Source organism: Panthera onca, chromosome A1 (genome assembly GCF_046562875.1).
Source record: "Panthera onca isolate mPanOnc1 chromosome A1, mPanOnc1 haplotype 2, whole genome shotgun sequence".
Classification (NCBI taxonomy): domain Eukaryota; kingdom Metazoa; phylum Chordata; class Mammalia; order Carnivora; family Felidae; genus Panthera; species Panthera onca.
The window spans coordinates 65535658-65674528 of record NC_138339.1 but is presented as its reverse complement, the minus strand read 5'-3'; the positions used below and the strand labels follow the sequence as shown (position 1 = coordinate 65674528).

Here is a 138871-nt window from a genome sequence, read left to right as displayed (position 1 = left end):
GGCAGGGCATGGCTGATGCCAGGTGTAGACCCCTTCTGAATGGGGCTTCAGCCCAAGTGGGCCTTATGGAGGGCAGCTCAGTGTTGACAACTAGTTTTTCAGGAGAAGCTAGAAATCCAGATATTTATATGAAATCTCCTGGTTTTTAAATGCAATTCTGGTTTTCTTTAGATCCACCCTCCCTGGGAGCCACACAAACCTGCCTGCCTACCTGTCTGGCAATAGGGGTGGCAGGGGTGGGGGGGGTGGGGGGCGTCTCTGGGGCTGGGTCTCAAACCTTCCAGAGCCCATCTCCTGCAGGGGGAAGGGAGGGGCAGTGTCTGGGTGGGCGATGCCTGATCACAGAGCCCGAGCTACAACCAGGCTCAGATGCCTCAGTGGGGTACCTCTATCCAGATCCCTGGGTCCTGGAGCCAGCCCCCTCCACCGCCCCAGAAGCCCGGCAGAGCCAAGTGGTCTCTTTTCTCTGCTGCAGCATCTCCCAGGAAGGCTGCTTCAACCGGTCGCTCTGCAGACTTAAATAATAAATTGCAGCAGAGAGAGGGAAATTAAGCAATGCAGGGTGGGGAGATGGGGGCTGGGGGCTGGAGGCTGCAGTGGAAAATCTGATGAGGAGTTAGTGAAGTGAAAAGGAGCAGGCGGGCGGGCGGGCGGGCTGCAGGGGCGGCGAGGGATGGGTCTCCCCACCACCCCATCCCCTGAGCTTAGGCCTGGAGCAGGGCTGCATTGCAGCCTCCATCTGTCGACACCAGGAATCTAGCTGGGTCCTGCCGTTGCTTAAAGCAAGACGAAGCCCCCTGTCAGGCCCTCGCCTCCTCAGCACACCCCTCAGTACAAACCTTGCTCACACACACTTGGCACCCAGGACCCCTCAGGTTCATCCCCATCCTGGTCCAGCCTGGTGAGTGGGAGTGGGGGTGCCTCGGCAGCTTTCTTCCTTGCACCTTTTGCTCTCCCTTCCTCCCTGCATCCCCCTACTCTGAGCTCCCCAGGGTGCCCAGTGCCTAAGGCTAACATGGCACAAACAACAGGTCAGAGCATTCTGGTCAACCACACTAGAAGACGGCCACCAGGCTGGGAGAGCCCTGGAGTGAGGGGGTGTGGAGGGGGTCTCTGCCACTCCTGGCTGGGAGAGGTGGGGAGATCTAGCCTGACCCTGTGTGCCTCACTTTAGAGGCAAGGCTTGGGGAGCAGCAAGGCCCACCCACCTGGCCCCCAGTCAGCAAGATAGAAGAAAGTCCTTTAGGAGGGGTCAGGACAGACAGCCCTGGGACAGCTCAGAAGGTCCCCTGTGCCTTAGGGAGGCAGAATGTTTGTCACGGAGTGAGATGGTCACCAGAGTGGCCCTGGAATGTTACTGGAGGACCCCAGTAGCCAGAAGGGAGCATGTGGTAGGGGATAGACCCTACCCCAGGTAGAACTGGGGATCTCAGCGGAGAGCCCTGGGAATGAAGACACAACACGGACATAGGCACAGATGCATGGTGAGCTCGGCCCCCCTTCAGGGCCCTGACCCTTCATGGGCCCCTCCCCGACCTTAGTGAGAAGGTGAGGACTTGAAACTGAAAAAAAGAGACCCAGGATCAATCAAGAACACCCAAAATGACCATATTTATACCAAGTTTCCCAAAATAGGGGCTAAGATAGAAATTGAGCTCAGTATTAGAAAACCTGAGAACCATTTTTGCCCACCTGAGTTTGTAACCCTGGAGACTCTGCCCGTGCTTGGCACAGAGTTCTCAAGAGGCATTTGGTGTGCAGGCAGGGACTCTCCTAAGTGTCTGCTCTGCTCCAGGCACTGTCCTGGGACTGGGGATGGGACTGAGGTCCCAACCCTGCTCGCTGATATTGGAGGTGGAGGAGACGGTCAGTATGAAAGTGACGGTAACTGCGTGGGCGCATGTCAGATGGTGGGAACTACAGTTTCGAACAGTCAGCGCAGGATCCTGTGACCAGAACTGCAATGGATGGGGCCCAGGAGGGCCTCTCTAAGGAGACACTGGGCTGAGTCTCCAGTGAGGAGAAGGCTAAAGGAGAAGGTCAGAGGAGAAGGCGTTTCAGGCGGAGGAGATGGCAGGTGCAAGGGGCCAGCCATGGTGCACGGTGTGAGCAGGGACAGAGCACAGGACCACGGCACGGTGTGAGCAGGGACAGAGAGCCCCACAAGGCACAGGGGGATCTGCCCTTCCTTCTGTGAGATGGAAAGTCGGGAGCAAGAGAAAGTGAAGCAAAGAAGACTGGTTTGATTTACTTCTTTTAAAGAGTATGTCTTGATGACGGGAGACAATCCGCAGTGAAGCACGGGGTCCCCGGCCCCCTCAGATGGCTCCTGATGCAGTGTCCACGGCAGGCTCATGGCCTCACTGGCCCGGCCTGCAGCCCCGAAGCCCGCTCCATGGGATTTACCTCCACAGAGATGCTATTTGCACACCACCCAGCAAATGGTGCAGGAACTTAATTTGCTACGAACCAAATGTTTCCAACAATACGTCCTGGCTTCTTTTCTCTGTTATCACCTTCCCTCCAAATAATACTGCCTGTGTCCCTTTACCATTTCCATGTCCTTCTTTCCCTCCCTGATTTGCCTTTCCTTGTTTTCTCCCCATTTTCTCCTGTTTCCCCCTCCCCCCATTAAACATCTGTGTTTTCTCTCCAGGGATCGCACGAACCCTTCTGCATATGCTGTGTGCCATGCACATACTTGTGTAATATCTACGACAATTATCACAGGACTCTTGTTTGCAAGTTGCAGAAATCGAAACCACACTGTCCTGGAATGGAATGGCTGATACAACTAGAAAGTCCATGGGTAGCGTGCTTCAGGCATAGCTGGATCCAGGGGAACAAACCATGTTTCAAGACTCTGTTATGGACTTAATGTTTGTGTCCCCGCCTGCTGCCAAATTCACATACTAAAGCCCCAGCCCCTAGCATGACTATATTTGAAGATAGGGCCTTTACATTGGTAATCAAGGTAAAATGAGGTCATTAAAGATGGGGTCTTGATCCCACAGGATTGGTGTCCTTTATAAGATGAGACACAAGATTACTGTCACTTGTGAAGGTTCTCTCTCTTTCTCTCTCCCTGCCCTGCAAGAATACACTGAGGCAGGGGCCATCCGTAAGCCAAGAGGAGAGGCCTCAGAATGAAACCGACCTTGACTTTGGACTTCACAGCCTCCAGAACTGTGAGATATAGATGTCTGTTGTTTAAGCCACTCAGTCTGTGGTGTTTTGTTATGGCAGCCTGAGCTGACTGGGACAGACTACATTTCTTTCATCTCTCCTCTACTTTCCTGAGTTGGAATCATTCTCAGACAAACCCCCCTTTTCATGGAGGCCCCCTCAGCAGCTCCAAGCAACGTACTTACTGCTCACCACCATGGGGAGACAGCGAGAGCCAGCTTCTTTTTGTCAATAGTTTCAACAAATAGACAGAATATAGTTTTAGCAGTCAGGTCTGGATCACGTCCCCACACCTGAAGCCAGAGACCAGAGTCAGCCCAGGGGGCAAGAAGAGGCTCAGGTACCCGTTTGCAGTGAGGACTTGAAGGCTCAGAGAGCATAGGGCCTTGCCTGTGATCCCCAGAGCTCATCCTTGCCCCATGTCTGCTGATTCCTCACCTTGAGCCCACACAAGGACACGTCTCTCTGTCTCACAGCCTCCTCCAAGCTTCTCCTGGGACCAGCAGGTCCTGCCCGCCTCCTTCCTCACTCTTCGTGACTGGCTCCTCTTAGCGTCATTCACCACAAAGGGACTCCCTGGGCACGGGAAGATGGGTGGTTCTGCTCACCACTCACTCAACCCTCTTTATTCCCCTGGAATCCGTGTGCAGCCAGATGGATGGGTCCCAAGGAAGGAGAGTGGGGAAGCCACATCTAGATCCATGCCAGCGTCCATCTGCATGGCCCAGGGAGAGGGGAAGAGCCTTCTCCATGACCCATGTGGGAGTTCCCAGGCACTGTCCCGAGTTAAGCTGTGGGTTGTATGACTATTCAGGCCACTAACCCAACTGTGCTAAAACCACAACCATATGTTCCTACTCTCTGTATTCTTTATTTCAAACCCCACTTTCTTCCCAGCAGCAGAATGTAAGACTTGGTCAGTTTAATGATTAGGGTTTAAACTCTGTTGATTTGGAGTTCCCCTTCCCCCATCCCTTTGTCCCTGGATTCCAGTGAATGTGGATGGTGTCACCACATGGGGGGCATGCCAGATGGGTCATATAGGTCAATGTTTTCCCTGCTAGCATCCCCAACATATGTCTTGGCTGTCATCTCCCTTGAGCGTTGGCAGGAATGAGGTGTCTGTGCCCCCATCTGGTCCCTGCTTGTAAATTTGGGTGGTGGCCTCCCCTTGTCACAACTCAGAGGCCCAGTTGCCCCCCTAGTGCTCTGGGGCTGAGAAGCTCCCTGGGATGTCTCGGGCTCTTGCTGCAAACCACTTGTCCTTGTCACCACACCTTGTCAGGGTACAGGATACCGGAGGACCTCACCCAACCAAGAAACAAGGCTCAGGTGCTCCCTGCTGCTGACCCTCAACTGCTCTGGGGTCTCCTCCTCCTCAGCCCTGCCAATGGTAGGATAAAGAGGGCATTGCAGGCATCACTAGCCCACCCTGGAAGACTTCACAGTATCACCCACCCCAGACTGGGTGGGGTCAAGCCACAACCCTAGGAGAGATGAGGCCATTTCTGGTAACACCGTGTGCTAAGAGCTACACATGGGGGCGGAGGTGGGGTGGCTGCAGAGGTGAGTCCCTCCCTCAGGAGCAGGTCTATCAAGGAATCAAGATGCCCAGTGAGGAGCTCTTGGAGGAGGTCAGAAAAACTACCCTGCCTGCCGTGCAGAGGCCAAGTGGGTCTGGAAATCGAAAGCACCAGCCAGCAGTTGGTGAATGAGGGACTGAAATCAGGGCTGGGGGAGTTCGTTGGGCTGGGTTAGGCCTGCACATCTTGGGTTCTTGTGTTCATACTTTGTGATACCCCAGCAGTAACAAAGCTGTGCTCAAGGGACCCTAGGGAAAGGTTATTTACATGGGAGCCAGGACATGAAAAGAGGTGTGTGGCTGGAATCAGAGAGAGAGACCTCCAGGAGGAGGGTGAAATTCAGGACATAATGACCCAGATTTAATTAATGGAAGCAAGAGTCCCCTTGCGGGGGCTACCAACTCAGAGGAAATTGGGCTCATTTGCCTGGTCACATCAGGGAGTGCCAGCTGGCCCCAGAACATTCCGGGGCTCAAGCCCCTCAAAAGTACAGATGGCATCAGCCAAGTATCTTTCAGTTCCAAGAGGCCAAAGTCCCACTGTGACCCTCAACCGCAAGGGGAAATATGCTGACTTACAACTAAAAGTCAAGAGATGGCTGAGCTGGTCACTGAGAGCCTCTGTGGTTAATTTTACTTTCAACCTGACTGGACCACAGGGCCCAGACATTTGGGCGAACATTATTCTGGGTGTTCTGTGGACGTGTTTCTGAATGAGATTAACATTTGAATTGGTACACCCATAAAGTAAATTACCCTCCCCAATGCAGGTGGGCTTTGTCCAATCAGTTGAAGGCCTGAATAGAAGAAAAAGGCTGAGCTCCCCCAAGTAAAAGAGAAGTCCTCCTGCCTGACTGCTTTTGAACTGGGACATTGGCCTTTTCCTATCTACAGACTTGAGCTGAAAAATTGCCTCCTCCTGGATCCTGCTGGTCTTTGGACCAGAACTACACCATGGGCTCTCCTGGGTCTCCAGCTTGCTCACTCAGAGCAAGATCTGAGGACTTGTCAGCTTCCATAATCACATGAGCCAATTCCTTATAATAAATCTCTCTCTCAATATATATGCATCCTATTGGTTCTGTTTCTCTGGAGAACCCTGATTAATACAGCCTCCCCGGGGTCTTGAGGAAAGGAAGCTCCAAGCTTAGGCCAGGAAGTGGCCTGACACTGCCTCCCAGGGCCAGGGTCTGACTGAGATGAAGCCAACCTAGCAGAGAGCAGAGCTGAGAATGAGAGAGCTGGATAAGGTCTCGAGGATCTTGGAGCCCAGAGGTGCACCAAGCTCATGCCACCACCTTCCGAAGTTGCCCCAAAAAGCAACTCCTCCCACTAGGATGGCTAGGATAAAAAAGTCAGACAACAGCAAGTGTTGGGAGACATGTGGAGAAATTAGAACCCTCATATGTTACTGGTGGGAATGTCAAGTGGAAAAACAGTTTGTAACTTTCTCATACACAGAGTCACCACAGGGCCAGGAGATCTGCTTCTAGGTATATACCCAAGAGAAATGGTTTCCTCACTGAAAGGTATACACCAATGTTAATAGCATTATTCATAATAGTCAAAACTTAAAAAAACTGGAAACAACCCAAGTGTCCATCAACTAGACCACAGTAGATGAACAAAATGTGATCTATCCGTACGACGGAATATCATTCAGCCCTAAAAGGAATGAAGCTCTGATCCATGCTACAACACAGATGAGCCTTGAAAACGTTATACAAAGTGAATCAAGCCAGAACCAAAAAGACATGTAGTGTGTGGTTCCATTCATATGAAATGTCCGACACAGATGGTAGAGGTTGCTGATGGGACACGGGGATGATAGCTAACAGGGTTCTTGTGGAGGTGATGAAAATGTTCGAAACTGACTCTGATGGTGGTTGCACGTATCTGTGAATATACTAAAAACCAGCGAATGGTACGCTTTAAGTGGGCAAAGTGTGTGGTATGTGAATAATATCTCAATAAAACTTTTTTAAAAGAGCCATTTGACTCCTCAGAGAGCTCTGGAACCTGAGTCCTTCTGCCAGGGTAGAGATCCTAGTCCCCACCAGGCCACCGTCCCCAGCCCCCTAAGCATTCCTCCCACATCCCTGAGGACAGCCCCAGATGCTATCCCAGACACGGATCCTCAGCCCATACCCACCGGCCCAAGTTAAGTCTCTTATGCTCAGCTGGACACTCAGGTCTCTGTGCTACCATCAGGGAGCCAAGGTAGACCCCTCCATGTCGGTGCTCTCCATCCCCTGCTCTGTGTTGATACCATCCACAGACTCAGACTTTGCCTTAGCCACCCTCCTTGGCCCTGTGGGCCAGCTACCCTGCCAGCCGCACGGTGCCCTCTGATTTCTGCCCTTACCTCCAGCCCTTACCTGTGGCCCCAGCATCCTGTCCAGCATCATGCCTGTTGGTCTTTTGCCTCCCTCACCTTGCCAGGTCAGCCTTAGTGCTCTGGGGTCAGGTCTCCTCCCTTCTACTCTGATGTCCTGTCCACCTTGGCCATTACTACTCCCTTCTCTGCCATCCACTTCCTGCCCACGACATGGGCAGGAACCAGAGCGTGAAGCTCTGTGTGATTTCACTCACAGTCACCTGGGAAGTGACTGCCGCAGTGGGGCTGCTGGAGACAGGTGGCTGGAGCCCCACAGCAGAGACATTTGGGACAGCAATTGGCAGCATCTCCTCCACCTGTAAATGCACACCCCTCCCCCTCCAGGAAGTTCAATGCTCACCTGCCCTCCAGAAACTGGCCCAGCTGCCTGGGAAGGAGGCAGGGATCCTTGCAAGGTTTGTAATTGTGAAAAGCCGGAAGCCACCGAGTGTTCGTCAAGGGAAGACTGGGTGGCTAAAACATGGGCTAGTCATGGAAGGGAAATCCACATCCAGTTCCAGGAAGGATCAAGAGCCACGTGGATCTATGTACACAGAGATTGAAAACATACTGAGTGCAAAAAAAAATAAAAATAAAAAAAATAAATAAAACAACCAAGAAGCTGATAATACAGTATGATTTCTGTTTTAAAAGGGGGCGGGGGGGAGATCCACAAAAGAGTGCTACCTCTTTTAAGGTATCTTTTGTATTTGTAAAATCAAGAGGAAAAAAAAATCATAGTAGTTACCTCTGGGGAAGGGGGAGAAGGGGTGGGGTTGGGGCTGGTGGTCACAGGGGGCTTTATCTGGAATGTTCTAATTTTTTTCAAAAGGAGAATGGATCCTTGTATGACATGTGTAATTTATCATAACTGAAGAAGGACGAAGAATTCCAACAGCTTGGCCACATGCCCCTTGTGCCAGCCTTGCTCCTGGCTCCCTGCCCACTCCCCTCCCCCACTCTCCCCAACTTGTCCCCTCCCGCCCCTCAGGCCTTCCTCCAGTCCCACCCCCCTCTCTCTCTGGACCCAGAGCTGGAGGCTGTTAGATCTTCCATTTAAAACTCCTCATCCGCGCCCGCACTGGGGAGTTTCTTATTCCCTTTCAGATGTAACTGTCTGTCACCAATAATAGTCTTTTTCGATTTCATTTCCTTCAGCTCCTGCCAGCCACTCCGAGAGCCTCCTTCCCATCCCAGCTGCCCCCCCAGCCCCAAGTCAGGGGAAAAAAATACATTTTTGCCTTTACTATGATGTATGCGATCCCATAAAATAGTGAAACAGATATGAAAGGTTGAGAGAAGGTAGATAAATGGCTCCTATTATTCTACCAATCAAATGAAATACCTCTCCACGTCCTCATTTGAATGATAATAAAACTCGGAGAGGCTGCTGGTTCGCTGTTGTCATCACTGGCAGCCGCTGGAGCTGAGGAGCCACAGGCCAAGGTAACCTTGGGGTGTCCTCTGCAGCCTGCTGGGGCCTGCAGCCCCGTCTCCTCACCTCTCCCCCAACCCAGGGCTCCTCTTACTCACACCCCCATCCCCTTTTTCCTGCCCCACTGCCAGCTCAGCTCACCCACTGGACTGCTATGCACCTGTCTGCCCAGCCCCCAGCTCCCTCGGAGGTCCACAGGGCAAAGCCAGGGCCCCAGAATAAGAAACCAGGGTACCCCCCAGGAACGCCCTTCCTTTCTGCCTTCTCAGTCCAGACCTCCTCGGAAAGCCCCTGACCTCCTGTCTAGGCTGACCACCCATGCCGGGCATTCCCACGGCACCAGCCACACACCTCAATGACGGGGCTGTAACCTGTGTCTTGTTCTGTCTCTAGTCCAGGGCATGTCTGTCTCCACTGCTTGGCTCTGAATTCTAGAAGGCAGGGGCCATATGGGACTGGCTTGGCAGTAGCCTCACAGCCTAAGCACGTGTGCGGAGTTTTCATTCACTCCATCGGCATTTACTAAAAGTGCAGAGAGCCCCTCCTAGGTTCAGATACCTCACCAGCAAAGGAACTGGTGAGAAGCCCTTCCTGAGGGCACCCTCTCCACAGGCGTGGGGTGCAGTCAAGCCCCCACCCCTTTTGAGCTCTGTGATACCAAAGCCTCGAAGTGCCCATAGTTCAGTTTCCAGTGCATTCGCAGAGCCTCCCATGCATCCTGGCCTGACAACCAGGGGATACCTGTGGCTTTTGCCTTCCCTGCATTTCCCCCGCTTTGTGGGGGGCAGCACCAGAGGACTCACCCCGTCCTCACCACGGGCAGTCCTGCCCGGCTGCACAATCACGGCACTGTATACCCTGGTGTGTACTAACTAACACAGGCCAGTGAGGCCAGGCAGACCCCTCTCTGTGACTGGGACTCTTCAGTAGAGTTTTTCACCCTGATGGCCACACCCTAAAGAGACTTTAAATTCTCATGCTTAAATTCCCAGCACAGCCCTGATTTCTGCCCCCCTTCGAATGAATTCTACTTGCTCAAGGATAGCCAGGTCAGCTGCTGGCCCGAGGATGGCCAAGGTATGGGCAATGCCCCGGACTGGCTTGCAGGGCATCAGGACTTGCTCTGTCATCTGGCCCGGCTGTGGTATCCCACTGTCTGCCCCTGACTCCATTAGAGCAGAGGCCCCGCTCAGTAGTCTCCTCCTTCTGTCTCCCCAGCGCCAGTGACAGCTCCTGCCCACAGGAGGCATTTGATGACAATGAATGAAACAGGGGTAAATGTACCCATGTTAGAGATGAGGCAGATGAGCCCTAGAGGGCAAGAAACAAGTCGGGACCCAAATCCAAGCCTTCTCTCCCCTTGCCTGGGACTCCTTCCTCTGTACCAGTGGCTCCCATATACCAGACTCTCCCTCCTTTGGGTTTTCTCAAGTCAAGGAACATCCAGAGGAAGAGCCTCCCAAGAGATAAGCCAGAACTGAGGCTTCAAGTCCATGAAGGGGGATACTACCAAGTACGATGTGGAGGGTTAGCTGACTGCCAGCGACAGGAAGTTCCCAGAATGCACTGGAAGGTCGTCTGACAGCTCACAGAATTAACAGCAGGCAGAACACACAGGCCTGGGAAGGGCCAGGAGCGAGGGCTGCTCGGAGCCTGCTCCAGCTCCTTTTCGGTCCTTGTGTCAGGCCTCAAAACCCTGGGACAGAGAAAGGCATGTGATCCTCCTCTGGCCGGGGTAAGGAGGAGTGGAGCCTCTATGAGGCTGCACATGATGGGGAGTCTGCAGACAGAAATCAGCACTATCACCTCCTCAAGGGGAGTGGACTCAGAGCAGCTGAAGCCCCACAAGCTGACAAGAGAGGTCACCCAGACTGTCACTCCTGGTTGTAGCCTAGCTCAGCCTCCCAAGGGCTGTTTTGGGCCTGGCCCCATTGCACAGGCTTCCAGCAGGGTTAAGAGTGCAGGCTCACAAAGCCGAATGTTCCTTAGAGGAACTGAAACTGAACATTTGGCAGCTGGGGAACTAAAGGCCATGAAAAGACAGTGACAGAGCCAAGGACCTTCCTACCACAGCATGGGGCAGACCCTGACTAGGGACGGGACACTCAGGCCTCCACCAGGGAAGAGGCAGTGTGGCTGAGGCAGGAGCTATGAGCCATGTGACCCTCAGTAGGGCCACTGCGGATCTGAGTCCCCACCACCTCATATATGAGATGAGGCTGCTTCTCAGGACTGTTGTAAGGATTAAACAAACATGAAATTGATTTGCTTATATGAAAATACTTGGAATGGAAATGAAAATATACATCCGCTCAAAGACTTGTACATGAAAGTCTGTAGCAGCCTTATTCACAATTGTCAAATACTGGACACCATCCAAATGTTCCATCAATTGGTGAGTGAAGAAAGAAACTGGTGCCTCTACATGATGAAATACTACTCAGCACTAAAAGAAACAAACCACTGATATACCCCAAAACGTGGATGAATCTCAAAAGCATAATGCTAAGTGGCAAAGCCAAACTCAAAAGGCTGTGTATGGAAACTCACAGGCTGTGTATGGAAAGGCTGATTCTCGTTATTCGTGGCAGTTATGTTCTATAAACTTGCTAGAGACACTGAATTTGCGAATACTGAACCATTGCTCTAAGGGGAATCCAGGATTAGGATCCTGCAAGCAAGTTTCTGGTCACATTTTCAGCAACCAATCAATACATAACTGTGTTCTATGTGTGTTTCTGTATAAAGAAAGACACTTTATTTAATATATATAGTTGATTCATTAACGTTGAACTCGTGGCCAACAACGCTAAAACTCAGGTATGAATAGAGCTTATCTAACATACGTATTTTCTCCACAAGGCACATCACAGCCTTCTTGGAGCTTAGGAACACTCAATGGCCCTTCAGCCCTACACTCGGGGGCCATTTTAAACAGCAAAACCACCAACAAAGAGCACAGAAATGCGAAAAACATGATATTAAATAAACTTCACAAAGGACACTTACTTACAGCAGGAGAGCTAAAAGAAGAAAGCAGAGTGTCACCTTGTTTAACCTTATCTGGGAACTTGTGCATCGAGTGAATTACATTGTTCCCCACTCTGCACGTGTCCATGCATGACCATGAAATCACCACAAGTATTGATTTGGGGTTTACAAATAAATTTTAGTGAGTAAACGAGTTCACAAATACGGAATCTGTGAATACTGAAGATTGATTGTATATGAAACTCTAGAGGAAAAATTCTAACTCACGGTGACAGAAGGCAAATCAGCAGTGGTTGTCTGGTAGGGAGAGGAGCAGAGACTGACGAGGAAGGAACACAAGGCAACTTCTGGGTGATGGAAACATTCTCTGTCATGATTGTGGTGGGGGTTATATAGGGGAATAAATCTGTAAAATGCACTGAAATATACACTTAAAATGGGTACATTTTATTGTTTGCGAATTATGCCTCGATAAGTTGACTTTACAAAAACGACTTAGCATGATGTCTGATCATTCTGCCATTCCTTTTGGGATCTCAGGGCCAGCCTCCTTGGAAGGGTCAACGTACAATGAAGGAAGAGACAGGGAGTGCCAACTTGGGCTCCATTTCGAAGCTGTTGTGTCTCCCCCTCCCCATGAGATGGTATGTATGACCCAGACCTTTGGCTTCTCCCAACCAGACTTTCTCATTTTCTCAGTTGTTGATCAGAACTCTTTTAGCTTTAGATGTCAGAAACCCAATTCAAACCAGCTTAGACAAAAAAGTGGGGAGAGAGTGTTTAATTGCTTCTGTTATTGGAAAGAAAGCTCTGCATCAGACGTAGCTAGGTCTAGAGCTCTGGTGTGGTCACCAGGCCAAGGTTGGTCACCCTCTCCTGAGTCTCTTTCCCTGTGTCAGCTTCACTCTGGGACCAGGGGAAGGAAGGAGGTCCCCAGCAGCTCCAGAACTCCAAGGAGAGGGAACTTCTCTGTCTCAGCCAAGACTCGAGAGCAAGCATCCTTTGCCCACTTCACTGCCGAGGGGATAGAACATGCTGACTGGTCAGACCTGGGTCCTGTTCTCACTTCCCATGAAGAACATAGACCAAGGGTGGAGGAGGATTCTTCCCAACCAGAATATGGGGGAAGAGATGGGGACAAGGCAGAAGCAGTAGATGCCCAACACCCAGTTTGCTTTGAGCCAGAGCTACTTTTCCTGAGCTGACTTCATAGATACACCAAGAACCCAGACATGGCAGGGAATAGATGGAAAATCAGAATTCAACTCAATATTCTAGAACCCCATGGAAAAAAAGGCAGGATATTTTGACTTTAGTTGTCCCAGGACGAAGAGCAGAAAGAGTTCCTGGGTTCCACACCTCTTATCCCTGCAACTTCCTGTGACTAGAAGTAATTGACTGGCTTTGCTGCCCCAGCTCCCTGCTCCTCATGCAGAAACCAGGTGCCATTTGCTTCTTTTGCCACAGAGATTCCAGTGACCTAAGCATCTTGTCCCTGTTTTGAAACCAATACCAATTATTTTGAAAACTAAGTCCTTTCCTGGCATGCCAAGAGCTCTGTCATTCAGTTCTGGCCTTAGGGAAATATTGTGTTACTATCTTTTTGGAGGACATGATCATGGAATCTCCTGAGCATCAATGAATTTTCTTTGACTCTTGCTAATAGAGGATTAGTTTTGTCCCCTTTTCAAGAAACTTCTTTGAGAACACACTGAATTTTTCTTCAATTTAACAAACATTTATTAAGTATCTGCTTCATTGGAAACATGATGAAAGAGATGGTTCTTGCCCTTGTCTCTTCCCTTCTAATCTGTATACTTATTTATTTTCTTGTGTTAGTGCATCATTTAGTGTTTCACTACAATGCTGAATGACAGCACTGATAACATCTTTGTCCTATTCGTGCTACTAATGTTTCAACATTAAGTATAAAGTTTGTTCCACATGTCCGGTAGATGCCCTTTATTGGGTTAAAGAACTTTTTTTTCCTAGTTGCTAAAAAATTGTGTTTTTTTTTTAATCACACATTAATGTTGAAATTTATCAAATACTTTCTGAATCACATTTTACTAGGATGTATAATCAAAAAGTTTTACTATATTGAGCCCTAATAGACAATAGAAAGGAACCTACAGGAGGGAGATAAAGAGGACCAGGGACAGCCAGGGAAACAAAGGAACATTTGAGTAGGTCCTTCATGGATATGAAGAAACTGACCAGCATCAGAGTGCGGATGGCACTGTGGGTCAAGGAGGACAATCTAAGCAAGAATATGGTGGTGTGGGGGTGCGTGGGTGTCTCAGTTGGTTAAGCATCTGACTCTTGATCTCAGCTCAGGTCTTGATCCCTGGTTCATGAATTCAAGCCCCGCATTGGGTTCCATGCTGGGCATGGAGCTTACTTAAAATAATAATAATAATAGTAATAATAATAATAATAATAATAATATGGTGGTGTGAACATGCCTTAAGAGAATGGGGACTAGTCTGGAGTGATCCTTTCATGTGAGATGCCTCTTCTGGTTGGCAAATGCCTGCCCACTGTGGGTCCAGGACCCACCTTAGCCCTGCAAGAATGGCAGCTTGGGCACTTGACAATGAAGTCAGCACATATGGCAAAAATCAAGAGAACAGTCAAGATTACCCTTGGAAGTTGCTTAAATTGTCCATAAAACACATACATGGGTTTTATGTCTAAAGCCCTATAAGAATTCTAGAGTGCTCCTGCTTGCCTGCCAGGCTAACTCCAACTTGCTTCAGTGTTAAGCTTTATCCTATAACATTAATGTTCATTAATAGATTTGTTCAGTCCTGGGGGACTTTTGAGTTTGAGTTTCCTCTCAAGTCAGCCAGAAGTTAGAGAATACAGGATGCCACTGTGATGTGCAGGTAGCAGGCCCTGGACACCTTCTCTTAAAATGGCCAAGGAGGTCTCTGTATCTCCTCTAAACCAGGCCAAGTTTGGCCCGGACATCTCTGGGAGTTCCCCTTATCCCCCTGAAGTCTGCAGGCACAGTGACCAGGGAGTGGCAAGACTCTTCCCAAGCCTGGCTTTCCCAGAACCCTCCAGCCCAGCAGACCCAGGCAGCACTGATGTATGGCCCACACCACCTCGGGAAAGGGGTCTGACCCACCATGACCCTGTAGACCTGGCAGCTCGGCTTCTCGTCTTGACTATGACACTCCTTGCCTTTATTGCCACCAGTTTCTCAGCTCATCTCCTGCTCATGGGCCATACTCCAACCACCCTGGTCTCTTCTTTTAAAAAACATTAAAAAAAATTTTTTTTTTAAATTTGTATGTAATCTCTACTCCCAATATGGGGCTTGAACTCATGACCCCAAGATCAAGAGTCACATGCTCTACCAACTGAGCCAGCCACACTGGCCCTTTCTTATTCCTCAAACATCCCAAGTTTGTTCCCACCTGAGGACCTTCACACTGCCTATTTCCTTTGCCTGGAACGCTTTTCCTTCTCATTGTTCAGGTCTCAGTTCACATGTTGCTTCCTCAGGGAGGCCTCCTCAGGCTCTTCCTAAAGGGCCACCTCATTCAGTCACTGTATCACATAACCCTGTTTATTTCTGAGCGCTTGTCCTCGCTTATTACCATCTTAAGTTTTTATTTTCCTAGTTACTCTCTATCACCCCCTCCCCCGCCCCCACCACCCACGAAGAAGGTCTTGATTGTTTTGGTCCCCTTGCCCCTACCCAGAGCCTGGCATACAGTAAGCACTTAATAAAGATTTGTGTATTGATTATGCAATGGAATCCTTGTTTCCAGTAGGCCCCATGGCTGCCTGGTCCTGCTTTGGAATGTCTCTCTCCCTCCCCCGGACATGACTAATTGAGGACACTGCCTACCTTACCTTAGGGCCCCAATGCCTTCCTGCGATGCCATCCCAGAACTCCAGTCCTGCCTCCTAGACTGGCCTACCCCAGCAGGCAGCTAAATTTGAGAGCCCCTCTGCCCACCTGTGAGTTCATCTTGCCCCAGTGCCTGGGTTGAAGGCCAGATGGCAGCCTTGGTGGGTGGGCAGAGACACCTGCAGATTCCCCATCTGAATCACAGGCCTGCTCCAGGCATCTCCATCTCCTGCCCACCTCTCCACCCCTTGCAGGCCTCCGGGTGAGCGTCCCTTGGCGGCACCTCCTGCCACATTCATCCCCATTAGCCGCCGTCCACACTGGGCCGGAGGGAGATCAATTACCAGTGCTGGCCACTGAACTGTGCTAATGAGGATGTACGCTCACCGGGCCGCCCGGCTGGAGGCAGAGACGGGTGGGAGGGGCAGGGGAAGCAGCCTAGGCCAGCTACCTCACTAAAGGCATGGTGGGGTGGGAAGAGAAGCTCCCTCTAGAGATCCTACAAGAAGCCCCCGGTTGGGGCAGGGACCCCAGGCACCAAGCTTTAGCTCAAGCTGTGTGAGGGAGAAGAGGAAACAGCCTGGCTGGGGATTAGGGACTCAGGAAGCAGGGTGACTCTGCTGAGAAGAGGGGCATCCTCAGACCTGGACAAATAAGACGCCCCCTGAGTCTTCGCTCAGGCCCTCCCTCTGCCAAAGGTGCCCTCCCTGTGTCTGCCCCACACCCCAAGGACCAGTTCAGAGATCTCTGTCTCCAAACTCACCCCCAACAGAAAAATCACCCCCTCTTGGCTTCCAGGCCTCTTTTAGACCTTGCACTGCTCAATTCTGGCTATGCCAGATGGTGCTGTTCTGTATGAAAAGACGCTTGACCTCTTGTAAGGGCAATGCAAAGGAAAACCACAAGGAGAGATCATTTCCTTCTATCAGATTGGCAAAGATAGAAAAGCTGGATAAAGGCTGCGCTGGCCCTGGCTGCTGGGAGCGGGAGGGGCAGGTGCGGCTTTATGTAAATGGGTGTGATCACTTCAGAGGGCAATTTGGCAATAGCTATTTAAATTAAAAATGCACATGCCCTTTAACCCAGGCCATTCGCTTCCAGGCACTTATCCTCTGAGATATAACTGCGCAAAGACAAAAGTACAAGAGTGTTCGCTGCCTGGAAACATCCTGCATGTCCATCAGGAGTGGCCGAGAAAGTCCATGAGGCCTCATCACACAGTGGGGCATCCCGGCCTCCTCGCCCGTGGAGTGAGATAAGCAGAGTGCCCATCTCCAGGCTGTTTGGGGAAGTAGATCAGTTAATATAAATAAAGTGCTTAGAGGAGCATCTAGCACATAATAAGTGTAAGTTCTCACCATTATTATCGGTTTGCTATTGTTGAAAAGAATTGGGTGGATCTATACATACTGATATGTAATTATCTCCCAGAAATGCTGGTCAGTGAAAAAGGCAGACAGAAGATTCTGTTAGAGGCGCCAGTCGCGCAGTATGTGGATTGGGTTTGGGCTTGCTTTGTTTCTTGAGGAGATCTGCTTTTGAATGCATAGACCATCTCTGGGAGGACTAGGCTGGCAGGGGACTAACAATAGTGGCTGCCTCCGGGGAGGAGAAGGTGACCAGGAGACAGGGGCCAGAAGGGATTTGCACATATCCTTCCATGCCATTTGCGGTTTTTAACCACATGCCTGCACCACCTATTCAAACACATAAATCACTTGTCAAGACTGGTGACTCACCTGCCTGAATCTCCCACTGGACCCTGAGCCCCCTCAGGACAGAAATAGTGTTGGAGCTGTTGCCAAATTCGGGGCACCCAGCAGCACGGCCGGGCACACACAGATACCTGCAAATGTTGGCTGGCAGGCAAACCACCACATTCCATGTGGCCCCCCTGCCCAGAACCCCCTCTCCCCAGGCATGATTCCCGGGAGACTCCCACAGTGGGAGCTGGGGGCATACTGGAGCAGCCGGGGGACAGTTTGACCTGATCAGGAGGCAGAGCTGAGAGCTGATTTCCAGAGGATCATTCCTGGAGGCAGGACCCAGGTGTCCAGGTGTCTCCAGGCTCCCAGGCACCTAAGCCTCTGCCAGGGACTAGAGCTTTGGGCCACAGCAGAGGCCCCTCTGTATACAGGTTACCCTTGTCCCCATCTATCTGTGTAGCTGCACAGGGGACCAGGTAGGCATTACCACGGCAACACTGCCAAGGGGCTAATTGTGTCTTTCACACCTCGGATGGGCTGAGTTCCAGGCCCCCAGATGCAAAACTCCGCCCATCAGGCTAATGCCTGGGCTGAGGAGCAGAAATGAGGCCCCAGGCCCAGGAAGGGACCTGCTGGGGTCAACTCTGCCATCAGCCCTGACTTGAGCCTTCTCTGTAGCCCTGTCCTCTCGTCCAGTGAATCAGTGGCCACTCCAGCCTAAACCCCAGGAGAGAGGGCTTGGCTTCGCCTCTAACCAGAGCCCGGGAGTGGAGCCCAAGTGGAAACAGCTTGATTATCACCATCCATCAGGTGAGGGACAGGGAGGCAAAACACGGCTTGCCCCTGCAGGGAAACACCCCAGCAGTCACTCAGGGAAACACCCCTACAGTTACATGGAATGAAGCAGCTTTACACGCACAGACATGACTAAGTCTTCAAAACACATTGTGGGGGTTGGAAAAGCAAGCTGCAGCAAGACAGGGGCAGTATCCTGCCGCTTCAAACACACACACAATGATACCGAACCTTTTCCCTGTGTATGTAATATGAGTGCAAGATTTTAAAAATGTAAAAATGTCCGGAAGGATCTATAGTTCACAGCTGTGATGACAAGGGAGAAAGGCACGGGAGGGGAATGGAATGGGGCAGTAATTTAGTTTTAGTTTCATCCATTTTCTAAAGTAGATTGTGTTCCTATTTTACCTATGCTATCAAAATAATTCAAAATTAAAAGTCTTTGCTCCATCTTGCTTTTTCATAGAAAGCAAGACCACTCTCTGACCACCCCATTTAATACCAAGGCCCACCCCCAACCCCCACACCCCCAAGGCCGCCTACTCTCTCTGATATTCCCATAGCACTCACACACCTCCTCCCCTGTGAGTGCCTCATTCAACGCTCACTGTGTGGTATTTTCTTCCTTCCTAGGTGGGGTGGGCAGCTCTAGCCCAGGGAAAGAGCCCTGCCCACTGCCTGTTTTCATGTAGCTCCAGAGCTAAGAATGGTTTTATGTTTTTTAATGGTTGATTATCAAAAGAGGGATAATATTTTGTGACACATGGAAATTATATGAAATTCAAATTTCAGTGTCCAGGAAATTTTATTAGATCACTGCCATGCCCATTTGTTTGTTTTGTTAAGAGCTCCTTTCTTTAAAAAAAAAAAAAAAAAATTTTTAACGTTTATTCATTTTTGAGAGACAGAGACAGAGCATGAGCAGGGAAGAGGCAGAGAGAGAGGAAGACCCAGAATCCGAAGCAGGCTCCAGGATCTGAGCGGTCAGCACAGAGTCCGATGCAGGGCTCGACCTCACGAACTGCGAGATCATGACCTGAGCCAAAGTCGGACCCTCAACCGACTGAGCCACCCAGGTGCCCCAAGAGCTCCTTTCTACCATAAAGCAGAGTTGAGTGACGGTTGTATGCCCTGAAAGCTTAAAATGTTTACTATTTGGCCCTTTGTCGACAAAGACTGCCGACCCTTGGTCTGGACTGTGAGCAGCACAGGGTGGGGAGATCTTCATTTTGTTCCTTATGTATCCTTGTCCTACAGTGTCTGACATATCGATATGTAGGTGCTCAGTAAATCTGAATGAGTGAATGGAGATATATGTGTTGGAACATGTTGCCTGGACCTCCTAGAGGAAGCTACCCCCACCCCCACCCACAGCGTGCAGGGGCCTAAAGGTGGGCTCAGGCAATGTCATTGGCTCTGAGTCCTTGGAGAAGAGTCCAGACGGTGGCAATGCCTGGATTTAGCACCGACAGGATCACCTCTAGGTCTCTGGAACCACGGAATGGACTTGCTCAGCCACAGGGGCCTCCCCTGCGATGACGCCCACACCTGCAGCCCCTCCCTGTCCCCAGCTGATTCTGCTGCACTGCATGGACTGTGCTCTGGTGCCCTCTGGTGATCACTGGGAGTGGCTCCCTCCAAGGTACGCACTACCTTGGCCTCACTGGCCATCTTCTGAAAGGAAACCCTACCCCAGCCTCCTTAGCCCACCTGACCTCCTCAACAAGAATTCACCAGTCCAGGATCTCTCTTTGCTTTCCAGTTCCCCACTCTGGAGTAGACGGATGTCACAGGATGCCCTCCCGCCAAGCTGATGCCAGAGGCTGCCAGCAGCATTCCTCCGGTTAGACAATGCAGGCCCAGGGCTATGTGAGGCTCCCAGGCTGCAAGAAGATGGCCACCTTTGTCGTCACTAACGTGCACTCCTCCCTGACAGAGGGTGGGTGACCTTGGTTCCCATGGCCTAGGGACCCACCTAGAGGGATGGGCAGGGGGTGGCCTTATAAGCTTCCTTGTGTTTTCTACACATCTGGACAGATCCCCTTCTGGGTAGGGACTCCTCAGCACAAGGAAGAGAACTGCTCCAGCTTCCACTTTGGGGACAGGAAACATGTCTCTAACCAGCATGAAATGCTGTCACCACATACACATTATGCCACTAGCAATTGTTCCATCTGTCTCTGCCAAGAGACTGTGGGCTCCAGGACAAGGGCAAGTTTGAGCTGTCTTGCTAATCCCAGCCTCCAGCCAGGGCCTGAGTGGATGGTGGTGGGTGGGGGCAGTGGATGGATGGATGGATGGGTGGGTGGGTGGATGGATGGGTGGATGGGTGGATGGATTGGTGGGTGGGTGGGTGGGTGGGTAAGTGGGTGAATGGTGAATGGAAGATGGACAGATGGATATCATATAGCAAAACTGAGCTTTGGAGAATTCTGGGTCCCCAGCCAAAGTCACAGCCACTCCTACCAGTCATACCTATCCCATCTCATCAGTCCCATTGCCAAATATTCTGGTTCTACCACTTCCCTCTGCCTCTCAACCACCCCCCCTCTTCAGCACCCCAGGCTCCTTCATGCCAAGCCCACCCCAGCTTCAGGACCTCTAGGGAAACTGGCACCAAAACCTAGAACACTATTCATTCCCCTGGAGCTTCCCAGAGATGGCAGCCCCTCCCACCAGCCCATTAAGGGGTCCCTTCTCCCAGGCACCCAACTGTCACTGTCTAGCCATCCCTCTTTTCATAGCATATACTACTAGCATAAATGTTTATGTGCCTACTTGTGTTTGTGTCTCCTGCACAAGAATGCAGCACAAGGGCCAGGACCTTGACCTTTTCTTCTCTACTTCCCCACCCCTAAGCAGATGCTCAGCTCACACTTGGGGAGTGATAGTTTACTGCCCCTCACTAGTTGGCATTTCAAGTGTGCAGGTTTCACCTAGACTCGGCAGAAGGGCAGGACTGGTGCAGTGCAAGACCAAGAGGGGTCAGACCTGGGTGCCTCTTCCCGGCTGTGTGCTCTGGGCAACTCGTTCCCCTGAGCCAGTTTCCTCATCAGGAAAGGACTCTCCACCTCACAAGGTGTTGCGACGTTTGAGGAAAAATGAAAAGGAAAACATTTAAAATCAGAGACCACAAGACACACGCACAATATCGTGAGCTGCATTTATTGTAGCATGTATAAACCACCCGCCCGACCTGTGTCTTTCGGAGGCCTGAGGACACAGTCCAGCCTGCATCTGGGAGCCACAGTGCTGGGCACATGACCCACACCCCGCCCACCTGCAGCAGCTCCCAGAAGGCCTGAATTGCAGAGCGGCCAGAGACCCACGGGTGACTGCTCCAGAGGGATCCACAGTGGCACAGGGCCCAAAGCTGGCCCCCACACCTTTTGTTTGGCTAGCAGCGTTCAAAACGTTTTTTCATTAGTTGCCAACAACTTAAAAATTAAGATATTTCACATAAAACTCTGGCTCTTTGGCTTCTCCAGATGTCTCACATTAGACCCACATTCCCACTTTACAGTCATTAGCTACAGCTGAATGACAGCCACGAATTTCAGGTGGGAAACTGCTTTGCCACAGTCCCCACCACACCCATTGTAACTCAAAGCCAGTTGCCATTAGCGACTCAATCATGCAAATATTTCTCATTACGAAGCAGTCTCTGTGTCCCATCTCCAGTAATAGTGGGAAAAATCAAAGTTGCACTACAAAGGCCTCACAACGCAAAGGCCCACTTTATTTATTTTTATAACCCACCTGGCCCTGAGGGCATCTAAGTTAGAGATCTATGAACTAGCCCAAACCTCTCCTTTCATCCACAAATGCAGGGGGATGGACAGTCACTCCATATACCCCCTTTGTGCAGATCTGAAAGCAGCAGCCAGACTTCCCAAATCTGAGCCATTTTAGTCCTTTAGAAGTCTATAAATTCCCTGAACCCCAAAGAGCTAGTAAGCAGGGTGGACACACCAGGCACAGGGCCGTACCTTGGATGAGGTTGCCCTAGGAAAGCTGGACGCAGGTAATGCTGTGCTGATGCGCACTCTGGTGGCCATGAAGCAGCTCTGCAGGCCACCAGGAAGATTTTTGAACTGGATTCCAAGGGAGCCTAGGAGTCAAAACCATCAATGGCCCCCAAACCTGGCTCCCCCTATCCCCATGGGTGCCAAGCTCAGGCTTCCAGCTACTCCTTCCCAAAACCTTCCCGATCTCCATCCCACCCCTCGGCCCCTCTCCTGGGCACGCTGGCACCCATCTTAGTCCCCAGGAGGATCAGACCCCTCCCAGGCTGTGGCCTCTTCGGGGCAGGCTCCAGCCTCCCCATTCTTCTCACTCCCATGCTTCAATCCAGGCTTGGCCCACAGCAGCCTCGCAGCATTTGCAGGGGAAAACCCTGCAGAGGTGGGGGAGGCCAACTCCCAGCCTACAGGGTCAGGCAGGGCACTTAGGTGAGCAGAACAGGCCAGGCAGAGAACGGGAAGCATATGTCCCAGGAGATGATGCCACTGAAGATCCGTTGTGGCCAGATGGCCATTCTTCACAAGATGCTGGGGAGCTGGACTTTTATGTGAAATACACCAAGTTTTAAAGGTTGGCTCAATTGTATACACTGCCTAGGCCAAGAAAACACGCTGGCAGGGTGCATCCGGGCCAGGGCCCCAGGTGGAGAGTACTGCTGAGGCCCTGCCGCTGACAGAACCTCCGAGATGGTGGGCGTAAGCCAGTGGTTTTCAAGGTTTTGTTTATTTGAGTAGTTTGTAGCCATCATCATGTTTGATCCTGAGAGGCAAGCGAGGGAGAAAAAATTCTTGGACCCATCTTAAAGTCTGAGACATTGAGGCCAAAGGGGGCTTCTGGCAGGGTCAAGGTCACAGCTAGTAGAGAAGACAGCTCTGAGGCTGCATGAGGCTGTGTCCCCAGCAACAGCAGGCCCCAAGCCTGCCCTAGTAGCCACGCACACAGACGTGTGTCTCAGCCTGGGCGGGGGGCCCCTCCCACCCCACCTCACCCCACCAGGCCTGGACCCTCTTAGCTGGGCCATTCCTAGTCCCCTGGAGAGCCCACCACCCAACAACAGCCGCAATGGTGGCTCCCTGTGCACACTCACACACACACCTGCCCTCCATGCACACAGCTCCAGGACAGGCAGCCCAGGCAGAGGCACACAGCTTTCTCTACAGGTGCACAGTGCACACACACTCAAGCTCCCTATGGAGCAGAAATACCATAGCCTTGCCCATCATAGGTATAGTGGCAGGGGAAGGGGTGTGGGGCGGGTCCCTGGGTAGGCCAGGCAGGTGGCCATGGCCAGTGTGGCAGCCTCACCAGTTGGCCTTCACTGCCTTGATGTCACTCACAAGGTTCTGGGCCAGGCAGATACCAAAGATCTGTAGGACAAAGAGGCAAGTGAGGGAAAGTCTGCCGGCAGGGCAAGGGTGTGGGGGGGCATGCTGTGCTGAGTCAGTACCTGGAGGAGGGCGATGCCCACAAAGACCCCAGCCACAACGATCAGGTTGTCCTGCAGCCACTTCTCAAACTGGCCCACACAGCCTTTGGTGTGGATGGAGCCCTGCTGCTCCAGCTCCTGGGGACACACAGGCAAGGGGCTTGGCCCACCCACCCCCATAGGCCTCCTCTCAGCCTAGACTGCCAAGCTTGTCTCCACCCCAGGGTCTTACACCTTTGCACCTGCTGCCTGGATGGAGCTCTACCACAGGGCCTTTGCATGACAGATTCCTTCTGGTCATCAGAATCTCGGAACAGATGCCCCCTCCTTCAGGAGGTCTTCCCTGACCACCCGGCCCCAATCCTATCAACCTCCCTTACTTTATTTGCATTCAAGCTCTTGGTTGAAATTGTCACATTAATGTTCACATGTATTTATCCATTAGCTTTCTTTCTTTCTCCCTCTACTAGTGTGGGAGTTCCTTGAGAACAGGGGCTCTGTCTACCTAGCTCATGACCATGAATCCCTAGCATCTAGGGCACTGCCAGGTGTGAGCACCAATGGGTGCTCGACAAAGAGCTGCAACAAGCAAACACACTTGTGTCTGTGCTCATGGGTCCACTGCCCCCATGTTTGGAAGTACCAAGCTCTAGGTGCCTGGATGGTTCCTAGGACTCAGTACCCCCTCCCCCACAGAATTCCTGAGACCTCACAGAGGAGCTTATGGGAGGCTGTCCTTTCCATCCCAATGCCCCCAACTCTGTCCCCACCCCTCTCACCAGCTTGAGCCGGACATCGTAGCCACACTGGGTGTTGAGGACATCTTCCTGAGGAGAAATAGGCCAATAAGCGAGTTGGTGAGGGGATATCCCACGGGGGCCCATGACACCCAGCACTGGAGTGGTTCTTGCTTCTCAGGGGAAGCAGATGGAACCATGGACTCCGCCATGCCCACCACTCCTAGACAAGGCTCACAGAGGCCCACACACCTCTTTTCCTTGGTGCCAGGACACATGGCTACAAACGCCAGCCTGAGCTGCCTCCTGTTTAGGAATCCTGCCTGCTCGTGTTTTCTAAGAATGGGAAGAATCCTGGCCCTCAGTGTCCCAGGTGAACTGTGCTGGGAGAGAAGTCACCGGGAGAAGTTTCTGCTCTGAAGAAAGCCATACAAGGGGTCAGAAGCCCCACGCCCGACCACACCAGCATGGCGGCCCAGCGGTGTGGCAGCTGCCTCACTACAATCATAGAGACAGGTTTTGCTGAAGGGGTGCAGGCCCCACTGCTGCCCACGGACACAAACTCCTCAGTGTAGGAGGGGTGCTCCCATGTAAAATGACCCCCACCCCCGGCACCCAAGGCCCCCAGAGCAGGGCTGAGCCCAGCAAGCCCTGTGGTGGATTTTTCCCATACTTGGTCTGCACACAGCAATGCCCCTGCCCCTCCTCACCACATCCCACTCACCGCAGGGTCCCGGACGCAGCAGGAGAAGGGCACCCCGCAGCGCTCCCGGCTTGGGTTCAAGTCAGTGCAGTTGAAATAGATATTGAGGTTCCAATCATTAGGCCCTCGGGCTCCGCAGCAAGACCACTAAGGGGCGAGAGGAGAGCCCTAGGTGAGCCAGGCCCACCCCAGGAGCCCCATCCAGTTTGGAGACAGGCCCAGGCTACAGGGAGACAGGGCAGGGCTGTGCTGCGAGGGGGTCTAGGGGCAGCTGGGCAGGTGGGCCCCTCCTCACCCTCCCAACTGAAAGGCCAGACCTAAGCCCAGACCATCAGAGCATCACTATGCTCCTGCCCAGGTTGGTGGGGGCAGGGGGGGTACTGGGAAGGGGTGCCCTGAGAAGTGGGTATCAGGCCAAGCCCTGTGGGGGAAGGTACCACTGAACCCCATGTCTGTACTGGGTCTCCCCACGCTTGCCCCAGAGATTTTGCGAAGACTTTCTCTCTTCCTCTCTGCAGGGACAAGAGGGTAACCCTGTCACCGTCATACACCCTTACACTTCATAAATGCCACGGCAGCACCTATATCCCCAATACCTCTACCCAGAATATCGTGCACTGCCTCCCTAGGCGTGGCAATAGTGGGTGTGAGGCCGCACTGAAACTAGCTCGTGAGTCAGGGGAGGCAGGAGCACATGCCTTAGACCACCCAACACAGAAACCAGCCCTCAAGGGACCAGCTTAATGCAGACAGAGATAGGCCCCTATGGGCAGAGCAGGGAGAGTGAGGCCTGGCCAGCGGCTCTGTGTGCACAGGTCCCAGCAAACAGCCTGGCCTCTGCCTGCCTCTTCTCGCTCTGCTCAGCACTGATGTTCCTCTTGGGGAACATCTGCCCCTCTTTCCACAACCCTGCTTCTTCTCCAAGGCCTTCCTCTTCTCCACCCTTCCTCATTTCAGCTCTCACCACTATTCACAATTTTGTATACACACGTGCGCGCGCACACGTACATTTGTCTGTTTTGCTTATCATCTGTCTCTTGCCCCAGACTGCCATGCCCATGAGGACAAGTCCCAGCTTTTTTCACCACTGAATTCCCAGCAACCTTCCCAGGGTCTGGCACACAATAAACCTGTACCAATTCTGTGTTGAATGAACAAATAAATCATATCCTAACTCCCTCACTATATGTCTGCTCTGTCCTGAGTTGAAAAGTCCTCCAAGAGGTACCAGCTCTGGTTCATCTCTGGATCCCGGAACAGTCTCTTGGGTTGACAGCCCTGAAGGCATGTAACTGTGGAAGTGGATGTGACCGGGTGAGACTATGTGTAAGTGGGTGTGAGTGGATGAGGAGGTGCAGGCAGGAGGTGTCTAGGATCTCGTGAACTGTTCACTGACTGCTTCTTCACATTGGTTAGGTATAGAGTTTAAGAGCAGAGCTTTGGTTGAGGAGGAAAGTCTCAAACTCTAACATGTCCAGAGGCCAAACAAACAATAAAAATGAGAGAAGAGGGCCAACAGGTATAATAAAATAAAGAGTGGCAGACAATGGCAAACAGAGAGCTCCTATACCAGCAAAGGGGATAGCAGCAATGTAACCGCAGCCAAGACTATGGGTCCAGAGTTTATTAGAAGGGGAAATTTATATTTTTATATCAAATTTTCTCCTTTAAGTGTATTGTAAACCTTGGCCTACGACCTGCCAGTTTGGAGTCTCTGGCCTCTGTTCCCCAACACTGGGTCCTTGCAGAACTAGGCATAATGGGGACCTACAGGGATCATGTAAACTAGCTTCCCCTCAGACAGGGGCCTCCTGGCTCTTTTCCCCGGGGCATGGGTGGAGGAATGGTCCCAGCACACACGGGGACTTATTCTTTCACACATCTGCCCAGCAGGAGCCTCATGCAGGTAGCCCAGGCTGGTGCTGGACTCACATATTCCTGAGCAAAGTCAATGAGGTTCTGGAGGTCAATGTCGTCCCGATAGGCCTTAACATTGTTGTTGATGAAGAAATTGAGCTGGTCTCGAATCCAGTCCTTGAATACGAAGGCCAGAATCCCTGTTGCCAGTTCCAGGAAGAAGATGAGGCCGAGGAACACGGAGAACTGGGGTGGGGGACATACAGATTGTAGGGATCAGAGGTGCAGGGCCTGCGGGTGCCACGGGGCAGAGCTCCACCCCCACCCCAACCCAAGAAAGTGGAGAGTCCCCACCTTTTCTCCCATTAACATTGTTTTATGATGGTGAAGGACAGCACTGCTCTTATAACCCACTTATTCTGCTTCCTCTGGTAATCATCCTGTTTTCGTTGAAAAACCACCCTCCACACAGCCTTTAATTTAGTTCCTGTGGCTCAGGCAGAGCCATCTCCACCTCCTTCCCCATTCCCAGATAGAGGACATAGCCTGTTAGAGGAGCCCACCAATCAGAGCGCTACCTCTCCCAGGGCCACAGGGATTGGTCCAAAGACAGCCAATCTGGACCAAAGAGATGCAAAGAAGGGACTGCTTCTGATTCTTGATTTCTACTCAGGTCCTGCTCTCAGTCAGATGAAACCCATCTCAGGCTCCTCAGGCTCCTCAGGCTCCGCGCTGACAGCAAGGAGCCTGCTTGGGATTCTTTCCTTCCTTCCATCTCTCCCTTCCTCCCTCTTTCTCTCTCTCTTCTTTCTCTTTCTTTCTCTCTCTCTCCCTCCCCCCCCTCCTCCCCACCTCCACTCACACATGCGCACATGCCTGCACTCACTCTCTCAAAATAAACTTAAAAAATTAAAAAAAAAAAAAAAAAGACTGGATGACTGGTTAGGAAGAGAGAGGTTCAGCCTCTAGTAGGGGTTCCCGGAGGGGCAGTATGAAGCTAGCCCCCACCCATTCATGGGCATCCTTCCACCCCTTGGGGAATGGAGCCAACTGGAGGGACAGAGAAGAGAAACAGAGAGACCAGGCCAAGTGACATTGCGGTGGCCCCTAGATCCAAATGTGCTGACACCCAGCACACCCCTGGGCTTCCCATAGTGAGCCCATAAATACCCTTTCATGCTTAGGCCCCTGGGTTTCAGTCATAGCAGAAAGAATCCTATATAGGTAATACAATTCTGACGATTACTGTTATAATAACGTAATAATAAAACTACCCATTATTAAGTACTAACTATATAGATGTGGGAGGAGGTTGGGGTCCCCAGTGGGCCTAGGTGAGGGTGTACTCACAAACTTGAGCAGGAAGGTGTTCTCCCGGAGGGCCCCGATGCAGCCAGCAAAGCCCAGTACTGACATGACACCTCCAACCACTACGAACAGCCATACGGGGTCGAGGCCTCCCAGATCTGTCAGCGCTGAGATGTTAGAGAGAACGCCCTGTGCCAGGGGAGCAAAGGCAAGTGGTCGGCCCGATCCTCCCACCACCTCAACCCATGGCAGCCCCACGCCCTACTGCACCACCTTACCTTCTCACCCCAGGCCCAGAGGCCAATGGCCAGGAACAGGGCTCCCAGCACCTGCAGAAGCAGCATCAAAGAGCTGAGGGTTGGAGCAGCATCCTTCCCCACCCGGACAGAGCCCCCTCCCCCCTAGTACTCAGGGTCTTCAGGAAGCCAGGAGGAGAGAGAGGAGGAGGGGTGGGTCCAGGGTCCTTTCTACCTTTCCAAGAATACATTCCAGTGTTTCTCCCCCACAAAACACAGCCTGGAGGATGGAACCCACCTTAGCCCTTCCCAGAACTCAGAACTGGAGCAGAGGATGGCCAGGATACTCCTGCCAAGCAGCAGCAGCAGCAGCAGCTATGTCCTGAGCCTCTCCTCCCACCAGACCTGTCTGAGTTCTGGGCTCCTAGCCTCCTTTCTGCTCCTTCCCAATCTGGCCATTCCACTGCCCTCCAACTCTGTGATGGTTGCCCTACTCCATTTTCTGTTTTCATAGCTCATAAGCAAAGACCCCTGAATGACAAGGAATCCCAATGTGAGCAGGATCCAGCTGAGGGACTCTAGTCTGGGCGGGTGGCTGTGCCCTTGAAAACTTCTGGCCACAGTTCTGCCTGGGCCTTCTAAGCACAACCCACCATCCGGCCTCAGTTCCTTACTGGGAAGAGCCCTGGATGTCAAGGCTATCAACCTGAGACTGGGCAGCTTCCCGGATGTTCAATCCCACAGGAAGAGTGTCCCTCCTGCCCCAGCCAGCACAAGGCCGTGACCCCACCTCTTCAGACCTTCCCCACCCACCTGCTTTCATAGGCTCCTCCCCTTCCCCCCACGAATTCCAGTCAATTCCACCATGATCACCCACTTTAACGCCTTCCTCTCTCTGACCCAAGACTCCTCCCACTGCTGTATTCTTCTCTGGAAATAGCTTTCCTTCCCCTCACCTCTATACTAGATCTGGAATGTGAAACCAAACATCACTTCTCCTGCCTCATCCCATTTGACCCACCCATGGCCTTTAGACAGGTGACTGACTACTGCTTTCTCCTTTCTGAACCCCTCCTTGGTTACCCAACACCAATCCTCTCTCTGCTCCTTCTCAGCCTCCCTCCCAGGATTCACTGCTTCACCTGCCCTATGCACATGGCCACCCCCCCACCCCCCCACCCCCAACCAGGTTTAACCTTCAGCCTTCTGCTTTCTTCCTCCTCCACACTTATTATCCACACCATCAGATGCCGACATCTCCCAGATCTCCACCCAAACCTCTCCCTGGCTCCAGACTCCTATGTCCAACTGCCTGCTGCAAACACCTCCAAGTCCCAGGCCCTGTTCCGTGTGCCAGGAATACATCAGAAAATAGAACAAATGAGCTCTCTGCCCTCATGGAGTTTACACTCCAGTGGGAGAAATCCACAGTGAGCAAACAAGGTAATTTCAGATACCAACAGATCCTTTAAAGAAAACCAAACAGTGATGCAGTGGGGAGTGACTGGGTGTTGTGGAGGCATGCTTCAGTTAGGGAAAATGGGGATATTTTAGCTGAGGTCTAAATAGCGAAAAAGTGTAGTGAGAAGGAAATTCCAGGTGGAGGGACTGGCAGAGGCCCAGAGGTAAGATCATGTTTGGTGGTGCGAGGGATAAACTGAAGGGCAGCAGGGCCAGACTCCAGAGGGTGCTGGAGGCCATAGGAGGAGTCTGGACTGTATTAATTGTGGGAAGGTTCTCAGCAGGGTAACAACCAGGGTCTGCTTTCCTTTAAAACAAACAAAAATCTTGGAGCCTATATGATAGGCACCTCCCTCCAGCCACCTTGACCCAAACCTGAAACCCTCTTGGCCCTCCAAGCGTCCCAGTCCTGTCAATTCAGCCTCCTAACTTCCCCTGGAGCCTTCCTCACTTCCCACTCCCCAGCCCCTAGCTGTGCCCCAGCCCTCCTCCTAGATCTCCCACTTCCAAGCCCCATGCCTCTCACCCACTCTCCCCATGCAGCCAGACAGATCTGCCTCTAGTACAAAAGCCAAAGCAGACCCATTATCCAGCGCTGAAGCCCTCACTGCTCTACATTGCCCTCAACATAAAATTCAAGCACCAGGTCAGCCTTTCCTGCTCTGGCTCCCCACCCCCACTCCCCTGCAAAAGTTGGTGTGCCTGCAAAGAGCCTGAGTTTCTCTTGCCTGTCCCCCTTGACATAGGGGGTTGGGGGGAGGGGGGTGGGACTCACTATGCTCAATGCTCTGCCTCACCTTTACCCACTGCCCTCTTGGCTCTGTGCTTACTGGCCCTGTCGTTCTAGGTTAAATGACTTAACATCTCTGTGCCTGTTCCCTCATCTATAAAATATAGATAATAAATAAAATAGCTGTGTGAATACAAGTTAGAATTCATTTAATCGGCCTAACAACCCTGAGGGGCAGGCTTCATTACCCCCACTCCCAGGAAGGGAAGCTGAGGCCCAGAAAGAAGTGACTTGCCCAGTCTCAGAGCTCTGCTTGCTACACCCAGGCCTCCAGACTTCCCCACCAGTACTCTCTGCACATTGCCCACACCCTGGAGAGCTGAGCATTGCTGGAACCAGAAGGCCCATCACACAGGGGCGACTGCATGGGCAGCACGTGGGTGGAGGGCGGTGCCAAAGTCTTGCTGAAAGAAACAGAATGGGCCCGGCATTTTGACACAAGGCAGCAGGAGCAGACTGCAGAGGCAGCAAGCAGCCTTGGAGATGGGATGGGGGAGGGAGAAGGGAAGATGACTGGGGAGGGAGAAGGGAAGATGACTTGGCAGGGCCCTGGGGGCACAGATGCCACCCGGGGAGGGGCACTTGAAGCTCCCTTCTCTGGCAGGGGCAGCAACTGCCCGCGAAACCTCGGTTTTGTCAGCTGTAGAATGTTGAATTCTGTTCCCCAGGGCCACCTCAGGACGTCTCAACAGGGGAGATCTCCTGCCCCCAGCAGAGGACTAGAGCTATTGGCCCTCCCCCAGCCTGCAAGCCTCCTCACTGAGGAGCAAGACCCACACACCACCCCTTCCCCGCTCCCCCCCCCCCCCCCCAAAGGAGCTTAAGGCTGGGTGAGGGAATCCGGCCCTTCCCTTCGCGGAGACACTTCCCTCGGTGGGCTAAACAAGGGTGGAGTTCAGCGAACACCCCACACCCCAGAGTAGCAATGAGGCTGGATGGGAGAATGGGCGACGGGGCACCAAGAGCATCCCTGGGACCCTTCCCCTTTCTCCACCTGGACTCTGGAAGATACCAGGAGACTCCACCCCCACATCCTACCCCGGCGGCGCCTGGGACCCGCCTCCAGCAATCCGGGACTCTCCGTAGTTCCCCGGAGTGGTCCTGGGAGTGGGCGTGGAGTGGGAAAAAGAGATGGGGGCTGGGGGGAGATGGGGGGGAAAGACCGCTCTCTGCCTTCAGGATTTGGGACCGTCCCCCTCCCTCCCCCCCAGCCCCTGCAGTAGGGGGCTGAACCTCCTTCTCCCGCCACCTGAATTCAGCACGGGGCCCAAACCCACCCCGCTCTCACCCAGAAGACAATGTTGAAGCCAAACAGGAAGTATTTCCCGCAGCAGCCGACCTCGGGTTCCTGGAAGTGCTGGTGCTTGCCCGGCATGGTGAGCAGTCGCCCGCCGGCCTGGGACCGGAGCTGGGGCTGGCCCGGCCCTCCACGGGCCGCCCTGGGCTAGAGCCACCCGGGGCCTAGCCCGGCGGCTGCGGCTTCATGGCCGCGGCCACACAGAGAGCCGGTCGGGTCCCGCCCGCCCCGCAGGGACCGCCCCCGGCGCCCCGACAGCCCAGCTCCCAGCCCTCTCAGTCCCCTCAAAGCCCCGCCGCCTCTAGGCCTGACTCCGCCTCCGTCCTACTCTGTGCCCTCGGAGCCCCGCCTCTAGGCCTGAGTCTGTGACCTCCGGGCTCCGCCCCAGGCAGGTTCCGCCCCAGGCAGGCCCCGCCCCTCTGCCCGACTCGGAACCCCGCCTCTAGGTCTGACTCCGCCCCGAGCGCCGGCAGCGTTCTCTTTCCCCCCCACAGCGTCCTAAGGACCTGAGAAGCTTGACGATGGCACCGCAAGTCGCAGGTACGAAACACCCTCAGTTGCTCTTACCCCACCAGGCACAGTACCAGCGCCACTTCAGTCCCCAGCCTTGCTGTTGGAACTCAGTCCTGGAGAAGAGTAACTGATGCTCTAATGAGCAGATGGGGATGGCGATATGGATCGTGTTTTTAAAACACAGGACATTTTATTACAGTGTAATCGAAGCAGACGCACTTTTCACTCAACGGAAATTAACTCTACCTACACTGGCTCAAACTCAGGCCTGATGACATCTAGGTCTTGTGAGGGCCGCGGCCTCTGCTCCCCGACACTTCAGTTTTGCCAGGGGCATATACTCGACCCCCTGGCTCAATGACCCTCTGACATTGAAACCTCGAGGACTCTTCCCATCTTACCCCTCTCCCCATACTAGATGGATCCCTGATTGGGCCCTTGGGGGGGGGGGGTGTCTCACGCGAGCCCCTCAAGGCAGGACAGGAGATTAAGGTTTTGGGGGGCTCAAATCTTACTCAATTTTAGAACCCTCAAAAATAATTCTAATAATTCAGAAGTGAGTGTTTATTTGGAGCAGGAACAGAAAGGGGCTTAAACTTCATCACCTTCCAGTTAATCCATCTCAAACCTAACCACCACTGTCTGTCTCATCTATCTACCCGCCTCCATTCAGCCTGACTCTGAGGCAGGCAAGGCCCAGACAGCCCTGGCCACAGCTGAGGAAAGGGCAAGTAGACACACAGGACTCTCTCAGTCCTTAGCTCACCACATGTCTGTGAGATAGTGGGGTTCTGCCTGTAAGCCTCCAACCCTTTTGATCTACAACCCCACTTCCGAGGCCCCACCCACGGCTGCTTGAGGGAAGGTACAGGATACTGGGGAGGCTCCAAGGCTATAAATCTGATGAAAGGCAATTCATAAAGGTTTAAAGTAGAGTGATTACAAAGAGGAAAGCCCATCCCCCTCCTGTCCTTGAGCTCCTGCTCTCAGAGTGTCAGTGGTCTTGGGCCTGCTCCCCCAAATCAGAAGAGTCTGGCCCTCAGGTCACCCAGCCTCTTTCTCAGGGGTGCAGAGAGAGTAAGTGCTGGATTGTAGGGTTCTCTTGCCATCTTTCCACCTTCATCTGAGCTCTCCTTTCCCCAGTGACTCACCCCCAGCCCACCCCCCAGGTGAAACAAGGAAACTCAAGGCTTTCCTCCACCTGTTCTGCATCCTCAGGATGGCTCCCTGACCACAGATCTATGCCTAAGCCCCAACTCATGTTAAGCAATGTTCATATTCACTCCAGGACAAGTGAGAACCCGGTTCTCTACCCCCTAGTCCTACCCAGCATCAGCACTGTAGCCCAGCATCCCCTTACTTACAGACAGACAGACAGACAGACAGACACACACACACACACACACACACACACACACACACACACACACACACACAGAGTGAGAGTCTCAGGAGCAGCTGAATCACACCACAAACTTATTCTTGGCTAGGGAGTTGCTCTTGGTGGCAGTGTCTGCATGGGCCTGGTACCCAATGACGATCTTCGTGGAGAGGCCCAGGCGCTCTTTGTACACACGCCTGGGGGAGGAGTAGGAGAAGAAATTAAATAGTCAGCAGCAAGTCCTGGAGATCACCTGGGACCCTGGGTCCTTTGCCCATACGTCCTACCCTAGTTCCAGCCACCATCATTCTTGTGACGTCTTACCCATGTGGAAACCCAAAATATGACTCTTTACACAAAAGAAAAGAGTCCTGCTGGAAACAGCTTGAAACCTGGATTCCAAACCCTCATATACATGGGTAAGGAAAAAAGAGGAGCTGACATGGAGAGTTCCAGAGGTCTCCCTCACAGGCCAAGCCACACCACCCTCAACTTCTCCCCTGGAAGAGACCCTGTGCCAGAGATATCACTCACCCAATGTGCAGCACGCCCGCCTGGTTCTCTGCCTCCCTGGTCCACACAGCAATCTTGTCTCCCTTGGTTCGGATGTTGATGACAGCCCCACACACCTCCCGGCTGTGCTCCTCAAAGCTCTCCCCGATCAGACACAGCAGCTGGGGCCAAAAGGAAGGATGGTGAGACCTCCACCTCAGTTACAGGGACTGCCCCACTGTCCTTGATGGTGCCACCACGCCAGCCAGCCTCTTCTCTTGGGGACCTCCCCCGCCTTCCCTCCCCTCCCAACCTCCACTCACGGTCTCCAGCCACAGGCGGTCCAGCTCACTGTGACGCTGCTGCTTGGCAAGACTGACCAGCCAGCGGCCACCCCTCTTATTCCTGCTATCTTCCCACATGGGCTCAATGCCATCCTAAGAGGTGGAATGACAAATCAACTGCCTCCCTTTCTTCAAAGGGAAGTGGGGACCCAACCATCTTCCCAGGCGCTGCTCTGACCCCTAAATAAGCCACAGTAGGCCAAGTTCCCTCTTGCTTCCATTCCCTCTGTATGGGCAGCTTCCACCATCAGCCACTCGACCCCCCAGACCCTCCTATGAGCTCCCACAATCCCCTGATCCTCAACACTGGTCATCTTTTGTAGCCTTGTCATGTATGTGTGTATGTTTGTCTCTTTTACTGAACTGAGCTCCTTGACGCAGGAGTTCAAAAGGGGGAGGGTTGATTAAGAAAGCCTCTGGGGCTACCCTAGTGTGTGGAAGACCAGACATCCCAGGCTGGGCACAGACCCCCTGGGGAAGTCTTTAAACACTGATGCCAGGGCCCCACAGTACATACCTGCTAGGTCAGCACCTCCAGGGATGGGCCTGGACACTGATGAGGAGTGTCCTCGGGAAATTCTGATGCATATGCCTAGTTCAGGAGCCAGGCCAGAAACCTGGGCTCCTTCCTGGTCCCCCTTCTCCCCTCTCCCCTTCCAGACTCATAAATGTCCTATAAGTACAGCTCTAGTCTGACACTCTACCCAAGCTTCTGTATATAGCATTTCCTCAGATTGGAAGTCCCACCTTGGCTCTGAGGAAGGTTGTCTGTGGCACCCCACCCCCAAACTCTCCATGAGGGAGGAATGCAGAAGCTGAGCTGAGGAGAATCAGCCCTCCTGTGGCCTGAGGGAGCGGGTGGGCAGAGCTTACCTTGAACAGGGCGTAGTCACAGCCAGAAGAGAGCTTACTGGCCAGCTGGATGTGACTGTACATCCTGGAGAGAGCCCCCCACCCCGCCCCAATCCAGGCTGAAAGTCCAGACTTTTTAAGGCCTGGTTCCAACCTGCCTCACCGCCCCAACTTCTTACCAGACCCCACTGTTTTCCACCCACCTTCAGGCCTCCAAGCCTTTGCTCACTCACCCTTCTCACCAACCTCTTGCCCTCTTCTATCTCTACTTACCCAAACCGTCAAATCCCACCTTCTCCCTGGAGCCTTCCCTGACCATCCAAACCCCTCAGGAGGCTTTTAGAGCCCCAGTGCCGGGGCAGGGGGTGTTTTGGGATTCACCCATGGACACTATCAAGCAGCCTAATCCTCACTTTGTGGCTGAGACCAGCTCAGAGAGGGGAAAGAACTTGTCCAGAGTCACAAAGCCAAGGAGTGGCAGAGTCAGGGTCAACTCCTGGCTCCTCCCGCCTCTCAGACTCTCTTCCAGGTGTGCAGGATGGTTTGGTGTTGATCTGGCTGTATTTCATGGACGCAACACACACAAACAAAAAAGCTTCCATGCTGTTCTGGCGTCTCAGCTCCTCCCCTGAGACTCTCTTCCCTAAGCCCCAAGAAGTTTTCAGGGGGGCCTAGATCCTAGTCCCAGTGACCCCCACCCCCAAGCAGAACCCACCAAGCCTCAACCCTCAGCAAATGCTGAGAGGTCGCAGGGAGGGCTGGAAAGTGGTGTAGGAAACAGCTCCCTGGAGGGGTAGGGTCTAGGAAGAACCCCCCTGGCTCTGGCCTCCTCTACAAGCAACAGACACTCACGCCCAAAAGTCCTCCACGGTGTCAAACTTGGTGACCAGATGCAGGTTGTCCTGCCAGGCTCGGCTGCGGTCATTCTTGAAGAACCATAGAGCCCACCTGGGGATAGGAGAGGCCAGGAGGAAGCAGCGAGCCCCTCCCAGGCCCAGAACCTGCAGCAGGTGCTGGCAGGGAAATCCCACCCCTTCAAGTATAAATAAGGAGATGGGATTTAAGTACGGCCTCCGCACGGTGACTGGAGTCAGTGATCCTGAAAGGCTAGGACAGGATGGGGGAATTGAAGCCAGAATCTCTACTGGGTTAAGGCCAGAAGAACCAACGGGGCCCAAGTCTTAGGCTAGCTCTGACCTTTCTTGGATGAGGGAGTGGGGGCAAGAGAGCAAGGCCGGGTGCAAGGCCACAAAGCCTGCCTTACCTGTTCAGCAGCGGGTGTAACTCCAACTTGATCCCCTGGGGGCCCCCTTCCTGGGCTTCCTTCCTCCTCTGGGACAGCTGATCCCCAGGGGGATTCAGAGCCCCCTCAGCCATCAGGACAGCCACTGCTGCCCCCTCTTTCTCTTCCTCTTTCTCCTCCTTCTCCCAGTTTTGGATTCCACCCTCAGCCTCTCCAACCTGACCAAAGAAAGAAATCAGGGTGAGCAGCAAGCTCCAGCCCAGCCACCCCAGCCCCGTCCCTTGCTACACGAGGGGCAGGAAGGTGGACTCACAGGGCTAGCAGTAGCCATGCAGCTGCTTGGGCTTCGTCCCAGTTGGCCCCCAGCTGCGGGCTTTTAACTCACTTGTGCCACCCCACCCCCCAGAGCATGGGATGGGGAGGAGTCAGCGTGGTGTTGGGGGAGCTCAGAGGGGAAAGGGCTTGTGCTATGCCTTCCATCAGCAAGCATTTAGTGAGCACCTTCCGCATGCAGGGTGGGAGGGGGACAGTGTGACCAGACAAACCCAGCCCTCACCCATAGGGTGCTGGCCATGCGAGGGCTGGGACACATGAAGCTAAAGGTCAATATTAGGGGTCTGCCCCTAGTGCAATCACGTCTCACAGAGGACGGGCCTAGAGTTTAAAGTGGACCATTCCAGAAATGGCAGAAACAGCAGCTCTGACAGTGTTCATAGCCAGGTCAGACCTTATACACACATTGGGGTATCTGTTTGTCTCTGTTGCCATTCATTTGGCTACCAATGTCATCTGACACCCACATTTATCTGGTCTCTGGGAACATCTGAGTTTTTTTAAATACATAATGATTTTGGGGCGCCTGGGTGGCTCAGTCAGGTTAAGCATCCGACTTCAGCTCAGGTTGTGATCTCCTGGTTCGTGAGTTTGAGCCCCGCATGGGGCTCTGCGCTGAGAGCCTGGAGCCTGCTTCAGATTCTATGTCTCCCTCTCTCTCTGCCCCTCCCCCACTCACGCTCTGTCTTTCTCTCTCTAAAAAATATTTTAAAAATGTTTTTAAATACATAATCATTTAGAAACAGGGAGACTGTATATTAAAAATCTACATTTTTGGTTACTCTTGAAAATTTGGGAAAGTCTCATGACACTGGAGCCTCCACCTCACGGATCCACAATCCGATATGCAACCCCCGCCCACTGCACTCCTGCTCTTCTGAGTGTTCTCAGCATTGATAGGGAAGGGGGAGGGGCAGTGCAACAGTCACATAGCCTAGGTTCAAATCCTCCCTGCCTGACTTCAGCCAAGTACCTAAACCTCAGAGTTTTCAGTTTCCCTGTCTGTAAAATAGGAATGTTAATGATATATAATTCAGAAAATTACTGTATTAAATGATATAAAATACATAAAGCCCCTAAAACAGGGCCTGCTGCAGTGGTCAATACAAATCAGCTGAGGGCTACCTTAGGGTGCAGGAGGGAGGGGTGGGGAGGGGAAGAGGGAGGAAAAGCTCTGGCTACCCTTTCCCTGCCTTCTCAGTAGCACACTTTTCTGCAAGGGCTGAGACCTCCCCAAATTTCTTAAGGCTTCTCACCCTCCCCTTGGCCACTTTTAGGGTCTGAGATCTATAAAGTGACCAGTCTCTTCCCCTATCCCACACCCAGGGAAGTCCATGACCACCTGGAGTCAATATCCGCCCAACCCCCATCTCCTAAGCTCTCCTACCTGCCAGGCATGGGGGTAGGTGCTAGAAGGAGTGAGGAGCAAATAATGAGTGACCCCTGTGCTCTGCTCTATCAGGGGAGCCAGACATCAGGTCCTCTCACAAAGACCTGTGTAATCACTAACGCAGACCTCTGAAGGAAAGGAATTTGCAGATGGGGAAAGATAAAGTCCACAACCTGAACTGGGGGATTTAGAATGGCAGTTCTCAAAAAAAAAAAAAAAAAAAAAAAGAGAGAGAGAGAGAGTGGCGGTTCTCAAGTGCACAGATCAGAATCACCTGCAGGGTTTGTCAAACAAGCTGCTGGGCCCTACCCCCAGAATTTGATTCCTTAGCCCTGGGCTTGGACCTGAGAATTGGCATTTCTCTCTCTTTTTTTTAACGTTTACTTATTTTTGAGAGAGACACAGTGCAAGCGGGGGAAGGGCAGAGAGAGAGGGAGACACAGAATCTGAAGCAGGCTCCAGGCTCTGACTTGTCAGCACAGAGCCCAACACGGGCCTCCAGCTCACGAACCATGAGATCATGACCTGAGCCGAAGTCAGACACTTAACTGAATGACTCACCCAGGTGCCCCTAAGAATTGGCATTTCTTTATTTAAAAAAAATTTTTTTTTATTTTTTATTAAAAAAAAATTTTTTTTAATGTTTATTTATTTTTGAGAGAGACAGAGACAGAATGTGAGTGGGTTAGGGGCAGAGAGAGAGGGAGACACAGAAGCAGAAGCAGGCTCCAGGCTCTGAGCTGTCAGCACAGAGCCCGACATGGGGCTCGAACTCACGAGCTGTGAGATCATGACCTGAGCCAAAGTCAGACGCTCAACCGACTGAGCCACCCAGGCGCCCCTAAAAAAATTTTTTTAACGTTTATTTATTTTTGAAGGAGAGAGACAGAGTGTGAGTGGGGGAGGGGCAGAGAGGGAGACACAGAATCAGAAGAGCAGGCTCCAGGCTAGGAGCTGTCAGCATAGAGCCCGACGCGGGGCTCAAACTCACGAACCGCAAGATCATGACCTGAGCTGAAGTCGGACGCTTAACCGACTGAGCCACCCAGGTGTCCCAAGAATTGGCATTTCTAAGAAGTTCCTTGAGGATGCTGGTCAGGAATCCCATTTTGAGAACCACTAGCTTAGAGGCAGTTCATGGATGAGGTGATGTTTGAGCTGATACCTAAGGTATGAGCAAGAGTTAACTAGGTGGGTGGAGAAGGGCATGTCAGGGAGCAGCATGTGCAAAGGCCCTGGGGCAAAGGGAACATGGGACACTGGAGGAAAAAAAGGAAGACCAGTGTGGCTGATGCCTAAAGGAGAAAGGGATAGTAGGTCTTGATCTTAGGAAAGTGAAGGGCCACTGAGTGCTTCGGGTGGCTATAGATGGACTTTCCAGCAAGTTCTTTGGGCTGCTGTGTAGGAAACAGACCCTGTGGTAGCAAGAGGGAGTGGAAGAAGATCTATTAGGTTGTTAATGTAATTGTCCAGGTGACAAATCTGGTGACAGGGAAGATAGAACATGATGGATTTCAGAGGTGTTTAGAGGAAGACTGGGGTGTTTGGTGATGGATAGGCTCTGGAGAGGTGAGGCACAGTGTCCCAACTACCTGCTGCTACGTAATAAACCACCCCCAAATTAATGGCTTAAAACAGCAATAATCATCTATTTTGCTCACAGATCTACAATTCAGGCCATGCTCAATAGGGACAGCTCACCTCTGCTCCAACGTGCTGTCAGTTGGAGTGGCTTACAGGCTGGGGCTGGAGTCATCTGCTCACTCAGTGGGGCAGCTGAGGCTGGCTGTCAGCTGGAACCTCAGCTGGGAGTATTGGCTGGGACAGCTCTATGTACCTCTCCATGTGGCCACTTGGCCTCCTCACAGCATGGTGGCTAGGTTCCCAGAAGCGGCATCCCAAGAGATGGGAAGCAGAGGCTGCCAGTTCCTTAAGGCCTGGGCCCAAAGCCTGGCACATCATGTCCGCTGTATTCTATTAGTGTCCCAGGGCCCACATTCAAAGACAGGGACATAATCCCACCTCCCAATTGGAAGAGTATCAAAGAATTTTGGACAGAGAATGCACTGGAGGAGGGCCAGGCTTGGGGAAAGATCATGAATCTAGATCTGATGGAGAAAAGGGGAGAAAGGACCCTCTTCAAGTGCCAGACATGGTCTTAGCTGCCTTAGAGTCCTGGCCTAGAGCCTGACATGGAACGGTCCTGCCAGCCACAGTACCCCTTCCCACCATCTTCCACATTTTCCAGCATGGGGCAGCCCATGGAGTCTGGAGTTAGGTGACTAAGGAAAGACCCCAGAAGCAACCCCCCTGGTCCCATGGGGTCCTATGGGTTGAACAAGCTGGGGCTCTTGAACCCCAATCCTACCATACCGTTCCTAAAATGTCTTGAATTTGCCCATTCCTCTTACTTCCCACTGTCCCAGCTCCAGGCAAGCCCTGCCATCTCTGGCCTCGGCCACTGCCCAAATCTCTCCTAACATTCTCCTTGCTCCTACTTTCTACCTCCCTATAGAACATTCTCCACTTGCCTCAGAGGGCTCATTTTAAATATTAATCTGATCACTTAAATCCTCTGTTTAAAACCCTCCAGGACACCCAGGGTGTGATCCAAAGTCCAGGTTCTGGGCCTGCTAGTTTCTGCATGATCCAGCCTCACAGTACCTCAAGCACACTGATCCTCCAACAGACCAGATTTGCTCCTGCCTCAGGGCCTTTGCACTTGCCATGCCTCTTCCAATTTTTGTGTGACTGACTTCTCTTTGTCCTTCAGGGCTTCGCTCAAATGTCATCTTTTTTTTTTTAAGCTTATTTTTATTTATTTTGAGAGAGATATAGAGAGCAAGCAGGGGAGGGGAAGAGAGAGAGGGAGACAGAATACCAAGCAGGCTCCATGCCCTGTCAGCACAGAGCCCGATATGGGGTTTGAACTCACAAACTATGAGATCCTGACCTGAGCCAAAATCAAGAATCGGATGCTTGACTGAACCATCCAGGCTCCCCTCAAATGTCACCTTCTTAGAGAGGTCCTTCCTGACCACCTTATCTAAAGTAGACCACTCTCCATAGCATAATTTACGGAGTTGTTAAGTCACTATGTTGTACACCTGAAACTAATTAACATTTTGTGTCAACTAGACTTCAATAAAAAATAAAGTAGACCATTCTCCCCCATGCAGTCTTTAACTCATCACTGTTTTATTTCCTTTTTAGCCCTTAGCATCACTCATTCATTCTGTCAGCTATCCCGTCAACAAATACCGACTTAGCAGTTACTTTGTGTCAGGCACTGTTTTGGGCCCTGGGGAACACAGATGTGAATGAAATTGATGGGTCCTCCTGCTTCACAAGGCCCTGGGACTAAGCCCTTGGACTTCATCACTGCTCTGTCAGCACTTGCCATTTCGTGATCTCCTCCAGTCATGGGCATCAAACGTCACATATACAATATACCCCTGGTCCTACATGAAATCCAGAAGAACACATCCAACAGCCTGTTCACAGCTCCACCCACGTATCTAATGTGCATCTGTCTCAGGCTTATTGTATCTAAAGTGCAATTCCTGGGGCGCCTGGGTGGCTCAGTCGGTTAAGCGTCTGACTTTGGCTCAGGTCACGATCTTGTGGTTTGTAGGCGTGAGCCGTGTGTCAGGCTCTGTGCTGACAGCTCAGAGCCTGGAGCCTGCTTCGGATTCTGTGTCTCCCTCTCTCTCTGCCCCTCCCCTGCTCATGCTCTGTCTCTCTCTCTCTCTCTCTCTCTCTCTCTCAAATAAATAAACATTAAAAAAAAATTAAACCAAAGTGCAATTCCTGACTTTCTTCTGTCTCCTGTCCCCAGACCTGCTCCTCCTATCATCTTCTCCATCCTCCCAATTGCTCATCCAAAAATTCTGGAATGATCCTGGACTCCTCTCTTTCTAGCTCATCAGCACATCATTATGTCCAGCTCTACTTTTTTAATGTTTTTATTTATTTTTGAGAAAGAGAGAGAGAACGAGCAGAGTAAGGGCAGAAAGGGAGGGGGACAGAAGATCCAAAGTAGGCTCCCCACAGAAAGCAGCAAGCCTGATCCAGGGCTCAAACTCACGAACCGTCACCAACCGGGAGATCATGACCTGAGCAGAAGGTGGTCACTCACCTGACTGAGCCACCCTGGCGCCCCAGCTCTACTTTAAAACATATCCAGGATCCAGCCACTTCCATCCACCTCCCGTCACCCCAGCCCAAGTGGCTGTCATCTTCCCTGTATTATGGTGATGGCATCTGAACTGGCCCCCACCCACCTTTGCCTAGGAGCAATCTGCTCCCTACACAGCAGCCGTTAAAAATGAAAGGGGTGCCTAGGTGGCTCATGGCTCGGTCAGTTAAGCGACTGACTCTTGATTTTGGCTCAGGCCATGATCCCAGGGTTGTAGGATCGAGTTCTGCGTTGGGCTTGCGCTGAATGCAGAGCTTGCTTATGATTCTCTCTCTCTCTCCCTCCCTCTCTCTGCCCCTCTTCCCTGCTTGTGTGCTCTCTCTCTCTCTCTCTCTCAAAAAAAAAAAAAAAAAGGAAAAAGATCACAGGGCTCCTCTGCTCCCAGGAGAGGGTTTGCACGGCCCCAGAATCGCCCTGCCTCCTCTCCTACTCCCTGTGCTCCAGCCGCGCCACCTCCTGGATGGTCTTTGTTCAGGGCCCACTCCTGCCTTGGGACCTTACACCGGTCCTGCCCTCAATTCCTAACTCAGGTAAGGCCTTCCCTGCCCGCTGTATGTAACCGTCCAAGCCCTTAGCTCCACGCCAGCACTTTCCATGCCCTTCCTTACTCTTCGCTTCCTGTCCCAGCACAGCACCTCCCGACATACCATATAGTTCACTTACTTATTTTACTTATCTGCCTCCTTCTACTAGAACATAAGAACCCAGGCCTCTTTCCTTCACAGCTGTGTTCTCTAGTACCTAAAGTAGGGCCTGGCTCTTAGCAAGGCCTCGGAGGTCAGAGTGAGGAGGCAGGATTGACCATTAGATGTAGCAAGGTGGACATCCCTGATTTGGACAAGAGCAACACAAACGAAAGCATCTTATTTGGCCACTAGTTCTTTTGGTGTCTGTCGCTTCCTACCAGAATGTTAAGTTTTAGAAAAGCAAGGACTTCATTGGTCTTGTTTTCTGCTGAATCTCTGGTACCCAGAACAGTACCTGGCACATGGCGGGCACTCAGGAAAAGCTGATTGAAAACAATAGATGCCAGTGGCCAGTCATAGGACTTCTCCTCTTTGGGTGTTGGTTCCAACATCTGGAAAATGGGATTGAAAATGCCTGTTCTAAAGGACTGATTTTAGGGATTGATGATATAATGGCTGTCGTGCCTGGGACACGGTAGGTGTTCAATAAATATCACATTCCTCTCTCTGTTTCCAGCCCCCACCGGCCTGCCTCTCCCCCCACTCCCCACCCTGAGGCCTCTGGACAGCCGGAATGTTGATGAATGTTTAATCGCACCGTCAGGCACCACACACAGTGTTGTAAAGGCCCATCTGGATTTTCGCAAAACCCAGGAAGGGCTGGGATCACCAGGAGCCTCATGATCCTCTTAAGAGGATGCTTTCTGCTCCAGCTGCTCCAGCTGTTCCAGTGAGGATTTTCTCCCAGCCCTGCCCTCCCCCAAGCTTCAAAAACCATTCTCCTTAGCATATTCTCAGGAAGAGGAGAGGGAAGAGAGGAATAGAGAGACCCATTTTCCTGGGGGAGAGAGAATGGAAACAAGGAGGGGGGGGGGTCCCTGAGAACTCACATGTTTAGGGCCTGGCCAGAAAGAGGCCCAGGGGCCTGCCCTAAAGGGGGAAGGGGGAGCATGTGGGCTGCAGTGTGATACAGGGTGAAGTATCCGTTGTGCTGGAAAGTGGCGGCCCAGTAAGTATGCTCCGTCTTCTGGAGATAGTACACGTAGAAGGAGACCAAAAAAAAAAAAAAAAAAAAAAAAAAAAAAAAAAAAAAGTAGCAGATGTTAACACCTGGTGAATCTAGATGAAGAATATTTGGGTATTGATTTTATTAACATTGCAATTTTTCTGAAGACTTTATTCACTGTACTATGCTTGCAACTTTTCTCTAGGTTTGAAGTTTTTCCAAATAAAAACAGTTGGGGGCAAAGAGAAATAGTGACAAAGATGCTAGTGGCCCACTCAGTGACCATTGTCCCCTTGTCATACTTTGGCTCTGGGAAGTCGTATGCCTGGCTAGATGACCACAATTTTCCAGCCTCCCTACAGCTAGGCATAGCCAAGAGACATGCAGAAGTTGTTAGCTTCCAAAAATTCCTCGTGAGAGAGACAACTGGCAGGTGTTCTTTTACCCTACTTCCCCTCCTCCTGCTTTCTGCATAGATATGATGGCTGGAGCTGCGGCAGCCATCTTGGACCATGAGATGACCTTGAAGGTAGAATCCATGTACTAAGAATGGTGGAGCAGGAAGAAAGGAGTCTAGTTCCTGATGAATCTGGACTTTTCCACCTGCTGGATCCTCTGCCAAGAATGCTCACCATCACTTACTTGTAGGGTCCTTCTCATCTTTCAAAACCCAGCCAGAATGTCACTTTCTCCTGGAGGCTTTCTGTAGGTGCCCCTTCCTTCCTGGGCTCCCGTAGCCCCTGTGCTGCTGTTAAAGTCCCTGATAGCCACTTGCTGTGAATCCGAGGACTCGTTGCTACTCATCGCTTTCGCCCCTCGGTAGCATTTAACCAGCTCTCCTCTAATCCTCTTGGTATCCCTACTACCACTCCTTCCAGTTTCTCCTCTTCCCCGTGCTGCTCCATCTCAGTGTGTTAGCCAGGTCCCCTGCCCCTGGCCACACAGGAAGTTTGCAGTGCCTCAGGATTCTGTTCTGGACTCTCTCCTTTTCACTCTCCAGGTTCTCCTGTGCAACTGCACCCTCCCCATGGCTCCAGCCACCACCTCTGTGCTAATGACCCCAAATCCAGCGGTGTGCTAGGCTGGCTTAGACCAGCTTATGAGAGCAGTTATTAAATCTTCAGGAATTTCTGAGCCAGGTGTAAAGTCATCATTTAAAAATTAAATTCTATAAACTTATGGTTATATAAAAATTATGTTTAAAACATAATAAACGCTCGGGATGCCTGGGTGGCTCAGTCGGTTGAGCATCCGACTTCAGCTCAGGTCACGATCCCACAGCTTGTGAGGCCAAGCCCCGCGTCAGACTCTGTGCTGACATCTCGGAGCCTGGGGCCTGCTTCAGATTCTGTGCCTCCCTCTCTCTCTGCCCCAACCCACTCGCATTCTGTCTCTGTCTCTCTCAAAAATAGATAAACATTAAAAATGATAATAAAACATAATGGACACTCAAAACAGAACTTTCTAATTATTTTACTATTTTCCATTTTCTCTTTTCCATTTACTATTTTCTATTTTCTTAAGATTATTTTTACCTATTTTGTCTGTATGGGGAAAATACCGTAAAAGGCCATACTATGGCCCATCTCTTCCCAATTCTCTGCTCTGTGACACTGAAATCAATCATGGTGGGGGTGGGGGGTAGGATTTACCCCATGGATGTGGGCAACCTCTACAAACCAAGGTACTTCTCTGCTTAGAAAGGCATGTGTTAAAGATTTCCTAGTACACCATGGCCCAGATCTATATGTGGAGCCAGCCCTGGGTGACTTCCTGAGCTCCAAGCTCAGACATCCTACTGTCTGCCAAACACCTCCTCTAGTTCATCTGTCAAGCATCACACAGTCAGCCCCAATCATGCCCCAAACAAGCTCCCCATCACCCCCACCCCCGAGGCTGCCCCATCTCCTCAATGCCTGTTTCATTTTGCAATAGCATCTCTCACCTGCTGTCCTGGGAACCTTCCCCGACTCATCCCTCTCCCTCTTACCCAACACCTAAGTTACCTCCTGAATAATACCCAACTGTCCCTCCAGCCCTCCTCCAGCCTCCCTTCAGCTTCCATGGTTCGGGCTCCATCATCCCTCCTGTGGATTCTGCCCCAGCTATCTTGTGATCTTGCTGTGTCCTCTATCCAACCCACCTCTATTTAGTCCCACAAAACGCAAATTGCATTTTGGTCTCTCTTGTGCTTAAAATCCTCAGTGACTTCCCAGTTCCTACAGTTGGAAGTACAGATACCCTTCACGTGGTCTTTCTCTCTTCCTCCTGTCCCTCCTGCTTGGTCCTTCTTCATCACCGATTCTGACATTCAGGGGCTCTTAGTCAAGAGTCGCAAAAATTGCTTCTGGCTAATTTACGTAGATAAGGATTTTATTATCCGACACTGGAGAGCTCAGAAACTCTCCAGGAAGGCCAGAGAGTCTCCCTTCAAGACCACACTGCCTGGAATAACGCCCCAAATTGCACCGCCAAGCAGACCCCCTGCCGCTACAGCCCCCGTGGATAAGGCAGCTTTTCCTGTTGGTGCTGGACACTCCCAGAAGCAGTGTCACCGCTGCCTGTGGTCCCTGGTAGGAGCTGCTACCACCAATATCACCTGCCCTCACCAGAGCACACTGCCCTCCTTCCCTGATTCTTCGGGTTGCAAGTCTGGGACTGGCCTGTCTGGGGTTGAAGTCACAGGTCTTGGCTGCAAGAAAGGCTAAGAAAAAACCATCAGCTCCTAGAGGGGGAGATGGACCCTGGCTCATAAGGTGGGAGATTCCCCCCAATATAGGAAGGGGAGAGTGTCAATGCTGAGGGCTCAAAAATAATGACAAATGTCCCTTATGCTAGCTTTTAATATTATACAAGTAAAATACTATTCAAAGTAAAATAACCAAGCAGCATAAGAAGGAAGGTGATAAAATGGAAAACTTTCTCTCCCTGAGTGTTCTCAGCCCCACTTGCCAGGGGCAACTACTGTGAACAGTGTTTTGGAGGTCCTTGCTGGTGTGGTCCTTATATATCTAGATATAAGTAAATGTGTACATATTTGTATATAAGGGGTCTGTATATAACTATGTGTACGTATGTATCAAAATTGACTAGTTCCATATATGACGGTTTAGCACGTCAAGCTGTCACTTTACACTATTTCTTGCTATACTCCATGTCAGTACACATGGGTCCTGCTCATCCTTTGTAACAGCAACATAGCATTTCACTGGGTGGATGTAACACACTTCCCTAGCCAGTCCTCTATGGAGGGACACAGATTATTTCCAGTGCTGCAGTGAACATCCTTGCACAAATGTCTTGCATGTTTGTGTGAGTAAATCCAAGGAATAAATTCCTGGAAGGGGAACTGTTGGCTCAAAAGGAGCATGCATTTATGTTTTTGGTAAACATTGCCAAACTGCCTTCCAAAAAGCATGCACCAATTTGCAGCTCTAGCAGTGGCCTATGAACACTTTATTCCAGGCCCTGCACAGTCTGGCCGCCTCCTCACCTCATCACCTGTCACTTATACACCCTGCATTTCCAGCCACAGTGCCTTTGCCCATGCTGTGTCCACAGCCTAAAATACCCTTCCTGCCTGTCTTCCAGGTAAAAATCTTGCCTCTCCCAGGAGACCTATCACAGATGTCACCTCCTCTGTGTAGATTTCCCTGACTCCCCTAAGCTGCCAGAGTTCCCTTCCTCTAGGATACCATAGCTTCTTGGGCATAATTATGTCATAGCTCCAACTGAGGGCCTATGTGTGCCTGGCATTCTATGGCCATTTGACAATCACCACCATAACACACACACACACACACACACACACACACACACACACACACACACACAAAGTGGTCTAGTCCACCTCGTCATTCCTTCCTGGTTCTCCAGCTGCACTTCCTTTTATCTATTCCCAAGCACTGTCCTGTCTCAGTGCCTTTGCACTTGCCAATTCCCTCTCTGGATCTTGTCCATGTTGGCCTTGGTCCCTCTCTGGGGTCTCTGCTCCCATTGGCCTCCTCACAGAGGTCTTCCCTGGACGCTCTGTCCCAAGTCCCCCCTCTAGTCATTCTGTTACATCAGCCGTTATCTTCATAACACTCCTCACAAGCTGAAACAATCTTCTTAGGTGTAAATGTTGACATGTTTGTTTTCTGTCCTGTGTCCCATTTCTGCACACACACAAACACATCATTGTAAGCTCCCCAAGGACAGGGACCTTGTTTTCCTTTTCCACTGTCTCCATTGCCTCAAACTTACCTGGCACCTGTCTAAATTCTTAATCAACCTTCGTTGAGCGAATCATCCATCATCCACTATTTTACAGAAAAAGAAACTGGCGTTCAGAAAGGAGAGCTGAGTAGCCCAAGGTCCCACAGTTAATAAAAGCACAGCTGAGATTCGAACCCCTTGAATCCCAAAGGCAACTGCATCCAGCTTTTTTTTTTTTTTTTTCCCCTACTCTTGGCACTCTGCATTGTCTCCGCCGCCAGACTCGGCTCCTGGGGTCGGGACGCGAGTCTGACTCCCAAGGGTCCCCAGAGGCGCGTCGGAGGCCGCCCCCGGAGGCCAGCGGGCTCCGCGGAGATGTCACCCTCCCCGCCCCCTGTCAGTCAGGCTGAGGGGGCGGCGCGGCCGCCAGAGGGGGCGCTGAGCTCAGAGCTGCCGCAGCGCCCGAGCGGGAGCCGGAGCCCGAGCGTGAGAGCAGCAGGGCGCAAGGCGCGATCCGTGGCTGGCGACGCACCCAAGGCCAGGGCACTGCTGCGCCCCGGCTCAGGGCCCGCGCCCCGCCTGCTGCCGACGGACCTGGGCGCCTAGCGAGGCCCCGATTCCCCATCCGCCCCGAGCCCACCCCAGCCCGGCCTAGGCGAGCCCCAGCGTCCGCCGGCCGCAGCCGCAGCCGCTGCTCCATCCCAAGCCCGGGCTCAGCTTCCAGGTGAGGCGGCCGCGCTCCTGACGCCCGGGTTGGGAAAGGGCTGCGGATGGAGAGGGGACTGAGCGGGATGGGGAAGGGGCTGGGAGCAGAGTTGGGGAACCCGCTGGAGAACGGGGAGACAGCTCCGCTAGGTGCGTGTCAGTGTGCGCCCTGGGGTATGTGTGACTGCTGCTCTGTGTCTGCAACTGCCTGGGTGGCCTTGTGGACGTGCGCCCGTGCCCGTGTTCGTGTGTCGGGGTGTCCGTGCGCGTTTGAACGTCTGCGTATCCTGTATGTGCACGTGAGCGTGTCGGTGGAGAATGTTTGTGTGTATGGTCGTGTGACTCTGTCGTGTGTGTACGTACAGGCAGGCGCTAGGGCTGCGCGCCGAGCCCAGCACCCCGGTTCCTCGGGGCTGCAGGTTGCAGGGCCCCGGATAACCGAGGCAGTGGATCCTCCCGCGTCCCTGGGTTTCAAGGACGCTAGGACTCGTCGCGGCCCTGTGGCCTCACGCTGGGCAGGGGGTAAGACGGGAGGGGGCTCCCGATCCAGAAGAGCGCTGGGGTCTCAGGAGGGAGGGGAGGGGACCCGGCGTCCAAGGGGAAGGGCTGGGGTGAGGGTGCGTGGCCAGCGCACCCGTGCCCGTGTGTTCGCCCTCCCCAGGCCGCCAGGATGGACGTGTTCATGAAGGGCCTGTCCATGGCCAAGGAGGGCGTCGTGGCCGCCGCTGAGAAAACCAAGCAGGGGGTCACCGAGGCCGCGGAGAAGACTAAGGAGGGCGTCCTCTACGTCGGTGGGCAAGGGGCAGGGCTTTGGGGCTACCGGTTCCGGTCCTTGGAGGGAGTGTGGCTGGGGTCCTTAGAGGGAGGGTGTGGGGGGGGGGGAGGGGTCTGGGCAGGAGAATATGAGTCAGCAGATGGGGCCGGGTCAGCAGGGGTCACCGAGGACACAGCCAGCTGAAGGAAGCCTGGGTCAGTGATGACACCTATGGGGAGGGGGGAATGGGGGAAGAGTTGGTGAGGGTGGGGTTCAGCTGAATGGCCAGGGACCCATGTATTGGTCAAAGCAGGTAGCCTTTTATTTTCCCCCTGGTTCTTCACATGATTAATAGTTACCTGGAGTTGGAGTTGAGCCCTTACTCTCTGCCAAGTATTGTGTCAAGTGCCATAATGCCCATTACCTCACTTTTTGCTCCCGGCCCATTCCACAGAGGTCTAACTATGGTGCTCAAGGTCACACAGCTGCTGAAACCTGAAGCTGGAGTTCGAGCCAAGCTTTATAAACTCCAAAGCCCCTCTCCTTGCAGGCTCTCCCTCCTGGGGCTCCCTGTTGACCCTCCTCTCCAGCTACTTCCATCTCTGACTTGCTCTGAGGGTCTTCCTGCCTGCCAATGCCTGTGGTTGCACCATTGCCCTCTCTCTGGGTCCATCCTCCTAGCAGCTTCCAGCTGTGTCAGGAGAAAGACCAAGTGGTTAAAATCTCTCACCCCAAGGGTGAGAGGAGAGGGAGCCCCCAGGGTCATCGGCATAAGGGGATGCAGGGCCCCAAACTGACAATTACTGAATTTATATGGTGGTTCAGGGCTTACTAGTGTGTAGTAGGCAGAATTACCCTTCATGTGTGTTGAAGAGGGCTGGTTAATTCGCCCAGGTTTGTGGCAGATTTGGGATTGTGGCGATGTGCAAAATGTTTGTTGACTTCTTGCTATCTATGTACTAGGAGCTGCTGACTTTCCGGATAGCGATACAGATCATTCCCATAGTGGCATGTGACATCAAGTGGCTGGGATGGGGACCACTTCAGTAGGGGAACCCAAGGAGGTGGCATTTGAGCTGAACCCCAAAGAATAAGGAGCTGGGTGGGGGAGGGGAGTGGAGGAAGCAGAAAAGGCCTGAAGGAGACAAGCCTGGAGAGCAGAGGGCAGGAAGCAATGGTAGGGGATGAGATCAGAAAAATGGGCAAGAGCCAATTCATGAGAGAGCCCTTGTGGGCCAGGGCAAAGGATTATTAGAACTGCCACGAGAGATGGTAAGCTAGGGACAGACATGATCTGATTTCAGCGTAGAAAGATTCCTCAGGCTTTTGGGGAGAGACCAAATGCAGGGAGGCCTGCTGGGAGCTGGTATAGCTGAAACTAGGGCACAGGTGATGGAGACAAGGCAGGGGCTTGAGCCCACACCTGCCAGGCCCCAGCTTTGGCCTCCCCCCTGCCTCCCCCCTGCCTCCCCCCTGCCTCCCCCCTGCCTCCCCTTACCCAGCCCTTTCACTTCTATATGGATCCCTGGCTCCCTGACACAGTCTCCCTGCTAACAGACTCAAAGCACCCCCTTCCCCTTAGTTTGGCACCTCCTACTCCTCCCCCTGCCCAGGAACACCTGACGGCCCCCTGTTCCTACACATTAAAACCTCAGCTTCCTATAGCCGCAGTTCATGGTCCCACCTCAGTCTGTATTTCCATCTCTGCAGATGCACAGACAACATTGATGTGCTCTGTGCAGGTCCAGAAAGCACACCTCATTGTACCTGTCCGCATGGTTTCTGGTGCCTGAGATACCCTCCCCCACCCCCGCCCCCACCCCCACCCCCAGTCTCCTTTCTGCATATCTGCCTGTTCCCCATTTGTCAAGGCACAGACAGTGCTCTCTCCCCCCTTCACGTACCCTTGGAGGCTAGAAGTCCCCTCCCCACTACATGAGTTCCAGGACACCAAATCTGCCCTTCTCTTATCCCCATCCGACAGTGAGCCATTGGCCTGGGGCGGGGCACAGAGCAGGTGCCAACAAATGTTTGTGGGAGGAATGATTGTGTACAAGCAGCCTGCCCCCTGCTGTCTCGGTCTGGCTGACCTTAGCCCGGAGGATCCTGCCTTCCCATGCTGCCCTCTCCTCCTTCCACCAGCCTCAGCCCTACTAGACACCCATTTACCTATTCTGGGGTCTGCCAGCTGTTGCCTGCACTGCCAGATCCTCAGTATAGCAGACTCCCCACTTCCCTGAGGGCTCCTGCCCCCCACGTCAGATCACGCCATCTTGCCTTTCCCAGCAGCTACCCTCCCAAGAAGGCCTAGCCAATTGCCATGGGTGTCAGTCCCCCTGACACCCATCGTGCACCTGAGACCCCTCACTTCAGCCAGAAGGAGAAATTCGCACCCCAGTTAGGAGAAGAGTCTTTAGTTGGAATGGAGTGGGAGCTGGCGGGGGTGAGTGTCCATAGGTGAGGTGTGGGCAGTCAGGCCTCAAGGACACCAGAGGAACCTTTCCAAATACGAACCTCCCACCCCCACCCCCACCTGCTCACCCTGGTCGGATAGTTAAATGAAACCGGGGAAGTAGAGTGCTGGCTCTCAGGCGGCCTTCCCCAGAGGGGTGCGGGTATCATTTCAGGTGGAGAAGGGGCAGACTGTGGGGGAGAACTCGCAGTCCTCAGGGAGCAGGTGTGGAGGGTTCAGTGCAGTGATGAGGGATGTACCTGTGGGATTTGGGGGCCCAAAGAGGCGGTGATGAGGCCAGGATGCCCACTGTTGTCTGGATCCCTCTGCCCACTCTGTAAACCCCGTGCTTGCCAGAGTGTCTGTTCCCTCAGCTCGGAGTCCTTATGTGTGCTCCTTTTTGTCCCTGCAGGAAGCAAGACTCGAGAGGGGGTGGTACAAGGAGTGGCCTCAGGTACCAGCCCAGCCCTGGCACAGCCCCCTTCCCACACCTCGGGCCTGGGATCTGACTGGGATCTGGAGGTGGGGGGCTGGCGGTGGAAAAGGGTACCCCCAAAGATTCCTGAGAGTGTGCTCCATGAGGGAGGCAAGCCCTGGGACACCACGAGGGACGGATGCATCTATGTCTGCTTTACCTTGGCCCCCAATCCCCTTCTCAAATCCTATACCTGCTCCAGTGGCTGAAAAAACCAAGGAGCAGGCGTCACATCTTGGAGGAGCCGTGTTCTCTGGGGCTGGGAACATTGCAGCAGCCACAGGCCTGGTGAAGAAGGAGGAATTTCCCACTGATCTGAAGGTGAGCTTTCCTCTCGCCTTGCGCACGCACACACACACACACACACACACACACACACACACACACACACGCCAAGCAGGCACACCTGTATGGGTGCCACACCTTGTCTCACGTTCTGCAGGGCCCTGCTAGACTCAGCTCAGAATGAGTCTGCATGAAGTTGTGTATCGGTGTTGTGCTTCCTGTGACAGTGACCCAGATCTGATTGTATACACGTATCCTGCTTGTGAGCGTGACCTCGACCACTTAGGGCCACGTCTGTGTGTCACTGATTGTTCATTCATTTCTTGTCATTCAATAAGTATCCATGCCAGAGAGGAATTATTCTAGGGGTTGCCATAGTGAATATGTTCATGGACCTGACACTGTAGTGGGAGAAGATAGACAGTAAAAAGCCAACCAATAAACAAGATGGTTTCAGACAGGGATAAGTGCTATGAAGAAAAGACAAAGGTGATGCGATAGAGAGTCAAGCGGTAAGGGGACTGCTTTAGTTGGGAGGGCTGCTCTGACAAGGTGACATTTGAGCTGACACCCAAGGGATGAGGCAAGCCATGCGAGAATTGTATTTCGGGCAGTAGGGACAGCATGTGCAAAGGCCCCGAGGCAGGCATGAGCAAGTGTTGGCCATGGAGGAGGGGCGAAATATGCATCACATATTTGTGCAGGCATGTCCCTCCAGGCGGGAGTGACAGTGGCTGTCCACGTGCGCATGAAGGCAAATACTTTCATTAGAATACACTACAGCGTAAAAGCTGTGATCTCTGAAGCGCGGCAGAGTTGGATTTGAATCCCAACTCCACTGCATCCTGACTGTGTGACCCTGGGCAGATCCCATCACATCTCTGAGCCTGATTCTTTGGCTTTAAGACAGAAGATGAATACAATAGGGCTCTAACATAGATTAGGGATAATACATATTGGAGGTTCTCAAAACTTATGTGCGCATCAGAATCTTCAGGAGGTCAGGTTAAAATGCAGACTGTTGGCCACATCCCTAGAATTTCTGACTCTGTAGGTCTGAGATGGGACCCGAGAGTTTGCATTTCTAACAGGTACCCAGGTGATGCTGATGCCGCAGGTTCAAGGACCACACTTTGAGAACCACTGAGGTAAAGAGCCTGACTTGCATTCAGTGAGTGCTTAGTAAAAGATGATAGCCCTGCCATCGTATGAGTGATCCATACCTGCCCCCAGGGGCGCACGTGACCACAGGTGTGCATGGGAGTGCACCACCGTGACAGTGCACTCTGTGGTCCTATATGTCTGCCAGACATTCCTCCTGTGAGGTGCTCCGTGTCTGTCCACATACAAGTGCAGACCGCCTTCGTGGGCATGAGGGTCTCTTCAACTTTTGGTTTGGGAGATAAGGTACATTCTGCATGAGTGTATCCACTGGGCTCCGGGAGGAGAACCCACACCACCCTTCACTGCAGACATTTTACACAACTGGTCCTTTCCCCTGTTGGAAGTCTGGGACTTGACTCAGAAGTTCTGGTTCAAGTCCTGCCTATGCATTTTACCAGCTGTGTGACTTCCCGTTTCTTATCATTATTTCCAGGGACCGCTCCCATTCATTGATGTCTTGTACGGGCAGGCAGTGTTCTAGACACGTTACATGGAGTAACTCCACAACTAGCTCACTTTATAGATGAAGGAACTGAAGCCCAGAGAGGTGAAGTGACTTGCCCAAGATCCCAGTTCCTGCCTGTCTCTCTAAGAAGGTGGTTGGGAGGATAAGCTCAGGTTACATCACCGGAGTAGCTTGGTGCCCCACAAGGCCGGCCCCTGTGCTGGGAGCTGGGGTGCTGAGAAATCCAGGTCTGAGTCTGAGTTGTCAGCCTCGAGGCTGTTTGTGAGAGGCCTTTGCACAGAACCATTTCTCTCAGGCCTCCTTCCTCCTACCAGCACTTGTGATACCTCTGCTCTAAGGGGGCTCAAGATCGTGGATTTCCTCTTTAAACAACAGCCCTTTGGGGTTACCGGGCATGGGGAACCCGTGCAAGTCCAGGATGCACATTTCTGAGTGTCTCCACTTCCCAGCCTGCTCGTGTGCATTATCGTGGGACCCTCCCCACATTCCTACTCTCATTTCCCATCCAAAGCAGCTGAGTTCACGGTGAAGTGACTTAACCTGATGCCAAATAGCTAGTGAGTGGCCAGGCTGGGATGTTTTTTAAGTAAACATTTTACTGAGGTACAACGTACACGCAGAAACCACACGACCCCATGAAATTTTCATAGAGGGAAACCCCCCCCCCCGCCATGTAACCAGCACCCACAGCAAGACACAGATCATCAGCCCCTCAGAAGCCTGCCTTAGACCTCCTTCCAGTTCCAAACCCCCCAGGCCCAGGCTAGGGTAAGATGAGTGAGGTGTCTGGGGCACAAAATTTGAAGGGGACACTCATTCTCGGGTCTCATTTGCATGGCCTTGAGAGTGAGTACCTTCTTAACATTTGTACCCTTATTCACCTCGCCTTTGTCCTGGCCCTGCCTCCCTCTCCAAGGGTAATTGCTTCTTGACTTCTGACACCACGAATGAGTTGGGTATTTTTCCACTTCATACAAATGTTATCATCAAGTACATGCTCTTCTGTACGTAGCTTCTTTCACTCAACACTGTGAGATTCAGCCATGTGTGGCATGCATTGTCATTCTTCATTCTTGTTACACATCAACTATCGTGTGATTAGCCATAGTGCACACCTCCGCTCTACTGTTGTTGGACATTTGGGTCGTTTCCAAATGATGTGCTCAAGCTATTTGTTTTTAAAAAAGGTTTAAAGTTTATTTATTTGAGAGAGCAAGAAAGAGAGGGAGCAGGGAAGGAACAGAGAGAGACAGAGAGAGAGAATCCCAAGCAGGGCTCCTCACTGTCAGCAGGGAGCCTGATGCAGGGCTTAAACTCACAAACTGCAAGATCATGACCTGAGTCAAAATCAAGAGTCAGACACTTAACCAACTGAGCCACCCAGGTGCCCCACAAGCTGGGATTTTTAATACTGGGTGACTCTGAGCAAACTAATTTTTCCCCACCTCCCTCTTGGTGTACCCCATCTGTACACTGGGGGAAATGAGCCAGGTCAGGAGCTATAAACTCATGTGCCCACAGGGCCCACCTACACTGGCAATGTGAAAGAACTAAAGCTACCTGGATAGGGGTAAGGCAACTAGACCACAGAGGTGGTCAGGCAGGCCTTCTCAGTGCCAGCCCCCCAGGCTCCCAAGATTCTTACCTCTGCCCAGTAGGGAGGGACCGTGGTTATATGTGGAAAATGGGGAGGTGGTATACCCCCTACCTACAGATTCCCCCAGGGGTCCAGGAGTGTGCCAGCCCATATGTGGCCTTGTGCAGCCGTGCACGCACCCCAGGTTATTGTGTGCGCTGTGGGCAGCTAGCTCAGTCTTGTGTTTGTGCACATACATGTGCTCACCTGCAGGTGGCTGGCCGTGTGTCTGGCAACCCCCTACTTGTGTGCCTGCTGGTCTGCACCCATCTGGGCAGCAGATGCAGGGGGGAGGGGAGAGTCTTAGCTCACACATCCAAGCAACACCATGAGCTGTTGCTTCCAGCTTATCTTAAAATAGCAACCGCTGAAGAAATCAGGCCACACAGGACCCTGGGGGAGGGATGGGTGGAAGGTGGCAAGGGAATGGCTCAGAGCTCCTGCCCAGCCCTGTCTCAGAGCTTCCATCTCCCTCCAGCCCAGAGGATCCTCCAGGGTTGTCTCTGGGGTCCTGATGCCCAGCAGAGGCTGACACAAGGCAGGCAGGGATAAATGGGTGATTGAGCATGCTCTCTCCCCATCCCATCCATCCAAGTGATGGAAGCGCAGGCGGCTACCAGGTACTGAGGGGACGGATATGGAGAGCCTTGTTTCCCCTTTCCACTCCCAGCTTCGTGGTGATCTGGGGTGATTTCACCCCTCACACCTTCACTCCACTTCTGAGGCACTCCAAATAAACAATTTAGTGAGAAATTCTGGTTGTACTGCCAACAAAGCCCAGCCTTCCCCCAATCAGCCAAAAGCTTCCCAGGGTACAAATTTCAGGAGCATCTCCAGCTGCCCTCATGGCTCTGTCCCTTCTCTGCCTGCAGCCAGAGGAAGTGGCCCAGGAAGCTGCTGAGGAACCACTGATCGAGCCCCTGATGGAGCCAGAGGGGGAGAGTTATGAGGAACCACCCCAGGTGAGGGGTGGCAGGGCTGGGTGGGGCTTTGGGCATCCTAGAAGATTGCCACCATCCCCAGCTAGGGTGGGAGGACCCTGGTAGGGTAGGGTTGGGCCAGGGAACTTCATACCCCCCTTTTCTAGAACCAGGACCTAGGAGGTGGCAACAGAGAGGGAGGACAGATGGCGCCTAGCACTGGGCCCCAGGCACCCCTGCCCTGGAAAGTCCCAGCTTCCAGGTTCCTCCCCTGCCCAGGGAGAGGGGCGTGCACTGTTCCTCCTTGAAGGGGAGGAGTCTCAGGGCCAGAGCCTGGCCACTTGGTCTCCAACCACTTCCTCTTTTGCTCTTCCCCACTCCATCCCCCATCCCTCTACTGCAGGAGGAGTATCAGGAGTATGAGCCAGAGGCGTAGGGGCCCAGGACGGCCCCCCACCAGCAGCACAATTTCCTTCCTGTCCCCTGCCCCACCCCCCCAGAGCCAGGGCTGTCCTTCTACCCCTTCCCCCCAAACACGAGATCTTCCTTTGCTCCGAGGGGCTCCCTTGGAGCCTGTGTTGGTGTCTGTCCATCTGTCTGTCCTACCCGCCCGCGTCCAATCCTGGGGCGCGGACAGGGCCGGGGCTGTTGCCCCCACGTATGTTGCCCTCCTCCCCACCGCATCCCGTCCAACGTCTGCGCGGGTGTAGCATGTTCTATGTATTTTTAAACGAAGATCAGAAAGCGACGGCTCCCTCCACACATCCCTGACAGAGACTCTCCGAGGGCCCCCCCGGGCAGCCCAGAGCCCCCCACCCAACTCCCACAACGATCCCAAGAACGTGTTTTTTTTTTTGTTTTGTTTTGTTTTTTTTAAACCAAAACCAGGAGCCAGGCTGTGCCATGCCCCCTCCCTCAGCCGGCCCAGTCCGAACGCGGGCGTCGTGTGTCGTGATTGTGGCATGGAGAGTCCCCCACCCCCCGTGTGAGCGTGTCCTGGGTGGGCGGGCCCGGGCGCCTCCCCCCTTCGCGTGTCCACGAATAAAGCCAATCTGTCTGTAGCCGCCGCCGCATGGGCAAAGGCAGGGTTGGGAGGTGGGTGGGGGCGGCCGACCGGCTTCCAGGTCCCAGACTACAGGTCTGGCACCCTCAGCCCAGGTACAAGACTGACCACCTCGGGCCTCAGTTTCTCCATCTCCTATCTTCCCCTGGGATGACCTGGAGGGAGAGGGTCTACGCAGGCTGGGAACTGCTGTTGGCTAGGAGTGAAGGTGGCCTCAGGCGCCACCTGCTGGACCGTAAAGCTCCTGCTGGGGTGCAAGGCCAAGGGAAGGAAGCTGAGCCGCACGCAGCAGGGCAGGGTGGACGGGCTCACACCTCTCTGCACACTCAGAGTAGGGACGCGGATGATAACGCACGCGCAGACATGTGTACGGGTATCCTGGTCCTTGCGCGCCAGCCCGAGTGTACGCACCTTAGCAGGCGCGCACGAGCAGACACGCGTGCACACACACTGATCGGCACGTGCAGACTCGCGCGCGCACTCAGTCACACGCGCGCCGCAGAGGAGCCCTCGGAAACCAGCAGCGCGGGCACTGAAAGACCCCGCTTGGGCGGGAGCAGAGCGTTTACAGGTGCATCCCACAGCGCACACCTGACTAACACAGAAAAACCCACCCAAGGGTAAGGGGAATGGCAGTTGCCCCAGAAGGAGGCAGAGCTCGGGCAACCGATGTTCTATCCCTCCTGGAAAGGCGTCTGAAGGTTTTCGGCTTCGGCTGAGGTGGGCGAAGGTACGCAGAAAGCTGGGAGGCCGGCCAGGAGCCCTGAGAGGATCAGAATCGGCACTAGAGGGCCCCCAACACCGTCTAGGTGTGGGGAAGAAGGGGGCGGAGACGCCGCGGTGAGGCGCAAAGGCTCCGCCTCCGGCAGGGGAAGGCGCTGTTCTGATTGGCATAGAAGCGCCAGCTGAGGCTCCGCCCCCACCGGTGCAGCGCTGCGGCCTCTTTTGCCGCAGTGGCTCTCTAAACCTGGCTCGAACGGAGGCCCCGCCCCCGCCCTTGCGGAAGCCCCGCTTTGCTTTGCCGCAGGGGCCCCTAACCTGGTCTGCGCAAGACGTCACCCCCTTTTCTCCCGGATGCGACCTCCTTTCCGACTTTAGCCCTGCCTCGCCCTTTAGACCCCGGGGCTGGTAGGAGCTTGCTCTATTTAATCAACTCCTAGGTGTTAGCGCTTCGTCTTTCCCTGAGTCGTTGGGGCCTGGAGATGGTGCCAGGGCCGCGTAGGCCTTGAAAGCTGCAAGAGACCCGTCCGTTCGGGTCACCTTGGCCTGCAGTATGCGAGCCATGATTTCCGGAAGTAGGAGGCAGCTGGCAGACGTGTGCGTAGGGAGAACAAACCGGTGGGCTCAAGATTCTCCGATTCAACGTGTGGGTGCCAGGATCTCAGATCCCTTTTGACTGAATTAAGATACTATTTACAAACTCATAGTTTGCAGGGATTGCAGATCGTGGCCTTCACGTTAACCTTGGCCTGTGGAGATGTTTAATGTGCTGGCACAAGGTTTAAAGGTTTCTCATTTGATTCCAGTTAATGACAGTCCCTTTCCCTCCCTATTGTATTCATCTCATCCACTTCACTCATTTTAATGAACTACCTGGCTGGTAAAGAATGTAAGTTTGCCACCTCTTTTCCAGCTACCATCACCTGATCCCCATTTTTAGATGCTAAAATCAGGTACACCATCTGGCTTATGGGGAGGTTTATTCTTCCTTCCTGAGTGCCAAGCCACGCACCTGGTTTTCTGAACCTGGTTTTCTGCTCAGAGACCAATGTTGTCATCTGACAGGGTCACTTTAAATGCATTCCAGGCACAGGCCCAGATGCATCAGTGGAAGATACCAGCCCTGTGTCAGAGGGCAGTCCTGACTGTGGGTACACACGTGAGAGGACACCGCTGATGGGTTCCTCCCTTATGAAGGGATGGAACCATTTCTCAAGTGCCCAGTATGTCCCCAGCATCCAACACTTGTCTCCATTATTTTACTTGAAACCATCCTCAAGGATTCCTTGTTATTTTAAAGCCAAGTTTATGGATGAGAGAATGGAGGCCAGACAGGCAAAGTTACCTGTCCTAGGTCATATTTCTGGGAAGTGGCAAAGTCCACATTCAGCCCCAAGCCTGAGTCCAAAGCTCACCTCCTTTGGAATTTTCCAAAACGACTTTCTCTGGGGGAGACAAAAAAACACCAACAATAGGGAAACGTGGAGGCAGCCACAGAGCAGAAATAACAGACACTTGTGCAATTTCATGGAGCCCGAAGTGAGATGAAAGGGGTTGAGCTGTGTGGGCACACTTACCTATGTGATGCAGGTGTATCTGCGTCTACACGTGTACATGGATGTTGCTTGAGTGTGTCATGTGTGATTATTTAGTCGTTCAACAATGCCTGCTCTGTTCTTAGAAGTGAGGGGCTGCAGGTCGATGCCTTGAGAGAGCTCACATCCTCTGGATCCACGAATAGTTGGAATAAGATAATTTTGAGTTTTATGACAAACATAAAACAGAGTGATGTGATAGGATCTGACAAGGAGGGGTTGGTGACCAGTGTAAAATTGGGGTGGTCAAGTCAGGCATCTGAGGTGAGGTTAGAGCTGAAACCTTAATGAAAAGGAGGTTGGCATGGGAAGAGCTGGGGAGCAAGGGGCCACCTCTCTGTTGGCCAGCCCCGCCTCACCTGACCCACTCCTTCCCTTCCTTTGCCAGTGCTCTTTCTTCTACCTGGACAGTTCCACCTCTACCTGTTGAAATCCTTCCCTCCTCTGATCTTAGTCCGTAGCCCTCCAACCAGAAGTGATTTATTTCTCCTCATCACCCCTGTGCCACCCAGCTGTGCACAGAGAACCCACACCCCACACCGCACCCATATTAGCACTCAGAGGGTCTTTGCTGGCTGGCTAATCTGAAAATTGCCCTCTTCCCCCGATGAAGAGCTGGGGGCTGTCCTGGTGTTCCCACCATTCGCCTGTCTCCCTCCCGGTCTCCCCACCCCCATCCCTAGTAATGTGGTTCCACAGCTTTCTCTGGAACTTTATTTTTGTTTTCTCCCTTCCCTATTTATAGCTCTCTCCCCTCCGAACCATCCCTGCATCCATCCTGTTGCCTAGAAACTGGCTCTGGGCTGAGGGTGGGGGAAGGCCAGGCCCGAGCCCAGGCAGGGGGGAAGGAAGAGCTGTCACCCACTCCCCCTCTCAGCACCACCCCCAGGCTCCCAGAAAGCCACTCCGCCCTCTGCCCAGCACCCACAGCTGTTTTATAAAAGATAAATCAAAATGTAAAAAAACAACAGCTTTTATGAAGTCCTTCACAGCCTCTAAAGGGCATGATGCATGTGATTTCATTTGTGCCTCTCAATAGCCTACCCTGCCAGAGGCCTGCACCCATTTCTTCAGATGAGGAAACTGAGGCTTTGGTAAGCAAAGGACCCACAGCTGAAGTCTTCTCAGTAGAAACTCCGCAGCTCTGGATTTTTTAGACTTGGGATATTGGCCTGAAACACTGAAAAGAAAAATTTTTAAGTATTAAAAAAATAACATGATCCATGAATTGCAGAGGGTAGAGAAAAATGTCATGATCCTGCTGCACACTAAGCAATCGATCATGCCTCTGCCATGACCTCCACAATGCCCCCTCCCAAGCCACTCCACCATGCCCCTTTCGATGCCCCAACAATGGTTTCACCATGCCTCCCCCCATGGGCCCACTATGCCACCTCGCAGTCCCCCTACCATGTTCCTACCATGCCCCACGATGCCCAGCTGTAGCTCATCTCTGGCCCTAACACTTATCTTCCACAGATTGGACCAGGAAGCCTGAGCTTGGCTCCTGGCTCTGTCATTTCACCAAGCGGGGTGACCCTGGATAGTTCGTGGAACCTCTTTGAGCTTCAGGGTGCTCAGCTCAAAAGTAAGGATACTAATTTCCACCGTGGCACTAATAAGAGAATTAAATGAGATACTGATGAAAAAGTGCTTTGCAGACTGTGGATTGCTGAAACATGTGAGTGATCAATTAGAATAATAAATATTGGGGCACCTGGGTGGCTCAGTCAATTAAGCATCCGACTTTAGCTCAGGTCATGATCTCATGCTTTGTGAGCTCAAGCCCTGCATTGGGATCTGTGCTGACAGCTCAGAGCCTGGAACCTGCTTCAGATTCTGTGTCTCCCTCTCTCTCTGACTCTCCTGCTTGCACTCTGACTCTCTCTCTCTCTCTCTCTCAAAAATAAACAAACATTAAAAACAATTTTTTTAAGTTTAGAATAGTAAATAGTGTTATTGTTGTTATCATCAGGGCCAAGAGATGGGGCAGGGGAACCAAAGTGGGCCCTGGGATCAGAGAGGGAGCCCACAGCCTGTGTCCAGGAAGAAGGGCCTCTTTTCCTGGAAGAATGCAGGACAAGGGTGGAGACCACCTGAGAGCACCTGCAAACCACTGAGCAGTGGAGGACGGAGCCCCAGGTGCCTGATTCCTCTTTCTTTCTCAAGTGCCCCTGTTCCCTGTCCCTATCCCCTGCTTCCCCTTCTTCCTGTCCCCCATCCCAAGGCCCACTTCTGCCTTCAAAACAAGCTCTCTGGGCAGAATGGGGAAGAGGCCTGCCAAGGAGCAGCTGGGCCATGATTCAGCCTGAGTCACCCATCCAAATCCCAGGGCCGCCCCCAGCTGGGCCAGGGCCTGCAGCTGCCAGGGGAAGGGGGCTGGGCAGAGGGAGGGAGGGAGGGGCCTATGTGGGCAGTGGACTGTGCTCAGAGGTGCCTAGTCCAGGAGCTTTCATGAATATAGGGCAGTGCTGTGAGGGCCCGGGTGTGATGCATATAAAGAGGTGGGGTGGGGAGGTGACCCCATAGACATCTATTTGGGCTGACTGAAGAGGTAAGGTTTTCGTCTGTGTGTGTGTGTGTGTGTGTGTGTGTGCTTGCCTGCACATTCATGGGGTGTCACATGTATATCTGACTAAATGAAGAAGGGCTAATAGTGTGGGCAGAAGTTTGGCTCCCAGCTCTGTCACTTTCTAGCTGTGTGACCCTGGCAAGTTACTTAATCTCTCTGAACTTCTGTTTCCTCACTTATGAAATAGGAATAATAATATCAATCTGAGATGGTTTTCCTTAAGTGGTTTTTAAAATGTTTATTTATTGGGGCACCTGGGTAACTCAGTCAGTTAAGCATCCAACATCTGACTTCGGCTCACGTCATGATTTCATGGTTCGTGAGTTGGAGCCCCGTATCAGGCTCTCTGCTGTCAGTGCAGAGCCCGCTTCAGATCCTCTCTGCCCCTCTCCTGCTCATGTTTTCTCTCTCTCTCTCTCTCTCTCTCTCTCCCTCCAAAAATAAATAAACATTAAAAAAATAAAATGTTTATTTATTTTGAGAGAGAGAGAGAGAGCATGGGCGCAAGTGGTGGGGGTAGAGAGAGAGAGAGAAAGACAATCCCAAGTAGGCTCTGCACTGTCAGCGCAGAGCCCAACACGGGGCTCAATCTCACAAACCGTGAAATCATGACCAAACCCAAAATCAAGAGTCAGATGCCTAACCAACTAAGCCGCCCAGCACCCCCACTTAAGTATTAAACGTAATAAGATGATGACTGTAAAACATTTAGGCAGCCAGTGAATGGTACAATACTACCACCACCATCATCATCTAGAGTATATTGGATTATACAGTGCTTGCATGAGGATGGACACGTATCTGAGTGTTTGTATTCCTGTGTGTCTGTACAAGCCCAGGTGGGTAGGGGGTCTGGATGAGTGTTTCTTAAAGGACTGAGTGAATGTGTAGTGTATGTGTGTGTGTGTGTGTGTGTGTGTGTGTGTGTGTGTGTCTGAAGCAAAGATAAGAACTCTTCAGAAAGTGGGTTTATATGGCACTGTCTGCCATATGATCCACCCCCTTCCCCCCCCCCCCCCATATCACACCTTCCCCAGAGGCCATGATTTGCTGAAATTCAGCCTAGACCACGACGAGCGCTCAGGCAAAGGAACTGAGAAACTGCGGATGCTGCTGTATTGGGAATCTCACTTTCTCGAAAGCCTTTAGCCTCAAGCAGATCTGGAATAGGCGTGAAAGGGGGACTGTGTTTGATGGAGTGGCTATGAACATGAGAGAGCACGAGGGGTACGTGTGTGTGCGCGCATGGAGTTGGGGGTTGGCTGCCGTCTCTGCTCTGGTACAGGCTGCTTGTCTCCATGGCGCCTGTTGCCACACACGCTTGCTTTTCAGAAAGTCACTGGGATTGTTTATTCCGCCCCCAGCCTGGGCGCCAGCCAAGGAGCTGCAGGCACTTGTTTATCTTCTGGTGCGTACGAGCGTGTGTGGCTTCCCAGCAGCAAACCAACCCGAGGTACGTGCGCACACACACTCACACGGGTGTGGTGACCATGTTAGTTTTTACAGGATGAGCCCAAACCCCAGGATGAGTCATAACCCAGGCCCAGGCAGATTCACTCCACATAGGGACGAAGATGACCCCTCAGCAGCTCTAGGTAGACAACACACCAATTTAGCAGCCCCCAAATCTCCAGGCAAATGTGAGAGCCAGTTGCTCTGGCTGTGGTCCCTGTGCTCTGGCCCCAACCCCAGAACTAATCACTGTGCAGTGGTTGGCCAGGCCTAGGTCACTGCCCACTCCTAAAGCTGGCAGTGAGGCCCGTCCTACCCCACCACATGGGCTGGAGCGGGAAGGTGGTTCCCCAAGGCAAATGGAGGTGCTGTGGTCAGAAAAGGGTGCACAGAGCTGGGCCTGCCATAACCCTTGCATCTACCATGAGTGTTACACTATGCTTAGTGCTTGGTGGTTTTATTTCTCCCTATATCCTCTTCAGAGGTCTGAGAGCTGAGGTACATAGGATGATGTTGAGGCTCAGACAGACTTCAATCAAGGCTACATAGCTAGTAGCCGTCAAAGTCAGGATCTGAACCCACACTGCCTACTTCTATGCACTTTTTGAGCTCTCACTCTGTCTTAGCAAGTGTTTTATTTTGTTGTCTGGAAATTTTCATTTTTAAGCATGTTTATATCAATAAGTTTGCATGGAACAAAAGTGGTTGGAGAGTGTGACAAAGGGCACAGGTGGAAAGAGGCCCTGACTGTGCCCATGTAGCAGACACAGCTGGATCTCTGACCACATGCCTTCAGATGCCCTTACAATTTCTGTACCCGCCAGCTAGACTCCCAACAGGTGGTACCTGAATCTTTGTCAAAAATCTGCCCCTGGGTTTTGGAACCCACTTTATCCACATGTACTGTGGGCCAGAAGTGCCTGGGAATTAACACACAGCTCCACGGGTGGGCCCTTCATCAATGTCTGCCAGGTGCTGGGATATAAATACACCAGCTCCTCTGCCTTCAGCCACAGGAATTCTGAGGTGTACATTTACCCCATTTTCTAAAACTTCCTGTAGGATTAAGCTTCAGCCACCCACTGGGGTAGCTGGCTTAATAACCACCTCTTATTGGATGCCTTCCCCTCCTGGGTCACCTTTCCACTGCCCTGCTGGTGTCCCTACACCTCCCCAATAAACCACATTCCCTCAATCTTCATCTCAGGGTCTGTGAGCTGCCCCAGGACTCTGGATCCCATCCTCTTCTTCCATCCTGAGCATCTGGGCCTAGTCATTATGCTCTCCCTTCCTGGCATCTTTCCTTTCCCTCACTACTGGCCTCTCTCATCAGAATTCAAATGCCTCCAAATCTCCTCAACTTAACCTCCTATCCCACTCTAGAGATTATGATATTGCCTGTCTCCCTTCAAGCCCAAATTTTCTGAGAGAGTCATCTACTTGCTCTCTCTACTTCTTTACTCCAATTTATACATCAATTCCCCCACCCCAAGTCTGCCTTCCACCCCCACCGCTCCACTCACTGTGCTTTCATTAAATTTCCATTACCCTCTTTGCAAGTCCAGAGATCGCCTCTCAGGCTATATCTTGTCTTCCTGATACAGTTGACCGTACCTTCCTTCTGTAACATTCTCTTCCCTTAGCTTCTGAGACATCATTATCCTGAGTTTCTTCTGGTTTATCAGACTACTATTTCTCATTTTTCTTTGCAGTCTTTTCCTAGCTGGTACCTTAATGTTGGCATTCCTCAGGGTGGATGTGGGGCCCTTGTCTCACCTTATTTGGTCTATACCCTTCCTTCACATACTGACACCCCTCTTGTGACTTCCGTCACCAGAAATCTGGTCTGTTTCCAGCCTGGACTACTCCAGATCTCAGGTTTGGATTCAGATGTCTCAGCACGGCCACCCCACATTCTTTCCCAGGGCTCATCGGGTATCTGTCCTCCATCCAGTCATCTCTGCAAGGCAGAACTTCAGAGAAGCAGCAGAATCCTCTCTCCCCTCACAGCCACAACCATCCATGACCAAGGCCTATTGGCTTTACCCCTAAATAGGTATCAAACCTGTCCCCTCATCCATCCCAACAAGCAGTGCCATGGTTCAGGCATCATCATCTCTCACGTGGACAACTTCACGGCTTCCTCACTCATGCCCTGGTTCTACTCCTATCCACCCTCACCCTGCCCCAGGGGGACTTTTTAGGTCACAGGTTGGTTCTTGCCACTTTTCGTGTTTTATAAACCTCCCCAAGACTCGATGTCTTCATCCGTATCATGGGGCTGATAATTTTTACCTGGGAGGATTGTAGAGGGAATAAAATGAAACGATGGATGTAGAATAGGGTTTGTAAACTGTGAAGCGAAGTGCTTTTGTGGGCATGAATGAGCAATTTTCAGGGCCTGAAACGTTAGGAAGCAGCCCTTGTGTGGTTGTTGTCCGTGGTGCTGAACACTGGTCCTGTACCCTGAGGTTTTCTGCTTCTCCGGGATGTTGGCTGAAAACGCCGGTTGGATAGACCTTCTTCTTTTAGCATCTGGATTTTAAAAATGATTTTAAAAAAGATAACGGTGATTTACGGTTCACTAGGTAAGCGGGAGGAATAGAAACTAGGGGTTTAGTGTGAGGTTTCAGGAGTTAGCTCCGCCATTAACTAGGTGTGTGAACCCAGACAATTAACCCATCACTATCTCAGGCTTCTTATCTGAAAAATGGGAATATAATATATAAATATTGTTCCTAAGTGATTGGAAATTGAAATTATATGACACCTGTAACAAAAACTTAGAACGGTGTCTACTCCTAAATAAGCGTTACATTAACGTTAGTTGTCACCATTTTTAATAGGTGGTTTCAAGGTGCAGGTGAGAAGGTTTTATCACCTCTCGGCAATTGCAGAATTATTTGTTCTCCTCTGGGAAGTCAAAGAGGAGGGGACTATCTCCTCTTTCTGAGGAGAAACGTCAAGAAGGCCTCATGTCCTTGGCAATTCATATTCATCTGGAAGCCCCTGAACAGCTACTTCAGGTTCCTTCATCTTTCCAAGACTACTGTGAGATGATTAATGTTGGTCCCATTTTATAGATTGGGAAACTGAGGCTCAAAAAGGTGAAACTTGCTCAAGGGTACCCAGAGGGAAGAGAACCGAGCTTGCACAGACCAGAGAGTGGGCGGGCACTCTGGCTGGGGAGGCCCGTAGCGAGGGAATCAAGGCGCCTCCCTCCGACCCTACTCGTGTAGCCTCAACTCGTGGGAGCGTGGGCGGCGGCGAGACAAAGGGGGAGGGGCGGGGCGCGGTGCTGGGAGAGACGGCCGGAAGTGCGGCCAAGGCGGAGGCGGGAAATTTCCGCGCAGGTGGATTTCGGAGATCGCGCCGACCCGGGTCCCTTTCCAGGCGCTGCGTGTCTTTGGACAAATGGCTTTCCCTCTCTGAGTCCCAATTTCCTCCTCGGTAATACAAGTAGAGGGTGTTCGCGGGGCTGGATTGAGTGAAACCTGACGAGCAGCGCGCCCCGCCCTCAATACGCGCGGCAAATGGACAGTCGCTCCGCCCCTCAGTCTCCCTGTCTGTGAAATGGGAACCCGGTCGAGAGGGGCGGGGAACCCAGGAGCCCGGGAACCTCGGTGAGGAGCGAGGGGCTAAGGGCGCCCCTCCCTCTCTCCGGCCTCCGAGTCCTAGCCGGCACCGCCCCCTCCCGGCTTCGGAGACCGCTAGTCGGCCAGCGCGCATGCCCGGGGCGGGGCGCTGGGCGGGAGCGCGGAGCCGGCGCGGGGGACGGCGGCGCGGAGTCCGCGGGTCCGCCCGCCAGCCCCGCCGGAGGCAGCCGAGGCCGCTCGGGCGGCGGCGGCAGCGGCAGCGGCAGCGGCAGCGGCTGGAGCTGGAGTGCAGCGCGCCAAGGAGACGAGCGGTGGCACAGCAGGGTAGGTGCCGAGCCCGCACCTGCTGCCCGCTATGGGCGGGCGGCAGCGACCCCATTCCTCTGCCCGCGGCCGCCCCAGAGCCGCTGTCCAGGGTCCTGGAACCACCTGGGTGGCGGGGCTCGCGCACCGTGCGAGGCGTGTGCCCAGCGTGCGCCGGTGTGTGTGTGCGCGCGCGGCCGGGGGCGGCGGGTGTCCATTTCCAGGCTCCTCGCAGGGGTGGGGCGGGGCGGGGGCGGGTCCCGCAGCCTGGGGCCCGGCGCTCGAGGGACCTTGAGGGCCAACCCTCCCTGTGTGTAGGACCCGGACCCTGCGCCCGGCCTCGCCGCGTGCCGCCGCATTGTTCGACAGGGTTGTGCGGGAGGGGGCGCTTCCCGCCACCGCGGGGAAGGGGGTCCACCCGCGTTGATTCATATGCCCCCTGGAGCGAGCTCTGTGCTCGAGTGGCTCCACTGAAACCACCGGCACTACTGAGCACACTCGCTGTCGCACACTCAGTATGGCATACACTCTGGGGCACCATCACACACCCCATTACACACTCACCGCGTTCATACATGGGCATCCCACTCCCGGGTGAGGCCACGATCTTCTCTCTCTCTCTCTCTCTCTCTCTCTCTCTCACACACACACACACACACACACACACACACACACACTATGGCCCTTGGTCATTCCATCCTACTCATACACACGGCCACCTGTGCACCCACCCAGTACACTAAGTGGGAGCCTTGCGTATATACCCAGGCATAGCTACGCATTCACACCAGCCATTGCCTATCACAGAACACCCAACTCAACAATAGTCCCTTATCACAACACACTCACAGCCACCCTGCTCTGACCTGCTTCTGCCCATTCTCATTTGCTCATGGTATCCCTCACGTACACCTAGACCCTGGAGTAGGCTGTGCACACACTCCCTCTCCCACACTCTCCATATCTTAGCTTGCTGCCCATCCCCTGCACTCACTCAGCCCAAGTATGTGCACCCCTGATTGTCCACTCTTGCCCTCTTGTGGATGAACGGATGGATGGTCTGGGTCCATTTCTGGAAAAAGGTATGGCTATCACCCTTTGCTAGACTCTTTCTCCCCTACGGCCCTAGGCAGGAAGCTTTGCTGCTCCAAGGATACTAGGAGACAAGGGGCGGAGAGAGTGAGGGGCAGCAGACCCAGATTGTCAGACACACACACAGGCATACACTCACACCTTCTGGAGTACTGCAAGCCTTTGTTGGTCTCATCACCATGGGAGGAGGTGTTTGCAGGTGCCTGGCAGCCCTTGCTTCATATAGAGAAGAAGGAACGGACTGGCCAGGTCTCTGGGCTGGAAGAAGAATTCACAGGGGCTCCCCTGCCCAAGCACCTGTGCCTACAGCCAGGCCAGCTCTCCATGAGTGAGACCCTGAGGCCATGTGGCCACACGTGTGTACACCCACAGGGTCCAAGTGGCCCCCACAAGACATAAATACATAGGCCATTCTGCACATACAAGTTGCATGTATACACACGCAAGCTTTTCTTGAGCAGAATGCAGGAGCCAGGTCCTGCCTCTCCAGGCTGGCTTAAGCTGGCATAGACATCCATAAGCAGTCTGCATGCTCCTCTGCATGCGAGGTGAGCTGGCCCACACACCTAGGGAATCATTTCAATCTTCTACCTCAGTCAGGCCACATAAGTGTGCAGGCTTATCTGCTCATCTTGGTGGGCATGTGTCTGTTGGGACATGCTTCCTCAGGTCCAAGGGATCAGGAGGACCCTTGGCCTGACCCCAAAAAGCAGAAAGGGACTTTAAGAGCCAAGCGTCAGTGTCCAAAATCTTAGCTGATACAAGCAGGAAGAACCCAGGATTTGGGTTGAGACACAACAGGCTCTGAACCACAGCCCCCGGCACCAGCTGTGTGCCCTTGGTCAAGTCTTTTTTCCCTTTGACTTCAGTGTCTTCATCTGTGAAATGGGATGATAATGCCCCCCCACCCCCCGCCATGAGATCGTTGTGGAGTCTAGATGACAAAATAAGCCTGAGAGTGCTGGGCCCAGGGCTGAGCACACAGTGGGGAAAGTGATGGAGCTGGGTTCCAGTGAGAGGGTAGGGCATAAGGAGGGGGTTAGGGACCTGGGCTGCCTCTTGGAGAAGTGGCTTGAGGATACTGAGGCTCCATCAAGAGCCAGGAAGCACCCGGTAGAACTGTGAGCAGCAGAGCCTCTGAGAATGGTGTCTTGGCAGATCTTAAACCCAGGGCTGGGCCAGCGATTCTAGATATAACTACATCCCTTCCCCCATTTCACAGACTGAGGCCCAGACTGGAAATATTCACTCAAATTCATGGAGCAAGTCAGTGACCAAACTGGCACCTGACGCCACATCTTTCTAATGCCCTGACCAGGCTCTTTGTTCCTACCCCAGACCTTCTAGCATGTCAGAAAACAGCAAGCTGGGAACTGAGAAGCCAAACTCTTCCGGGAGGTGGGGGGGCGGGTGGCGCTTTCAGAAGAGGCGTGTTACCCACTGGGCCATGCCTGCCTCTCAGTGTCCACTTCTGGAAAATAAGAACACAGCACCTGCCTGGAAGGTGTATGGGGCCTGCACATAGTAAACATACTACAGGCTTGATGTGTGTGAGGTCATCTCCCACCCTTCTCAGCATCTAGGTCAAGTGTCAAAAGTCAGGTGGCTAGAGGCCAAGGGGATAGCCTACATGAGAAGCTGGCTACAAGAAAAACCTTCAATGATCAATAGTAATGGGCAGCCAGCTTCAGTGCCCAGGACCCCATAGGGAAGGGTGGAGATTGTGGCTCGTTGGAGAGTGCACCCCCATCCAAGAAGGCAGCCACTGCTTGGCTCCAGCTGACTGTTGGCATGCAGGAAGCATGCTCAGATTGCCAAATTCTAGTTTTCTAAGAGAATCTGGAAATCTGATTTTGCACATGAAATCTTACAATTTTCAAATGTCGACCAGTTAATTCCTTTAAAAATTTCTTCTTAGCACTCTGGGTCAAACAAGCAGGTCTGAGGGCGAGATTTTGCCAGTTTGTGCCCCTGCTGTAGCCACCTCCCTCCCCCCGCCCCGTCCCCTGCCCCCTCCTGGGAGCACAGCTGGGCTCTGACAGGCTGAGTAGATAAAAACAGGCCTTCTGTGTACACAGCCAGCCCCAAAGTGAGCAGAGCCCCGCACGCCCCTCATCTTCTCTAATCCTCACAACAGCCCTGTGGGAGCAGGGGAGGCCTTGTCAGGGTCCCCAGTGAGGAGAAGGGACATGCCTGTGCTCATAGAGTTGCTAAGTAGGGAACTGCTTCCTTCTGCTCCCCTTCGAACTTCACTCCAGCCGCTCCAGACTTTGTATGGCTACTTCAGATGCTGCCCCCAAACCAAGTGCCCCACTGTTGTCTACAAGATGGCCCCTACCCCAGGGTCCCCATTTTGGTGATGACCCTCATCCGCCCAAGTCCCATAAGCCCAAAGTCTGGGGGACACAGTGGTGAATGGTCTCAGCTGCGTCCCCATTCAGGGACTCGAGGTCTAAGCAGGGACCTAGAGGTATAAACGGCACATAACGTGTGTCTGGCTAGGGGAAGAAGAAGAGGCCATAGGAACTCCAAGGAAGCTAGTGGACAAAGAAAGCTCACTGGAGGAGGAGGTGTTTGAACGGGGGCCTGAAGGTTTAATGAGAGCCAGGCAAGAAGGTGTGCAGAGGCTGAGATGCGAGAGACTGTGAAGCCATGGATAAGCCCAGAGAGGTCGTGGTGCATGTGTGTGTGTGTTTGTACACACTTTGGGGAAGTGCATACTGAAAGATAAAGCTTAGTGGGTTAGTAACTACACAGGGGCTTGGAAGCACATTATAGAATTGGACTCAACCCTAAAAGTAATAGGGAGTCACTAAGGTTTCTTTTTTTCCCCCATTTTTAAAAAGAGTGATATGTGCACACATAACCAAAATGTCATGAATCACAAAGGGACATAGCAAAGAAAGAAAGAAAGAAAGAAAGAAAGAAAGAAAGAAAGAAAAGAAAAGAAAAGAAAGAAAGAAAAAGAAAAAGAAAGAAGGAAAGAAGGAAAGAAAGAAAAGAAAAAAAAGAGTCTCTTCCACCTCTGGATCCCTGGTCTCACTTCCCAGAGGCAATTGCTACTAAATTTCATGGGTTTCCTTCCAGAAATTTTCTTTTTATAAATAAACCCATATATGTGTATCTGACCCTTTTTGTATCTGCATGCATGGGGTCCCACTAGCCAGGCTGTCCCTGGATTTTTTCACTTAATTTATCTTGGGCATCCTTCCTCATCACTCCGTACACTCTGACAGCTGTGGGGGCTCCGTGTGGCTGTCTCATATTTCATGAATTAGCTTCTTGGTTTTCTTCTCGTCACCAACCGTGTTCTCTTGCACCCTCGGTGCACCACCGATCCTTCCTCATGACCATGCCTGGAGGTGGGCTTGCTGACCTAAATGCCAAGTGCACTGTAAACTTTGATGGGAATTGACAAATATCTTCCAAAAAGATTACAACCAGTTTACTTTCCCAGCAAGAACAAAGATGGGTTGGAGCCAATGAGCGGCATAGTTGGACCAACATATTAGAAAGATCATTCAGTCCTTCATTTAACAAATATTCATAGGGAGCTACTTGCTTACTCTATGCCAATCATTGTTCTCGACCCTGAGGGTTTATCCATAAACATGACAACGTTCCCATCCTCCTGGAGCTGACATTTTAATGGGAGAGACAAACCACAAGTAATAAACAACTGTATGTAATATGTCAGATGGTGACAGGTACTGTGAAGAAAACTGAGCAAGACAAGGGCGACGGAGAGTGCCACAGTGCTGGGGACTATGGGTCAGGGAAGGTCCCAGGAAGGCGACCATGAAGATATTGGGAGAGAAGCCCTTCCATGCAGAGGAAACAGCCAGTGCAAAAGCCCCAAGGCAGCGGGTGTCCAACGATCAGCAAGGCAGCCGGTGTGGCTGAAGCAGCATAATTGAAAGTAGTAGGGGGGGCGCCTGGGTGGCTCAGTCAGTTGAGCATCCAACTCTTCATTTTGGCTCAGGTCATGATCTCACGGTTTCGTGAGTTTGGGCCCCACATCGGGGTCTGTGCTGGCAGCTCGGAGCTTGCTTGGAATTCTCTTTCTCTCTTCTTCTTCTTTCTCTGCCCCGCCCTCGCTCATGCTGGCTCTGTCCTCTCAAAATAAATAAAAACTTTTAAAAATTAAGAAAAAAAAAGTAGTAGGAGACAAGGCCAAGATCAGTGATGGGGCCAGAAGATGCAGGGACATGTAAGGAGTTTACTTTTACTTCACACAGGATGGGGAGACACTACATGGTTCTGAGCAGAAGAGGGATGATCTGCCTTGGATCTTGCTAAGATCCCTCCAGCTGCTGTGTTGAGAATGAACTGTTCGGAGCAAAGGAAAAAGCCAGGATAATCCAGGTGGGAGATAGTGTGAGTTTAGCTTAGGAGATATTCTGGATATATTCTGAAGGGAGATCCATTATGTTTTGCTGATGGATGGGATGTGGGGTGTGTGAGAAAAGTCAAGGGTGACTCTAGGGCTTTTGGCCCGAGCATTAGTGAGGTGGCTTTGGGAGAGATGGCAGGCAGAGCAGGTTTGGGGGGAACCCAGTGCCCTGCTCACTCTGGCTGCTGATATGTAGTGGGATGGAGTTGCTCACAGATCCAGCTGCCTGCCAGATCCTCTCCCTGGATGTCCCCCAGACACCACACGCTCAGCTTGTCTAAAACACAACTCTGTTTTCCCCCAGATCTCCTGCCTCACACACACACCCCCACCCTGGCCAGAATCCTGAGGGTCGCCCCTACTGTCACCTCCTACAGCTGGCTGGCTCTTGTCAGTTTTCCCCAAGATTGCTCAATTCTGCCAACTCTCTATCCCTGGGACCTTTACTGTACCAGCTCTCATCTAGATTATTGCAGAGAAGGGCTGGGTGGAATGAATGAAGAATTGGAAGGATGAGAGATTAAAGAATGATTGGCTAACCCCTCTCCTCCAGCCTCCACCCCAGAGCAGTCTTTGAAAGCACACATTTCAGACTATGTCCCTCAACGATAAACCATTCACGTCTCCCCAGGGCCTACACAGACCCAAACTGGTGGGCTACAGACGTGTTTTGTTTGACCCACATAGTGTTGTTTTTCTTTTTTAACCTTGAATTAGGGTATTTTACGTTAAACTTCTGGATTTCCTGCTGCTCACTGATACTACCAGGATGTACTTCTCCAAAGCAGTCCTTGGCTGGTGGAGTAGTGGCCCCCACTTCAGACAGGGCATGCACTCTCTGGTTTGTCCCTTTCCCCACCATTTCCTATTGTTTTCTACCCAGCCTGCTCCCCTCACTTAAATTACCTGCCTGGCCCCTATGGCATCAGAGTTTGTGACTCATGGTCTGGAAGACAAAAGCGTAACTTCTAGGTAGCATGCTGCACGGGGTGGGCTGACGAGGTAGATGAAGGGTGCATGCTGCATGGGTGATGGTAGATAAGCTGAAAAGTTAGTTGCGAAGGGCCTTGAATGCCATTTTAAGAAGTCTGACCTTTATCCAGAGGGCCACTGGGAGCAGAGAAGCAGGGGAGTGATATGGTGGGACAGGAGTGGACCAGATGGGGGCAGAGAACCCAGAGGAGGCCCAGCTGCTAGAAGACAGGTGGGAAGGAGAATATAGAGACTCCTCCCCACTAGGTCGTCCTGAGTCTGAGTCTGTTTTCTCTGTGTTTCAGAACCAGATAGCAGCCTGGGGCACAGGTATGGTCACGAGGGCAGTTGGGCAGTGCTGAAGACCCAGCCTGGCTCCAGCTTCTTTGAAAGAACTCCAGCCCCCCAGCACCTTAGCCCACAGCCCTCCGCTGCCCACAGGATGGGAGCCTGGGGGCTGGGAACCCAGCCATGAGGGACTCCTGCCCCTCTCAGCAAAAGGCCAGCCCTGCACTCCTGAGGCACACCCCTACCCAAAGCCCAGGCATGGACTCTAGACACAGCAGCCCCATTGGGGCTGGGGAAGGGGCCTCCTGTTCTGAGGGCCCTGGCAGGAGCTTGGCCTGCCCCTCCCTGACCTGCATCCCTCCCCAGGAGGCAGCCACCAAGGAGACATTGGGGGCACATGGAGCCTTGATCTCAGGGACACAAGAAACCACCTTCTCTGGGAAGCCAGACCCTGTGTCCTCAGTGAACACTGATCTCTCATCCTTGGAGAATAGAAATCCTGTGTTTTTAGAGAAGATGGATTCCAAGTCTTCAAAGCAGGCAGATTCCACTTCCATGGGAGAGGAAGATGCTGGGCCCTTGAGAAAGGCAGAATCCATGTTTATAGTAAAAACAGAGCCCGCAGTCTTGGGAAAGGAGGATCCTGTGGCTCCTAGAAGGATGGATCCTGTGACCCCAAGAAAGGAGGATCCTGGATCCTTGGGAAAGGTAGATCCTGTGTGTTCTGACAAGGTGGATACAGTGTCCCCAGGGCAGGAGGATCCTATATCTGCTACCAAAGTGGATCCTGAGTTCCCAAGAAAGGAGGAGCCCAGGTATTCAGGAAAAGAGCTTCCTGTGGCCTCAAAAGAGGTGGCTTCTGCATCTGTGAGAAAGGCAGATCTTGTGTCCTTGAGAAAGAGGGATCCTGGGCCCTCAAGAAAGATGGATCCTGTGTCCTTGCTAAACGCAGATTCTGCATCTTCAGAAAAGACAGATCCTGGGTCTTTGGGAACACTGACTCCAGGGTCATCAGGCAAAACTGAGCCTGTATCCCCTGGAATAGTAGCTCTGGGGTCCTCAGGAAGGATGGATCCTACTCGCTTGGGGATGACAGATCCTGCATCTATGGGAAATACAGAAATTGTGTCCCCCACAAAAGAGGACCCTCAGTTCCTGGGGAAGGTGGATCCTGCCTCCTCAGGAAAGGAAGATTCCATGTCGACGAGAGTGATAAAAACTATGTCTGCTGGGCAGATGGGTCCTGTATTTTCAGGAAAGATGGAACCCGCATCTTTGAAAAATATGGATCCTGTGTCTTCAGGCAGGGTGGGACTGGTTTCTTTGGGGAAGGTGGAGCCTGTGTCCTCAGGAAAGCCAGAGCCCTTGTCTCCCGGGCAGGCAGAGCCAATGTCCATGGGAAAGACAGAGACCGTATCATCACAAAAGGAGGACCCAGTATCCTCCACAAAGGTGGACCCCATTTCTCTGGGAAATACAAAAACAGCATCTTCTGGAAAAGTGAACCCTGAATTGAAAGGAAGAATAGACCCAGTGCCCTCAGGTCCAGAGACTCCCAAATTCGTGGGGACAGCAGGACTCTCATCCTCTGTAAAAGGCGAGGCAGTGACTGGGGGGGAAGCAGATCCACTGTCCTCAGAGAAGGCAGGTCCTATGGCCTCTGGAATGGTGGGTCCCACAGCCTCAGGGAAGGCTGATCCCCTGGCCTTGGGCAAGGCAGACACTGTGAACAGAGGGAAGGCAGAAACTATTCCCCCTGGGGAACTGGACTCCGTGTCTTCAGGAAAAGTGGACCCCATGACTCTAGAAAAAACTGTCCTGGCATCCTTGGGAAAAGCAGAAACTGTGCCAGAGGAAAAGGTGGATCCTGTGCCTCCAGAAAAGGGGAATCCTATGAACTCTGTGAAGGTGGATCCCCGGGCCTCGGGGAAGGCAGAACCCAAGTCTGAGGGCAAAGCAGAAACAAAGCCCCTTGGGCAGGAGGGCCCTGCGGAAAAAGCAGAGGCTGCATCTCTGCAGAAGGAAAAGCCACTGGCTTTGGAGAAAGGGGAGCCGGAATCCTCAGGAAAAGCAGACCTTATTGCCTCTGGGAAAGTGGAGCCTGCGGTCCTGGGGAAGGCCGACGCTCCAAGCAAAGCAGAGCCCTCATCCTCCGGGAAGTTGGGCTCCCTGCCTCTGGAGAAGGCGGAGGCCTCCTCTTCCAGGCAGTCAGATGGCAAACCCTGCGGCCCAGGCGCTTCTACCGCGGGTGCCGGTAGCGGCGGAGGCCTCCTGGAGCCAGCGCCAGCGCCCAGCACAGCGGTCTCCAGCCCAGGCCAGAAAGACCCGATGGTCGCTGGGACCGAGAGAAGCCCCGGCCCAGAGGCCGCAGGGCCCCCAGTGGGGCCACGGACTCGCGACAACTTCACTAAGGCGCCGTCGTGGGAGGCCAGCGCCCCGCCGCCGCGCGAGGACGCGGGCACGCAGGCGGGCGCACAGGCCTGCGTGTCGGTGGCCGTGAGCCCCATGTCTCCGCAGGACGGCGCGGGCGGCCCGGCCTTCAGCTTCCAGGCGGCGCCTCGCGCGCCCAGCCCCGCGCCCAGGCCGCCCTCGCGCCGGGACGCGGGCCTGCAGGTGTCGCTGGGCGCCGCCGAGACGCGCTCGGTGGCCACCGGGCCCATGACGCCGCAGGCAGCCGCGCCGCCCGCCGCGCCGCCCGCCTTCCCCGAAGTGCGGGTGCGGCCCGGCTCCGCACTGGCAGCCGCCGTGGCGCCCCAGGAGGCGGCTGAGCCCGTGCGCGACGTGAGCTGGGACGAAAAGGGCATGACGTGGGAGGTGTACGGCGCCGCCATGGAGGTGGAGGTGCTGGGCATGGCCATCCAGAAGCATCTGGAGCGACAGATCGAGGAGCACGGCCGCCAAGGGGCGCCCGCGCCGCCGCCCGCCGCCCGTCCGGGCCCCGGCCGTGCGGGCTCCGTGCGCGCCGCGCCCCAAGAGGGTCCCGCCAAGCGCCCGCCTGGCCTCTTCCGAGCGCTGCTGCAGAGTGTGCGCCGCCCGCGGTGCTGCTCCCGAGCCGGACCCACGGCCGAGTGATCTCCTCCCCTTTCGTACGCCCGGGTTTCCAACCTTTTCAGGTTCCCTTCTTGACCCCAAGCTCCTAGAAGGGATCCCTTAGACGGGCGGGAGGCCCCCGAGGGGTGGGCAGCCTCTAGGGCCTTCTCATCCTTTTCTTTCCAGCCTCCTCCCCCGCCAGCCACACAAATGAACCCTCGCTACCCAGCCCCCTCGTGGTCATGAGACCACGAACCCAGCCCTGACACCCACCCTCCTGTCCCCTTACAGCTCTCAGCTCCACTCCCTCCGGGTCACGCTGGGTGACCTCGGGGCCCTGCTCAGCAGGCCCAGCCCTGAGAGCTGAGGCAGGCTCCTGAGATGTCCAGATTGGTAGGCTGAAGTCATCAGTGGCCGCCCGGTCCCCAGAACAGGAGAGACTGTACAAAAGCTCCGAGTGTGCAAGGATTGGTGTGTGAGATCCCTGAGTGTGCAAGGCTCCAAATGTGAGGCCCCTGGAAGAGCGTGAGTGTGTGTCCATGCAGTGGGCTGGCCCCCATGGCCCCGGGCATGTCTTGCATGCTGGTAGTCATCCCCAATTCCTGTCTCCCTTTCACCTGGCCCCATCCCCAGCCCTATCTCCACCCTCACTGGACACTTGTTCACAATTCCTGACAGGGGGAAGGCAGCTGCAGGGGTGCCCCTGGGGGGCACAGTTCTAAGCGTCTCAGAAAGGTCAGAGGCTCTCAGACAGGTCTGGGAATCACAGACAGAAGCTCATGGAAGGTCTTGGGTCCCAGGCAGCCTGACAGCTGGTCTTGGGTATTGGGGGCAGGACGGAGAGCTCATTCTACCATCCCAGTTGTCCTCTCAAGGCTGCCCTCTCCCACCCCTCGTCCCCCCTGTGCTGTGAGCCCCACGAGTCCCTTGTGATCACTCAATACCCGTTTCCCCCCACCCCTCCAGCCACAGTTTTTGGCTACAAACTGTCACAATATACATTGGTAATAAAAATTTCCCCCAACTGTTGTCAGCTGTGATTGGCTACAGGCAGAAGGGGGGCAGAGCAGCAAGATATATTGTTGTGTTCAGGGAGGGGTAGGTGTCATTTAGGGGTGACAAGACCTCTTCCAAGGTGCAACGGAAGAGCGGGGGCCATGTGGGGTCCTGCAGCCTGGGTCCTGTGGCAGCGACATCACAGGTCTGTGGTGTCCAGGCCAGCATTGGTGAAGGAGAGCTCCTGCTGTCCATCTGTGTCCACCTTCCTTCCTGACAGCACTGCACCCAGGGGTTCCGTATCTAGCTCCACTGGACTGTGTAGGGGCTCCTTCTGTGGGGAGAAGGAGGGAAGGTGTGAAGGCAGAGACAAGATGGGTGATTTCCTCAGTCCTTAGCGGAGTAGGCCTTCAAGCCCACGACAGATGGCTCCTTTACAGGGGTCCCGCCTGTTCCTCCTAGGGCCTCAGTTTCCTGGCTGTGTCCCAGAGGCGGTGACAGTCCCTAGCGGTGCAGACACACCCAGGTGAAGGGGTGGGCCTGAAGGGGGTCTGTTCTGGCCTTTGCCCCAATCCACAGACAGAGGAGCACTTTGGTGTTCTTCCCAGTCCTGAGTAACACCAGGCCCTGTGTCCTGGGCCGAGGAGCCAGTCCTGTCCACTACCTGCCACCTGCATCCCAAGGCAGGCCACCGTGCTGGGCACAGTCCGTCCGTGACCTAAAGTCCCCACAGGAGCCCCCTGGGGGAGGGATCACGTACCCCGCTTTACAGATGGCTGAGGCTCAGAGGGATCGCATGGCCAGAAAGAGGCAGAATAGGGTTTGGATCACTGGTTGTTTTGACGCTAAAGCCTGTCCATCGCTGCCTCTGGTTGAATTTGGCATCTCCTTCTGCCACAGTCAGAGGGACACAGCCCACCCGGGGTCCCACCTGCAGTTCATTATGGCACGCACCCCTAATTGGTTCTAATTGAACCAACTCGTCTATTGAACCAATGATGGCACTGCTGATTATTCGAGCCTACACCCTGCCAGCTTTCGTATAAAGGGTATGAACAGAGGGAACCAGGTTTTTTAGTACTTGTGTCATGCCAGGTGGTTTTTTATACCCACTCAAACTTCATCCTCACAAAGTCCTGCATGGTTAGTGTTCTCATCCCCACTTACAGATGAGAAAACTGAGAGCTAGAAGGAAGCCGCCCACCCAGAGTCACGGCGAATGAGTAGAAGAGCAAGGATTGGACCCCATTCCGAAGCCATGGGGCTTCCCGGGGCCTGGCGCAGGGACATGCCCATGTCATCAGCAGGTCCTTCAGCTCTGTCCTGAACCCCACCCCTTCAGAGAAGGACCCCAAGTCAGAAGCCCCAGGCACCCACTCATCCCCCATCTTGCCTTGGTTTCCTGCTTGTCCTTTTCCAGGTCCACAGAGTTGTCATCCAGGGAATTGAGGCTGTGGGGGAGATGGTGGGGCTCACATAGTTAGCAGCCCCAGTCCTCCCTGTCTGTGGCCAAGAACCACCATCGCCTCCATCATCACCACCACCGACCAGCCTGGCTGCGCGGGCCACTGCTCACCTCATGTGGTCTAGGTCACTGGAGGAGGATAGGGACTCGAAGTTCAGATCCTTTGTGGGGAGGTTCAGCATAGGGTTGGCCCTGGAGAGAAGGCCTGTTTAAGCAGTTGGGAGCCTCAGACACCGCACGGGGCCTCTTACCCACCCTTTGACCCCCGCTCACCGCTCAGTGGTATACATGTTAGTCCCAGGGATGGCAGAAGCTGAGGGCATCACCCCTGCTGCTGTCCTCCGGGCCTCTTTGGCAGCCTTCATAGCCCGAAGCTTTCGGTGGTAACTGTGGAGAACCAGGAGGAGGTGGCGGGCTACTCTCCCTGCACACCCACTGTGTGCCTAGTGCAGGCCCTGCGAGTGTGACTTCACAACAACCCCGGCAGGTGAGAGTGTTAGCTCTATGTACGGAGGGTACAAGTAGGAGCCAGAGATAGGATATGATTTGCCAAAGGCCACAGCTGGCCAGCGACAAGACCTGGAGTCAAATCCAGAGGTGGCTGCTGCCTCCAAATGTATTGGAAAGGGAAAAAGAAGCAGTATTTATAAATGGATAGTATGTGCCAGACATCCTGCAGGTTGCAAGATGCACACTGCTTCCTTGTGTGCTTTGAGGAATCTAGTGTTGTGCTCATTCTGCAGATGCGGAAACTGAGGCTTAGGGAGGGAGAGATGAGCTGTCCAAGTTGTCACGACAGGTCTCTGGGGATTAAATACAGATATACCAGATGCCTATACCCAAGCTCTTTCTACCCACCATATGTCTTAGATGGTGGGAAAGGTGGGGTTGAAGACGGAAGGGGTGATGGGAGCAATACCTCTTCCGGGTGCACACAAGGGCCACAGTCATGATCACGATGACCAGCAGCAAAGCCACTCCCAATCCTATGATGACACTGCTGAGCAGCTTTGGCAGGTCTGACTCCTGGCTCTCCTGGGAGCCCTGGAGAAGAAGCATGAGGGAGGTTGTGGGTTGACATTCCCCCTCCCAATGCCCCCATTACCTCCACCATGCTGACACTCACCAGCACCACCAGCCCCAGCTGCAGCAGCCGCGTCAGGGAGTCCTGGTCATTCCGGATCATCCTGGCCACAGAGCCCCACTCAGGCCCGAGGGACATTGGCATCCCCCAGGCTTCCTGCTCACCCTCCTGCCCACCCCAAGGGCAGCCCCACTCACACACTCAGCTCATCAAGTGTCAGGGCAGACCCATTCGAGAAGACAAAATAGGCATCGAGGTAGGAACGGCCCCGGGCCCTGGAATGGGGCAGGGATGAAAAGTAAACAACCCAGAACCACCCAGCAGGTCCCTCATACTGCTGCTTCTTGTCCTCCGACCACTGGGACTGTGGGCACTCACCGAGTCATGGATTCTATGTCCTGAATGCTCACAACGTAGACAGTAGTCCTGGTGGCCTGAATGAGGGCCCTGCAAAGGGGGAAGATGTCGCAGAGGCATGGGGTAGGGGCCCTAGTACAGCCTGTGGCCAGTGGAATTAGGAATTGTGTCAATTAGAAAGGGGCACCCTCTCTGAACAGCTTCATTGGCTAAGCAGGTAACACCTCTGCAAATCAGGCAAGGCAGCCCCTTCTTCTGGGGCTGGGTTTATGACTTAGCAAGCAGAATGCCCTTGTGCAGTGCACAGCCTTCACAACTGTACATGGCGGCCCTATTTAGGCCTCTCTCTACCCAGCCAACCCTAGGCTTCTAGGAGCATTGAGAAAGGAACTGCAGGTACAAGTATGGATCAAAGACAGAGACAAAATCAGGGGTAGGTCAGGGACAGAATCGACATACATTCCATCCAGGTCCTGTCAGGGATCAGACTCCCAGGCCCTGTTCTTCCCCACAGGCCCCTCTGGATGCCCCAGACCTACGCTGTAATCTCTTCCACGTTGGCGCCCACCTCCTCCTTGTTCATGGAGAACTGCAACCTTACACGGTAACTTTGGTCCACAGTGAAGAGCTACAGGAGGAAGGCATGGTGAAGATGAGGCACGAGGGACCTGGGAGCAGGCAGAGGGTACTAGAGGCAGGGCCAAACACTCACATTCAGGGTGATAATGGCTTCCTGAGCAGGACCCACAGAAGGTCTGTCCCGGGCCTGGACTGTCACTTGGTAGGTGCCTTGGAGGGTGGAATCGAGGTTGGTCACCAGCCTATTGGAGATGGAAGAGCACAGCTTGGTCTTGGGGCCCAACTGAAGTCCTCTGGAACCTACTTATGTACCTGCTAGGATGAGGAACTCACTGTCTTGAGGCCCTCCCTTGCGTCCCCCCCCCCCCCCCATCCAGGGGCTGCCCACAGTTACTCAATGTTGCCAATGAACACATTGGCCTCCAATGAGGTGGAGACCCGGAAGAAGCCCTGGAAAGGGGTCGTGGTCCCATCCTTGGCGATGAAATCCACTTGGAAGATGGAGAACAGGATGGCCCCGTTGTTCCCTGAGTCATCGTCTTTGGCCTGGGAGAAAGAGTGGATGGCACCTGGGAGCCAGGCTAGGCACCCTTCCACCCCCAGCAGGACTCAGCAGCTAAGATGGCCTGGGAGACTGGTCCCATTATCTCCATCAGCTTCTCCAGGCCACCTCAACTAAGCAAACATTTTAGGCAATGTTCTTGCTCTGCAAATCCAGGTTTGGACAAGTCCCTGCTTCTGGCCCCCTAACTCATCAAGTCACTGCCCAAAGCCCTTCCCATGTGGAAATCCTGCTTTGCTTCCCCTCACCCACTGCCACACACACACACACACACACACACACACAAGCACAAGGACACTCAAATTTCCTGAGAAGCTACTGTGTGCCAGGCACCTTCCCTTAGATCCCTCATTTCAGTATTTACTGACATTGGTACAAATTCCCCTAGTAGGCCATGAAAGAGGAGGTGAGGGCACAAACATTTTTATTCATTCTACCGCCTTTAGAGAAAAATATACCAACATACAGACCATGAGCCTACTGTTCAGAACGAAGCCAAAACTGGTGTTTATGTTTCAAAAAAGAGCTAATTTAAAGAAAATGGGTCAAAGTTATGGCCAGACTCATGACATTGGACTGCAACCGGCTGAAGATTTGAAGACTCTTTAAGGCTTGAAAGAACCTGGAGAGGGAGAATTACTATTCCCATTTTGTGAGAAGAAACCAGAGCTCTGAGAGAGACGTTGTGCTGCTGAAGGCCCAGCTCGAAGTAGGGAAGGTCAGGCCCAGCCATCTCCAACACCCATGCGCTTTCCACAGCCCAGGGACTGGCACAGGCATACCACTCATCTGTTAACCCCAAGACTACTGCCGGGAACTGCCAGCTTCTTGCCCAGGAAGGAAACTGAGCTCCAGAAAGGCAGGCAGCTCCCCGGGTCGGTAAGAGGCCCGAGCAGGCCTGGTCCCCAGGGCTGTGTGGGAGGTCTCAGCCTTCTGTGAGGCGTGGCCAGCACCCTCTAACAAACACACCCACATCCAACACCATAAAAACGCTGAAAGTATGTTTATAATTTTACTCTGAAAATTACTTATCTCCAAGGAGCTCATTTAATTTACAGTTGCTATGATTTCTCCGTATTGCTCAAGAATTCTGGTGTAGTGAAAGAAATCTGGCCTGCAAATGGTTTCTATGGTCATGAGAATTTTTAGAAAAACTAAATAACAATTAATGGAGTTGAATCATATCAATCAGGCGTGTGTTTGTTTCCATCCTGGGGTTTTCTCTTCATGTGTTGGAGCCAACAAATTTCCTGTCTAGTGTTAAAACATTTTAGGGACAGCTGAAAGGCCTGAAGGCCTTGGTCCTGTGTCTCCTGGGGCTAAAACGCGATGGACAAAGGCGGGAGCCAAGGACTTACCTGGACAGAAGCCACCTGCTGGTTGGGCACCACAAGTTCTGGGATGATAACTACAAACGTGGACAAGAAAGGGTCAGTGGAGTCGGGGCCCGTGCCCACTTGTCTGAGGTGCTGACCACAAGCCCAGCTCAGAACTCATTCCCCCAAACTTTCCCTCGACCTCTTTGTCACCAGAAACCCCCATTACAATGGCCTCTGAGCCGTTAGTTAGCAGCTCATCCACCTCCCAGTGTGCAGATAATGAGGAAACTGAGGCCCAGAGAGGGAGGGAGGGACTGGCCCAGGGTCACATGTGAGTTGGGGCAGACCTGGGATAAAAACTCAGATCCCCCCTCCTTTTGAAATCCTGGGAAAGAGGCAGGATTGGGGACCTTTCTTTCTTTCTAAGGGCCCACTTGGGGCCTGAGGAGGGTCTATGGGAGCTACCTAAAGGTAATTCTAGCAGAGTATGGAGGGAAAGGCTGGCTGCTTACCGAAAGTCTTATTGTCAGGCAGAAAATAGGGTTTATTATCATTCGTGTCCTCGATGGTGATGGCGAGGCTTCCTAGAGGAACAAGGTTGGCTCGTTCTGGTCTGTAGGCAAAGGCCTGACCCAGAAAGCCTGGGCCTCAGGCACGCTCCCAGCTGCCTCCCTCCATGCATCTCCCATTCTCAGCCCCCTCCCCTGCTTTTGACCTGAGGTGTCCACTCAGTCTCCTCTGGCCTTTGTGGCAGGGTGTATCCTCCCCATACTTCAGAGAGGGTAAGCAAGCTGTTCAAGGTCATCCAGCAAGAGCATCAGGCCAGGATTGAGCCCAGCCTGGATATGTCCCACCTGACCCCAACATTGTCTTGACACTTGCTAGCTGTGTAAGCTAGGTTATTGAACTGGCCGCTGTGTGCCTCAGTTTCCTCATCTATAAAATTAGATAGGGATCACCTACCCCACGGTTGTGTGGGAATAACATAAGGAAATGCTTATAAGGTGCTTGGCATAGCTCTTGGCTATAGCAAGTTCTCAAAATATGCTAGCTCTTAATGTGGTTATTATTGCTATCATAATCAAAGGCGGGATACGAGCACTCTGAAGCGTGTTCCTTCCTTTACACTGCCTCACAGAATAATAGCATTATTATTTTACACGCGTGTTTTCTTTTAATCTGTACAGCCAACCTACTACCCAAGTCCACTTGACAGATGGGTAAACTGAGGCTTAAGGAGGTGTCACAACTTTCCCAGTGACACAGCTGATAAGGGCTGGAGCCAGAATTCGAACCCTGACCTTGTAGGTCCCAGCCCATGGCTGCTATGCCGCAGCCTGCCAGGCCACCTCACCATTGTCGCTGTAGGCCTGGAAGCGGAGGTCCGTTGTGAGGTCACAGGCCCGCACGACTAGCGTGACCAGGTCACAGGTCTCGTAGTCAATGGCCTCACTCTGATTGATGAACACAGAGCCATTGGCCGACACAGAGAACCAGCCACGGCACAGGCTGCCCACGTTGACCCCGGCCTTGGTGCAGATGACGTTCACAAGCTGTATCTCCAGCTGGGCCATGGTATCCACATCGCGAGCAACCACCTCAGCCACCAGGCCACGCTGCGAGCCATTCTCAGCCACACGGACGCCCCGGAGTGAGGCTGAGTCCAGAGTGGGCGGTTCATCATTCACATCCTCCACAGCCACAAGGATTTCTGCTGTGGCCTCTCTCCCCTGGGGGTCTGGGTTCTCGGCACTCACTGTCAGATTGAAGAAGGGCTGTGTCTCGTAGTCCAGACTCACATCCGAGGGCAGCCAGAGGCGGCCCTCAGCCCACCCAGCCTCCAGCATCGAGCCTCGGAGCACGAAGTTGTTGGCACCACTCCCTGAAAGACTGAAGCTGATGCGGTTGTTGGCTTCCGTCTGATCCGCATCCCAGGCCTTCAGCACGCCCACCAGCTCTCCTGTGGGTGAGGACAGAGTTCACAGGGACCCCTGGCCCAGGCATCGGCGGCTTCGTCTGCTCTCACCTCCCTCAACTGCACCCTGGGGGGACCAGATGCCTCACTGGGCCCCAGCCCCAGTGCCTGGCCTGACCCAGGAAGGACTTACCTGGGTCCCTCTCCTTCACCGAGAAGGAATAGATGGACTGGTTGAAGACGGGCAGATTGTCATTGATGTCCTGTGGGCAGAGGTAGTTCTGAGCCCAGGGACCTCAGGAGTACCCACAGTTCGGCCTCCCCCGAGCCCATCTGAGAAATCAGTGCTTCCTCTGACCCAAGGCACAGAGGCTGTCAGTGTCTCCTCAGAGATCACCGTCTGCTTTGCAGATGAGAAAAGGGCCTTTGAGAGGACGGAACTAGCCCAGAGCGCACACCTGGGGCTCACAGACCGGTCGCGGGACCTCTGAAGTTAGTTCTATGATTTCAGGGAGCCCCACCTCCTTCTTGTTTCTCTGACCACAGCTCAGAGCCACCTTAGACCCTGCCTTCCAGAAGGGTGGTTGAGTACCCCCATCAGTGTCCCTGCTGGCCCAGCTCGACTCCCCATCTCTTGGATTTATTGTGTTGGCACCAATGCCACTGTTTTCTGTTCTCACCTTCCTTCTCTGGCCCTGGCCACTCACACCTACAAATGCTGCCACTGTTGTTACAGCACAGAGCTTCCTTCCCAAACACTGGTGTGTGTTGGGGGTGGGGGGTGCCCTTGGCTTTTCCAGCCCTTCCCCGGGGTGGCCCACAAGTATCTGCTTTTGCTTTCAGCTTTTTTAAAATAATGGTTCAACAGACATCTTTGAAAACAAAGCCGTGTCCCCCTTAACTAGATATATTTTCTGGGGGTGATTTCCCAGAATGGCATTGCTGGCTCAATGCACACGGCCAGCTGCCTCCGAAGTCGCAGGGGTCGCTAAGAGCACAGCTCTGAGTCAAATCCAGCTCCCCCTCGGCTTCACGCATGACTTTGACTTCTCTGGGCCTCAGTGTTTTCATTCTGCAAGATGGGTCGTAGTGCCCAGTCTAGGGGCTGTTATGAGGACTAGTTCATGGGTGTGAAAGGACCTACTTGCTCAGCTAATGCAATTCTGCTTGCTTCCTTCTTCGTGACCTACTTCACCCCAAGGACAGCTGAACAAGCTGGCAAGTCCTAATTTGGCTTCTGTTCCTCCATGTTCCCTGAGGTCTCACTCTGATCCTTGTAGGAAAGCAGTGCATCCCGACCCAGTGGGACACAGGGTTGCTCTGTGGGATGTTGCGGACTGTGCATCGCACAGCCCTAGGGGGCGCCAAACACATCACGGACATTGTAGAGGTGCACATTTGTTGCAACACTTTTCTGAAGGAAGGTGCCCTGTGGGCTGGTGGCGGCCTTAGAACCAGAGAGACTGGGTTCAAAACCCGATTCTGCGACCCTAGGCAAGCTACGCCACCTCTGTGCCTCAGTTTCTTGATCAGTAAAATGGTAATAACCATCCCTACCTTGCAGGTGTGACGGAAACCCCACAAATGCTGATTTTCATCCCTTCTGTTTACCCCGGAGCGGTGGTGAGGAGATAGGAGAGTTTCAGGTAGAACTTTGTGAATGATTATTAGAGCCAATACAGTGAGTAGTTCCTGCCTTATCTGTGGGAGAAACGTTCCAGGAGCCCCAGAGGATGCCTGAAAAGGCAGATGGTACCGAACCCTATATGTACTGTGTTATTTCCTATACGTATGTACCTATGATAGGGTTTAATATATAAATCAGGCACAGAAAGAGATGAACAATAGCTGATAATAAAATAGAACAATTATAACAATATACTGTGATAACTGATAATGCGAATGTGGTCTCTTTCTCTCTCTCAAAATAGCCTTTTGTCCTGTACTCATCCTTCTTCCTGTGAGGCTGTGAGATGATGAAATGCCCATGTGATGACATGAAGTGAGGTGGATGACATGGGCGTAGTGATGTAGCAGTGGGTAGCTACTGACCTCCTGATCATGTGTCAGAAGGATCATCTGCTTTGGGGACACTATTGACTGCGGGTCACTGGAACTGAGGAAAGTGGAACCGTGGATAAGGGGGGCCCGACTGTATTCACGGAGTACCTTCCTTGGGTCAGGCATTTTTCAAAGCCCTTTCCATTCGCTAACTCACTTTAGGTTGTTTTTATCACCATTTTACAGATAAGGAGCATGAAGGCACAGGGAGTTTGAGTGATTGCCTAAGGCCACACAACGGAGCCAGAATTCTAACCCAGGCGGCCTGGTTCCAGACCTCTCTTGCCCACCATACCGCAAAGGGCAGAAATGTGACTCAAGTTGGAGGGGTGGAGTGCTGGCCATACGCAATGAGCTCCCCAACACAGGGCCCACCCTGGCACCCCTCCTACGGCCGAGCCAGGCCTTACCTCCACATTGATGGTGATATTGACTTCAGTGCTGAGGACAGGCACACCACAGTCAGCCACAAGCACGGTCAGCACAATTCGGCCCCCCAGGGCAGGCTCAATGGCCTCTCGGTCCAGGGGCCCCTGGTTTCTGAGGATCCCTTTATCAGGGTCCACTGAGAAGTTGTGGCTGTAGGGGCCAGGCAGCAGGCTGAAATGCAGATGGCTGTTGTTGGTGTCTGGCTGGTCGTTGTCATGAGCCTGTGCGGATAACCAGCATTGGGCCATCAGCTCTCAGATGCTCCCCAGCCCCCCTTCTGCAGCCTGGCCTCCCCCTCCAGCACTGGCACGCAAGGGCAATAATTAGGCCTAAAGCCAGTGGGATGCTGGCCAATCTCTCAGCCTCAGTCTCCCATCAGAGGGTCAGATCAGCAGCTTGCAAGAGTTCTGAGGTCTTAAGCTCCTGATGTCAATCATTTGCCCCACAAATATTTCCTGCCTACCTACCGTGTGCCCAGCCCTGTTCTAGGCACCGGACAATCACAGAGCCATGACCAAGGCAATTCCCTCATGGAGCTGAAATTCTAGTGGAGAGGGGGCATGGGGGAGTATGTTATAGGTATTCAAAATTCAAAAATAGGGGTGCCTGGGTGGCTCCGTCGGTTAAACATCCGACTTTGGCTCAGGTCACGATCTCGCGGTTGGTGAGCTCAAACCCGCATTGGGCTCTGCGCTGCCAGCTCGAAGCCTGGGGGCTGCTTCCGACACTGCGTCTCCCTCTCTCTGCCCCTTCCCTACTTGCTCTCTGTCTCTGTCTCTGTCTCTCTCGCAAAAATAAATAAACATTAAAAAATGAAAAAAAGGGGCGCCTGGGTGGCTCAGTTGGTTGAGCGGCCGACTTTGGCTCAGGTCATGATCTCACGGTCCGTGAGTTCGAGCCCCGAGTCGGGCTCTGGGCTGATGGGTCAGAGCCTGGAGCCTGCTTCCGATTCTGTGTCTCCCTCTCTCTCTGACCCTCCCCCATTCATGCTCTGTCTCTCTGTCTCAAAAATAAATAAATGTTTAAAAAAAAAAAACAAAAAAAATAACAAAATTCAAAAACAAACGAGTATAAAATAAGCGTGAAGTCCAACCAGTTTCTGATTTTCCCACAATGACTACTTCAGTGCTGTTGTTTTTTTTTTTAACCCGTTGATTCTTCACCCAATTCGTGTGTGTCCGTGTGTGTGTGTTCCTGTCCCGCCAGGGTCCTGAACACATGTGCTTGGTTTGCCTTCGGGGTGGTCCAGCATGGAGAATGCAACAGGTTCTTTCAGTCCTTTGCATATGCCTTCCCCTCACCCCAATGCCTTCTACGCCTCTCTGCCTGACTCCAGGCCAGGTTGGTGATTGCCCGGGGCCTCTACGTCCCCTGTGCTGTCTTTCACACAGCACGGGTGACACCCTTGGGTGACTCTCTGGCACCCTCCCCTAACTGAGAGGCACCTGCAGAAATATGGTGGATTCATCTGAGAGGACCTGGGGCCCAGCAAAGGGGCTTTGAATCCAGGGCTGGGCTACTCTGACTTGGGAGCAAGTCTTCCTCCTTGCCCATCCCCCACCTTCAGCTCTTTCATCTCAGCTCCACTGGGACTTGGTTATTAAATGCCTCCTGTACAGGCAGCCAGAGATGTTTGCTCCAGAAGCCTGACCCTGTCTGTTCATCCCTCAGCACTTTGAATTTGGGCCAGTTAATTCACCAAGCGCTTCTCGGGGCTAACGCCGGGCACCGTGGTTACAGCAGCAGGTCTGAAATGCTCCTGCCCCAAGGAGCTCACAGAGCAGAGTGAGAAGTTATCAAGGAAAAAGAAGAAAAGGCTCAGGTTTCAGGGCAGAGAGGTCTGAGCTCTGGCTCCAGGGCTGCCACTTACTCGCTGTGCAAGCCCTCAAAAGTCACTGAACTTCTCTGAGCCTCAGTTTTCTCCTTCTGTGAAATGGGGATCATTACAGCATCTGCTTCACAAGTCAGTCGGGACACCAGAGGTGGGAATGTGCCCTGGAAACCACACAGCCCCAGAAATACGAGAGCATTCTGTGGCCACATGATTGTCATTCTGAGGACCTGGTTTCTCTCCCACTTCTTACAAGACCCCCTTTCGGATGACTCAGGGGAGATGCTTGTCTCTGATGTTTCTTTGGAGCCAATAGTGGGTTTTTATCTCATAGACTCTGTGAAGCTAGCCACTGATATTTCCTTTTTTGCATTGGCCATCAGGGAGCTCAGAACTGAATTTTCAGTCCACTCTTAGCAATTGTGTGGCTCTGGGTTCTAACTTTACCTTTGTGCCCATTAGCAATACCATTCTTATTTTCCCTTTTTCCTTATTTCCCCCATTTTTACCTTACTTTTAATCAAAATCACCTCAAGTCCCTTTTGGAATGAAACGGGGGGCTGAAATTTAAAAAAACTATATGTTTTTGAGGGCTTGCTCTATGCTAGGCTTTACACTGAGCCCTCTGAATGCATTATCTCATTATTCTCTAGTGGCCACAATTGTCCTCATTTTCCAAAGAGGAGATGGAGGCCCAGAGAGATAGATTAACTTTCTCAAGACCACAGAGGAGAGCCCAGATTCCATCTCAGGGCTGGCATGACTACAGAGCCAGGCTTGGTCCCTTGTCCCTGTTCCACCTGCCAGGTCCAGGCCGGCTCGCACCTGGATGGTCACAAAGACATTGCCCTCCTCCTCCTGGACAAAGACGTTGTAGGAGCCGGTGACCACAGGCGGGTTGTCATTGACATCCAGCAGGATGATATGCAGTGTGGTGGAGGTCGACAGTTTCCCGCCGTCTGTGGCCTGCAGCGTGAGGTAGTACACAGCCTCCTTCTCACGGTCCAATAGCTCGCTGTTCCTCACTGTCACTGTCCCTGAGTCTGGATCCACCTCAAAGACGTCTGCCCTGCACAGGGTGGCCAGAGTGAGCAAACAAAAATATAGGATGCCCACTTAAATTTGAATTTCAGATAAGCAATGAAAAATATTTCAGTATGTCCCAGGCAATATTTGCAATCTACTTATTCTAAACAAATTATTTGTCGTTAATCTGAAATTGGAATGTAACCTGGTATCCTATTTGTTACCGAACTACAATAGCCCCACTGTGAGGCAGAGAGGCGGGCCCGGGTCCCGCTCATCCACCTGCCCCCTGCCCATGCTGAGACCTTACCCGTTCCCCGGAAGCAGGCTGTAGGTGATGCGGCCCCCATCACCCGTGTCAGGGTCGAAGGCCTGTGAGCAGAGAGTTAGACAATGGGACACTGTTTGGAAATGATGTCACTCCCTGTCAGCTATGCAACTGATGGGGACAGGGCTGTCCTGCTTCTTGACACAAAGGGAGAACCCCTAACACACTGAGATTCACAAATAGACTCCCCACGCATATGTGTACACACTGGCTAGGACGTGATGACATCAGGTGATACAGAGACATGGCAGGGTCACGGTCCCCAGGTCTGCCCTTCTCCATGTCTCTCCTGGCCCAGCCCACTCAGGTCCCCATCACTCACATGGATGCTGTTGGTGACCACAGTGCCGTCTGGACTGTTCTCCGAGATACTGAGGTTGTACAAGCTGTGGGTGAATGTGGGTCTGTGGTCATTAACATCCCTAATGTGGATGGTCACCAGGGCAACAGAGGAGTTCCCACTGACTGAATCAGTGGCCACGACCTGAAGACAAGGGAAGAGCAGCAGCATTGGGACCAGAGCACCCGTGGACCGCACTCCCCGGCACCCCAGAGCACCCCTCACCTGCACCAGCATCACTGTCTGCCTCTCGTAGTCCACCAGTGCGGGAGCTCTCACAAGCACCTGCACATCCACTGAGCCCGCCGCCCGCTCGGGGGAGACACTGAAGGCTTCGGCATTGGGGCCCCTCGTGGACAGCAGGAAGGTGCCATTGCTGCCCTGTAGAGTTGGGCATATAGTATAACAGAGCCCCCACCTCCTACAATGCACCAACCTGTATCTTGCCTGTGATCCCTGCCCATAGGCTCCTGCCTGAGGAAGCCCAGACTTCTGAAGTCCCATAGGTGGGGCATTGGTGGGGGGCTCTCAAAACACTGAGGCAAGAGGGCCCTTGGGAAGCTGGGCTGTGCACTCCCTGCAAATGTGAGCTCATCGGAAGAAGACATCTCTAGGTGCCTGGACTCCTGGCTTGGGCTGGAGAGACAGAGCCTGGACACATTCCCCTCACTCCCAGGAGACGTTACTGAGTCTTGCTTACGAGCTCCCACTCAACATGCTCCACCACCCGTCCCAACACCAAATACCAGTAATGCCCAACATCACCCCATTACCCATAGCACCCTCCATCCCACACCCCCTCCGCTCTACTCAACACCAACCACTAACTCAACACATCTACCCACCCACCACCACCCAGTGCCATCCTCCCCTCCACATTTTGTATCAACTCAATATCACCCAATAGTACCAAATACCATCCATAGGTATTCATTGCTCAACACCACCCCGCTCAACTTCCACTTAAGAATACTCTCCAACTCAGCACTCATTCAGATCACTCTGTGCTCAGCACTGCCACATCCCCCAATATCCAATACTGCCCAACACCCCTCAACTTCACCAAGCACCCATCACCACCCCCTCCTCAACACCACTGAAAACTATACTCCATTCAACATTACCTAGTATCCAGTACTAACCTCCGCTCAACACTGCCTTTCTTTTCACCACCACCTAGCACTGCCCTGAACACATGACTACCCATCAGCGTAACGTAACCCAAGATTTCCAAGTATCGCCCAATAACTCCAATTTTCTACCACTGTTCATGATCAGCACCAGCAACACCCACCACTCACCTCCCCACCTTGCATCTTAGTACCGCGTTCTATGGGTCAGTCTCCACCTCCCTCCCCCAGTCATCTCCCAGCAGCACCCTCACCCAACCACCCCTTGTCTGGGTCCACCTGCCTTGTCTGGGTCGTACACGACCATGGTGAGGTCATCGATGGGGATGCGGGTGGAGGCATGCTCATCAACATAGCCAGTGAAGTTGACTTGGGTGTCTTGGGGGGTGAAGGTGCAGGCTGGGAGGCTGCAGTTGTAAAACTCGGGTTTGTGATCATTGACATCCGTCACCCTCAGCGTGACCCATATGCTCACCTTGGCATCTTGTCCGTAGATGTTTTGGTGTGTCTCGGTGGCCTGAGAGCAGAGCAGAGGCCAAAGGGCAGCACTCAGAGAACAAAGGCTCAGAGAGAAGGGAGATTTAAGGCCAGAAGCTGAGAGTTGGGGTGCAAAAGGGGGCAGTGGAGCCCTCACTCACCGTGACCTGCACCTTCACCTCCTCATCCTCCTCCAGCAGCTGCTCACGGTCCAGGGAACCATTGACCGTGATCACCCCATCTGGCCTGATGTCAAACAAGCCGGGCCTTGTGGAGTCTAGTGACAGGCAGTAGGAGCTGCTGCTTCCAGTGGCTCTGGCAGAGCCCCCATCCCTCCCCCAGCCTGGGAACACCCCCATTCTCACTGGAAATGCTGTAGATCATCTGGGAATTGATGCCTCTGTCACTATCCACAGCCTCCACCTTCAGCACTGGGGTTCCCTGCGCAGAGAACCACCTGGTTCGATGGCCCAGACCCTTTCCTTGCCTCTTGGGCCCACCCAGGCCCCTCCTTGTCCTCTAGCACACCTGGGGTGCATCCTCAGCCACAGAGGCTGAGTAAAACTCCCTGATAAATTGGGGGTCCAGGTCCGGCTGGTCGACCACAGAGATGGACAGGAAGACAGGCGAGGAGCACTGGGTGATGAAGCTGTTGTTGTATATGCCACCTGAGTCCTGTGGGGAGACAGGTCCCTGTGAGCCCAGGCCTCAGGTCACGGCACCCCTCCGTCTGTGCCCCCACTCACGCAGGCCTCCAGCTCCAGCTGATAGAAGGCACTTTTGTTGTTGTAGCTGAGGTTGCCATTGAGGATGATGGAGCCATTGGGCAAGATCCTGAAGAGGTGCTGGCTGTCTCCAGTGCTAGGGATGACCTAAGGCAGAGCACAGTCAGGCCAGGCTCCCCTCTGAGAGACCTGGGTTCAAATCCTGGCTCTGCTCTTGACCAGTTCTGCCACTCTTACCAGGTCACATAACCTCTCTGAGCCTCAGTTTTCGCCTCTGAGCGAAATGAGCTCAGATATTTCATCGGTGGGTTGAGAGAAGGGTCAAATGAAGTAAAGTATGTGCTAGGCACATCATGGGCACTCAGTTAACAGGAGCTATCACTGGCAAACTTGTCTTCAGGAGAACTGAACACCCCCTTGGACAAGACACTGAACATCTCCAGTCGGCCACCAGGCGGTGTGATATGAACTCAGCAAGGGCCCAGACAGTGCCCTGGGCAAGGAGGTGAGAAGGAGGGTCCTGTCCACAGCTTGGCCAAGTGAGGTCCAGCAGGGGCCAGCGAAAGGTTTGGGAGCTAGGGCTGGGCCACCACAAGGACACTGTCCTCAAGCCGACACTCAAGGTTCTTGCAGGTTGTGTGGGAGATGCTGCCCCCTGGTGGCTATGAGGGGCAGTGGGACCTATACTCCCAGGGACTTGCCAACGCTCACCGCCTGTATGGAGTACACCACGGCTCCTGCAGACTCCGAGTCCGGGTCCTTGGCCACCACAGAGAACACCAGGGAGCCGACTGGCAGGGTCTGTAATGAGGAACTCTAATCCATCCCCTCCATAACTGAGCACTCACTTCCCCTCCCTGAGCTTCAGTGTCCCCAACTGTACCACAGGGATAATGTATTCCAGAGCCTGAAACCCAGTGTTCCCCTTTCCCTCCCACCTGGGCTGGGCCTCTGGAGACAACTGGGGGGGGGGGGGAGGTCAGGAGGGGGGAAGGTTACCCCCTCTTCCTCTCCCCAACACCTCAGCTGGCTTCTGATTTGCAGAGCCCCTCAGGATAAGGATGAGCAATCATTCAGGAACCCAGGATGTGTCACCCCCCTGCTCAAACTTCCCATGGGCTCTCTGTAGCCTATAGCAGTATATTCCAGACAGCACCCTGCAAAGCTGGAAGGTTCTCTGGGGAGGCCTTTGCCAGCTGTGACCTGTCCACACCTTCACCATTTCCACAAAGTGGTCAAAGTGATTTTTGAAAATCATGAATCAGACCACATCACTCTTATGTTAAAAACTCTCCAATGTTTCCCCCATTCTGTCCAGACTAAGGTCCAGACTGCCTCTATGGCCCTCTGAGGTCAGGCCACTGCTCACCTGTCTGACCTCACCTCCTCCTCACCTTCTACCCTCCGCTCACACCCGCTTCCTGGCTATCCCTAGAACACCCCAAATTCATTCCCAGCTCAAAGCCTTAGAATCTGCTGTCCCACTGACTGGACCATCCTTTTCCTGGAGCATCCCATGGCTGGCTCCTTCTTGCCAGGTAGGTCTCTGCTCAGATGTCACCTACTCAGAAAAACGTTTCCTGGCCACTCAACCTAAACCAGCCCCCTTCCTGGTCACTTTCCTCCATTTTGTCCTGTTTCAGGCTCTTCATAGAACTTAACACTGTCTAAAATAATCCTGCTTATTTAATGTTTCATTGATTATTATCAGTACTCTTCATTAGAATGTGAGCTACTGAGGGTGGTGACCAAGTCTGTCTTATTTACCAAATATTCTCAGCACCAAGGACACTGCCTGGTACATAGTAGGTGCTCCGTCACAGTCAAATGGCTGCCTGGATTTCACTGGTCTTGTGTCTGGCCTAGTATGGGGTCCTACATCTTATCATCTTCAAAGCCACAGGGTAATGAAGATCCAGGAGTGATGTTGTATTTGCTGCTCAGGGACCATTGGGGAACCTCCTCCCACACAGGCAGTTCAAGTGGGGCTGTCCTCCCTTGCTAGAAGGGAGGGCTCATGTACAAACCTAGCCAATCAGAGCATTCCATACCTCTAGGTTCATGGGCACACGACCCAAAATGAGCCAATGAGAGTCAGCTCTGGAGTTTTGGCCAGGACTATGGAGAAAGAGGCACTCTATGTTCAAGTTGCAAAGCCTAGAGTTTCAGAGAACACTTTCATCACCACAAGAGAGAATGGCCCCCTTGCCCAAAGATGGGGACAACAAGAGAAACAGAGCTGAGACATGGAAAGAAATCTCTTCTTGATCACATGGTTTGAGTACCTGAATCCAGCCATGCCTAAAGTTAGTGTACCTCTGAATTTTTCAGATACATGAGAAAACCAATTCCTTTAAAAAAAATTGCTTTCATAACTGAAATCATTCTAATCCAGTCTGACTGATTAACATGTTGCTGTAACTATTGTTCATGGGGTTACATTCCCCTGGATTTGGTTCCTGCAGCTGCCCCTTCTAAGAGGTGCTTTTCCCTGATCTGGACCCCCTGCTGGCTGTCTCTTGTTCTTTGCACTCTAAGAACTTCTGGGATGCCCGCATCACACACACACACACACACACACCCATTAAGGCAGATGTTACCTCATTGATTTTGGTGGAGAAGCCAGTATTCTGGAAAACGGGAGCATTGTCATTTCTGTCCTCCACGATCACATGCATTTCCTTCTGCACCTGCAGGTAGGAAAGCCCAGGTGAGCCTGGAAAATGTGAGCGCTTGAGAAGACAAAGGGAGCAATGTCTGGGTTGGGAGTGCAAGTTGACTTCACTTCTCAGGCAATTAGGCAATATGTGGGATAATCTTGTATTTGATACAACTTCAAACACCAGAAAAGTTGCAAGTATAGTACAGAAAACTCCCAATACTCTTCATCTAGATTTACCCATTGTTTGATTTCTTACTCTCCATGTGTTTACAGAACTATTTCAGAGTAAGTTGCAGACATAATTAGGTCATTTCTAAAACATCTAAAATGTGCCTGTCCTATTATAGGAATGGTCATTTTCGCTTGTTTGCCATAATTTGAAGCTGTGAACAAACCTAGGTGTCTATCAGAGGAGACCAGCTAACACAGTATGGTACGTCCCCACGCTGGAAAATACTACAAGAAACAGGTAGCTCGTGAGCAGACATGGGCAGAGCTCCAGAGCCAATTGTTGAGTGGACAGCACAGTTCAAGATAATAAATACAGTAAGATCCCACTTGGGTTTCAGAAAATGCACAAAAACGACAATCTTTCTTCCGTGGATGTATGTATATATCTACATACATACATACATGTGTGTGTGTGTGTGTGTGTGCGCGTGTAAATGCATAGTGAGGGGTGTAAAAGAGCAGTGACCGTGGACGCTTCTGCTGGGGTGGCTAGGGAAGTGTCATCCCAGGGACTTGAGCTTTAGTTGCAACTTTCGAGATGTTTACGAAGAGAATATGTTCATGAATATCCAAGTCATTAAAATGATTTTTTTTAATGGACAGAGTTTGGGGAATATGTTATGAAGACAAAATCCTCCACTTTCACAGACATAAGGCACAGTGGTATAAGTGTGTTATTTAGAAACATGAGCACAGGGGCGCCTGGGTGGCTCAGTCGGTTAAGCGTCCGACTTCGGCTCAGGTCACGATCTCACGGTCCGTGAGTTCGAGCCCCGCGTCGGGCTCTGTGCTGACAGCTCAGAGCCTGGAGCCTGTTTCGGATTCTGTGTCTCCCTCTCTCTGACCCTCCCCTGCTCATGCTTTGTCTCTCTCTGTCTCAGAAATAAATAAACGTTAAAAAAAAAATTAAAAAAAAAAAAAGAAACATGAGCACAGATACCAGCTTGTTCAGCCAAGGGAGTTGAAAGCAATTGGCTCAAAAGAGCTAAGGTAGGGAGGTATTTAGCACCTGTCTTTTATTAACATTTATATTAATATAAATTAATATAATTCATGTTATACTTATAAACAGCATATTTATATAATTAAAGTAAATTAATAATAATATTAAAATCTTGGTAATATTGCGTGACCCAAAATGGGCAAGTATAATTTGGATGAAAATAAACATCAAATTCAGTTTTTGTTAACTAGGGCCCTCTCTGCTTGCTTGAGGTAGGGGACAGTCAGTCAAGAGTGGCCTTTGGTCCTCCGCTCTCTGATCCCAGGACCACCCTGCCCTCCCTTCCCCCCTTCCAACTCACTGGGTTGTTGTGACCGTCGCTCACGGAGATAGTGATGGCGAACAGGTAGAGCGTCTGCAGCGGGCAGAGAGGAGAGGCCCCGAGGTGGACTCCTGCTCAGGGTGGGAGCACAGACAGGGCCCCCACCTCCCCGCCCCCCTCACGGGGCCCTCCCAGGCTGCGGCCCTTTACCTCGTAGTCCAGAGGGCTGGCCAGCTTCACTTCCCCAGTGGCTGGGGTGACAGTGAAGAAGTAGGCAAATTGGCCACTAATCCCATAGGTCAGAGGGTCCTGGTCACGGTCCTGAGCTACCAACCAGAAGGCCTCGGCACCTGAAGGTGGGACAGAGAATGCCCACAGTCCATGGTCACCTCTTCCGGCGCTGGCCCAGCTGAGCTGGGCTAGGGGCCCTGTGTTCTCTGGGACCTCCCGGCCACCAGGGCTCTGCCCGCTGTGGTCATAAATGTCAGGTTTGGCTGTCGCTCCTCAGCACCCACTCCGTGGCCTTTTGATAACATCATGCTGATTTCCTCTACGGTGAGACCCCATCTGCACTGGACACGGCAGGGTGGGCTGTTATCCAAGCATCTCCCTTCCCCCTGGCCCTGGGATTGCCTCCCTGGAATTGGTTGAGAAGAGACCAGAGATGACTGGAATGGAAGTATCTAGCTGCAGCCGCTGGGTGCATCCTAGACGAGGACCGCTGGAGTCCCTCTAGAGGTGCCTGGGCCTCCTCTAAGCCTTTCCTTCACCCGGAGACTGTGCCCCCAGAGCCTGCCAGAAACACCATCTGCGCAAATGAGCGTCTACTTGCTGGCCTCCCAGGAGCCCGGCTCTTTCGTTGAGCCTCCGGAGGGCATGTCCCTGGGCAGAGCAGAGGCTCAGAGATAGCGGGGGACTTGAAAATCCCAAGGCCTTCAACTCTCCAGTCTAAAAGAAACTTTTTACAGATTCATCAAACCCTGCTCCAGGGCCTCGCCTCCTTTATCACATCCAACCTCCGCTCAGCCACCTCCAGCATCAAAACTTACTCTCTCCTCAGCCACCCCCTCCCATTGTTGGACAAATGTCCATGAGCAAGGGCTTTCTCCATCTCACCAAAGTGTTTCCCTGTAACTCCCACCCACAGGTCCCCAAAGGCCACAAGCCGGGGTGCCCCTGGGCCCCTTGCTACTTGTAGAGGACCCACAAGAATATTTCATTTCTGTCATAAAATATAATTGTAATATTTATTTTAGAGTAAGGGGCTCACAAAGGCAGAAGTGCCGTGTGGCTCAGCGCCCAGCCTGAGGGCCTCAGGGACCCAGTCCTCCCCTTTTGCCCATTATAGCTTTTCAGAGACAAGCTCATCAGCGTGCCCCGGAGTCAGCTTTCTTTAGCCAAACGGTCCCAGTTCCTCCCACAACTTCTTGGACAGCTTGGTTACAGTCCCTCCCCCCAAGCCCCCTCTTCCAGGAAGACCACCAGACCACTGTTCTGCTAAAAAGATGTTAGTGTCTACTTTATTTTTCCTTGGTCGTGAGACACGCTGTCAATTTAATGACTGTTTTGGGGGGGAGAAAAGTCACTCTGGGTTAGATGACTATCTCAATTGTAAGACACATCCTGGTTCAATTACAGTGCAATAGGATGTGGCCCTTATGCCTAAGGAAATATGGGAGGTGAGCAGGTGGGTGTAAATCCTTATGTGTTTATATTTGTCCATGGGCATAGAAAGATGTATCAGTGGGGAAATGCTCTTTAAATGCTCTTTTTTTCAGGTTGACCTGAAAAAAGAAATAAAGTATAAAAAATCAATACAAGACATGTATTAGGTCTCTGTGTATAAAGAATTATATAGTTTGTCACTAAACGAAAATTGATATATTTAAAAAATTTTAATGTGTATTTATTTATTTTGAGGGGGGAGAGAGAGAGAAAGTGGGGGAGGGGCAGAGAGAGAGAGAGAAAGAGAAAGAGAATCCCAAGCAGGCTCCAGGCTATCAGCTCAGAGCCCGACACAGGACCTGATCTCACAACCTGTGAGATCGTGACCTGAGCCGAAATCAAGAGTTGGACACTTAACCGACTGAGCCTCCCAGGCACCCCTAAAATTGATATTTAAAACACCATAATTATATATTTTTTAAAAATCTGCCTGATGAAGCTAAACTATTGTATAGCGTTAGTGTCAGAAAAAGAGGTCTTGTGTGAGAGAGAAAGGACAGGGAGTGACCGAAGGGACGAGAAAGGGGACCTGGGAGTGTTGGCAACATCCTAGTTCCTGATCCAGTGGAGGTTACATGTGAATTCAATGCACTTTCCTGTACATATATTATACTTCAAAATAGAAAGTCTAGTTCGTGAGTTCGCACCCTGTGTCAGGCTCTGAGCTGGCATTGTGGAGCCTGTTTGGGATTCTCTCTCTCTTTCTCCCTCTCTGTCTCAAAATAAAATTTAAAAAAAAAAATAGAAAGTCTAAATGACATAGTTTTTAAAATCTGACTGAAAATACTTCCCATTGTAAGAGAGCTGTAGAATTTGTCTCAGGAAGAAGGAAATCATCCTTTACTTTAAAAGCCCAAGGAGGAGGGGCTCCTGACTGTCGGTTAAGCGTCCGACTTCAGCTCAGGTCATGGTCTCTCGGTTCGTGGGTTCGAGCACTGCGTCGGGCTCGGTGCTGACCGCTCGGAGCCTGGAACCTGCTTCGGATTCTGTGTCTCCCTCTCTCTGTCCCTCCTCCGCTTGCACTCTGTCTCTCTCTCAAAAATAAATAAACATTCAAAAAATTAAAAAAAAAAAGTTCAGAGAAGAGCCATGTGGTTATAAAAAACCCTCATTTGGTATGGTTCAGGGAGGGAGGAGCACTGCTCTGAACAACGAAGGAATTAGTTTTCTGTTTCCAGGGAGGTTGCAGAGGGAGGAGTGTGCCACAGGGGAGGTGAGGAGAGACAGACAGGGGTCAGGTGACCTGACCAGGCTCCGAGTGGACACTTTTGTGACAACAGTGAGTGTGGCTTCCCGATTCATGCTGCAATTCCTGCTTTCTCCCCAAACCTTCAGTAGAGGCTGGAGCTGGCTGGAGGGGACCAGGGACTAGCCACGGAGAGGGAAGAAGGAACGAGAGGTGAGCCTCAAGCTCCAAAAGAACATCCACAGGAGGGGCCTCTGGAACTAGCATGGGGACTTAAGCTGTTTTGTTTAGACATTAAAGTCTTACCCCAGAGAATGGAGATCTTGAAGGCATTTGGGTTGTAACATCTGTGACATTTGTTTGAAGGTATGTATGTGTTTTATCTATGACCAAACAGCTATGAAAATATATGTAAATGTCGTTCATGTTTACACATTACTTCTCTGTTGTACAGAGAACATTTATAAATATCAAATGGTTGGACAGCAGCCCAGCCCTCCAGGGGACGTTGTGTCATCTCTGAGTGAAATGAGACTATTACCTCCCTTATCCTGGGCATTAAATTTTTACTAATATAACCCTGAATAGATCTTGCTGTCCTGGCAACCACACCCAAAGGCACGTGGCCTTCGTGCCTGCAAAGTCCATCCCCATCCTTCCCTCAGATCTGGGCATCTGAATCCCAGGACAAACTCTGGGTTTCACTTCCTTTCATGCAGTCTCTTGTGTTAGGTTGGAGCTTTACATATCTGAGATCCCAATTCTGATGCTAAGACAAAGACTGTGGCTTGTCCCCCAGTAGTCATACTCCTCCTTTCCCTCAGAGTAAGAGAAGCCCAGATTTTGAGCTGGTTACATGGTCAACCAGAGTAAAGACTTCATTTCCCAGGTTCCCTTGAAGCTAGGTGTGGATATGATGCTAAAATCTGTGTGTGTGGAGTCTGGAGCCTGTCCTTATGACAAAGGGCCAAACTCACGTTGCCCCTTCCTCCTCTGGCTGGCTGGAATAGGGTGAGGCATGAGCCATCTTGGACCACGTGGATGAGGGCCGCACCTGAGGGAAGGCAGAATCTGGACGTGGAAGGAGGGAGGGTGCCTGACACCAGGAGCATAGAGTTGGGAACAGCCTACTGTTCTCATGGAACAGAACCCCAGACAGCCCTGGACTTGTTGCTGTAGATGGCTATATGAGAGAATTATAAACCTTGACCTTGTTTACACCTTGGTTGTTTGGGGTCTATAATGTACAGCTGAGCCTATAGCCCAGTGAAAATAGTCATCTTTGTTTCTGCTTCTCCAATCCACATCCTGCTGGGAATTTGGTATTCGTTTCTATGGTTCCTCCAAAACGATATTTCCCAAATGTCATCCCCTCTTATACGCTGCCACCATCTTTACCATAACCAAATATCTCATTATTTATGATCCTTCTTTTAATCCACTTATCATTTCATGTAAGTACATTTATTTTAAAAGCAAGCTTTAGATCGTGGCTGTAAATAGAAATCCATTTCACTTGCCATAGATAGAAAGTAACTCTACAAACAAAGGCAATAAAAATAAAGCAAACTTATTAACTTCTGGAGAGAAGTGTGTGAAAGGCTCTGAGTCTGAAACCTACTCTCTGTTTAGGGGCTAAAAACAGGGACTGGAGGGAGGTTAGCAAGTGGGAGAGTTGGAAGAGACAGAATTGTCCCAAGTGGATCCTTTCTCCTTGGGGAAATCAGAAACACCAGAAAGTGATGGGAAACAGGAGGAATGTTCTCATGGGGTATCTTGGTTATTTGATGTTGTGTGAGAGCCCTGACGCAAAAGCTGAAGAGGAGGAGAAAACAAATTTCTGGAACTGACTCCCATCAGTCCACCTTTGCCCCTTGACGAGCCATGCAGCTGCAAGGATGGGGAGCTAGCTCCTAAGGGAGGCCCTGGCACCCTCTTTGGGTAAGGGTTTGGCACAGTCTCTGCACAGGGATGGTTACTCACCCACTGGTAGGTCCTCAGGCAAGTTCACTCTCGTCATGTTTCCTGAGAACATTGGGGCCACATTGGCTGCCACTGTAGGAACATAGAGCACTGGAACACCTGGATGCCATTGCAAAGCCTGACCCCCACCAGCCCCTGTGGGAGCCCATACCAGTCCCAACCTTCAGCCAAGCTCACCCGCCAGGGCCTGTATTGCTCCCCGGGCCTCCCCAGGGCAGCCAAGCATGAGGCTGGGTCGTAGGAGCTGGGAGTTTGCTGATGAGACAGTGCCCCTTCCTTCTGGAAGGTCCTGCCAAGGATCCCCAGGTTAATGCTACTCTGATAGGGAAGGAGAGGCACCCACCGGACACCATGAGGGTAGGAAACAGGAAGCAGGACAGCCACAACCATGCCATCATGTCTGGAAGGACCTAGGAGAAGAGGTGTCAGGGAAGAGGCACCTATACACATGCCTCCCTCCCTTTGGCGGACCCCCCATCTGTCTGGGTCTGACCCAGGCCACCCACAACTACCATCAGCAACTCTCCTACAGGGCCCCTATCATCCTCTGCCCATTTTCCAGATGTCCCAGGGTAGGAGTAATGGCGGGAGGGGGGGCGGTGGTACCCAGAGGGGTGGGCAAGGTAGCTGAGCCTGGTCCAGAATTCCATTCTGAGAATGACTCTGAACTTGACTCCAGAATTCAGTGTCTACTGTGTAGTAGGTACTGCTCTAAGCAAATTGTATATGTAATCTTGATATTCCCGCAACTATGAGGTGGTTGAGAGAATAAGGGGCTTTCCTGAGGCCACACAGGAAATCAATGACAAAACTACACTCTTTTGGGGGCGCCTAGGTGGCTCAGTTGGTTGAGCATCCAACTCTTGATTTCAGCTCAGGTCATGATCCCAGAGTCATGGGATTGAGCTCTGCTCAGCATGGAGCCTGCCTAAGATTCTCTCTCTCTCTCTCTCTCTCTCTCTCTCTCTCTCTCTCTCAGGGGCACCTGGGTGGCTCAGTCGGTTGAGTGTCTGACTTCGGTTCAGGTCATGATCTCTCAGTCCGTGAGTTCGAGCCCTGCGTCAGGCCCTGTGCTGACAGTTCAGAGACTGGAGCCTGCTTCGGATTCTGTGTCTCCCTCTCTCTCTGCCCCTCCCCTGCTCATCCTCTGTCTCTGTCACTCTCCAAAATGAATAAATGTTTTAAAAAAATTAAAAAAAAAAAAAAGATTCTCTCTCTCCCTCTGCCCCTCTTCCCTGCTCATGCTTGGTCTCTCTCTCTCTCTCTCAAATAAAATAAAATTTAAATTTAAATTTAAATTCAAAAAAATTGAACACAAGGCTTTTAGTCTTCAGAATTCACTCTCCCAGCCACTACACTACTCTGCCTATTTGAAGTGTCTAAAGCTAATAGCATCCTTCAAAATCAGGTGCCCAAGGAGGGACTGTGACTTATCCAGGACAATCCAAAGACTCTATGGGTGGGCAGGGTCCTTTGTCCTACTTGCGGACACATTTAACAGCTGCCTTTTCAGCCTTTCCTAAAGTGTGCTCTGTGGAACACTGCCCACAGTAAGTGTAAGATGCCCTACAGCAGGAGGGTTCTCTGGTTAAGTCAGTTTGGGAAGGATCCAAAACTATGGGACAACCAAGAGAAAAATGGCCTCAATCTATGGCTGATTCCAAAAGATGGGATCCTCCAAAGGGGAGAGTAAGGAACAAGGGAGAGAGAGACTGGCTTCCAGAGCTGATCCTGACAATGAAACAGCATCAAAACCCAGAAGTCCTCTCCCTCTCACCACCCAGCCCTCTCCCAAGTTCCCACCTCAGGAATATACCCATTTTCCCAGGTTACCCTGACTTCCCTTTTCTGGAGTGCCCCACATCCAATCCACGGGGACCCCTGCATTTCTCTCCATCCCACAGAGGCCACACTCACAGGCCCCCTTCCCCCCTTGCCTGGCTCAGCCCTCCTCCAGGTCTCCCTCCCCTTAGTCTCTAATCCAGTTCGCTCAGCTCAAGTAATCCTTCCTTGCCCCCTCTGATGACCTCCCTCCCCTGTTCAAAAGCCTTCGATGGCTCCGCATTGCCTGAGTCCACACTGCATAAAAGGGCTTCCACAGACCATCCATGCCTGACTGCCATCTCCCATGCCTTGCATGGCCACAGGTGCACCCCGCTTTCTCTCACTGCCAGGGAAACACGGGAGTATCAGGTGGATTGGTAATTTTAAATATCTGCTGACATTTCCTGAGCACATACTATGTGCTGGGCACTCTGATTCATTCATTCATTCTTTCATAAATATTTATGGATGTCTACCATCCACCATGTGCTATACCTTGTTCTCAGCACTGGGAAAATAATGGCGAACAAAAGACTCTGCGTGCTGCCTTCACCAAGCTCCTGGCTTAGTAAATGAGACAGACCCTAAACAAGTAAACACAGTGCTATCTAACTGCTTGCTGCATCCTGTGCTATGAAGGAAGAGAATGTGCCTAGTGTGGGAGCAGAAGGAGGGGTGCCACTTTGGGCACTATGGCAGATAAACTGGGCTACGCACTTTTTGACACTTCTCCCAGCAAGAGATGAGGACTAGGTCTGCCCCCCTTGAATCTGGTCCATTCATCATGTTTTTATTTTCTCTCTTTTATGAGACTTTAACACCTGGGGGGCCTTGCTGGCCTTTCCCAAGGTGAGCTATTTCCTAGAGATGACAAATGACTTGCCTGCAAACACTCCTCTCCTATACAAACCAACCAATCCAGAGACGACACCCAAACCACCTCCTTTATCTAACTCACACACCAGGTCAATATTCCCCCTGCCCTAAGTCACCCCAGGGCCAAGCACTGGACAGCTAAGGATAGCCCCTAGAGCCTACCAAAATGATTCAAACTACTTAATCCTAATTTTGCTCTGCTGCTTGACCTGAAGCTTCCTTCCCATGGAAAATGCACTGAGGCTCTGGGTCGTGCTTTCTCCTCCTTCCTGCCTCCTGACCAAAAGCTTCTCCATGTGGCCCTGCATGGTGTGGCAAGCCACCTCTTCGAGAAAACGTGTAATAAAAATTCTTACAATTGCCTTAGCCTCTCCATGTCATTACACAGTCACCTCCATGAATTAAAAATCCCACTGGTTTTATAGTTAAGACATCTGGGCAGGCCCCATGACTGATTGATAGAATATGGCACCAGAGATGCTATGCCGGTTTCCAGGCCTAGGCCTCAAGATACTGGCAGTTTCCTTTCCAGTGTCTTGGAACACTCAGTCTTGGAACTCAGCAGTCATGCTGCAAGAAAGCCCAAGCAGTCTCTTGAAGAGACTCATGTGGAGAAGAACCGAAGCCCCTGGCCAACAGCCTGGTTGAGCTCCCAGTGGACAGCTAACATCCATGTGAATAAGCCGGTGCATAAACCATCCCAAAATGGATGCTCTACCCCCAAATGAGCCATCCCTTCTGAGCCCTGCCCAAATGGTAGATCTCTAAGCATAATAAATGACTGTTGCTGTTTGCCAGTAAGTCCTAGCGTGGTTGGTTATGTAGCAGTGGATAATGGGAACACTTAGGGCTGAGTCTCTGAGGAAGTGACGTGTCTGACAGATAAGGAAAGGGCATTGCGTGAGGAGTGGAGGAGGGAGCTTCCTGTTCAGGAGAATTCAACATTTATCTCCACTTCTTCCTTCTTGAAACCCCACTCAAATGATGGTAAAGATTTTAGAAGTTCAAAAGAGTTGATGACAGATGAACAACTTATCAAGCTAATGATAGTGAAAACCAGAGTACGGATGACACCCACGAGAAGCCAGCTCAAGACCCCAGAAAGGCCAAAGCATCGATGGTTCTAGAACCCTCTGAAATCGGAGGTGTGGGGTGGCCTAAAAGCAGGAAAATTAGTTGAAAGTTTGCATGTGGAGCCGTTAGACTCCCAGATACCGCTTCTCCATCCATGCAGTCAGGGGGCTGACATCCCACCCCCCACACACATTAGAGAACTTACATGGAGGCTACTTCCTGAAAAGGCTGAATCGGAGAGATCTGGAGCGGGGGGGGCCCTAGGCCTGGCAGAGGTGGGGGTACCACAGCAAAACAGGGAGCTAAGTGAAAGACTGCACACTAAATGGTGACACTCTCAGCCCCTTGTCCCTTCTCAGTTCCAAAAGCACTGGCAGATGATAGGACACCTCCCCCAACCACCAGAAATTTAAAAAATAATAAAAAATAAAAAATGGAAAAAAAAACAGAGAAAATGGACCCACTTAAGAGGAAACAACCCACAGATTCTGAAATGTAGGGGCTTCCATTGACTCACTTTATGGTGCGGCTTCTAAAAGACAAGTTCTGCCTTGCCCCCTGACCCAGAGTCCCCACGGATTTAATTATGTATGAACAGGAACCATCAGACATTGAAGGGAAGAGAGATGCCATAGCATGTGGGAGCTCCTACTGAAAACTGCCATAGCTTCAGGAAGTTTACAATCCAGTTGGCACGATCTTCGTGGCTTGAAGTCAGGGTGGAAGTATTTACACCATGGAAATAAGCAAACACAATAAATCATGGAAACCTGCACACCAGTGACAGACACTGAAAAATCCAAACCAAGTCAAACAAAAATATGGGGAAAGGCAATTCGGGGGCTGTTTGTTGTTATAAATCTCATAGTATGATTTGAATTTTTTATTTTTTTATTAAAAACATTTTTTGATTATTTATTTTGAGAGAGAGAGAGCGAGAGACAGAGTGCGAGCAGGGGAGGGGCAGAGAGAGAGGGAGACACAGAAACTGAAGCAGGCTCCAGCCCCTGAGCTGTCAGCACAGAGCCAGACACGGGGCTCGAACCCACGAACTGCGAGACCATGACCTGAGCCGAAGTCAGACACTCAACCACATGAGCCACCCAGGCGCTCCTTATTTGAATTTTTTAAATTCAGGGCCCATGGGGCGCCTGGGTGCCTCAGTCAGTAGAGTATACGACACTTGATCTGGTGGTTGTGAGTTCAAGCCCCACCTTGGGTGTAGAGAGCACTTAAAAATAATATCTTTTTTAAAAAAGTCACAGGGCACCTGGGTGGCTCAGTCGGTCGAGTGCCCAACTCTTGGTTTTTGGTTCAGGTCATGATCCCAGGGTTATGGGATCGACCCTGGCATTGGACTCTGCGTTGAGCATGGAGCCTGCTTAAGATTCTCTCACTCTCTTTCTCTCTCTCTCTCCCCCCCCCCGCCCCCACTCGGCCCCTCTCCCCCTCTCTTTAAAATAAAATAAAATAAATCAGTACCCATACTACTTGGCTGAAGCGAGCACTGTTACAAAGTTGCTCGGTCAGTATGAGAGGTGGTCCCGGGTCAGGTAAGAACCAGTTGTGTCCCAGGAATTGTAAGATGGGCCCTGTGGCTGGACCCAGGAGAGAGAGGGGCAGGGAGGGAGACGGGGAGGGGAAGCAGGCAGAGGCAGATCACTCCTGGCCCTGTAAGACAAAGCGAGGATGGTTTGCTTTATTCTAAGGAAAACGGAGGGTCATTCCAGGGTTTTAAGCAGAGGAGTGGCAGGGACTAATTTGCTTTTCTAGAAGATCTTTCCAGCTGCTACATGCCGGTGGATTGAAATGGTGGCAGCAGGGCTAAAGAGAAGAGGCAGGAATAGAGGTATTTTGGGGGCAGGATATAAATTCACATAATCTCTGCACAACCCATCTTGCCGACAGAGAAACAGGCTCAGTGGAGCTCACAGCTAGAAGTGAGGGGGTCTTTCCCATGGGCTTTCCCCAGGGCTCCAGCAGGAGGCGGAAAAACCCAGTTCAGCTATGGGCCCCACACCTTCAAAACATCTGTTATCTCAGACTTAGTGATCCAACGAACCTAAAATAAAGAACTCTTGGGGCGCCTGGGTGGCTCAGTCCATTGAGTGACCGACTTCAGCTCAGGTCACCACCTCGCGGTTCGTGAGTTCCAGCCCTGCATCAGGCTCTGCATTCACAATGTGGGTTCTCTCTTACCCTCTCTCTCTGCCCCTCCCTCTCTCTCTCTCTCAAAATAAATAAATAAAGTAAGGAAACTCTTTCAGCAGAAAAACTGTTCATCACAAGTGGTTATTTGTAATCATGGAAAATGGAAGTAACCTAAATGTGGGAACACCAAGCAACAGTCAAGAAAGATGGGACGAAGGCCTCAATGGAATATGTGGCAGGTGTTAAGCATCCCGGCAGTGAGCGACAGCAGCTGCCATGGAAGGAACATGTACTCCATGCTGGACACTGAGCTGGGCACTATTTGACACAGGAACACTTAAGATAGGCACCATTATACCCACTTTACAGATGGGGAACCTAGAGGTCAGAGAGGCAAAGAGCTTACAGAGCTGAGAAGCAGCAGAGGCTCTCTGGGCGATTCACTCTAAGCCCATTTCCTCCTTTGTAAGATGGACTGACAACTCTACGAAGTGATAGGGGTGGGGGGAGTGAATGAGAAGAGAACGTGCCAGCTCAGCCCCTGGCACACAGAAAGCACTCAACAAATGCAAATCCCTTCCTTCTGCCTGTTGTGCGGTCATCCTCACCATATGACTGCTCCTCCCAGTCCTACGCGAGACGTTGACGGCCAGGCAGTGGAGGATGCTGGTGTGATGGAGCTGGGGTCACCATGCAGTGACTGGGGCGGGGGGAAGCGCCTGGAGCGGGTCGTGGAGGTGGAGTTGGGCCAGGACGGTAGTTTGGTTGGGGGTAGGGATGACAAAGGGATGGAAGCCGGGACGGTGGTGGCAGTGACGTGGGGATACCGTTTGTGATGATGAGGGTGGGGAGGCAGGTGGAGATGGTGGTGGTGGTGGGCACACAGTAGACGCACAGGTGGAGTTGGACCCTGATGATGGCGGTAGACAGCTGGCATCCACTGTGTGAGCAAAATCCGGGGTACCTCAACACTGGCTGGATGCAGCCAGTCCTGATGTCTCCTTGCTGTGTGATCTTGGACCTCACCCCTCACCTCTTTCGTTCTCCCACTTCCCCTCCTTCAGGGGTGAGTCAGCAGCCACAGGGAAATTAGTCACTAAGTGTGCAAGGTGTGCTTTTCACTATGACAAAGTGCAATCGGGAACACAGGAAACCCCTGCCCTCGGGATACAGTCCTCAAGGGGAAGGAAGCCGGCAAGGATGGCCCATGTGCTGTGGCTGGCACTTTGTACCCTGTGCCATTCAGTCCTCGGCACACCACGGCCCGGGAGCAGAAGGGACGTGACCCAGTCAGTAATGGGATCAGAACCCAAAGCAGGAAGTCTATTCTCTCTCTTTCTGGGCTTCTGAGTTTCTCTTCCTCATCAGCCAGACTTCTCTCAGACAGTGTGTGCAGAGCACCCAAGGGCAAGGTAGAGGGAGAACAGCCTTAACTGGCAGGCATCCTCTAGGGTCCCCAAGGCCTCCACCTCCTGGCCTCCTTCCTATAAACCAGCTACACTCATTGCTCATGGAAGCTTCTCCCAACTTCCCCCTCCCATTGTCTTGGGGCCTCAAGAAGCCTGCTGATCCTTACTCGGGGCAACAGTGATATATCCAAAGTCTTGCCCCTGCATCTGGTCCAGACCATCCCAGAGAGGTGGCTGTCAACCCCTTTTATTCTTGAGTCCCAGGGAAGATAAGGCTCCTGCCCAACGCCCGCAAGCCAGTTGGGGGCAAAACTGGACACCTCCCTTCCACCCAGTCCAGTGCTCTTTCTTGCTGCGGTCCTGCCTCTCCTCCCCACTTAACTACCTCCACCCTGGGTTTCACACAATCTTGTCCCCTTGTTACAGAGACTTTTTACACACACACGCTCATTTGATCATAATGAGGCCAAAGTTCTACGGTCCAGAGTGTCACCTCTGGATTTGGTCATTTGAGAAAAATGTACAGAGCCTGTGTGAGCTGGACAAGGAACAAGAACGAACGTGCCCCACCAGTGAGCCTTCTCGCCCGCTGGGCACAGCGACTCCCAAGCACAAGCCTCCACCATGGCTCTGGCGGCAGGAAACACTTCCTCCCCCTCGGCCTGGCAGGCTGAGTCCTCACAGGTCCTGGGTTTCTCTTCCCACACAAGCCGGTCCCCTTCCCCCTCCTGTGGTCCAGTGGCACTGGATGCTCCTGTTCTCCATCCACACCCTCTATTTTCCTCTATCCAGGCATTTGCATATGCTGTCCCCTCGCCCAGAATGCCTTCCCTCGCCTTCTGCATATGTGCAAATTCTCTCCATCCTCTAAGGCCAGGTCAGGTGCAGAGCCATGTGTATGCTTTGGTGGGCCTTCCTCCGGCCCCTGAGTTTCTGGTCTCCCAGCAAGGGCAGGGGACAGAGCAATTGCAAATGAACAAGAAGTGAATGGCGTTGCCTGTGGGCTGGGACTGGGGAGAGGCCTTGATAGTGCCCTGGCCGGCCCACCCCGGGCCTGTGCCGCTGGGCAGCCTGGGCGCGAAGAAGGCAGTCTCACCCCAGCCCCAGTACCACGCAGCCACACCCAGAGGCTCTTCTTTCCCTTCTACCTCTCAGTTTGCCTTCTAAAAAGTGGAACTATCTACATTCTAGAAATCCCAGCTTCCCTCTCCCCACACTTTCCTTCCTCTCAAAAAGTACTCCTTGAAGAAGGAGTGATGTCAAAAAAGAAGTGAATTAGGGTGCTTCTGAACCCCTACTGGCCACATGAGATATGCAGGCCCCCCACCAGGAGTGCCCCTCTCACCCCTCCCCTGCTTGGATGAGGCACACTCACCCTGGCCTGGGAAGCACTGGCTCCTTGACCCCAGTGGGAAGAGGCAGCAGCCACAGTTCCCAACAGCCCAGGGCACCCACACCGTCTCCCACACAGGGGGTGGGGACCCCAGATCTGCCCAGGGCCTCCAAGAGGGCCAGAGAGGGTGGTGGCCCTTGTCACCCACAGGCCCCCAAAGAGCTGACTCGGCCAGCATGGCCACTGCCACCTCTAGCTCATCGCATACTTTCTCTTCAGCTCTGTTTCCTTCTCACAGCTGTGCCCCAGCTGTAGGAATTATCCTTTGGGGTGCAGTGAGAAAACTGAGGCTCCGAGAAGTTCAAAGAGGGATGTCCGAGAGCGTGGGACAGGGCATTAGACCCAGACTAGCTCCAAATCCAGGAGTCCTTGGGTGAGCCTTGGTCTGGGCTCCATTTGACTTCATGGGGCCCTACCTACACCCACAAGGCAGACACCAGCCCAGCCAGGGAGCCCCGGTGCCAAGATGTGGACCCCAAGAGCACTGGGCTCCCTGCCACAGGGCCCCTCCAGTGCCCATCACCCCGGCTGTTTCAGCAGCAGATAGATACGGAGGCCAATGGCCCTGGGTTAGATTCCAGAATTTCACTTACTCACTGTCGCCCACCCCCAGGCAAGCCCTTGCCCCCTCTGAGCCTCAGTTTCCCTCCTGAGAAACGGGGTGAGGTTAAGAACCATGGAGTCCATACACTGGTGGCCATCAGTCAGATCCCAAAGTTCCCTGAGCCCACGCCGGTGTCTGGTGCCCCAGCCGTGCAGTGCCGGCCTCAGGGAAGAGGCCCAGCCAGGCCCTGGCTCTCACACCAGGCCAGGGCTGGGGCCCGGCCTGCAGTTCGTCCCAGCCAGACCCTTCCTAGTACTGGTGAGGTGGCACTCCAATCCATCACTGACCACAGACCCAACTGGGCTTCAGAGGCTCTCCAGCTTCCTTCCTGCACCCTTACCATCCTGACTCCACCGATGTGGAAACTGAGGTCCAGAAGAGTTACAGAGCCCACCCAAAGTCAGGACGGAGCTGGGATCTGAACCCACGCAGTTGGGGTCGGAGCCCAGTTCTTTCTCTTGGAGCTCTGGAGCCCTCCGGCTCAGCCACTCTGTCTTTACCCCTCAAGCTTCTTGTGAAAGAGGCCCAGGCAGGTTAACGTACTTGCCTGAGGGAACCGCCTCCCTTCTGTCCTGTGAGAAACCTCAGTGGGTCCAGATTATCCAAGGACTTGGAAGGGAGGGGAGCCATCAGCACCTGGGAACAGGTCTTATTAGCCCCACACTGAGAAGAAACTGAGGCCTGGCAGTCAGACCGGGACTCCCTCAGCTCCAGGTCCGCCCAACCCAGAACAAGCCCTCACTCCCTCTGCTCACCTTGGCCTCAACAACCTTACTCAGCCCCTACCCCTGGCCAGCAGCCCCCTGCGGCCCCGTTGCAGCCAAGCTGTGCGGTCCCTACCTGTGCCCCGGAAGGGGCCGTGGAGGCGGCAGATGGGCACCAGCGGGCACTGTCTGGGGCCTGCCACAGCGTGGCTGGCAGACTTTAGCACCATCTCCTCCTCCCTTGAGCAATCATTAACCCCACCAGAGACCACACCTCCCAGGATGAGAAGGATGGGACAGACTCCTCAACAGGCACTGACTGTGGCTCTAGCAAGGGGGCAGGAGGGCAAGACTGAGGCAACCCACCCCCGTACTCCCAGGACAGAAGGCTCAGGCCACAGGAGAAAGAGCCTGGCAGAACCCCAGCCCAGAGACCTGGGAACCAGGCCCAACCCTGGGGCAGGCAGGAGGTGGGGAGGGTGACAGTTGGTCATCAGAAGGTGATACCTAAGCCTCCCATCTCCTCCTGGCTGTTAAGAGGCCTCCGTGACAGGCGGCCTGTGGAGAAAATGAGAGAGTAGTTAGGCCAGGAGAAGGAACTAATAAGCAATCAAATATGGAGACTCCAGTGGACATCTGTGAGGTTTTCAGAAGAGAGTGAGGGCAACCTTGAGCTTAGGTAACGTACTCTCCTGCCTACTGTTGCTAGTATTCCCCTCCACTGAGGACCTCAAAGGGTATCTACCCTTCCCCAGGGGCTCATCCACCCCAGGCTGGTGTTAAATACCATCTAGGTGCTGTGGCCTCCCAGCAGGGTCTGAGCCCCCAATTCCCCCTCCAGCCATGCAGGCCCCACCATCCATCCCTGTGTTGACAGAGGAGAAAGGGGACCTCCAATACAAGATCACCAGCCTCTTCTATGGTGACCCTCTCCTTATGGACAGGAACCCTACCTGACTCAATAGATACAGATCAGGCACTTTACAGGGATGTTTGTTCCCTACCCCCTCACCCATCACTCCCCAAATTTAAAATAGATTATCAAAGTACACATGCTTTGTGTATACCCATGTTCATAGCATACTTATTCGCATTAGGTAAAGCATGGAAACAACCCGATGTCCATCGACAGATGAATGGATAAACAAAAGGAAAGAAATTATTATACATGCTACAACATGGATGAACCTTGAGAACATTGTGCTGAGGGAAATAAGCCAGTCACAGAAGGACAAGTACCATACGATTCCACTTACATGAGGTATCTAAAGTAGTCAAATTCAGGGGCGCCTGGGTGGCTCAGTCGGTTAAGTGGCTGACTTCAGCTCAGGTCATGATCTCTCGGTCCGTGAGTTCGAGCCCCGCGTCGGGCTCTGTGCTGACAGCTCAGAGCCTGGAGCCTGTTTCGGATTCTGTGTCTCCCTCTCTCTGACCCTCCCCCATTCATGCTTTGTCTCTCTCTGTCTCAAAAATAAATAAACGTTAAAAAATTTTTAAAAATAAATAAATAAATAAAGTAGTCAAATTCATACGGAAAAAAGTAGAATGGTGGTCACTAGGGGCTGGCGGAAGAGGAATGAGAAGTTGTTTAGTGAGTACAGAGCTGCAGTTTTTGCAAGGTTAAATGAATTCTGGGGGCACCTGGGTGGCTCAGTCAGTTAAGTGTGTGACTCTTGATTTCGGCTCAGGTCATGATCTCACAGTTAGTGAGTTCGAGCCCCGATTTGGGCTCCATACTGACAGTGGGGAGCATGCTTGGGATTCTCTCTCTCTCTTTCTCTGCCCCTCCCCTGCTTGTGCTCTCTCTCTCTCTCTCAAAAAAAAAAAATAATTAAAAAAATATTAAATGAGTTCTAGAGATAGATGGTTGTGATGGGTGCACAGCTTTATAAATGTACTTAATACTTCTGAACTGTACACTTAAAAATTGTTAAGATAGTGAATTTTTATTTTATTTTTTTTTTAATGTTTATTGTTGAGAGACGGAGAGAGACAGAGAATGAGTGTGGGACGGGCAGAGAGACAGAGAGACACAGAATCCAAAGCAGGCTCCAGGCTCTGAGCCATCAGCACAGAGCACGCGGGGCTCGAACTCACAAACTGCGAGATTGTGACCTGAGCTGAAGTCAGACACTCAACCGACTGAGCCACTCAGGCGCCCTGAATTTTTTTTTTTTTTTAAGTAAGCTTCCCACCCAGCATGGAGCCCAACACTGGGCTTGAACTCACGACTCCGAGATCAAGACCTGACCTGAGATCAAGAGTCAGACACTTAACTGAGCCACCAAGGCGCCCGGATAGTGAATTTTATGTTAGGTGTATTTCAGCACAATACAAAAAAAAAAAGGGAAGGAAAATATATGCTACAACAAGCTTAAAAAGGTGAAGAAACCAGGATGAAGGGAAAAGGTGTAGGAAAAACAAGGAGAATATAGGCCTGAATCGAATCCATAGAATATGTAAATATTTGCCTTGCAGTTCTGGTTACTTGCCAGAGGTGGGTCATGAATTGGCTTCTGAGCTTCTCTGCAGGCAAAGCAAAAAGGGAAACAGGATCCATTAAGTCCAGCATCCAACCACTAAACACACACACACACACACACACACACCCCTTGGGTGAGTATGTTGGGGGCTAGAGAGAGAGCATGCAATGGTCAGCATCTGGGAACCATGGTGATGTGAGATCTGATACCTGAGAACTCTTGTCTGTCTCCGAGGAGCGGATGCTGCAGGAGGTGGACAGCACCTGACATGACTATTATAAGGTAGTTGTTAAGAGATGGGGCTCAGGGGCCGGACATCTGGGTTCAGTTGTGATAGGGCAAATGATACCATGTCTCTAAGCCCCAGCAACCCTGTCTGTGAATCACGGACAATGTATGAAGCCTCTCTCAGAAGGTGGTGCTGGGGATGAAATGGAGTCATGCATTTAAAGTCCCGAGCACAGTGTCCAACACAGAGTAAAGTCTCAATGAATGCTAGTGTTTGTTGTAGTGTGGTGGGATTGCTGCTGACCTAACCACTAAGAAGAAAGGCAGGCCGCTCCCCCCAGCACTCTGGGCTCCGGCCTGCCCCAGACCGAGGGAGTCAGCCTGGTCTCCCTGGCCAGCTCCAGGTAGGGCAGACCACAGACCCAAGTCCCTGCTCCCCGTCCCTGCTCTGACACCTGGGACCAACAGCTCTGAGTCACTGCTATGGTCCCATGAGGGCATGTGCTAACCTGCCAGACCTTTGGACAGCATCTGCATGATCCAGGTGTGGCCAAATGGTGCCCTGCCCTTCTCAAGTGGCACCTGTGTGCCTGCCACAAGGCAGCCTCAGAAGTTCACTGAGCCCGGGCTGTGAAAATGCAGATCCAAGTAATAGCCCTAGGCACAGGCTCAGCTTCAGGAAAAGGCAGGCAGCCAGTCAGAAAGTGGAGCTAAGAGGCCAGGATGTGGATTCCGATGACTTGGGTGCTAATCACCTGCCCACTGCTTACCAGCTGGGGGTCTCGGGCATCTCCCTGAGCCTCAATGTCCTCATCTGTAAAATGTGTCTCGGGCATCTCCCTGAGCCTCAAAATGCGTGTAACAGCAGAACTCAACTCAAAGGTTTATTATAAAGATTAATCAGGCAGGTGCAGCTCGCTCTCTCTCGCTCTCTCTCCCTGTCTCTCGCCCGCTCTCCTATCTGGAGAGTGTACTTTTTGCTTTAATAAACTTTCCCCCTCGTGTTACTCATTCCCATTAAAAAAAAAAAAAAGATTAATCATGTGATACAGTAAAGCACTTAGCACAAGAACAAGTGATAGAGAAATGTGCACATGAGATAGCAATTCAGATACATATCAGGGTTCCTTCCCAGCCACCGTTCTAAGTGTGTGTGTGTGTGTGTGTGTGTTTTTAAACATTTTTTTTTTAACATTTATTTATTTTTTGAGAGACAGAGAGAGACAGAGCATGAGCAGGGGAGGGGCAGAGAGAGAGAGAGGGATACACAGAAACTGAAGCAGGCTCCAGGCTCTGAGCTGTCAGCACAGAACCTGACGCGGGGCTCGAACCCACTAGCCATGAGATCATGACCTGAGCTGAAGTTGGAGGCTCAACCGACTGAGCCACCCAGGCGCCCCTAAGTGCGTGCTTTTTAAATATTGTGTTCAGAAAAACTTCTCGTTGCCTGTCTTTGCTGGCAACCTACTGTGTGCACCCACTAGGTGCTCAGAAATTGATCAAGTTGAAATCAAGTCCTCACTTGCCTCTGACTAACTGGGTGACACTGGGCAAGTCACTCCTCTCTGAGCGGACCCTTCTTCATCTGCAACACAGAGACACCATGTACCCTCACCTACCCCTCCACTCCACTGTGCAGCCTCACAGGTTGACCCGGAGAGCCTGAGCCAAGAGCAGCTCTTTGCTGTGAATGTGTTCAATCCCTCCTCAACTTCCTAGCCTTCCCTTCATGCCGCACATGGCTTTGCAGAGTACAAAATTCCTTCATTGTTCTGTTCTACAGTAGAGGGGCCAGCCCAAGAACAACCCCTTGGTGTCAGAGACTCCTAGTCTCCAATGCTAGAAAGAATTTGGGACAGAAGAAACTAACTCCTCCCCAACCCAGACACCTGGGCCCCTTTCCGGGGCACACATTTGCTCTAAAGCACCCTTTCCTAGTGGCTGTTCTGCCATGGCTTGCACACCTCCAGTAATAGGAAGCTCACCTTCTTACATGGCCTCACTCCATGAGCCTAGTTGTATATGTTTCATTGAGTTGAGAGTTTCCCTGACCACTTCCACTGGGTCTGCCTTCTGAGAGCACCAGATCCTGCTTCCTGTCTCCACTGTAAGACGGCTCCTCCAGAGCTTTCCCTCAGGCTCCTCCAAACATGCCCCACTACCACCACACATAGGTATAGCCGCCAAGCCAACCTGGGTTCACATTTCAGCTCTCCCTTTCCTGCTGTGTGACCTAAGGGAAGCCACTCTCCCTCTCTGAGCCTCAGCTTCCACATCAGGAAAATGAGGGTGGCTGTTTCCTTTCAGTCAAGTTAGTGGAGCTCCAAGATGGAACGTAATGTCTCTGGGCCCTCTAGGAACGTGACTCGATGCCACATGGCCCCTCTGGGCCCCCTGCCACTTCAGTGTTCATTCAATAGACAGGGATTGAACATTCCCTTTATGCCAGGCACTGTCCTTGGTTCTGGGCACCAGCAGAGTTGGAGGGGATCTGGGCACTCCTGCCCCACAGAGGGATAATCTGTATGACAGCAGAATAGGCCAGGCCAAGAGGAAGGAAGGAAAGCCCAGGCAGAGGGAATAGTGTATACAAAACCCCACTCCAGAAAGAGCCCGGCCCTTGGGGGAACTGCAAGAACAAGGCTAGAACTCAGAGGCCATTTGTTCAGAAGACTGGGTTTCAAAAATGATTGTACATTAATACAGCGGAATACTATTCAGTGGTTTAAAGATAGCTCCGTGTTCATGGCAGTACTGTTCACAGTAGCTGAGACATGGAAACAACCTAAGTGTCCATCAACGGATGAATGGATAAAGAAGATGTGGTATATCCACAGTAAAATATCATTCAGCCATTAAAAAAAAAAAAAAAAAAAAGGAGGGGCACCTGGGTGGCTCAGTCGGTTGAGGGACCAACTTCAGCTCTGGTCATGATCTCACGGTTCTGAGTTGAAGCCCCACCTCGGGATCTCTGCTGTCAGCACAGAGCTCGCCTCACATCCTCCGTCCCTTCTCTGCCCTCCCCCCACCTCATGCTATCTCTCTCTCTTAAAAACAAATAAACATTGGGGCGCCCGGGTGGCTCAGTCGGTTGGGCGTCCGACTTCGGCTCAGATCATGATCTCACGGTCTGTGGGTTCAAGCCCCGCGTCGGGCTCTGTGCTGACAGCTCAGAGCCTGGAGCCGGTTTCCAATCCTGTGTCTCCCTCTCTCTCTGCTCCTCCCCCACTCTCACTTTGTCTCACTCTGTCTCTCAAAAATAAATATATTTAAAAAAAATTTTTTTTAAATAAGTAAACATTAAAAAAAATTTTTAAAAGATAAGTTCTGGGATCTAATGTATAGCATGGTGACTACAGTTGACAATACTGTATCTTATCCTTGAAAGCTGCTATGAGAGTAGAGCTTTAAAGTTCTCATCCTAACAACAACAAAACGGTAATTATGTGAGGTGAAGGATGTGTCGACTAAGGTTACTATGGTAACATTTTGCAATTTATACATGTATCAAATCATCATATTGTACACCTTGAACTTACACAATGTCACATATATTTCAATAAAGCTGGCGGGTGGGGAAGGATCAGACTACTAATACATAGGACCTCAAAAATACTTTAACCTCTAAAAGGGGGCGGCATTTACAGAGCCAGTCATTCCATTAGCCTAAAGTTCTAAACACACATAACTAATCTATAGTGACAGATGAATAGTTATGTACGGAGGGAAATGATGTGGAGGGGGCAAGAGGGAACTTTCCGGAGTGATGAAAACGTTCTAGATCTTGATCAGGGTTTTAGTTATACAGAGGTATATATTTAAGAAAAATTCAATTATTGTAAGCTATACACATAAGATTTGTGCATTTTGCTGTACATCTGTAAAATATACTCTAAATTAGGCCTTAATTTAGATGCAGTTCTGAAGAAGGCAAGGGCAAGGAGAAGGGAGAAACATGTTTGTTGAAGGATGAACCAGAGTAAGGCAGAAAGCAGGCTCTAGGTGTCAGGGCTTAGTAGAGATCTTGGACCGCCTAGTAAAATCTCTTCCCCTCACTAATGCCTCAGTTTTCAAATCTATAAAAAATGGATAACTGGAAAAAAAAAGGGGGGGGGATAATATTTTCCCCTCACTGAGTTGGTAGACTTTAAGGAATAACCAAGTTAGTTCACGTTAAGCACTTAGAATACTGCTTCGCACATGGTAACAAGTGGAAGCTTTAAAAAATTAGGTAGGCCTCCAGGCAGCAGGCAGAGGAGCAGAGACCTGGGCCGAGGTAAGAGGGCCCCCGTGGGGCAGCCTCTGAGGTCTGCAGGGACTACAACCACAGGCACGACCCAGCGTGGGTAGGGGCAAGCTGAGAGTTGTAGTTCTCGCCAGTCTAAAACAGCCACGGATGTGATGCGGGGCGACAAGGATCGGCTCCTGGGACCGGGGAATGCTGGGCCTGAGCAGGTAGCGGCCACGCTCTGCACCAGGCTGGCTGCAGAGATGGGCATATGCATCCTGTGGTCAGTGGAGTCTCCTAACGTCCCGAAAAAGGTATCAACGCTCCCAGTTCGAAGACGAGAAAATAGGCTCAGAGAATGGCCCAAAGCGGGAAACCAAGATCGGCTGACCCCAGTCTTTACTCTTTGTATACCGACCCTGCCCCCCTCAATCCGAGGCGGAAGCGAGGGTTCTTTGAACGGCCACGTTGTCGTGTTATCTTCCCCATTTCACAGACGAGGAGACAGAGTCCGTCACTCATCCAAGGTCACTCGGGCAGTAAGCGGGAGGCTGGGATGCCAGGCCTTGGGCGCTTCGCCCTTGCACGCCCTTTGCCGCCGGACGCCGAGGAGCGGGGCCTAGAGACGCCCCGCCCCCTCCCCCCTCCGCTCCCGTGCGCTTGGTGCAGTCCAGGTAGTTTCATACACGCGCGGGAGCAGGGGTGAAGCTGCGGAGCCGCCGTAGGCCCCGCGCGCGCGCGCGCCTGGGGGGTGAGATCCGCAGACGGTTCCACTGCGCGGGGCCGGGTTGGGGGGGGGGGGGCGCGGCAGGCGGCTCTCGGGCCGCCGCGGGACCGGGACCCCGGGCTGCAACGGGGAGCGACTCGCCGGCCGTCGGGTTGGGGTGGAGCCCAGCCGCGGCCCAGGTAACGCCTGGCCCGGACCCTGCGCCAAGCGCCCCAGGCGCGAGGCCAGCGAGGACGGAGTGATAGGGGGCGGCCGCGGGCTGACAGAGTAGCGCAGGGACTTCCAGCGTGGCCTCTGCCTGCACCTGCAGGGCCGGAGCTCGCTACCCCGGGACCCGGAGCCAGAGCTGCTCCGCTCATCAGTCCGCCCGCTAGGTCCTAGTGTCCTAGTTTGGGGACCCCCTGGGAACTACAAGTCCCAGCGTGCCCTGCGCCCCGCACGTGACCCGATCGCCGCTCGACCCATCCCACCACCATCACCGGCGGGTTCCGGCTTCAGCGGGGGCACTGGCAGTAGGGGACGAGAGTTGAGGAGGTGCAGCAGTCCTTTGGTTTTGTAACGTCGGTCCCAAACATTTTACCAGCGCTCCTTGGGCCATCCGCTGGGGAGCCAGAGCTTCCCTAGCCCAGCCCTAGAGCGGCTGCTTGTCCGGGGAACAGACCCACTGCAAACCCAGCGCCGTTGTTACAGCTTTCAGGATGTCAGAACGCCGAGGGGTCCAGAGAGGGTCTGTGTCTTGCCCAGGGTCACACAGCTTCCGCTGCCTGAGGATCACTAAGCTCGAATCGAGCTGGTGGGGTGGGGGCTTCGGGGCGGCAGTGTGGGCAGGACGGGGGTAGGAAGCTGGCCCTCTCAGTAGGGGAGAAATATAAGATGGAGGGAAAATGGGGAATTCGGTTGGACTTCTCTCCCTGGGTTTGCCAGGCGCCCGCACTCCTGCAGCCTCCGGTTTTCATCTCTGGACGATGTGATACTACCTGCTCCCACCTCTGCAGACCCTGGAAGTCACAGTGACCAGAAGTGCAGAGGGAAAGGAGTCAGAAAGGTGAGCCCTTTCCAACACCATACCCACAAAGCTCACACATTGAAGTGCAGACTCAGACTCAGAAAGTTGGGCGGGTACCGCGAAGATGCACACATAGAGCCACTATTGATTCATGGAGGTGCTCTCACCTCCGTTTTACACCTGGCCAAACGGAGCCTCAAAGAGGTGGTGACTTCCTCAAGCTCGAGGACCTAATAAGAGGCAGAGCCATGTTCCAAGCCCAGAGAGGCTGGCTTCACACGTATTTAACCATCAGTGTATGCCTGTCCTCCTCAGTAGCCTATAGTAGATGAATAACAGTGGTGCACACTAAGTGCTCAGTAAATGTCATCTGTCACTAGGGTCACTGTTCTGATTTTACAGGTAAGACTGAGGTGGAGAAAGAAGAAGAAAAGAAGAAGAAAAGAAAGAAGAAAGGAGTGGGGTGCTTTCTGACCCTGAGGGAGGAATGGAAGCAGCCAGCTGTCCAAGCTCTTGGCTGGCGGGGGGGGGGGGGGGGGGGGGGGGGGGGGTCCCCGGGGGTCCCCTCCCCACTTCTTCCTGCCAAAGTGGAATCCCTCGCATCTCAAGAGGAGGCTTGGGGGTGGAAGCTGGAATGTAACATCCAGTGTTACACTAGGCACTAGGAGGCACTAGGATTTGAATCCTCTGCTGCTCATCCACCTTTGAGCCTCCATGGTCTACTCTTGCCTTTGGACATCTGTGCTTTTGACTGTTGAGCAACCTTTGCGGACTCTGCTTTGGCATTTGTATTGGTTCTGGTGTGAGATTAGAATGTGATCGCAGGTTTGCCCCTTGATGGCTGAGGCGTATCCCCTCACCCATTTCCTCATCTGCAAAACGCTGGCACCTAGCTCTTAGGTCATTGGGAGGACCAGTGAAAAGATGATTAGGATGGGACTTGCTTAGACTGTGCAGGAGACCCTAGAACTCTAATTTCTCCACAGAACCTCACTGCAGATGCTTGGGTTAAGAGTGAGCCGCTCCCACCTGTGGCTTCTGGAGCCCACTGGGCCCCACTTCCACAGATCTGAGGCAGGGAGAGGCACTTCCTGAGCCACTTTCCTCAGCTGTGAGATGAAAGCACAACCTGTCTTCAAGCGGGCAGGGGTGGAGTTGGGTGGAGTGATGAGAATGAGGCACACAGGTGTGCAGGCCACATCACCACATTGGGATTCCAGAGCAGAGGACCTGGGGGTTAACCTGAGGGGAGATTTCACAGGAAAACGGACTCGTGGCTTCTCTGGAAAATCTGGTAAAATTGAGCCTCCTTCCCACTTCCTCCAGCGTGATTCTGCATGTGCCCAGGAAGGTATTTCAGATCAGGAGGAGATGTGTTACTGGCCTCTGGCCGTGGGGGATCCCTGAGGGGCTGTGGGGATTTGCTGAGGGCCTCTCAGGGGAGTAAGAGGGTCAACATGAGAGAAGACAGGGCAGGGTTTTCCTGGCCCTGTAGCATCAGAAGTAAGAGTCAAGCCCAGAGCCCCTTCCTTGGGCATCCACCACCCAGTGTGAGCCAGCCCCTGCTGGGGTGGGGGAGCAGCCCCATGGAGATAGTTAATGTTGTCATGATGCAATGTGGTAGCAGTCTTGCTGTGTAATAAGGAAGCCAAAGCAGCTGAGTGCCAGAAGACAGGTCAGGGGGGTTCCGAGGAGGCAGTCTTTGAGCTGAACCTCAAAGGTTGAGCAGGATTTTGCCAGAGGTAAGGGGTGATAATGTTTTAAGTAGAATGTATAGTCAGAGGTTTAGTAGCTTTAAAGTCCATGACTTGGTTGTGGGTGAATGCTTTCTCAGGGTGGAGTGGCCTCACTGTTCTCAGCGTGGCCTTGGGCAAATCATTTCACTCCTTAGGCCTCGGATCCTCACCCATAAAATGAGGCCTTCCAATGAAGACTGGATGATAGTGTATTTAAAAATTCTGGATTCCCTTAGACCAGAGGGGATTATGGAGACATGCAGCAAAATGACAGTGCTGTGTGCGAATTAAATGGTATGAAGTGAAGGTTAGGGTAGGTCTAGGCCTGAGTTCAGAGATTAGGGAGTTCAGTACAAAATGGAGACCCCAGAGCTTCCTGTAAGAGGTGAGATGAGAACAGAGCCCCGAGGACAGAGAAGAATAGACTGATAGAAAGGAAGAGGGAGGGTATCTCAGGCAGGGAAGGTCAGCGGGTGCACCATCATGGTTGTGGGAGAAGGACTGGGGAGAGGTGAGCCTGAAAGGGTGGGGGAAGTTTGTTAATTATAGCCCAAAAGGCAGGCAGCAGGGAGCCATTGCAGGTTCTGTCCCTACAGAGGCAAGCAGGAGGGTGGTTTTAACAATGTAGCATCTTCCAATGAGGGAAAGATTTTCTAGTTGCTTTTACATAGTGGGGAAAAATAAAAGGTTGGGAGGGATATAGGAGAAGGGAGAGTTGATGATAAGGAAGTGGGTTAGAGAAAGGTATCACCGTGTACTTTCCCATTCATTCTCAAGCACGCCTAGTTTTAACTGATGGATAGAGTTTGGCAGGTAACATCTATAGTACTGCATCACGAACTTGATCTCCTGTGCTTAGGCATCTGCAAACCACCCCTGGGTACCATCTTCCTTGCGTTGCTGGCTGCACATCCACAGTGCTGTAACAGATTGTTGCTGGTCTAAACAACACTTGGATAAGCATCTCTGTTCCCCAAACCTCCTTCTGGATTGTTTCCATTGGATACCTTTCCTGAAGGGAGATTTTCTGACTTTAAGGGAACTGATGTTTTAATCCCTTTTTTTTAAGTATGTTTTTTAAGTTTTTAATGTTTATTTTTGAGAGAGAGTGACAGAGAGAGAATGTGAGCAGGGGAGGGGCAGACAGAGAGGAAGACAGAATTTGAAGCAGGTTCCAGGCTCTGAGCTGTCAGCACAGAGCCTGACGTGGGGCTCAAACTCAGACTGTGAGATCGTGACCTGAGCTGAAGTCAGACGCTTAACGACTGAGCCACCCAGGCACCCCTGTTTTAATGTTTACAAGATTTAAAACATACCTTTACAGTAATTTTCTTCACGATTTTCTATAGGCTATATTGTACATGTTTTTTTCTCTTTCTTTATTGTTATTTTTTCATCATGAAGAGTGTACTCTTTAACCCACATACCCTATTTCACCCATCCCCCTCCCCAGATTGTACAGGGTTTTTTAAAAAGAGCAAATGTACACAAGCATATACAATACAAAGTCTGTCCTCCTGACCCCATACTCTCTTCCAGTTTTCCCTGAGGACAGTTGTTAGTTCCTGAATATCCTTCCAAAGATAGTCTATGGAGATATCATATATATCCAATTTCAGAAAAATTGATACATACTGTTACATTCTATTCAGGAAATTGCTTTCAATTTTTATTTTTAAATTTGAGGTTATGAAGTACACCAAAGAAGCATAGAAAATGACACCACCACACCTCCAGTAGGCCAACACAAAGGTTTAACAAATATTAACGTTTTGCACTGGCATCTTGTTTAGGGCTGTCTTGCAGGTGGCCCTATGTCAGTGCAGCCCCATGCAGAAGAGTCCAGTTATTGGTTATTGCACACATCATTCTTTTCGGCCTGTGCCCAGCTCTGGGATAGAGTATTACTGACTTTTATTCTTAAATAATCGATGTGGAGGCAATACCCTACTTTGTATAATGTCTGCCCCAGTATTATTAGGCAAAGGAGAACGAAGCTCGGTTTTGGTTTTAATTCAAATATCTGTTCAGCCACACTTCCTAGCTGTGTGACCTGGGGTGAGTGACGCCCCCCCCCCCCCCCGCCTTGATTCTCTTTACCCATCTGTAAAATGTCGTGGTCATCCCTCCGTCTCATCGCTGCTGGGAGAAGTACAGTGGGAAACTGAAGACACCACTGGGCTTAATTCCCCAATACCGTTAAAGCCCTCCGCTGGGGAGACTAAGCTCTCATAGCCACGCGCTGAAAGCACCCAGAGCTCCCGACAACTGCGGCTCAAGCTTCAAACTGTTCCCCGCCCCTTTCCCGGGCCACGCTGGGGGTGGGGCGGTTAAATGTCTCTGTGACGTCAGCGCAAGCAGGACCAATCACCCTGCCTCACAGGCGTTAGTTCGTTTGCCTGGGTTGCCCGCTATTGGTCCATTGGGCAATCCAGGCCCTCCCAGCTTTTTAAAGCTGCCGCGTAGTATAAACAAGGAGATGTAGGGCGGCCAGGCCATGATGTCATCGCGGCGCGGTAGCTCTTGGGGCTGACGTCATCTCCGGGGAGGTTGCCGACCCAAGGCTGTTAGAGCCTTCCTAACCCACTCGGGCTGGCTTAAGAGGCCGCTCCTGCCCCGTCGAAGGTCAGTCCCATTGCACTTCAGTGTCTCACGCGGCGCCCTGTCCCGGAAGAGAAGACCATGACACAGTAAGTCCGGGCTGCGGCTCTCCTAGCGGGACTCATTTCTCCGGCAGGGAAACTGAGCCTCAGAGGCGCGAATGGTTCGCGCGTTTGCATATCAAGTTCGAGTTGCAGCCGGTTGGCCTTGCCCAACCCGGGGTCTCCCATCTTTAGCTCAGGCCATGTGGCCCCGCCCCTTGCCTGTGGTGACTGCGGTCACTTTAAGTGCGAAGGTGGGGGCAAGAAGGAGGTTTTAAAAAAAATCTGGCCTCAAGATGGCGTCCTGTTAATCACGTGCCGAGTCGCCGCAAGTGATTGGCTCTCATGGCACCCGCGGGGCGGAGCTCTTGGCGGGGCTGCCGCGGGCAGCAGCCGGCTACTGTTTGCCGGAACCTCACGGCGCGCCCCCGCGAGCCCCCCTCCCGCCCAGCGCGCGACCCCGCCGCTTCGAATGTTGTGAATCAAATGTGGGGTTTGTTACATTCCGCTGCCGCCGCGGACAGTTCTTAAAGGGCCAGCGGCCCGCAGCTGCGCAAACCGGGCTGCGTCCTGCGCCGCCTCCCGCTCCCGGAGGGCCTGGGCTGAGGGAGGCAGACCGCGCGTGGGCCTCGCGAGGCAGACGCCGGCGGACCGACAACAAAGAAAGGGCCCGGAAGGAGCTGTACTGCCCCCGGACCGGGGGGTGGGGAGGGGAGCACATTGTTCCGCAGGGCGGGGGCTCTTAAAGGGTCCAGGCAGCCCCCCCTCCCCTCTGCCCAGCTTGGCCGTCCTAGATCGGGAACAAAGGAGCCAACGTGTGGCCTGGCGGCCGAAGGTGAGTAGGGGCCAGAGCCCCAACTCCCTATTTCCGCATCCCTGGAACTCCTTCCTCTCTCCCCTGGGGCTGGGGGCTGTGGTGTAGCTGGCTCTGCAGGGGTTAATCACGGGCGGTCCGGAGGGGTACGGCGAGACCTCTAGAATCAAGGAGGATTACCACCACCACCTCCCCCTCCCGCAACCTCCCAAGGCCAGGTCGAGTCTCCCTTCTCCGGAGACTGAGTGTTGCGGTTGGAGAGGAAGGAGCCGCCCCCTCCCCCTGCCACCGCCACTTCCTTTGTTGTTGCTTTTGTCTCACGCCGAGCACATGGTCCGGGATCCTCGGCTCTTAAAGTCACAGCGCGCTGGCCCCAACGCCGCAGTCTGGCCTCCCGCCCCCCCATGCCCTTCCGAGCACGGCACAAAGGAGTGAGAGGAGGACGTGGGAGACCCCTCTTCGGGCGGGTGTCTACATCTCGGGCCCCACTATCCCCGGGTAAGGGAGGCTGAGTAAGCTCCCCAGAGCCCCGCAACCCGCATCGAGTTCGCGTTGAGGAGGGGCCGGCCCCTCAGAACACTGGTTTCCCCTGCCCGCTAATGTGACCACCTGGTTTCTTGCGTCTTGTTTCTTCTGGCTTTATTTGGGCATTCTAAGAAGGGGAGATTTCCACCCCCATTTCACAGCTGTGACAACTGAGGCTCATGGAAGCAGAGAGATTTCCTTGATCAAGGTCATCTAGGGAACCTGGGCTGGCCAAGGACTCCTAGCCAGGAGCCTGATGGTCCTGCCCTCAGCTACCTCCAGGCAGCACATGTTGGGGAGCTCTGCTTGCCCACCAGGCAGTGGTGGCCTAGCCTGCCCCTTGGGGTGGAGGCGGCTTCTCATCCTGCCTGAGTCTACTCATGCTCTCAGAGGCTGGCTTTGCTTAACAGCAAAACAGCCCTTGTTCCTGCAAACATCACCCAGGGGCAAATGACTTGGCTGGGGCTCCCTAGACTAGGATTGGGATGGCTGTTTGGGGCCCTGGAAGTAGGGATTTGGCTACCTCCTGGGGGAGAGGGGTGGATGCAAAGTGTGGTTCCTGTTTCCAGGCAAGATTGGATTTAGGGATGGGACTCTCAAGACCCATTTGCCCAGACCTTAAGAGAGCACAGCACAGGACTATGGAAGGGCAGAGGAATTGATGAGGGTGGTTACCTGGCCACCCTTGCTGTTTGACCTTGAGCAAGTTGATAGCTCCATCTCTGGGCCTCACTTGCGTCACCACAATAGTGTTAGTCATGGGTGCCTGAAACAGAAAACTCTTGAGATCCCCTTTAGGGACTGGAAAAAGAGACTTGGGATAAGGTGGTTATTGGGGATACTGATGCTAATGAGAGAGTCAGGAGGTGGGGGCCTAGAGGGCTAGCCAGGCAAGACTAGTTCTGTTTCTCTGGCTTTGTGAGCTAGAGTAAGTTACTTCCTTTCTCCATGTCTCAGTTTCCTCAACTGTGAAGTGGGTGTGTCCCCTCTGTACAACTTGTGTTCTTGGTAGGACTTCCAAGAACCAGGTGCCCCTCACTTGCCAGCTGGAGTTTTCCCCTAGGGAGGCACATTTCCCAGCTAGCACTTAGAGCGCTTGAAGTGGCATCTCATTTTTGCTTGTGAGCCAGAGTCAGCTAGGAGGTCAGCCTATCTTAATTTCTGATAGTGATCATTCACACCTGAGCTTTGAAAATCACCTCTGCCCTTGAGCAGTCCTTGCCAGTCCATTGGGAAGTGGTTATTGGTCTGTTCCTATTTTATAGGTGAAGGAGCTGAGGCTCAGAGAGGGGAAGCGATGTGTCCAAGACTCTGGCCAGAAGTTGGGGTATCATGTGTAAGAATGCAAGGGTTGATGCTTTCACCTTTGGCACCATCATCTACAGCTGGAGGCCCTTCTGTCTGCTGATCTGGTTTCTCAGCTCCTTGCCACTTAACCTTTCCTGAGGAATGGGTGTTTTTGAAGGGGCTGGCCACAGAGAAGATTCCCATGTACCTGGGCCTCTGTGGCATCCACACCCCCCAGAGTTCAGCAGGGCAGCCTGGCACAAGAGAAACCATTGAAGCCACTGCCTGGATCGTGTCCCAGTGCACTCACAACTCTGGCTGACAGGCCTTGGATCTCACCTCTCTGAGCCTCAGTGTCCTTATGAGGGTTGCTATGAGGACTCAAGATGACACATGCGAGGTGTCATAGTTATTATTGTTAATATTCCTCATCAATAGGACTGTGGGCTCCCAGGATCTCTGAGGTCCATTAGAGCACAGGTTCCCAAACCTGGCTGTGTTGTAGAAACTGCTTGTGAATTTGATAGAAAATATAGGTGTCCTTGTTCCCCAGCCTCCAAAGATTCTGATCCAGAAGGTCTGGAGTGGCCTAGGAGTTTATTGTTTCAGATATTTGGGGGGTTTACTCTGAGTCTCTCTTGGCCTTTGTTTGCTAGGCTGGATTGTCAGCAAGAATCTGGAAGGCTGTGTGTGTAAGGATGTGCCCTTGGCCCACACCAGGGGTTACAAACCTAGTTACCTATGGTGGGCAGGTAGGGAATGGGCCTGGAGTGGCCTGGGGGAAAAGTTCATGCATGCTCTGAGTGAGGGCGCCAAGCAGAAATGAGGGCCTAATGGGGCCAGATTGTCTCCTTTTTTTTTTTTTTCTTTCAGGGAAGGCCAGATTTTTATATAATCTCCCAATTGAAAAAAGATTTTTAATGTTTATTTTTGAGGGGTGGGGAGGGGCAGAGAAAGAGGGAGACACAGAATCCAAAGCAGGCTCCAGGCTCTGATCTGTCAGCACAAAGCCCAACATGGGGCTCGAACTCACTAACTGTGAGATCATGACTTGAGCCAAAGTTGGACACTTAACCGACTGAGTCACCCAGGCACCCCTGTAATCTCCCAATTTTTAACCATGGGCACCAACTTCATTGTTGGTAGACTGTGGCCTTGGACCTGTGTGATTGGCTTTCTAGTGTACATTTCCCAGATCAGTGCTGAACACAAGCTGGTCACTGGGCCCTGCCTGCCTTTCTGCCAAGTGCCAGAACTCAAGTTAGATGGGAGAAGTGTGAATTACAGCTCTTAACACTTCCTGGCTGTGGCCTTGGCCAGGTGCTGCCCTAGCAAGTGAAGAGTTTCCTCTGCAGGCTGGTTTTTTGAGATTTAGGGCCCAGGCTTGTAAAGCTTAGCACAGAGGAAATGTTCTTGCCACTGTTGGCAGGAAAAAACAAAATGTTGAGGGTGTTGTGTTGGTACACTGGCTCCCAAGCTGTGTCAGGGAGGCAACACTGAAAGCTGGGTATCAGAGAACTCACCACAACCCTGGGTATCAGAGATGCATAGGAGTTTTGTCAGATGGAGAAGGGGTGGCTAGAGGGGGCCTTCCTGTGGCAGGAACAGCAAAGGGCTGGTCCTATTTGATGCAACCTTTGGCTTTGCAGGGCCTGATAGGTTCTAGCATTCTCTCTGCCAGGGCCTCATCCCAGTGTCTGGAGTAAATAAATTGTGGCCCTGCAGCTTATCCCACTTGGACCCCCAACTCCTACCCGAGAGGAGACCTGCCCCACCCCTTTTCCTCCCAACTTCCTCCTTTAGGTTCTCAGTTCCCCTTTTTTCTCAGCAAGCCCCACCTCCACTTGAGGGTTGTGTTATGCCCCCAGAGCAAGGGCTTGGCTGTATGCCAGACCCACCCATCCACCAGTGGCCACTTCCTTCATCACCTCCTGTGAAGCCCTTGGGCTGGACCCCTCCCTGCTGGCAGCAGGGTGCAGTGAGAGGCTTGTGGCCAGCTCACCTCCCAGCTTTGAACACTTGGACAAGTCTCTTCCTCTCTGTGAGCCTCAGTCTTCTCTTTCTTGAAATGGAGCTGACAGTGCCTTCCTTAAAGAGTAAATAAAGTCACATGTGGGTAGACACTGCGGGAGCTGGTTATGGAAAGATAGAAAACTAACTTGAATTTGGAGCCCCTGAGGGCAGGAACCAGGTCAGAACCTCTTACCTGGCAATACTGGAAAGAGAAAGCCTGATTGGAATTGACCCCGAGCCACCCCAGTAGAAGGGAGGAAGCTGGAGTGCCCTCCCAGGAACCCCAGCTTCCTGGAGATTGAAGTTGTAGACCTCCACACCAGGACAAGGTGCCCTGGGAACCCTACTGTGAGGGAACCATGCTGGCCAGCCCTCTGAACTCCCCATAACCCTGAATGGGAACTTGACCCCATTTCATAGAGCAGGAAACTGAGGCCTGGGCTCCCTGTCCCTGATCTGTCATCCCTAAACCCCAGTGCCAAGAAGGCCAGACCCAGACAGAGTACACACTACACGTGGAGCACAGGGTGTGATGGACATCTGTGGCCCCTGGAATTGTACTCCTGATATTTGATTCTGTCTCTGCAGTCCCTAATGGGGCAAGTGACTGGACTTCTTTGTGCCTCAGTTTGTTTATCTGTTTGCCTCCTAGGGTTGTGAGCCCTGGCCCAGCCCCTCTAGCCCTGTGCCACCCCTGATGCGACCATGGGCTCTGGCAGTGACTAGGTGGCCACCCTCTGCCCCTGTGGGTCAGCGGCAATTCTCTGTAGGACCCAGCAGTACCCCGGGCCAGCTCCGGGGAAGGTAGGAAGGAACCTCCTAGTCCTGCAGAGCCTAGAGCCCCTGGTGCTGGGGCTGTCAGCTTGGGTTGGGGAATAGGGGCTGGGAGGGTGGGGCATAGGGCCCTGAGCTTTCTTCCTTCCCCAGTGGGTAGTGACCTTGGCTTCTCCCCATGCTCTCTGAATGAGTGGCTCCCCTCAGTCCTACTGGGGCCTCCTCTCTGTGGTGCAGCCCCAGCCGCGAGGGCCCCCTGGCCAGCCTGCCTGCCCAGGATGAGCACTTACCCTCCCAGCAGCCACCGTCCCGACCACACCTCCCTGTAGAGGAGCACCGAGCCTCGGCTCCTGCCGGCAGGAGCCCCCGAATGCTGCACCCAGCCTCTCAACAGAGCCCGTTCATGGTTGATCTCCACGAGCAGGTAGGCAGAACACCCTTCACCTGTTTCCCCACCCTGCGGGCCCCTCCCTACCAGTCTCTAGCAAACCTGTCTGAGGACCAGAGATAGTGGAGCCCTGATTGCACTTTCCTTAACTCATTGCATGTTCAGTGAGGCATTATTAGCCCTGTTTTACAGGCTGGTAAATCGAGGCCCAGAGAAGGAAAGGGCCGCCTTTGGGACTACACAGTGGATGAGTGGTTGAGCTGGAAGCCCCTCCCAGGTTTCCCAGAGGGTTCTCTCTGCCCTTTAGGGCTTGGGGCAGGGGGACAGCCAGGTCTGTACCTAGGTAGGACCCCACTAGAGAAGGGAAGGGAGCTGGTCCAGCAGGGTTTTCTCATTTAGGGGCAGCAGCATGGCCAGGTTTCCTCCCTACAGTTCTTGGGTTTTCTGTCCACCCACAGGTGCACCAGGGACCTGTCCCTCTGTCCTACACAGTCACCACAGTGACGACCCAAGGCTTCCCCTTGCCTACAGGCCAACACATCCCTGGCTGCAGTGCCCAGCAGCTCCCAGCATGCTCCGTGATGTTCAGCGGGCAGCACTACCCCCTCTGCTGCCTCCCACCCCCGGTGAGTGAGTGCTTTCACCTCCTGCCCCACTACTACCTGAAAGCCCCAGACACAGGCCAGCAGTAGAAGCAAGCCAAGTTTATGATAGCCATCAAGGCTATCAGAGCATCTGCCCAGTTCCAGGCCCCAACACTGTTCAGTAAAGCATGTGTGCGCTCATGTACAGTTAGCACCTGGGGTTTAGGGACCTTCCTGCACCCCAGTACCTGCCTTTTGGTTTGGAATTGTTAACTAAGGGCCTTAAGAGTGTAGTGTCCTGCCTAAGTGGCCTCTAGCAGGGATGGGATGGTCCACAGGGCTTCTGTGGGGACCTCTCAATGAATGGAATGGCTCCTGGTTCTCAGCACAAGCATAGCCCCAACCCAGAGCCTAGAAGAACATTCTACAGTACACCCCCCACACCCCCTCTCTTGGCAGCTGATCCAGGCGTGTACCATGCAGCAGCTCCCTGTGCCCTATCAGGCCTACCCCCACCTCATCTCCAGTGACCACTACATCCTGCACCCCCCACCGCCAGCCCCACACCCCCAGCCTGCCCACATGGCACCTCTTGGGCAGTTTGTATCGCTGCAGGCCCAGCATCCACGTATGGTGAGTCTGGGCGATGGGTTTGATGCTATAGGGCATGGTATGGGGGGCGGGGCTTCCCTTGTTGCTGACTCTGGCTGACCCACCCTTGCCTCTTCCAGCCCCTGCAGCGGCTTGACAATGATGTGGACCTGCGGGGGGACCAGCATCCCCTGGGGAGCTTCACCTACTCCACCTCTGCCCCAGGCCCAGCCCTGTCCCCATCTATGCCCCTGCACTACCTGCCCCATGATCCACTGCACCAGGAGCTGTCCTTTGGTGTGGTAAGTAGCACCCCCACCCAGACTCTAGGGCGATCAGGAGACAGGCCCACTGGTCTGATCTGCACCTGGCACCCCTCTCACAGCCATATTCCCACATGATGCCTCGGAGACTGAGCACCCAGAGATACCGCCTGCAACAGCCGCTGCCCCCGCCACCCCCACCGCCACCCCCGCCACCGTATTACCCCAGCTTCCTGCCCTACTTCCTGTAAGTACCAGCACATCTGCCCCAGAGCCCTGGTGCTCTGGTCTCCTGGGGCCTCCAGTTGTTGGACCCAAACATAGCCCCAGGAGGTACCCAGGACCTCTGAAGCCATCTGGCATTCCCACTAAACCACACATACTCTCAGCACCCACCAGCTGGGTTCCTTGCTCTCCTATAATGTCCTGGGACAAACACTGGAGCCCTGGTGTGAATGGTGCAGAGCTCTGGGCTTTGTTTCACGGAGGGAGTCGGGAGCAGCTCTGCACCCCCTACACCTACTGACCTTGACCCTGGGTCCCCACACCTGTCTCCCCTAGCTCGATGCTGCCAATGTCACCAACAGCAATGGGGCCCACCATCAGCCTGGATCTCGACGTGGATGATGTGGAGATGGAGAACTATGAGGTCCCGTGGAGCACTGTCCTGGGAGGTAGGAGCTTGGGGGACCTCTGGCCTTGAGCACTAATGACCCTACCCTCCTGTCTGTATCCAGGCCCTCCTGAATCTGGCAGAGCGGCTAGGAGATGCGAAGCCCCGAGGCCTCACCAAAGCGGACATCGAGCAGCTCCCATCGTACCGCTTTAACCCAGACAGCCATCAGTCAGAGCAGACACTGTGAGTACTGTGCCCCTGTCTCCTCCAGGGGGACCCCTTCCTCCAGGGGACTTTGTACTATGTAGTGAGCCTCCCTCTGCTGTTAGTATGGAAGTAACACTCAGTGCCCTCCTTCTAGATGTGTTGTCTGCTTCAGTGACTTCGAGGCACGGCAGCTGCTCCGAGTCCTCCCCTGCAACCACGAGTTCCACACCAAGTGTGTCGATAAGTGGTTAAAGGTAACGCAGCCCAGGCCAGATCCTGGGTATTCCTCATGTGGTAAGGGAGGTGGGTGGACCTTGGAGGGTTTCCCCCCTTATCCTTGTCATCACCCAGAAGTTGAGGCTCTGTTCAGGGGTCAAGTCCCAGAAGTAGAATAGACCCAGCTGAGGTGGGGGACAGGCAAGAGTGGAGCCTGATGTGTGCCTGCTCCCCCAGGCCAACCGGACGTGTCCCATTTGCCGGGCCGACGCCTCCGAGGTGCCCAGGGAGGCTGAGTGAGGCCCACAGCTGCCCAGGATAACCCTGCCCGAAGCTCTGGAAGCTCGGGTTGGGGGGACCTGGGGAGGACGGGGAGGGAGTGGCCCAGGCCTGCCCCGTCATTCCCGCCTGCATCTCCAGAGCTGGTGCCAGGGTCAGCCCCGAGAGAAGCCCCTGCAATAAGCCCCTGCATTTGCCAAGCTCCAAAGACTCCTGCCCCAATATGCCTGCCAGTCTGCCCACCACGGAGCTGCCTGAGTGTCTCTAACTCAGTCTTCCTCCTGTTTGCCCTCAAGTCCGTCTCCTTTACCTGCCAGCCCTGGGAGCCAGGAGTCCATCCCCCACCCCAGTGCAGCTGGGGGAGATCCTCAGCCCCAGGGTGGGCAAAGGGAGCTCCATCCTGGGTTGCCTGGTCTCTTGCACTGAAATGGTGTGCCGTCTGACTGGGTGGCACTGACAGGTGTGTGGACAGATGGTGGCAAGAGGCCATTTCCTGAGCGCCCCAGGCCTGGGTCCTCCTGCCTTGACCCCAGACAGATTCAGGCAGCCAGCCCCATGCAGGCTGCTGTGAGGGGTGGGTCTGGCTCCCTCAAGGACTGTCACCCCAGTCACAACATTCCAGCCCCACCCCCAGGCTGGAGGGCATCAGAGCCAGCCTCCTGAGCAGGTGGGAGACAGGCTCTGAGCTGAGGTGGCATGTATCTTGAGGGGGCCTGGGCCATGCAGGGGAGAGTGACCTCCTGTGTTCTTCGTGGCCACCCCTCCCTGGCATTGATGGGGGCCAGACCCATGCCCAATCTCCCCTCTCTGTTGTTTTGCATGAACGTGAGGAGTTTTTATTTATTCATTTGGCCCAAAATCGCGTGTAGGATTTGGGGGTGTGGATTTTTAAACAATTTATTTTCTTTTGGTTTAATGGGGGGATACAGGGACCAACCAGGACCAAGTGCCCAGGGGGCCGGGAATGGTCTGGTGGTGCCGCCTGGTCTGCATGCATGCGTGCGGCTGGGGCTGGGCTGGGCGGCTGGCGGTCACGGGTGGGGTTGGGGGGTGGTCTGTGCTCAGCTGATAACTGCCATGCACTGTACTGCACACGTCCCCAGAGCCTACCGGGACCGTACGCTTTTCAGGGCATTTCTCCCTCCAGCCAGGGCCCATCTCCCATCTGACTGGGCGAGTCTCCTCCTAGGAAGTCCCAGGAGGACAGGGACCAGGGAGGGCGTGGATCCCACCTCCAGGGGCCCTCTCCCAGCCTGAGCCCTGCCCTCCAAGGTCTGGAGGAGGCCCCCTGTAGGGTCTGGCTGAGCTCCCACCTTCTCCCTCCCTGGTCCCGTTCCTTTCCTGTCCTACCCCTAGCTGGGGTTGCTGCCCCTGAACGAACCGCGTGTGGGGCCGGCACATCCTAGCAGGCAGCCCCTGGCGCCTGCTGCCTCAGGGATGCTCCAACCACCCTCGTTCTCCCCGCAGCGGCCCTGGCTCCCTGCGTCCCCTCAGCCTGCCATGGGGCCCCATCAGCCTGGCCCCACCCCCGTGGAGAACCCAAAGTCTTACTGTATATAACTCCAGGTGACGTTTCTATATTTATAGCAGTGTTGAAACCCCACGTGTTTTACACAGAGAACCACCCTCTCCAAACCCCCCCTCCCTTTCCCACCCCAACAAAAGGTTTTCAGAATCCTTAAGGTTCCTGGGGCAGGCGGAAACAGGCTCTCGGATTGTGTGTCGGCTGCAGCAATGATTCCAACGAGCAGCTATGGGGGGGGGAACACAACATTAAAAAAAAAAAAAATCATTAAAAAAGATTTATAAACAATTATTTAGGATGTTTGTGATTTGCCGACCTTGCTATAGATGCCATGTTACCAATGATTTCCTGTGGTGGGGGCTTGTCATTGTTTACTCTTTTATTTACCAACTTCTGGCCTAGGCATGACAGTGGGCACCATCCCCCAGCCCTGGCTGGGCCCAGCACCTGTGTTCTGTGTTAGAAAGGTTTTATATATATATATATATACATATATATATATATATATATACATATATATAAAAATATATGTAATTGGGGGGCCCTGTTCCTTGCACATTTTACAGTTACCTCATTTTTCCCATGTATGTATTTGAGAAAATGCTAATATATAGAGAAAAAAATGGTTCTTAAAGCTTAAATGTGTGGTTTTTTCCATTCCATTGGATTCACATTGGTTTGTAGCATTTAACATAACTAGTATGTTGTATTATATATATGTGTATACTGATTGAAATTTTTAACAGATTTGTACTTTTTTTAAAATGAAAGTTGCTAGTTCTGCTTGACCAAGTAGTGCAATCATTATTTTTTTTAATATTGTTGCTGATTTCAGAGGGATATTCACTAATAAATGTATGATGTATATCAAGTATTGCCCAAGCTGCCTTTGGCTACCTGTGTTCTTTTGGTGGGAAGTGGGGGTAATAATGTCGGTCTGAGAGTGGGTAGGGGATAGGGATAAGGTGGGCAGAAAAGACTGTTCTGTGCTGTGGCACCTTGGGGGTACCTCCTGATCAAGAAGGTCTGCCAAGCCAGGTTAGTGATGACATTGTGGGCCATCTGCTTCACACTCAAATTAGGCAGGATTCTGTTGACAAGTGGCAGAATTCCATCTAACTGGTTAAGGCACTTGTTGGTCTGTCATTTAAATTTTGGAGGTAGGTTCTGCCTCAAGCATGACTGAATCGGGCTCAGGCATAGTATAAGGAACCAAGACCTCCCCTCATTTTACAAGTTTGTTTTGAAGGAGCTGTTTCTGTGTGGTAGTTCTTGGTAGCTCTAGCTCCATTTCTTCTAGTTTAGCATAATTCCAGGGGAAAACCATTTTCCCCAAAATATTCTAATGGGATGGAGTCATTAGACGCAACTTGAATTATGAGTGCATCCCTGAGCCATTCGCTACCGTCTCAGGGAGCTACAACAGCATGATTGGCCTGGCTTGCATTACATACTCTCCCACCCACAGGCCCTACTCGGACTACGTGGACTTGAGTCCCTCATCCTCAGGCTCAGTGGGGACAAGGGGCTTGAGAACCACCCAAGAGACCAGGTTGGTAATGCAGTTGCATTCCTCTTACCCGTGATGGTGTATGGTGCTGCAGGGTTATCAGCTGACTTGTTAGCATGTCAAAGCAACATGGTCTGGAGCAGGAACAGTGGGCTGGGGTCAGGAGACCCAGGAT

The 138871-nt window shown here is 52.6% G+C and overlaps 6 protein-coding genes across 22 annotated transcripts; 3 read left to right on the top strand and 3 right to left on the bottom strand.

Moving 5' to 3' along the window:
- Positions 1-21086: 21086 nt before the first annotated feature.
- On the bottom strand, positions 21087-32124 carry TSPAN17 (tetraspanin 17). Of its 3 annotated transcripts, XM_060635111.2 has the most exons (9): positions 31767-32121; positions 28270-28320; positions 28034-28180; positions 26759-26929; positions 24848-24973; positions 24166-24213; positions 23408-23524; positions 23266-23327; positions 21087-22719 (listed from the first exon to the last, which is right to left on the bottom strand). In XM_060635111.2, the coding sequence occupies exons 1-9, from the start codon at positions 31851-31853 to the stop codon at positions 22683-22685; spliced, it is 846 nt and encodes a 281-aa protein (XP_060491094.1). In that variant the 5' UTR covers positions 31854-32121; the 3' UTR covers positions 21087-22682. The 3 variants fall into 3 exon arrangements, with proteins under 3 accessions (XP_060491094.1, XP_060491095.1, XP_060491096.1); XM_060635112.2 differs by lacking the exon at positions 28270-28320 and having other exon boundaries at positions 31767-32124; XM_060635113.2 differs by lacking the exon at positions 23408-23524 and having other exon boundaries at positions 31767-32123.
- Positions 32125-32936: 812 nt separating this feature from the next.
- Positions 32937-43599, bottom strand: EIF4E1B (eukaryotic translation initiation factor 4E family member 1B). Its single transcript, XM_060634081.3, has 8 exons — positions 43503-43599; positions 36914-36966; positions 36622-36818; positions 36210-36305; positions 35379-35442; positions 34485-34598; positions 34204-34343; positions 32937-33866 (listed from the first exon to the last, which is right to left on the bottom strand). The coding sequence occupies exons 1-8, from the start codon at positions 43597-43599 to the stop codon at positions 33752-33754; spliced, it is 876 nt and encodes a 291-aa protein (XP_060490064.2). The 3' UTR covers positions 32937-33751.
- A 5229-nt stretch (positions 43600-48828) lies between these two features.
- Positions 48829-58328, top strand: SNCB (synuclein beta). Of its 2 annotated transcripts, none has more exons than XM_060635109.3 (6): positions 48829-49134; positions 49777-49906; positions 52734-52775; positions 52999-53117; positions 57220-57309; positions 57671-58328. In XM_060635109.3, exons 2-6 carry the CDS (start codon positions 49786-49788, stop codon positions 57701-57703), a joined length of 405 nt encoding a protein of 134 aa, XP_060491092.1. In that variant the 5' UTR covers positions 48829-49134; positions 49777-49785; the 3' UTR covers positions 57704-58328. The 2 variants fall into 2 exon arrangements, with proteins under 2 accessions (XP_060491092.1, XP_060491093.1); XM_060635110.3 differs by lacking the exon at positions 48829-49134 and adding an exon at positions 49457-49637.
- A 9726-nt stretch (positions 58329-68054) lies between these two features.
- Positions 68055-79543, top strand: GPRIN1 (G protein regulated inducer of neurite outgrowth 1). 2 transcript variants are annotated; one of them, XM_060635105.3, is made up of 3 exons: positions 68055-68589; positions 73899-74025; positions 75331-79543. In XM_060635105.3, exon 3 carries the CDS (start codon positions 75497-75499, stop codon positions 78383-78385), a length of 2889 nt encoding a protein of 962 aa, XP_060491088.2. In that variant the 5' UTR covers positions 68055-68589; positions 73899-74025; positions 75331-75496; the 3' UTR covers positions 78386-79543. The 2 variants fall into 2 exon arrangements, with proteins under 2 accessions (XP_060491088.2, XP_060491091.2); XM_060635108.3 differs by lacking the exon at positions 73899-74025.
- Positions 79537-114301, bottom strand: CDHR2 (cadherin related family member 2). 2 transcript variants are annotated; one of them, XM_078447102.2, is made up of 33 exons: positions 114191-114243; positions 110553-110884; positions 104363-104429; positions 104020-104091; positions 99336-99475; positions 99165-99218; positions 97568-97657; positions 95679-95768; positions 94989-95114; positions 94771-94917; positions 94608-94683; positions 94404-94519; positions 94049-94282; positions 92861-93016; positions 92618-92779; positions 92278-92339; positions 91767-92010; positions 89092-89331; positions 86814-86883; positions 86060-86665; positions 85218-85289; positions 84745-84794; positions 83219-83370; positions 82958-83066; positions 82785-82873; positions 82267-82335; positions 82086-82163; positions 81931-81991; positions 81724-81848; positions 81078-81191; positions 80916-80996; positions 80100-80790; positions 79537-79673 (listed from the first exon to the last, which is right to left on the bottom strand). In XM_078447102.2, exons 2-32 carry the CDS (start codon positions 110553-110555, stop codon positions 80652-80654), a joined length of 3894 nt encoding a protein of 1297 aa, XP_078303228.1. In that variant the 5' UTR covers positions 110556-110884; positions 114191-114243; the 3' UTR covers positions 79537-79673; positions 80100-80651. The 2 variants fall into 2 exon arrangements, with proteins under 2 accessions (XP_078303228.1, XP_060491087.1); XM_060635104.3 differs by lacking the exon at positions 110553-110884 and having other exon boundaries at positions 114191-114301.
- A 7488-nt stretch (positions 114302-121789) lies between these two features.
- RNF44 (ring finger protein 44) lies at positions 121790-138068 on the top strand. 12 transcript variants are annotated; one of them, XM_060635091.3, is made up of 12 exons: positions 121790-121899; positions 122645-122765; positions 132396-132547; positions 132725-132941; positions 133364-133531; positions 133949-134122; positions 134221-134382; positions 134466-134590; positions 134905-134992; positions 135081-135202; positions 135321-135420; positions 137129-138068. In XM_060635091.3, exons 3-12 carry the CDS (start codon positions 132441-132443, stop codon positions 137219-137221), a joined length of 1356 nt encoding a protein of 451 aa, XP_060491074.1. In that variant the 5' UTR covers positions 121790-121899; positions 122645-122765; positions 132396-132440; the 3' UTR covers positions 137222-138068. The 12 variants fall into 12 exon arrangements, with proteins under 12 accessions (XP_060491074.1, XP_060491070.1, XP_060491071.1 ...); XM_060635087.3 differs by lacking the exon at positions 121790-121899 and having other exon boundaries at positions 132755-132941; XM_060635088.3 differs by lacking the exon at positions 121790-121899 and having other exon boundaries at positions 132755-132941; positions 135620-138068.
- Positions 138069-138871: the final 803 nt, after the last annotated feature.

Coding starts and splice junctions, on each gene's coding strand:
- EIF4E1B (XM_060634081.3), bottom strand. CDS start 43,599: ATGTTGGAACCAACACCCAAAGAGGAGAAGTCCTATGACTGGCCACTG. Junction 36,967..43,502: donor GAGTGCCCGCCATGTGCCAG/GTACTGTTCTGG, acceptor AAAAGCCCGCAG/CTGGGGGCCAACTGGGACGA. Junction 34,344..34,484: donor ACCGCCTGTGGCTGGAGACC/GTGAGTGGAGGT, acceptor TTTTGGCCCCAG/CTGCTGTGTCTGATCGGGGA.
- SNCB (XM_060635109.3), top strand. CDS start 49,786: ATGGACGTGTTCATGAAGGGCCTGTCCATGGCCAAGGAGGGCGTCGTG. Junction 49,907..52,733: donor GGAGGGCGTCCTCTACGTCG/GTGGGCAAGGGG, acceptor TTGTCCCTGCAG/GAAGCAAGACTCGAGAGGGG. Junction 57,310..57,670: donor GTTATGAGGAACCACCCCAG/GTGAGGGGTGGC, acceptor CCTCTACTGCAG/GAGGAGTATCAGGAGTATGA.
- CDHR2 (XM_078447102.2), bottom strand. Junction 93,017..94,048: donor TCGTGTACGACCCAGACAAG/GCAGGTGGACCC, acceptor CCAACTCTACAG/GGCAGCAATGGCACCTTCCT. Junction 84,795..85,217: donor GCCTGACAATAAGACTTTCG/GTAAGCAGCCAG, acceptor CCACGTTTGTAG/TTATCATCCCAGAACTTGTG.
- TSPAN17 (XM_060635111.2), bottom strand. CDS start 31,853: ATGCCGGGCAAGCACCAGCACTTCCAGGAACCCGAGGTCGGCTGCTGC. Junction 26,930..28,033: donor ACACCTTCCTGCTCAAGTTT/GTGAGTACACCC, acceptor CCCCCACCCCAG/TTCTCCGTGTTCCTCGGCCT. Junction 23,525..24,165: donor ACGATGTCCGGCTCAAGCTG/GTGAGAGGGGTG, acceptor GTGTGTCCCCAG/GAGCTGGAGCAGCAGGGCTC.
- RNF44 (XM_060635091.3), top strand. CDS start 132,441: ATGCGACCATGGGCTCTGGCAGTGACTAGGTGGCCACCCTCTGCCCCT. Junction 132,548..132,724: donor CCGGGCCAGCTCCGGGGAAG/GTAGGAAGGAAC, acceptor GGCTCCCCTCAG/TCCTACTGGGGCCTCCTCTC. Junction 134,993..135,080: donor TGGAGATGGAGAACTATGAG/GTCCCGTGGAGC, acceptor GTCTGTATCCAG/GCCCTCCTGAATCTGGCAGA.
- GPRIN1 (XM_060635108.3), top strand. CDS start 75,497: ATGAGGGACTCCTGCCCCTCTCAGCAAAAGGCCAGCCCTGCACTCCTG.